The sequence below is a fragment of the Eschrichtius robustus genome, chromosome 19, assembly GCF_028021215.1.
Source record: "Eschrichtius robustus isolate mEscRob2 chromosome 19, mEscRob2.pri, whole genome shotgun sequence".
Taxonomy (NCBI): Eukaryota; Metazoa; Chordata; class Mammalia; order Artiodactyla; family Eschrichtiidae; genus Eschrichtius; species Eschrichtius robustus.
The window spans coordinates 68492468-68636046 of record NC_090842.1 but is presented as its reverse complement, the minus strand read 5'-3'; the positions used below and the strand labels follow the sequence as shown (position 1 = coordinate 68636046).

The 143579-nt window shown below is 43.6% G+C and overlaps 5 protein-coding genes across 9 annotated transcripts in view; 1 reads left to right on the top strand and 4 right to left on the bottom strand.

Moving 5' to 3' along the window:
- The window catches only part of LOC137753872 (zinc finger protein 543-like), a 17568-nt gene extending 4510 nt beyond the window's left edge, over window positions 1-13058 (bottom strand). Inside the window, 3 exon segments of the mRNA XM_068529285.1 lie at window positions 1861-1956; window positions 10004-10130; window positions 12593-13058. Of these exon segments, the coding sequence (XP_068385386.1) occupies window positions 1861-1956; window positions 10004-10130; window positions 12593-12622 (253 nt within the window). The 5' untranslated portion in view covers window positions 12623-13058.
- Window positions 13059-22122: 9064 nt separating this feature from the next.
- On the bottom strand, window positions 22123-42340 carry LOC137753879 (zinc finger protein 805). Of its 2 annotated transcripts, XM_068529303.1 has the most exons (5): window positions 42103-42127; window positions 40398-40437; window positions 39608-39734; window positions 35389-35484; window positions 22123-24437 (listed from the first exon to the last, which is right to left on the bottom strand). In XM_068529303.1, the coding sequence occupies exons 3-5, from the start codon at window positions 39639-39641 to the stop codon at window positions 22807-22809; spliced, it is 1761 nt and encodes a 586-aa protein (XP_068385404.1). In that variant the 5' UTR covers window positions 39642-39734; window positions 40398-40437; window positions 42103-42127; the 3' UTR covers window positions 22123-22806. The 2 variants fall into 2 exon arrangements, with proteins under 2 accessions (XP_068385404.1, XP_068385403.1); XM_068529302.1 differs by lacking the exon at window positions 40398-40437 and having other exon boundaries at window positions 42103-42340.
- A 1592-nt stretch (window positions 42341-43932) lies between these two features.
- Window positions 43933-47171, bottom strand: AURKC (aurora kinase C). Of its 3 annotated transcripts, none has more exons than XM_068529346.1 (7): window positions 46957-47171; window positions 46801-46840; window positions 46368-46559; window positions 45819-45957; window positions 45249-45397; window positions 44363-44537; window positions 43933-44196 (listed from the first exon to the last, which is right to left on the bottom strand). In XM_068529346.1, exons 1-7 carry the CDS (start codon window positions 46982-46984, stop codon window positions 44026-44028), a joined length of 894 nt encoding a protein of 297 aa, XP_068385447.1. In that variant the 5' UTR covers window positions 46985-47171; the 3' UTR covers window positions 43933-44025. The 3 variants fall into 3 exon arrangements, with proteins under 3 accessions (XP_068385447.1, XP_068385448.1, XP_068385449.1); XM_068529347.1 differs by having other exon boundaries at window positions 46801-46837; XM_068529348.1 differs by lacking the exons at window positions 46801-46840; window positions 46957-47171 and adding an exon at window positions 46724-46744.
- Window positions 47172-60133: 12962 nt separating this feature from the next.
- Window positions 60134-83873, bottom strand: LOC137753871 (zinc finger protein 264-like). Of its 2 annotated transcripts, XM_068529284.1 has the most exons (6): window positions 83514-83586; window positions 82355-82403; window positions 81762-81888; window positions 69593-69688; window positions 63312-63455; window positions 60134-62425 (listed from the first exon to the last, which is right to left on the bottom strand). In XM_068529284.1, the coding sequence occupies exons 3-6, from the start codon at window positions 81793-81795 to the stop codon at window positions 60798-60800; spliced, it is 1902 nt and encodes a 633-aa protein (XP_068385385.1). In that variant the 5' UTR covers window positions 81796-81888; window positions 82355-82403; window positions 83514-83586; the 3' UTR covers window positions 60134-60797. The 2 variants fall into 2 exon arrangements, with proteins under 2 accessions (XP_068385385.1, XP_068385384.1); XM_068529283.1 differs by lacking the exon at window positions 82355-82403 and having other exon boundaries at window positions 83514-83873.
- A 33-nt stretch (window positions 83874-83906) lies between these two features.
- DUXA (double homeobox A) lies at window positions 83907-100599 on the top strand. Its single transcript, XM_068527199.1, has 6 exons — window positions 83907-84053; window positions 84767-84845; window positions 97677-97831; window positions 98929-99031; window positions 99438-99583; window positions 100501-100599. The coding sequence occupies exons 1-6, from the start codon at window positions 83907-83909 to the stop codon at window positions 100597-100599; spliced, it is 729 nt and encodes a 242-aa protein (XP_068383300.1).
- Window positions 100600-143579: the final 42980 nt, after the last annotated feature.

The window sequence follows — 143579 nt, the reverse complement described above, 5'->3', positions numbered from 1 at the left end:
TTCCCCGAGTGTGAGGCAACTGAGCATATCTTTATGTTACAAAAGAGGCAGAAAAGGTGAGAAGCAGCAGTTCCCTGAAAAGGTTTGGCCTAGACTCTGGTACATGAATTGGCCTTGGTCAGGGCTGAGATCTCCTCTAGGGAGGTGAGGAAGGAAGTTACACATATGAGAGAATTAGATGAATGTGGAAGGGTTTAAGGATCAAGCAACACAAGGATATAGGCTCTATTTTCTTTTTTTCTTTTTTAAGATTTTTTTGACATGGACCATTTTTAAAGTCTTCATTTAATGTGTTACAATATCGCTTCTGCTTTATGTTTTGGTTTTTTGGCTGCGAGGCATGCAGGATCTTAGCTCCCCGACCAGGGATCGAACCTGCACCCTCTGCATTGGTAGACGAAGTCCCAACCACTGGACCGCCAGGGAAGTCCCACAGGCTCCACCTTCGACATGAAAACGTGCTGAGGGCTCAGTGGCTGGGGGAGTGCTGAAGGTTGGGAACAAGATCTTGGTGGCTGCGGGGGCCACCGTGGGAGACAGGGCTGACTAGAGGCACAGAGGAGATGTGGGGAGACCAGCCAGGAGTGTGCTGGCATCACCCAGGTAAAAGCTGAAAACTTGGACCGAGGGTGTGGGGCGGGGGCATCTTGTACTGGTGGTGGAGGTGACAGACTCAGGAAGCGTGCATGCAAAACGGACAGCATTTGGAGCGCTTGGTGGAGATGGGGGTGTTGAGGAGTTGTCTGAGGCTGCACCCAGCCTTCTAACATGCACGGGAGGTGGGAGAAACGGGCAAGGTCAAAAGCCCCCTCTTAGGCATGTTGAGCATGAGGTGCCTTGAGGTTTAAGCAAACAGGAGGGATAGGAAAACTAGGGCAGGGGAGTGCTTCTGGGTGTCTGACTGACACTCAGAGTGTGGATGGATGGAGAAGGTGGGAAAGGGTGAGATACAGAGCATAGTTGGAAAGGCCCTGTTTACTTGCAGTTCAGAAGGAAATGTGAGATACTATCATTACTCACTAGCACTAATCCCACGTGTGAATAATACTAATAGGTTACTTTTGCTGAGCCACTCACTATGGGTCAGGCCCAGTGCGAAGCAGTTTCATACATAATCTATTACATCCTCCAACCACCCAACGAGACAGAAACGATTATGACTACAATTTCTCAGGAACAGACTGAGTGTAACTGACCACACTGATCAAACCATTTCATTCCTTTCCTTGAAAACACTTAGCCTCATTTCCCAGCCCCAGGAACCAAATGACAAAGTCGAGTATCTTGTCAGTGGAATGTGAGTGGAAACAATGTGTTGGAAGTGGGTATGACATTTTCCCTTCTCTGTTTTCCCTCTGCCAGCTGGAGGATGCCAGGAACCCTGAAGGTCTCACGCTGATGACAGAAGGTAGCTGAGTCACTGAATAACTGTGTGGTCAGAGCTCCCTACTGATCCACATCGCCCTTGGTTCAAGAAAAACACTTTTCGTGTGCTGAGCCATGGAGATTTTGGAATACACCTGTTAGAACAGCTAGATTTACCTTGGCCAAACTTACATACAAAGGCACAACGGGATCATGGAACTTCCCCAGGGCCACAAGTCTGTGTGGTGTGTCACACCTAGTTTTTAAGCCCAAGTACATGGAGCCAAGAGCCTGAACTTACCTGATACGCCCCACACCTCCCCAGGAGCAGTGGAGAGTGTTATGGGGTAGAGGGACCACAGGTTAAAAGGTTCCACAGATCCCACGCCTCCAGAGAGGCCACGACAAGAAAATTCTCACAGATTTTATAGTTAATGGTCCTCTTGCTGTCTGCAACCTGCTGTGATGCCCGCTTGGCCAGCTGTTGGCACTCACCTGGGCAGGAGCTCGGGGAGTGGCCTCTCTTCGACGTCTGTAACTCTGGGCTGTGCTCCAGTGGGTGGATCAGCTCTGGCTTGGGCATAGGACACCCTGTTCACAGAGAAAAAAAGAGAACATGGGGATTTTGGTGAGAAGAAAGAAACCTCTCAACCCAGACTGGGACTGCAGGATTTGCAAGAGACCTCGGAATGTAGCTGCTCCCATCCATGCAAACAAAATGCTGCAACTGGGAAACAAACTGTAAAAACACCATCCTTTGTCCCCGAAGACTGTAGACATTAGTGCTGGTTGCATAGACAGCACCAACTCCCTTTGATCTCCATCCCACAGAACCCAGCACCGTTCAGACGTACTTCCTGAAGACGTTTTCTAATTCATTCAAGTCAGGGACCTCAACCTCCTGTGCATCAGCAACACCTGGGGTGCCCAGCTACCACCACACAGAAGTTCAAACAAAATCTCTGGGAAGGGCCTGGGCATCAGATTTTAAACGCTCCCCAGGCGATAGTAGCCAACCTGGCAGGCTAAGAAGCCCTGGTCTCCATCATCCCACAAATGGCATCATCGGTATCTGAGGTAGGCAGGTTACCTACGACAGCCGCTCTGAATAAAAAGAAAGCTTTATTTCAGGAAGGGCTGAGTGACACCCTCACAGCTCCTGCCATCCAGAAGCATCTTGCGACTCCTGTGAGGGAACCAGCCTGAGCATCAGAACCAATGAAGCAAAGAAACAGATACCTGGGTTGGCACCCCCAACCTGGAAGCCAGCATCACCTCTGAGCTGCTTCTTAGATAATAAATTTCCTTCAGGGTGTAGACTGTTTGAGCTGGTCTGTCATGTATACCCAAACATACATCAACCAATGTGGGGGTAAAGACTGTAGATAAATCAATGGCAGAGGTACCAGGACCCACACAGAAAGCGCATCTGCAGATCCTGAACCAAAGCTCAGGATTTGTTAGTCATCACTAAGCAAATGTTCACTCCTGTCTGCTACATGCTCAGCACGGGGCTCAGGGACAGGGCAGTGGAAAGTGAAGGAGTCTTTCTTCAGCTGTCAGGAGTCACACTCTCTGCAACTGCAGGGCCTTTGCACGTGCTGTCCCTTCTAACTGGAAGGCTGTTTTTTTCCCTACTTTGCTCGTTCTAGATTACTCTAATTCTTTGGGTCTCAGCTCAAATGTCACTTCCTGAGAAGATTTCACTGAACTGTGGCTCCTGAGCCCAGGTGCTTCATCAATCTGCCATGTTGCCATGCAATTTTTAAATCCTAACAGTTAAGTCAAAACTAATATTTAGTCGACTTCTTGTTTCCAGTTCTGCCTGTAAGGAGCTTCCAAGTCGCCACTCCATCCTAACAACAAGTGGCAAGCTGAACAGACTGAAAAATCAACAAGTCGTCTTGGATCAATAACAGAGGGGAGGAAACAAGGTAAACTGCTATCCCCAGGATTGGAGACACAGGGAATACAGTCAGTCACAGCTTATAAGAGCAGAGACTCATGAGCAGAAACTGCCACAGGAACCAGCGCCAGGATAGGAAACCTGAACGGTAATGAATGGATTGGTGGAGGTTCAGTGCAGACAACTCTGAGAGTAAAAAAAACTCCAGGGGACGCAGTCACAGGCAGGCCCTCACAGTATTATGAGATTTCTCTCCAGAAGCTCAATCAAGTTCCCACAAAAAATAGAAGAGAAAAATCCCCTTGGGCTTCTGGCAGGGGGGAAGGAAAAAGAACCAATTCTGAAATATACCAGAGCACTCTGTCTTTAACCAGGCCTGTCCTCAGAAGAAAGTAGTTAACCAGAGCCTAAACTGCTGGGGTTTTATCAGAGCCTAAATGGCCTGGAAGAAGGGAAATACCCAACTCCAGTCAACTTTGGCCATCCTGTCCTACCTTAGTGGAGGAGATAAACACTTGTGACATTCACAGTCCAGAGGGATAGGCCCACTAAAAGACTGAGACCAAATCATAGAACTATAGAACACTCTTTCCCTCCTGCCCTGCCACTACATTTCTTTTTTTTTTTTTTTTAATTTATTTTATTTTTGACTACATTGGGTCTTTGTTGCTGCGCGTGGGCTTTCTCTAGTTGTGGTGAGCGGGGGCTACTCTTTGTTGTGGTGCGCAGGCTTCTCATTGCGGTGGCTTCTCTTGTTGTGGAGCGTGGGCTCTAGGTGCACAGGCTTCAGTAGTTGTGGCTTGCAGGTTCTAGAGCACAGGCTCAGTAGTTGTGGCACACGGGCTCAGCAGTTGTGGCTCGTGGGCTCTAGAGCACAGGCTCAGTAGTTGCGGTGCATGGGTTTAGTTGCTCCGCGGCATGTGGGATCTTCCCGGACCAGGGCTCGAACCCGTGTCCCCTGCATTGGCAGGCGGATTCTTAACCACTGCACCACCAGGGAAGTCCCGTCCACCACATTTCTAAAGGCCTATTTACAGCAGTTACTTTTGCCCAGTATATCATATGCAGCTATCAAAAAAAATTATGAGTCACGCTAAAAGTCAAAGAACACAATTTGAAGAGACAGAGCAAGCATCAGAACCTGACATGTAAGGGATGCTGGAATTATCAGATCAGGGATTTTAAATGACACTGATTAATATGCGAAGGGCTTTAATGAACAAAAGTAGACAGCGTGCAAAAACAGATGGGTATTGTAAGCAGATAGAAGGAAATCCTAATTAAGAACCAAAAAAAATGCTACAGATCAAATAACACTGAAAAATGCCTCTGGTGGACTTATCAGTAGACTGGACACAGCTAAAGAAAGAATCTCTGAGTTTGAGGATATATCAATAGAAACCTTCAAAACTGAAAAGCAAAGAGGACAAAGACTGAAAAAAACAGAATATCCAAGGACCACAGAACTATAAAAGGTGTAATATACAAGTAATGCAAATTTAAAAAGGGGAAAAAATGAGAAAAAGAAACAGAAGAAATACATGAAACAACAATGACTGGGAATTTCCCAAAATTAATGTCAAACACCAAACCACAGATCCAGGAAGCCAAGAGAACACCAAGCATGATAAATGCTCACTACCCCCACGCCTGTCCCCCAGCAAAAAAAAACAAACAACCACACCTAGGCATACCATTTAAAAACTACAGAAAATTGAAGCTAAAGAAAAAATCCAGAGAGAAGCCGGAGGTCAAAACAAAACATCTTACCTATACAGGAACAAAGACAAGAATTACATATGATTTCTCCTCAGAAATCACATAAGAAGAGAGTGGAAAGATTTAAAGTGTTCAGAGAAAAACCTCACCAATCTTGAATTCCATACCCTGTGAAATTATCCTTCAAAACTGAAAGAGAAATAAAGAATTCTCAAAGAAACAAAAATTGAAGGAATCTGTTGCCAGTAGACCTATCTTACAAGAAATGTTAAAATAACTTCTGTAGAGAGAAGGAAAATGATGTAGGTCAGAAACTCAGATCTAAATACAGAAAGGAGGAATACTGCAAGAGGAATAAAAGAAGGTAAAGTTAAAACTTTTAGTTGTCTTAACCAATCTAACAAGTAACAGTCTGTTCAGAATAATAACAGTAATAATGTATTCAATTATGCTTATGTACATAGCTTACACGCGCTTATATATATATACATACATACATATAAATGCTTATTTTTATATATGTATAAAATATATGTACCCATTATATATGCACTTACATAGTGAAACAAATGGCAGCAATGATATGAAGGATGGGAGGACAGAATTAAGATTATTTTGTTATAAGGTCTCATGTTACCAGTGAAGTGATATAGTGTTATTTGAAAGCAGACTTAGATTAGTTGCCCTTTGTCACATTATCATTTACATGAGCACTCCTACAAAATGAAATACTTAGGTATAAATCTAAGAAAATATGTACAAGATTTATATGAGGAACTCCACAAAACTCTGATGAATGAAATCAAAGAACAAAATAAATGGAGAGAGATTTTATGTTCATGGATAAGAAGATTCAGTACTGTCAAGATGTCAGTTCTTCCCAATTTGATCTATAGATTCAATGCAATACCAATCAAAATCCCAGCAAATCATTTTGTGGATATCCAAAACTGATTAAGTTTATATGGAGAGGCAAAAGACCCAAAACAGCCAACACAATATTGAAGAAGAACAAAGTGGGAGGACTGACGCTACCCAACCTCAAGACTTACAATAAAGTTACAGTAATGAAGACAGTGTGATGTTGGTGAAAGATCAATGGAACAGAATTGAAAGCCCAGAAATAGACCCACATAATACAGTCAACTAATCTTTGACAAAGATGCAAAAGCAATACAATAGTTAGCAAAGCTAGTCTTTTTAACAAATGGTGCTGGAACAGGACATCCACATATAAAAACAATTACCTAGACAGACCTTATACCCTTCACAAAACTTTACTCAAAATGGATCACAGATCTAAATGTAAAACACAAAACCATAAAATTCCTAGAAGATATTATAGGAGAAAACCTAGATGACTATGGGTATGCGATAACTTTCTAGATACAACACCAAAGGCATAATCCATGAAAGAAATGATTGATAAGCTGGACTTCATAAAAATTAAAAACTTCTGCTCTGCCAAAAGAATGAGAAGACAGGACTTCCCTGGTGGCACAGTGGATAAGAATCCGCCTGCCAATGCAGAGGATGAGGGTTTGAGCCCTGGTCCGGGAAGATTCCACATGCCGCGGAGCAACTAAGCACGTGCACCACAACTACTGAGCCCGCGTGCCACAACTACTGAAGCCCACGCGCCTACAGCCCGTGCTCCACAACAAAGAGAAGCCACCGCAATGAGAAGCCCGCGCACCGCAACGAAGAGTAGCCCCCGCTCACCGCAGCTAGAGAAAGCTCGAACACGGCAACGAAGACCCAACACAGACAAAAAAAATAAAATAAATTAAAAAAAAAAAAAAAAAAAAAGAATGAGAAGACAAGCCACACAGTAGGAGAAAATATTTGCAAAAGACATATCTGATAAAGGACAGTTATCCAAAATACACAAATATCTCTTAAAATTAGAAAGTAAGAAAACAAAAATGACCCAATTTTAAAACGAGCCAAATACCTTAACAGACACCTCACCAAAGACAAGAACAAGGACCTTAAAACACATCTCACCAAAGACAATATACACACAGCAAATAAGCATATGAAAAGATGCTCCACAGAATATATCATCAGGGAAATGCAAATTAAAACAAGATACCACTACACAACTATTAGAATGGTCACGGGACTTCCCTGGTGGCGCAATGGTGAAGAATCCACCTGCCAATGCAGGGGACACTGGTTCGAGCCCTGGTCTGGGAAGATCACACATGCCGCAGAGCAACTAAGCCCGTGAGCCACAACTACTGAGCCTGCACTCCAGAGCCCGCATGCCACAACTACTGAGCCTGAGTGTCACAGCGACTGAAGCCTGCGGGCCTAGAGCCCATGCTCTGCAACAGGAGAAGCCACCGCAACGAGAAGCCCGCACACCACAATGAAGAGTAACCCACGCACTGCAACAAAGAGTAGCCCTTGCTCGCCGCAACTAGAGAGAGCCCACACGCAGCAACGAAGACTCAAAGCAGCCATAAATAAATAGGAAGGAAGGAAGGTCAAAACGTGGAACACTGACAACACCAAATGCTAGCGAGGATGCAGAGCAGCAGGAACTCTCATTCAATGCTGGTGGGAATGCAAAATGATACCACCATTTTGAAGACAGTTTGGTGGGTTCTTAAAAAACTAAATATACTTTCACCATAGGATCCATCAACCACAGTTCTCGCTATTTACCCAAAGGTGCTGAAAACTTATGTCCACATAAAAACCTGCACATGGATGTTTACAGCAGCTTTATTCATAATTGCCAAAACTTGGAAGCAACTGAGATGTTCTTCAGTGGGTAAATGGATAAAGGATGGTAAATCTAGACAGTAAAATATTATTCAGCACTAAAAAGAAACATGCTATCAAGCCATGAAACGAGAAACAAATGCATATTACTAAGTGAAAGAAGCCAATCTAAAAAGGTTACATACTCTATGATTCCAGCTATATGACATTCTGGAAAACACAAATGGAGACAGTAAAAAAGATCAGTGGTTGGTGAGGGGGCAGGGATGAATAGAGAGGACTCTTAGGGCAACAAAAAAATTTTGTGTGATACTATGATGGATACACGTCATTATACATTTGTCCAAACCCATGGAATGTACAACACCAAGAGTGAACCCTAATGTCAACTATGGACTTTGGGTGATTATGATGTGTCAGTGTAGATGCATCAACTATAACAAATGTACCATTCTGGTGAGAATATTGAGAACGAGGGAGGGTATGCTCGTGTGGGGGGAGGGGGTGTATGGGAAATCTCTATACTTACCTCTCAATTTTGCTGTGAACCTAAAACTGCTCAAAAAAGACAAGTCTTAAAAAAACAATAACTATTTATAGATGTAACCATATTCTAAGGACTGTGCCAAGCAATTTAAATGCATTAAAAAAACTGAATTAAGTTTATGAACTAATTTAGAAATGAAATGACATAAATATTTAAAATATTGAGTCTTTTCATTCAGGAACAAGGTAAATGTCTTCATGGATCTAAGTCTTTTTTAGGTCCTAAGCAAAGCGTTATATTGACCTTCTTGTGGGCCTTGCATGAAAAATTCTATTTTAGGATTTCCTTATAGCACCCACATGAAGTACATACTGCAATAAGCACCATTTTATAGATGAAGAAACAGAGGCTCAGGCAGATAAAATGATTTGCTGAAACCATGGACATGATGAATGGCTGAGCCAAGATGAAAACCAAAGTCTAGTCATCTCTGGCATCTGGCATCTGTATTTAACTACAAAGCTACACAACACTGTTCCAGAAAATGCTGAGTCCAAGTGTAGGGTGATGACCATGACAACAAGGACGACGATGATATCATTAATAGTAGCGACAGCAGCAGGGGTCACAACTGCTAACCCCACACACAGCCAGGCGTCAGCACGCACTGTTCTGAGCCACTCACCCTCACGACACACGTGTGAAGTAGGTACTGTATTACTTCATGAGATACTACCTATGAGATGACTGACATACAGAAGCGTTCAGTAGCCTGCCCAGGAACACACAGCTCATAAGCAGCAGAGCAGGGATTAGACACCAGGGGTCTGGCACCAGACCCTGGTCTCCCAAGTGCTACACGAAGAAGGAAGCAGCAAACACTTCCCCGTGGGAGTCAGCAGCCTCAGACCAAGTGGGCTGTGGTGGTGAGAGGGGGGCATGAGCAGAGGAGTCAATCCTCAGGAAACAGGGCCAGAGGAAGGAGCAGACGTGGAGACGCCAGAATTCAGCATTTCATGAACTACTAAAAATAAAAACTTGGGTTCGGAATCCCACACAGTGATTTGGTCAAATAGAGACATTTGCACGAACATCATATATCATTTATTCTTATCAACATTTCACAAAAGGACGGACAAAAAATGCAAAGGAGAGCTGTTGACAACCAAGATGTGCCTTTTAAGTTGAATGGATTAAGCTTTAGGAGGGACTCACAACAACGGCCCTATTTTCCTTACTTGCTGAGGACAGCGTGCTGGGAGAATTAAATGAGTAGAGCATGAACAGAGAAACAAGATAAACATACAGCAAGAAATAGAGATGAGGAGGAAGTGGGCCTCAGAGAGCAAGGACTTGCTGACTACCTCCTTCTGCAAAATAGCTGCGGCAGAAAAAACCACTGTGAAAACAAAGTGACACGAGCAGGCCCACGAGAGAAGGCAGAACAAGAGACCCAGAAGCCAGGGCATAATCATGCTTCTCTAAGTCGCTATATCAGTCCCTCAAGGAGCCCAGCAGGAATTCCTACCTTTGGGTTCTGTGAGACACCCCCATTTCCTCCCAACACATCCTTCTCCTTTGGTTGTGACCAAAGGCAAACTATGTTTCTTGTCCAACCCTCCCTAAGTGAGATACAAGGAGACCAGGCAGCAAGAGTGAGTCCAGAAAATAACTGAAGCTGTTGGGAGGAGGGTAGATGGGCTACAGAGGGCTTCCCAACCACCAGGCCTGGAGCCAGAGGACAGAATGAAGCAAATGACAGGTCCCACATGGGGAAGTTGGGAAGGCCTTACCCAGAGAGACCAGGAGCCCGCAGGTCTCCAGCATCACCTCCTGGTACAGGGTCCTCTGGGCGGGGTCCAGCTGCCCCCACTCCTCCCGGGTAAAAGTCACGGCCACATCCTCATAAGTAACAAGCATCTGGAAAGTCAAGCAGAGGCAGTTGTGTTGGTCTTGGGGCTACTGATGGAATCAGAGCCCATCTCTCTCCATGGCAAAGATGCAGAGACCAAACAGCCCCTGAAGGCTGAGCTCTGTGCTGGACTCCAGGAGGCAGACACTGCTCTAGACTGATCACAGCAGCGTAGCCCACAGAAGCCTCCTAGGCAGGAGCCGACGGAGAATGACACGAGGTCAGGAGCCTCCCGCACAGACTGTGAGGCACGGAATGGTGAGGGTGCTGAGATGTCAGACAAATGGGAAAGAATAACAATGACGACAAAAATAATACCAGTAATAATTACAGTAACAGCACCCCAGACTCACTGGTCCTCACTGTGTGCCTGCCTCGTGCTGAGGCATTTACATGTCTTGTTGAAGTGTCTGAAAGTCCCCAGCTCTTAAGTCCCACCCACTCCTGAGGTTTGAATCCGAAGTCCTAAAGTCAGCACTTGCCTGCTGTGTGAACTTGGGGGCCTCGCTTAATTCCTCTGAACGTTGATTTCTGAATCAATACAATGATTCTCACCGATAACAGTTATGAGAATTAAAGAAAAAAGAAACACGGGGTGACTGGCCACAGCCGGTGAGGTCAATGCCGTTATCATCTTCATGTCAGTCAGGAGACCTGAGGCCCAGGGAGCTCTACCAGTTCACCCAAAGTTTACATGTGTTGTGATCAGAGGCAGGATTTAAAAGCAGGTTCCTCTGGTCTGAGGTCTAACAGCATAACCATGACCCACTGGCAGAGTAAAACCACAGTTAATGAAGGTGTGAAGCATTTTAAATAAATTTCCCAGTTATATTCATTTCAGCCACCGCTGAAAATAATTCTGCAGACGTGGGCAGAGGAGCAGATTCATCATCACCCACCTCACAGGAGAGTCACCTGAGGTGGTGGTACCTGCTTGGGAAGTGGCAGGGCCTGGACCAGCTCCTGCTGCCATGTGAACCTTGGAGACTCCCAGGGAGAATCCACAACGAGTCATCACTTCTTTTTTCTACCTGAGGCCTGACAGCATGTATCCCGGAGGAAAGAATACTCCAGGGACCAGGGAATAGGAACTGCTGAGGACACTGGAGGCTGTAGCCAGGAGAACAACAGCCTTTGACTGGCCATGATGTCTGTCCTGGCTGAGCAGGATGGAACATTCAGCCAACGGCCACACCGTCTGGCCCTCCCAGGACACGTCTCAGCAGATGGGGGAGTGGGGAGGATTCTGGCAATCGCAAAGACCCTCTGGGGGTTCCTTAAACAACCAATATACCTTTTTTTTGGTCCACACTCTTCCGCCTGCTGAAATGCCATGTCCCTGGTTCATGCCAAGACTGCCTACCGGAAGGAAGCCTGCATGGCTTGCAAAGTTTACTTTAGGTGTCACCTCCAGGCATCCCTCTCCACTGTTCGTAGAGAAGAGGGTAAAAATACAGGCTGTGGTGGCGACATACTGGTTGTTAGTTTCTGCTACTTAAGAACTGCAGTGAACTTGGGCAGGAAACTGAACTTCTCTGAGTCTCAAGTTGTTCTTGTACAAAACAGTGATAATAACAGAACTTAGCTCTGAAAAGGTGAGGATTACATGAGGTGATATATTATGCCTGTCTACCTGCTAACAGCAAGGACTCAATGGAGGCCGGCCGGCTATTATGGTTCTTTTCTCATTGTTTTCTCTTTGCTCCCACAGCATCCTGGACAAATTCAACCAGGAATTTTGCCAGGTTCCCTACACAAAAATGCCAGAACACAGGCAACAGGAAGGGGCCATTTTAAGCTAACTGCTAGAAAAGGCCTCTTCAAATAGGAGACATCTGCGCAGAGGCCAGAAGGATGTGAGAGGGAAGTCCTGCAAAGATATAGGAACAGTGGGACTTCCTTGGCGGTCCAGTGGTTAGGGCTCCATGCTTCCACTGCAGGGGGCGCAGGTTCGATCCCTGGTTGGGGAACTAAGATCCCCCAAGCCCTGCAGCACGGCCAAAAAAAAAAAGATACAGGAACAGTACTCCAGGCAAAGACCAGTGCAAATATAAAGACTGGGGGCGGGGCGGGGCGGGGCGGGGCGGGGCGGGGCGGGGCGGGGCGGGGCGGGGCGGGGCGCGGGGACAGAGAACTTATGGTCAGGTTGGTGTGTCTGCAGAACAGTGAGCCAGGAAAGAACGGAAGGTCAGAGGAGGTCGGACGGGAGGATGGGGAAGCTGGAATTCTAGAATTTTAAGTGTGACGGGAAGGAAGGAAGCATCATTCATCCTTCACGCACTGATGAAACACCTGTCGGAGACCCAAAACTGTGGTAAGACCGCGGATAAAATAACGAGTCAGCGTCACTTGTTGTAAGTAAACGACGAGGACAAAGAGAAACCCAATGGCTTACTTAGCCTCCAGCCTGCCCAGGAGCCCTCTCCGAACCAGCGGAGAAGCAGCAATGCCAGCAATATGGTCCACTCACCCGCGCCGGGTCCAACCACGCCGCCGCCATCACGGGACCGTGAGGAGAGAGCGGGGCCGGAGAGGCGGCTCCAGGATTCAGCCGCCCGCCTCCTGCCCAGAGCGGGGGGATGAGGGGGTTGGGGGGGGTCACCTCAGCCGACGGTCGCACTCCGAGCCTCAGTTTCCCCGGCGCAAAATGCGCACGAGGCCCAGGCCGTCGCGTCAGAGCCGCGGGGACGGGGTCGGGGCCCCGGCGGGCGCTCACGGGACACTCCCGTACGGAGGACCCGGGGCGGGTGTTGGGCTCGTACACCGACGCAGAGGTAAGACACACCCTCCTCACTGGCCTGCCCAGCTCGGGGCTGGGAAACGCACCCGGCCCATCGCCACAGTCCCCACAGCCCCGGAGGACCCAGCCGGCGCAGACAGATGACGCGGCCTCCAAATGGTCGGAGGTCCCGCCCCCGCCGGCGCGGGCCGCAGGAAACCCCCCCACCCCGTCCTGGGCCGTCACTGGCCCAGCATCGGCGCAAACACGCGGCGCTCAGCCTTCTGGGTAACGTAGTATTTTTCCCCCTGCAAACAACCAGGTGCGTGGAGCAATTTGCCTCAGAGCATCAGTGAAAGCAGTATTTCTGGACTGTCTCCTCAAACACCATGAATGGTCTCTATCGGTGGAAAAAGACTCCCAGACTCCCAGATATTTTCTGGCAAGGAATGTGAAAAATGGGTCCTGACCCTGGAATTCTGTCACCTGCTCCTTCCTGTTCATCCCTAGTGTCACTTTAAAGCTCACTGTGTAGAGCCCTGTAGGCCACTGTAAAGAAGTCGTAATATGTTCCCTGTGTGTTCTAGAATATAACCAGGAATTGTTTAATTTGGTATGTTAATATACACAGAAATGGGAATGATTGTCATGAAGGAAGAAGTTTATGCTCACACATTCCTAGAAACAGGAGACAGGGCACATCACAAAGGGCCACGAGGGGAGACCAGGATGGGTCAGGAGGTAAGAGAGGTGAAGAAAGCATGGTCCAGAGCTTTTATTTTGTTTTCAACAGGAAAGACAAGGCAGGGTAGGATAAACAGTTTGGTATTGGCTGGTTTGAATACTGTCAACAGGCTGTGGAGCATACGGGCTGACCTTATTTGCCCAGCACAGGCCCTTAGATGATGAGAAATATAGTCTCCTAAGTGTACGAGTCAGAAAGAGGAGGGGTTCCAATTTGGGGCTTTGGGTTGTTTAATTTACACATGAAAGAAATAGCCCCTAAGAGTAGTTTGTTACCTCTAAGAATTGGCTAGTCCTGAAAGGGGCAGTCTCGGGAATTTCCTGGCAGTCCAGTGGTTAGGACTCCATGATCTCACTGCCGAGGGCCCAGGTTCAATCCCTGGTTGGGAAACTAAGAGCCCACAAGCCACGCTGTGTATTTGGGGACCTCAATTAGTTGTCCTTCGCCATTTTCAGAGGTGTGGGTCTATGAGAAGGGCATGTAGAACAATCTCTCTAAAATACCAATCCCACGGGAGATAACTGGGACCTTACTAACACCATCATCCCTTGAATACCTGCCTTCTACTTGCTCGCCTGGACAGCCCCTCCTTGGAATTGCTCCTTGCTCTGTCCATGACTTTCTACCTTGTTGCAACTTAAAGATCACATCTGGCTTGATGCACTGACACCCTGTTCTTTGGAAGTGACATAAAAATGGCCCATTTGGGGCTTCCCTGATGGCGCAGTGGTTAAGAATCCGCCTGCCAATGCAGGGGACACGGGTTCGAGCCCTGGTCCGGGAAGATCCAACATGCCGCAGAGCAACTAAGCCCGTGCGCCACAACTACTGAGCTTGCACTGTAGAGCCCTCGTGCTGCAACTACTGAGCCCGAGTGCCACAACTACTGAAGCGCGTGTGCCTAGAGCCCGTGCTCTGCAACAGAGAAACCACCGCAATGAGAAGCCCGTGCACCTCAACGAAGAGTAGCCCCCGCTCGCTGCAACTAGAGAGAAAGCCCACGTGCAGCAATGAGGACCCAAAGCAGCCAAAAATAAATAAATAAATTTATAAAAAAAAGGAAGAGGAAAAAAAAGACTAAAAAGGGGCGTGGGGCACAACAACAACAAAAAATATATGCTTAATACACGGATCTCCAAATTAAAAATCACAGCAGGAACTGAATGAATAAGCATTTTCATAACTCTAATGAAAAACTGATGAACTCATAAAAGTGCTAACAAAAGATCAAGATGAAAAAAAATTACATGGGACTGAGTGAACTGATGAGGATGAGTATAATTTTTGTGACTTTCTGTTTGAATTAAAAAAAAAATCCCACAAGGACTCAGAGGCAAAGAATATACAAATCAATTTTCACTGCAAAGTAAAGGAGCTGCTACAGTGGAGGATTACTGGACTGAATGTCAATATTATGACATAGTATGAGTGTGTTTCATGTTTGGTAACTGCAATCATTGTTGCTTTTGTTGTGGTCGTCCATGTACAATGCTTGATGTCAGTCTATTTATCTCTTGTAAAAATAAAATACAGTGTGTGTGTGAAAAAAAAAAAATCACAGCAGACAGAAATTTCCTTCAAGTCATCCAGCTGGTTAGAACAAGGCCAGGAAGTGTAACCAGGTGGTCTGACTAGAAGGTCCATGCTCTTGACACTGCTCCAAGGAAGGGAAAATAGTGCCCATTTACAATTTAGCTTAGACCATTCAATTGTCAGGTGTGTAACATACCTGTGAACAGATTACAAATCTTTAACCCTCAAAACTCAAGGATGACGTCTTTGAGCATTCCAGAGGCACCTCAGCATCCGATAACTAAGACAGGAAAGGCAGTCTGCGGGCCAGAGTATGAGTACAAAGGGGAGAGGCAAATACTCCCAGAGATCAGATTCCTACAGATCTCCAGCATCACGTCTCTGTAGAGGGCCCTCCCGGCTGGACCAAATGCTCCCATACCATCTCAGTAAAACTCACAGACAGGTCCATGAACTTAACTAAGCCTGCAACAACACACCCTTTAATCTCCAGTTATGCACATTTAATGATGTAGGAATTATTATGACCCCATGTTCTTTAATTTTCTCTTTGTTGAAGTCAAAGGCTAGAAGTTTCAACAGTGGGAACAAAAAGTAAATGAGAAACTGTTGACGTATGTGCAATGGAAATACACAGCATTGACCTGGTCTTTACATCTTTGTACAAATAAAGGGAATATTTGCAAGTCAAACCACTGACGACTTATCTAAATAGACACAGATTTATTGAGAGGCAAGATTCTTTCTCACCAGACATTCTCTATATTTTGTCATCACTAAATTAAATCTTGACCACTATGTAAGAATTTCCACTCTGACATAACTGATTGTTTTCGTTACAGTGATTTACATGTATATAAGCCTTCACCTCAAAGCTATGACTTATTTCTTGTTGTAGCAACTGTATTTAATATTTGTTAAAGAAATTTGAACTTCCTGAACATTTAGGTATCATTTAAGTCACTGTGAAGAAGAGTTAATATAGCATGCTATCCTTTGAGCTTCAAAGTTTGCCCTTGGCTAAAGTTTGGGGACTTAGATTTCGGGAGACTTCCTATCATTCTCAGAAATGATGAATGGCTCAGTGCACCTATTGTTTGTGTAAACACGGTGGCTTATGCTGCTAACCTGCTATGCTTCTGGAGGTCTAGAATTTTGTTATGCTCTAGACAGAGTGCCCAATAAAAATCATAGGCACTGAGGTTCTAATAAGTTTCCCTAGTAGACATTTCACACATGCAGTCATAATTCATTGACAGAACTTAAATTAAGCACTCAGATTTCCTAAAGCTTGTCCCTGGCTTCCTGTGGACTCCAGTCCTTGTATCTTTTCCCTTGACTGAGATTGCTTTGTATTCTTGTGCTGTCATAAACCATCGATGTTGAGTATAATATGCTGAGTCCTTTGATGCTTGCTAGTAAGTCATAAACCTGGGTAGCCTTGAGGACTTTCAACACAGTCATTCATTATGACTTTTAAAGTCTTATAGATCTGTCCATAAAAGCCCATATAGTTTCTCTTTGTGGTCAACATATGTCATATACTGTGCCAACTATACACACAGTTTTGTGTAAACACTGTGAGGGAGGCAAACATAAAAATACACTACTGTGTGTGGCCATTCACTAACACACACATATACTGTCTACTGAGGAAAATAAAAACGTAAAATGAACAGAATCAGACAGTGGCTGGATGTGAGGATGACGAAAGAAAAATGGCTGTGAGGTGTCTGGCTTGGTCAACAAGACAGAAGATAGTGGAATTCACTGAAACTGTTTTTTCAGGCACCTCAAACACAATGTCTAAAACCAAATGCCAACCTTAGCCCTTTTCTACTTCCCTGCTTCCTCAAACTCAGAGATTATCTATATTTCCTACAAAGTTACAAGAGATGATGCAACCATTGAAGACTGAGTTTGGTTTCTCACTCAAACTGAAAGGGTGGCCAAGATGTACTATAAAATGAGAAAGATCAAATGAGTATTATTTGATCCGTTTTAGTAAAAATGAATAGTGACCAGGAAAACAAAGATTCATACTACAAGAAGGAATCTAGGAAAGTGATAAGGGCATGGACTCTGCAGCCAGCCTAAATGGCCTCCAATCCCTAATCTCATACTTTGTAACAACTGTACAATTTTGGGCAAACTCCTTAATCTTTCTGTTCCTCAGTTTTCTGATTTGTAAAATGAGGATAATATTACCTACCACATAGGCTTGTTGCAAAGGTTAAGAATTGATGTGTTAAAACATTCAAAACAATGGCTGATATACAGTAATACCACATGTTTGCTTGTTCTTAGAATTATTATGGGTGCATCCTCATGGTGATGGTCTTGGCCAAATGACACATGCATTAACTCAGTGTATATGAATACACAGAAGGTGTGGAAGTATGAACAAAGGGTAACAGACATGAGAAACATTCAACCTGGAGACACAGATTTGGGGGAACTCTGTAGATCACTGAGTATAAAATGCATTGAGTGGGAATTAACTCACTCATGGAACACATCACAAGTGAGACAGCAATGGCCTTGGATGGACCCTGGGAAGCACATTGTTTAATACATGGGCTGAAGACACAGACTCTCTGAAGAAGAGTAAGAACTCACAGAAACCAGGAAAGGACCTTCAAGTCAGAGAGGTGGGCAGCAGTCCAACAGTGGTGGGAGGGCGGGAGGAGGAGAGAGGACAAAAGGGAACTTTGTGAGACCTGCTTAAGTCAGGCAACCGTGGTGGAGGTCATTCTTTAGTTGTCAGTGGAGCGAAAGGGACATGAGGGGGTGAGGACAGGCAGTGGACAGAACAGTCACACAGGGTGTATCTGTGAGAGAAAAGAGAAGGGCAGAGCTCAATGCGCATGTAGGGCAGAAAGTGCCTGGGGGTGAGGAACACAGGTATAGATTGTGAGGACAGAAGGGGATTCAGAGGGAGAAGTTAAAGACCAAGAAGTAGAGGCACAAAAGAAAGACACAGGCCCTATACAAGTTGGGGAATATGGGAGAATGTGTTCAACAACAAGGAGGAAGACTGAACCTGGAAGAGGAGTAGCCCATTCTCCTTTGAGGCTATAACAAGCCTTAGAGAGCTCGGAAATTTTACACACAAATCTTCCCTGGAGAACACAACTCTGAACAATCTGCAGGTTGCCCAGTTTTATTTTCTTGAGAAATATTTGTGGATAACAACACAGAAGACGGCAGGTCTTCCATTCCTCCAGATACTTTTGGATTTCTATTCCAGTATCAAGATAAACCACCAGAGAACCACTGACTTTGGACTACACAGTTTTGCTTGTTTTCTCAGAGTCCTTCTTTGGCATCATAAACTAGGCAAAAGAACCAAACGGAAATCAGACAATTGAAAAATTCAAAAACCAAAACGAAAATTCACTGGATGAGCTCAATAGTAGATTATATATGAGAGAGAAGGAATCAGTGAGCTCAAAGAGAAATCAATGGAAATTAATCAACGTGAGCAACAGAGAAAAACAGACTGGGGGGAACAAAAAGATGGGAGCCTGAGAATCCTATGGAACAAGAACAAGAGAACAAAGGGCTGAAAAAACTATTTGAAGAATAACTAAAAATTTCCCAAATTTGCCAAATGGCATACACCACAAAATTTGAAAAGCTGAGCAAACACCAAACAGGATAAGCCCCCCAAATTTTATGGCAGGTTACATCATAATCAAACTTCTGAACTCTATATACAAGGAAAAAACACTTTCAAAGCACTTGACATAAAGGATACATTACAGATAGGGAAATAATGAGTCAAATGGCGGCAGATTTCTCAACTGAAACAGATCAGATTTCCCATCTGGAAGACAGAAGGAAATGACTTACTTGCCTTTCAAGTACTAAAAGAAAAGAACTGCTGACCCTGAATCCTATATCCCACAAAAATATCCTTTGGGAATGAAGGCAACATAAAGACATTTTTAGATGAAGGAAAACAAAAACATCTGTTACCAGAAAATCTACAACAAAAGACAGGCTATAGATGTTCGTGGGGCAAAAAATTTAAAAAGAAACTGTTAATGGAAGAAACTTGAGATTTCAAGAAGGAAGAAAGAACAATGTAATGAGTAAAAGTAGAAGTAAACAGACTGTGCTTCTTCTGAGTTTTGTAAAAATTGTTTGACAGTTGAAGCAAAAAGAACATCATCCAATATGGTGTTCAGTATATGAAAAGGAAATACTTAAGACAATTATATTAAAAGAATGGGGAATGTAAAGGTACCCAATGGAAGTACGGTTTCTATGTGTCAAAGTGCTAAAGTGTTGATACCGTAGGCTGTGATAAGTTATGTATGTACAATACCTAGAGTAACCACTAAAATACAAGAGATATACTCAAAAACATCACAGATATATCAAGTGGAGCTCCTAACATTAAAGGAACCCATAAGAAGGCAAAACAAACAACAAAAAGTACCCCCTCAAAACCAAACAACAACAGAGCAACAAAAACATCATAAAATGGTAGTTGTAAGCCCTAAAAATATCAATAATTATTTTAAATTTAAATGGCCTAAATATACCAATTTTAAAACAGAAATCAGTAAGATGGATATAAGAAAATGAGCCAAGTATATGCTATTCACAATATTCACATATTACATTATTTCAAATGTAACAATATAGATAAGGTTGAAAATAAAATTACAGAAAAATATAAACCATGCAAACATTAACCAAAAAACTCAACAGTGGCTATATTAATATCAGATAAAGTATACTTCAAAGCAAACAATTTTAGAGGAGCACAAAGAAAGCATAATGATAAAAGGGTTATTACACCAAGATGACATAGCAATCCTAAATGTGTATGCACCAAACAACAGAGCTTTGAAATACATGAAGTGAACACTGACAGAACTTAAAGGAGGAAGAGACAATTCTAGAATTAAACTGCAGGACTTCAACACCCCTTTCTCAGCTGTTGATAAAAATACGAGGCAGGAAATCAGCAGATATAGAAAATCTGAAAAACACCATCAACGAGCAGTATCTGGTACATACATATACAAACTCCACCCAATGACAGTAGGATACACACTCTTTTCAAGCAGCCTTACTGAACATTCATCAAATATCCTGGGTCATAAAACAAACCTCAAAAAATTTAAATAGCCAAATCAAATGTAAAAGAAATTAAAAGAAAGCACAAAATACTCCAAACACTGCGAAATTGAACAACATACTTCTAAATAATCCATGGGTTAGACAGTCTCGAATAAGAAATATTTAGAACTGAATGAAATGTAATTAGAATGTAAGACAAGAAGCTAAAACAGTACTGTGAGGGAAATTTATAGAATTTAATGCTTACATTAGTAAAGTGGAAAAAAAAAAAAAACCCTCAAGTCAATAACCTAAGCACCCACCTCAAGAAACTGCAAAGGAAAATACTATTAAAGCAAGTATTAGAAAGGATATAAAAAAGACCAGAAAAAAAAATAATTCAGTGAAATTAGGAAAAGATAGAGGAAAAAATTATATAAAGTGCTGGTTCCTTGAAATAAAAAAATTGATAAATGTCTAAGAAGACTAACAAAGATAAAAGAGAGTTAACACATTTCCAATAATAGGAATAAAACAGAGGCTATAAGTACAGATTCTGCTGCCGTCAAAAGGATAATAAAGGAATACTTTAAACAAATAAGAAAATTTAGATGAAATGGGAAAATTCCTAGAAAAAGATAAACTATAAAAACTTATCCAATATGAAATAGATACTCTGAATAGTTCTATACATATTAAATAAAATAAATACATAATTAAAAAGCATCCAAAAGAAAAATCTCCAGGACTAAATGGTTCACTGGAGAATGCCACCAAACATTAAAAGAATAAAACCAATTCTATACAACACACTGTCTTCCGAATAATAGAACACCTGTTAACACATGTTAGGAGGCCAGAATCACCTAGACACCAAAACCAGACAATGACAATAGAAAAAAATATATATATATAGAAAGAAAACTACCTATCATTGTCACTCATGAAATTAGAGGAAAACTTCCTCAACAAAATACTAGCATATTTAATACTGTAATATAATATATAAAAATAATTATACTCCATGACCAAGTGGGGCTATTGCAAGGATACAAGGCTGGTTCAACATTCAAATCTCAAATGAATGTAATACATCATATCAACAGGTTACAGAAGAAAAAACACAGGATTCTATCAACTGATAACAAAAAAAGCATTTGACAAAGTTCAACACTCATTCACAATAACAAAAAAACTCAGTAAATTAGGAATATGGGAAACTTTCTAAACTTGATAAAGAAAACTCTATGAAGAAAACTTTACAACTAACACCATAGTTAATGAAGAAAATCTGAATGTTTTTCCCCTAATATCAGGACCCAGGCAAGAACATGTTTTCTCACTACTAGTATTTAATGTCATATTGGAAATCTTAGCTAGTGTAGTAGGACAAGAAAAGGAAATAACAGGTATACAGATGGGAAGAAGTAAAACTGTCTCTAATTGCAGATGATACTTCTATGTAGAAAATCCCAAGCATTCTATCAAAAGAAACAGCAAGGTTGCAGGATACCAAAATAACATGAAAAATATACATATTTCTGTATACTACCAAAGACTGTGTGGAAATTGAAAGTTTAAAAATCAATGCCATTTATAATTACTCAAATAAAAACAATACCTATATATAAATCTTATAAAAATTGTACAGGACCTATTACTGAGACTTATAAAATAGTAATGAAGTAAATCAAGCCATATCAAATAAATGTACAGACATAATGTTTTCATGGATTGGAAGACTCAAAACAGCAAAGATGCCAACTCTCAACAAATAAATCTGCCAATTTAACTCAATTTCTATCAAAATTCAATACAGTTTTTTTCTGGTAAAAACAGAAGCTTATCCAAAACTTTACATGGAAATTCAAAGTAATGAGGAGTGTTAATCAGTTTTAAATAAGAAGACTGAAGACAGAGGACTCACATTACCTGATTAAAAGATTTACCACATAACTAGAGCAATTAGTAAACCAATAATAGTACAGGACCAAGAAAAAGTCTGAGTATTAGGTCTTTAAAACCACATGAAGAAAAGGTTTGTCTTTAAAGAATCAAAGCCTAAATAGTCTAAAATGGTGCAACAGAACGTGCCCATTCATATGTGTATTCTTATCTCCTTAAATATAAAGGTATTTGATGGCTCAAATCAAAAAATTAAGGTCCTTAAGAATAGAGACAATGTTTTAGACCAAAGGAGATGTTCAATGAAAGTTTTCAGACCTGTCTAACTCTCTTTAAACTGGATAGCAATGAATGTATATACAAGACACATAGAGTCTAGGTTCTTTACCATGGAAACAAAACTATCCTCCTGCCAATTAACTAAGGAATCAATGACAAAGTGCCATAGCTTGGCAAGGAAGTCTGAAAGAAACATTTTGTAGTTCATTTTCTATTTTAAGTCTCTCTCTTCTTTTTTAAAAAAATTCCTGAGATAACACTGAAGTGTAAACTAAGAAGAAAGATGTAGCTGAAGGTTTTCCTAAGTGCATAATAACCACTGGGTCTCTCTCCTTTATGAATTCTCAGATGTAGAATAAGGCTCTAGGTTGGGTCAATTTCCAATATGACTCTTTAGATGACAACTGATATCCTGCAATAGGTATTCTCACAGGGAAGAAAATTGTGGGGTTTCTCTTTGGTATGAATGATCAGATTCTGAGTAAGATGTTTCCTCTGGCAAAAGATTTTCCTCAGTCGTTACATGCAGAAAGTCTTTCCCCAATAGGAGTTCTTGAAGATTGACTGAGGATTGCCCACTTGTGAAGGTTCTTCCCACATCTGTCACACTGACAGGGTTTCTCCCAGTATGAACCCTCTGATGCTGAGTGAGGGATGAGCTGCGACTGAAAGCCTTTCCACACTCACTGCACTCATAGGGCTTCTCTCCAGTGTGGATGATGGAGTGTCGAATGAGGTTTGTACTCCAGCAGAAGGTTTTCCCACACTCGAGGCATTCATAGGGCTTCTCTCCACTGTGAATCCGCTGGTGCCTGGTGAGGCCTGACCTGCGGTTGAAGGCCTTCCCACACTCCATGCACTCGTAGGGCTTCTCTCCAGTGTGGATGCTGAAGTGCCGAATGAGGTCTGCCCGATTGCTAAATGCTTTCCCACATTCTTTGCACTCAAAAGGTTTCTCTCCAGTGTGGGCCCGTTTATGCAAGATAAAAGTGGAGCAGTGGGTGAAGGCCTTTCCACATTCAGTGCACACGTAGGGCTTCTCCCCAGTGTGAATCCGCTGGTGCCTCTTGAGGTATGACCTGTGGTTGAAGGCCTTCCCGCACTCGAGGCACTCAAAGGGCTTCTCCCCAGTGTGGATGACATAGTGGTGAATGAGGGCTGCGCTCTCACAGAAGGCTTTCCCACATTCACTGCATTCGTAGGGCTTCTCCCCAGTGTGAGTCTGCTGGTGCCACATGAGGTATGACCTGTGTTTAAAGACCTTGCCACATTCAAAGCACTCATACGGATTCTCACCACTGTGGATGATGTAGTGTCGAATGAAACCTGGCCTATCTCGGAATGCTTTTCCACATTCTTTGCACACAAAGGGTTTTTCTCCAGTGTGGCTCCTGTTATGCAAAACAAAAGTGGAGCGGTGGGTGAAGGCCTTTCCACATTCATTGCATTTATAAGGCTTTTCTCCACTGTGAATCCGCTGGTGTTGTGTAAGGTGTGACTTGCGGTTGAAGGCCTTGCCACACTCCATGCACTTATAGGGCTTCTCCCCGGTGTGGACCATGTGGTGTTGAAGGAGATAAGTGCTCTTACTAAAGGTTTTCCCACACTCTGTGCATTCATAGGGCTTCACTCCAGAGTGAATCCTCTCATGTCGAGCAAGGAGGCGTTTCTTATTAAAAATTTTCCCACATTCGTTGCATTTAAAGATACTTTCCTCTTCCTGAATCATGAGATCATTACCAGATCCACATGAGTCATGGTCATGGACAGCACCTCCTGGAGGGACCGGCTCCTCTACAATCCTTGAACACACACCACCAGGTGTCCCTAAGCTGCCATATTCAGAGCTTGGTTTCCCAGGGAGCTTCCCCTTCTGGGGTTCTATCTCTGGTCTCAAGTGTCCTTCTTGCATTTCCAATGACCGTTCCTTATCGTTGATTTGGCCCAACTGGGAGTCCTCTGAAACTCTTTGTATTAGTTGTTTCTGGAGTGAGACTCCCTCAGACAGGGCTGGCTCACAAGTGGTAGGTTCTGTGGTCTTGGGCTTTCCTTTGTCACCTGAAAGAAATTCAATACACAAAAAGACCTGTTAATAATGCCAACATGAAAGAAAGAAAATCAATATTTCAGTGAAAGAAATGAAGATGAAAATAGTGTCTCTGTGTCTGCCATGTTTCCTGACCTCTGAATCCCAGGATAACAATTTCTTTCTTTCCTGATCCTTGGACTGTTGACACCTTGAAAGGGAGACCCAGAGAACTAGCTGGGTGACGGGAGAGGGTGCTGGAAAAAGACACGGTCAATTCCAGACTGGATAGTTATGCAAATAAGTAACTCATCTGGGCTCACAGAGAGTTCATGGTGAAGAGATGACTCAGTGCAAAGCCTGAAAGACCAACTATGTGATCAGAAGGTTGGGGTTTTAAGCCATAAGGTAACAACTAGACCTCCAGAAACAGAAGGAGGGCAGGAGACTGAGTCATACAGGCACTAATTTAATCAGTTGTGCTTATATAATGAGACTCGGTGAAATTCTTAGGTTGGCAATATTTCATGCATATATTGCCATACATCAATGCCAGGAGGCTAACGAGTCTGAGAACATAGTAGCTTACGTTTGGAACCTCTCCAAAATCTGCTCCTAAAAAACATCTGATGCAAACCTATTGGACAAAGACTTTACAACAACCATCTTAAAAAAGCTCAAGGAGCTAAAGGAAGATACAGAGAAAGCCAAGAAAACTAGGTAAAAACAAAATAGAACCATCAATACAAAAAAAGAAAACCTAAAAAGAAATGAAAAAGAGGGAATTCCCTGGTGGTCCAGTGGTTAGGGCTCCATGCTCTCACTGCAGGGGGCCCAGGTTTGATCCCTGGTCAGGGAACTAAGATCCCGCAAGCCATGTGGCACGGCAAACAAAAAAAAAGAAATGAAAAAGAAATTCAGGAGCAACAAGTTCAGTAACTAAAATGAAAAACTCACTAGAGGGATTCAAAAAAAAATTTGAGCAGGAAGAAGAAATAATCTACAAACTTGAAGATAGGACAATGGAAAATATTGAGTCTGAGAAACAGAAAAAAAGAAAAGATTGAAAAATAGTGAGTAGAGCCCAAGGGACCTGTGATACACCCAATGAATCAACATACTCATTAGGGAAGTCCCAGAAAGAGGAGAGAGAAAGGGTCAGAGAGAATATTTGAAGAAATAGCGGAAAACTTCCCAAATCTGACGAAACATCCAAGAAGCTCAATGAATTCCAAGAAAAATAAAGAGACTCACACTGAGAAAATTACAATCAAATTTTTGAAAGCCAAAGATAGATAAGAGTATAGCAAGTATGAAGCAACTTGTTACATACAAGGGACACTCAATAAGATTATCAGCAGATTTCCCATCAGAAACTTGGGAGGTCAGAAAGCAGTGGTTCAATATATTCAAGTGTAAAACAAACAAACAAAAAGTGTCAAGTAAGAATCCTGTATCTGGCAAAACTGTCCTTCAAGAGGGAGGAAGAGGGACTTCCCTGGTGGTCAAGTGGTTAAGACTCCATGCTTCCAAGGCAGGGGGTGCAGGTTTGATCCCTTGTCAGGGAACTAAGATCTCACATGCAGCTCAGCACAGCCAAAAAAAAAAGTGAGGAAGAAATTAAGACATTCCCATATATGAAAGCTAAAGGAGTTTGTTACCACTAGATCTGCTCTGTAAGAAATTCTTAAGGGAAAATTCTTCCAGGGTGAAATGTAAGGACACTAGACAGTAATTCAAAGCTATACCAAGAAATAGAGATCTTGATAAAGGTAAATACACAGGCAATTATAAAAGCTAGTATTACTTTGTAACTCCACTTTTTTTATATATATATATATTTATTTATTTATGGCTGTGTTGGGTCTTTGTTGCTGCACACGGGCTTTCTCTAGTTGTGGCGAGGGGGGGCTACTCTTTGTTGCGGTGCACGGGCTTCTCATTTTAGTGGCTCCTCTTGTTGTAGAGCACGGGCTCTAGGCACGCAGGCTTCAGTAGTTGTGGCACGCGGGCTCAGTAGTTGTGGTGCACGGGCTTAGTGGCTCCGCAGCATGTGGGATCCTCCCAGACCAGGGCTCGAACCCGTGTCCCCTGCATTGGCAGGCGGATTCTTAACCACTGTGCCACCAGGGAAGTCCCGTGTAACGCCACTTTTTGTTTTTACATGATTTAGAAGACTTTTTTAAATTGTTAATCTAAAGGCTACTATTATTGTAACTTTAGTTTATAACTCCATGTGTAGTTTCCTACATAATTTAAGAGACTAATGCATTTAAAAGAATTAGTAGTTTAAGTTTCTAGGCATACAATATATAAAGATGTAACTTTGTGACATGAACAATTGAAAGAAAAGATGACAGCTGTAAAGGATTTTTGTTTGTTTGTTACTGAAGTTAAGCTGGTATAAAATCAAATTAGTGTTAAAACTTTAATATGTTAGATGTCATTCCCATGGTAACCACAAATAGCTATAGAATATATGCAAAAGGAAATGAAAAAGGAATTTAAATGTTTCACTACAAAATATCGACTAAACACAAGACTATAACACAGAAAATGAGAAAAAAAAGCTATAATGCATATAGAAATCAAATATCAAAATGACAGAAGTCTCTCCATATCAGCAATTACTTTAAATGTAAATGGATTAAACTCTTCAATTAAAAGACAGAGATTAGCAGAATTGATAAAAACACATGATCCAGAGACTTCCCTGGTGATCCAGTGGTTAAGAATCTGCCTTCCAATGCAGGTGACACGGGTTCGATCCTTGGTCGGGGAACTAAGATCCCACATGCCTTGGGGCAACTAAGCCCTGGCACCGCAACTACTGAGCCTGCACGCCAGAACTAGAGAGCCCACATGCCGCAACTACACAGCCCACGCACTCTGGCGCCCACGCGCTCAACTACAGAGCCCATGTGCTACAACTACTGAGCCCACGAGCTCTGGAACCCATGTACCACAACTAGAGAGAAGCCCACGCATTGCAACAAAGAGCCCACGTGCTGCAGCAAAAGATCCCACGTGCCACAACTAAGACCCCACGCAGCCAAAAATAAATAAATAAATATTAAAAAAAAAACCCCACATGATCCAACTCTATGCTTTCCACAAGAGACTCACTTTAGATCCAAAGACACAAACAGATTGAAAGTCAGAGGATGGAAAATGATACTCCATGAAAATACTAACCAAAAGAGAGCAGAGGTTTCTATATTAAAATCAGACAAAATAGGCTTTAAATCAAAAAAGATTACAAGTGACAATGAAGGACATTATATAAATAAAAGGTATAATACAGCAAGAAGATATTACAATTGTAAACATTTACATAATGACAGAAGGTCAAAATACATGAAGCAAAGAATGACAGAATGGAAGGGAGAAAGAGCACTACAACAACAGATGGAGACTTCAACGTCCCATTCTCAATAATGGAGAGAACAACCAGGCAAAAGATAAGTAAAGAAATAGAGGACTTAAATAACATAATAAACCAACTAGATCTAACAGATACATACAGAATATTTTACCCAACAACAATAGCATACACATTCTTCTCAAGTGTACATGGGACATTTTCCAGGGCAGACCATAGGTTAGGCCACAAATTAAGTCTCAACAGATTTAAAAAGATATCATACAAAGTATGATTTGTGTCTAATGAAAACAAAAACTTAACATACCAAAACTTACAGGATGCAGTGAAAGCAGTGTTAAGAGGGAGAATTGTAGCTATAGATGCTTCCAGTAAAAAAAAAAAGACCTCAAATCAACAACCTAACAACATAATTAAGTAGGAAAAGAAAAGCAAACTAAACCCATACCTAGCAGTAGGGAATATGAAAGATTAAAGATAAGTAATACAGGGGACTTCCCTGGCAGTCCAGTGGTTAAGACTCTGCGCCCCCAATGCAAGGGGCACGGGTTTGATCCCTGGTCAGGGAACTAAGATCCTGCATTCCGTGGCCAAACAGTTAAATAAACAAACAAACAAATAAATAAATATTTTTAAAAAGGTAAATAGTACAGAGAATAAAAAAAGAGAGAGGGCTTCCCTGGTGGCGCAGTGGTTAAGAATCTGCCTGCCAATGCAGGGGACGCGGGTTCGAGCCCTAGTCTGGGAAGATCCCACATGCCGCGGAGCAACTAGGCCCGTGAGCCACAACTACTGAGCCTGCGCGTCTGGAGCCTGTGCTCCGCAACGAGAGGCCACGATAGTGAGAGGCCCGCGCACCGCGATGAAGAGTGGCCCCCACTTGCCGCAACTAGAGAAAGCCCTCGCACAGAAAGGAAGACCCAACACAGCCAAAAATAAATAAATTAATTTAAAAAAAAAAAAAAGAGAAAAATCAATGAAACAAAAAGTTATTTGAAAAGATCAACAAAATTGACAAACCTTTAGCTAGATGAACCAAGAAAAAAAAATATTCAAAATACTAAAATCTGAGATGAAAGTGGGGATATTACTTTTGATTCTATAGAAATCAAAACAGAGTATAAGAGAATACTGTGAAGAACTATACACCAACAAATTGGAAAACCTAGGTGAAATGAACATATTCCTAGAAACACAAAACCTGTGAAGACTAAATCATGGAGAAATAGAAAATCCGAATAGACCTATAACTAGAAAGGGATTGAATTAGTAATCAAAATCTCCCAACAAAGAAAAATCTTGGACTTGATGGCTTCACTGGTGAATTCTAACCAAACATTTTTTAAGAAGAACTAAGACCAATCCTCAAACTCTTCCAGAAAACTAAAGTGCACAAAACACTTTTAAACTCATTCTGAGACAAGCATTACCCTAATAGCAAAGCCAAGTACACTACAAGAAAACTACAGAGCAATATCCTTTATGAACACTGATGCAAAAATCCTGAACAAAATATTAGCAAAACGAATTCAGCAACATATCGAAAGGAATATACACCATGACCAAATGCAGTTTATTCCTGTAACGTAAGGACAGTTCAACATATGAAAATTGATCAGCGTAACACATCACATTAACAGAATGAAGGAAAAAGCCCACATGATCATCTCAAATGATGCAGTAAAAGCCTTTGACAAAATTCATGATTAAAAAAAAAACCCCACAAACTAGGAATAGAAAGAAACTACCTGAACATAATAAAAGCCATATATGATAAACCACAACAAACATCATACTTAATGATGAAAGTCTGAAAGCTTTTCCTCTAAGATCCAGAACAAGTTAAGGACATCCATTTTCACCACTTCTATTCAACGTAATACTGGAAGTTCTAGACAGAGCAATTGGCAAGAAAGAGAAATCAAAAGCATCCAAATTGGAAAGGAAGAGGTAAAATTATCTTTGCTTGCAGATGGTAGTTTATTACATGTAAAAACCACAAAAACGTCACAAAATAACTGCTGAATAAATGAGTTCAGCAAAGTAGCAGGATACAAAGTCAACACACAAAAATCAGTTGCATTTATATACATGAATAATGAACAATCTGAAAATGAAATTACAAAACAGTTCTATTTACAATAGCATGAGAAAGAATACTTAGGAATTAATCAACGAAGTGAAACACCTGCAAAATGAAAACTACAAAACATTGCTAAAAGAGTTAAAGATGATGTAAATAAACGGAAACACATACCACGTTCCCAATTTGGAAACCTGATATTGTTAAGATATCAATACTACCCAAAGTGATCTACAGATTCAATGCAATCCCTATCAAAATCCCAACATTTTTTTTTTAATCTTTTGGCTGCGACGCATGGCACGGGGGATCTTAGTTCCCCGACGACTGGGGATCAAACCCGCGCCCCCTGCATTGGAAGCCCAGAGTCTTAACCACTGGACCGCCAGGGAAGTCCTCCAGCAAAATTTTTTGCAGAAATAAAAAAAATCCACCCTAAAATCTATAGTGCACCTGAAGAGACCCTGAATAGCCAAAACACTCTTGCAAAAGAAGAACAAAGCTGAAGAACAGAAAATTCCCGATTTCAAAACTTACTACAAAACTACAATAATCAAATACAGTGTGCTACTGGCATAAAATCAGACAAACACACCAAGGGAATAGAATCGAGAGCCCAGAAATAAACCCCCACATATATCATGAAATGATTTTTGACAAGGGCGCCAAAACCATTCAACGGGGGAAAGGACAGTGTTTACAACAAATGGTGCCGGGAAAACTGAATATCTACATGCAAAAGAATGAAATTGGACCCTTATCTAACATCATATACAAAAATTAACTCAAAATGGAGAGAAGGGACTTCCCTGGTGGCACAGTGGTTGGGAGTCCGCCTGCCAGTGCAGGGGACACGGGTTTGAGCCCTGGTCCGGGACGATCCCACATGCTGCGGAGCAGCTGGGCCTGTGCACCACAACTGCTGAGCCTGCGTTCTAGAGCCCGTGAGACACAACTACTGAGCCCGCATGCCTAGAGCCCGTGCTCCGCAACGAGGAGTAGCCCCCGCTCACCGCAACTAGAGAAAAGCCCATGCACAGCAACAAAGACCCAACACAGCCAAAAATAAAATAAATAAATTTATTTTTTAAAAAAATAGAAGAAAACATAGGGCAAATGTGGCATGGCACTGGATTTGGCAAAAATTTCTCAGATATGACACCAAAGGCACAGGCAACAAAAGAAAAAATAGAAAAATTGTAGTTCATGAAAATTAGGAAAATTTGTGCATCAAGACACTATCAATGGAGTAAAAAGATAATCCAAAGAATGTGACAAAATATTTGCAAATCATATATCTGAAAAGGGATTAATAACCAGAATATACAGAGAACTCAAACTTAACAAAACAAATAAAAAAATAGCCTGATACAAAAATGGGCAAAGGACTTGAATAGACATTTCTTCAAAGATATACAAATGGCTAATAAGCACAAGAAAAGATGTTCAACATCACTAATCATTAGGGAAATGAAAATCAAAACTATAATGAGATACCGTCTCACAACCACTAGGACAGCTACTAGCGGAAAAAACAGAGAATAACAAATGTTGGTGAAGATGTGGAGAAACTGAAACTCTTGTACACTGTTGGTAGGAATGCAAATTGGCACAGACTGTGGAAAACAGTATGGCAGTTCCTCAAAAAATTAAAAATGGAAATATTGATACTACATGATCCAGTAATTTCATTTCTTGTTATATGCCCAAAAGAATTGAAATCATGGTCTCAAAGACATTTGTACACCCATGTTCACAGCAGCGTCATTCACAATAGCTAAAACATGGAAGCAACCCAAGTTTCCACCAAGGGATGAATGGATAAGCAAAATGTGACACACACACACAAACAAGAATATTACCAAGCCTTAAAAGGGAATGACATTTTAACACATGCTACAACATGGATAAACCTTGAGGACGTTATGTTGAGTGAAATAAGCCAGTCACACAAACAAAATAGTGTGTGACTCTATTTATATGAGGTACTTAGAGTAGTCAAAAATCACAGACACAGAAAGATTGTGGTTGCCAGGGGCAGGGCATGGTAGGGACATAGGGGGGTTATTGTATAATGGGTACAGAGTTTCAAATGATGAAGAGTTATAGAGAAGGCTGGTGGTGATGGCTACACGACATTATGACTCTATTTAATACCATTCAATGTATACTTAAAAATGGCTAAGATGATAAATTTTACACTATCTGCATTTTACCACACCCACAAAAAAAGATAACATGAGTAACGCACGAAGAATCCCTACAAATCAAAAAGAAAATGCGGGACTTCCCTGGTGGTGCAGCGGTTAAGAATCCACCTGCCAATGCAGGGAACATGGGTTCAATCCCTGGTCTGGGAAGATCCCACATGCCGTGGAGCAACTCAGCCTGTGTGCCACAACTACTGAGCCTGCGTGCCACAACTACTGAAGCTCACACACCTAGAGCCCACACTCCACAACAAGAGAAGCCACTGCAATGAGGAGCATGTGCACTGCAACAAAGAGTAGCCCCTGCTCACCACAACTAGAGAAAGCCCATGTGCAGCAACGAAAACCCAATGCAGCCAAAAAAATAAAATAAATAAATAAATAAATAAATAAATAAATAAAATTTATTAAAGAAAAAAAAGAAAATGCAGGGCTTCCCTGGTGGCGCAGTGGTTAAGAATCTGCCTGCTAACGCAGGGAACACGGGTTCGAGCCCTGGTCCGGGAAGATCCCACATGCCGTGTAGCCACTAAGCCCGTGTGCCACAACTACTGAGCCTGCACTCTAGAGCCCGCGAGCCGTAACTACTGAGCCCACGTGCCTCAACTACTGAAGCCCGTGCACCTAGAGCCTGTGCTCCACAACAAGAGAAGCCACTGCAATGAGACGCCCACACACCACAACAAAGAGTAGCCCCTGCTCGCCGCAACTAAAGAAAGCCTGCGCGCAGCAACAAAGACCCAACGCAGCCAAAAACAAATAAATAAATAAATAAATTTATTAAGAAACAAGAAAATGCAAACAAGTCAATAGAATAAAATAGACGTTTATCATGAAACGACATTTCAAAGAAGAAAACTTAATTCATAGATTGACCCACAATTATACGATAAGGTGCTAAAGTTCCTTATGAACGAAGGAAAAGCAAATCAAAGCCATGTGGGATACAATTCTGTATTCATTTGATTGTCAAAAATTGAGGAGCCTTATAATACCAGGTATTGGTCAAGGTATGGGTTGAAGAAACCTCCACTCTTTCCTGGTGGAAGTGTAATTGGTATAGCCCCTTTAGAACACAACAGGAATTACCTTGTAAACTTGAGAATTTGCACAGCCTATAATCCAATAATTTCACTCTAAGAAACATTAAAAGACAGCCCTAAACATGAGCAAGATGACTAATATATACAAATGTTCTTGGCAGCACTGTGAGAGTGAAAAAATGTGAACAATTAAATGCTACAGACAATGGATGAATACAGTGTGAGACAGGAACATTTTTAATTTATTTTCTTCACTGTAAGGAACTTCAGCATATTTTCACTTTGAGCAGAGAAAAGGATAAAGTTATAAAACAAGCAGAATATAAGCGATGAAGGCACTTTCATGAAAAGCTATTTTCTAGATTCTGATGTCGGAACTGGCCATGCCCAGGGGCAAGACCTCTTCAACTAGGTGAAAAGAGAAACTACAGATATGAGAGTCCAAATGAGTGTGGAAGGGCTGAAGATCAAGCAATGTGAGGAGGCAGACTTTACTTTCAACATGAAAACTTGCTGACACATTAGTGGTCACATGCTGAGACATCTGTGGCTACACCTGGGGTAGCTCATGCAGGACACAGAGCTGACCAGAGGCACAAGGCAGATGTAGAGACCAGTCAGGGGAACTACTAGCATCCCGCAAGGAAAAGATGATGAGAGCTTGGACTCAGAATGCAGGGACAGATCTGATGGGAGGTGGCAGAAGTGACAGATTCAGGAGATGTACACGATGTAAAATGGACGGGATGTGGGAGGCGGCCAGATGTAGGGGCCGATGGAGGTGGAGGGGTGAGGAAGTCTCTGGGGCTGTATCCAGTCTCCAACCTGCTTGGACGGCAGGACCATGCGCTCTAACTTGGGAGGGGAAGGAGTGAGCATCGTGACGGGTTCCTCGCCAGGCATGTTGACTGGGTGCCTCTGAGATATTCAGGTGGAGAAGGGCAGAGAGCAGCGGGCAGAGGCTCGGAACTGCCCCTCTGAGGGGCTGTCGATGGGCTGCACACAGACACTCGCAGGCTGGTGGGGCCGCCTGAGGGACTAGGAGGGAAAGAGCACGACTCTGCAGGGGCCCCATCACCACACACGGCGGCCCCAGTGCCCTCAGCAGCCCAGATGTGGGGCACAGCAGGACAAATTTCACCGTCAGGTTTTACCAAACAGGAGGAGTAGGGAGACGTGCAACAAGGGAAGGCTTCTTGAGTGTCTGGACAGACAGGGTGGGAAAGGGGAGGCAGAGGAGAGCTGGAGAGGAGCTGGGAGAGGAAGGAAGGCCTTTTTCCTCAGAGGTCAGAGGGAAACGTGAGATGCATTACTCACTACAATACAGGGACATGAATGACACCAACGGCTTACTTCCCACGAGCCACTGACTGCGGCGCAGATGCTGTGCTAAGCGGTGTCATGCTTTAACGTGTTATGTGACCACGTCCCCAACAACCCGGGGACGGAGCAACTATCACGAACAGACTGAGCGCAGCAGACCACACTCGCCAAACCATCTGCTCTTCTCCTTGGACACACGGCTCAGCCCCATCTCCCAGCCCCGTCCCCCGAGTGTGGCCAAGTGCCTAGTGCCTGTCAGCGGAAGCGCAGGGCTGGTGTTTGTGGGAGTTGGGGTGGCATCTTCCTTGCCCTCTCACTCTCCTCTGCCAGCTGCAGGAGGTCAGGACAACCTTCAAGCCACATGCTGACGGCAGAGCGGACCCGGGTCCCTGAACAGCTGTGTGCTGCACAGTCACACGGACCGGGTGTGACTCGGAAAAAGTGCTTCCAGGGACATCCCTGGCGGTCCAGTGGTTAAGACTCCAAGCTTCCACTGCAGGGGTCACGGGTTCGACCCCTGGTCGGGGAACTAAGATCCTGCATGCTGCAAGGCGTGGCAAAAGAAAGAAAGAAAGAAATACAAAAAAAGAACAAGTGCTTCCATATGCTGAGCACTAAGATGCTGGAGTCTGTCTGACATGGCAGCTAAGATTTAACTTGGTCAAACTTATATATACAAAGACACAACGAGATCCCAAAGTTCACTAGGGCCACAGAGCTGGTGATCGGTCGGCACCCAGGCTTGAAGCCCAGGCAGCTGAAGCCCAGGACACATCTCAGCTCATGCACCTCTATCCTCCAGGAGGACAGAGGGACCTGGGGTCAAAGGGCTCCGTGGCCTCCAGACCACCACAGAGGCCCGAACAAGACGCTTCCCCAAGGAACCAGGGCCAGCGGCCTCCCCCTGCAGGGTCTCCCAGCTGCCCACACCTTGGCTCCTACCTGGACAGGTGCTTTGGGAGAGGTCTTTCTTCACCGTCCACAGCTCCTGCCCCTGCTCCAGCTGGTAGATCAGCTCAGGTCTGGGAACAGGACACCCTGTTCATGGAGAAAGGAAGAAGACACTAGGATTTCTGTGAAAACAAAGAAAACCTCTCGATCTAGTGTGGGACTTCAGGATGTGGACAAGACCTCAGAATGAAGCTGCGCCCATGCATATACAAAATGCTGAATTGTGAACTGGAAACCAGAGACATGCCACACTGCCATGGAGTTTTTATTCCTAGGTCAAAAACTAACATATAGTGTATAATCGTAGTAAAAGGACTGTGTTCAAGCAACTTAAATGCATTACATCATTTCAAAATGGAAATAAATTTATGGAGTAATTTAAACAACTAACATATTTAAAATATTGACTCTTGGGAATTCCCTGGAGGTCCTGTGATTAGGACTCTGTGCTTCCACTGCAGGGGGCAATGGGTTCAATCCCTGCTGGGGAACTAAGATCCCGCAAGCTGCATGGTGCAGCCAAAAAAAAAAAAAAAAAGAAAAAAGAAAATTGACCTTTCCATTCAAAACAAGTTATGTGTCTTCATTGATCTAGTTCTTTCTTTAGAACCCAAGCAAAGTTTTGTATTGTTCTTACTATAGGCCACAGAGGATTCTATCCTAGGACTTCCTCACAGCATTCCCAGCAAGTACATATTGTGATCAGCACCATTTTTTTAAAAATTATAGTTCATTTACAACGTCATATTAGTTTCAGGTGTACAGCAAAGTGATTCAGTTATATATATATGTGTGTGTGTGTGTGTGTGTGTGTGTATTTATATACACACACACACACACACACACATACATATACATATTCTTTTTCAGATTCTTTTCCATTACAGGTTATTATAACATATTGAATATATATAGTTCCTTGTGCTATACGGTAGAACCTTGTTGTTTATCTATTTTATATATGGTAGTGTGTATCTGTTGATCCCAAACTCCTAATTTATCCCTCACACCCCACCCCCCAACTTTGGTTACCATAAGTTTGTGTTCTATGTCTGTGAGTAGCCCTATTTTATAGATAAAAACCATACAGAAACCAACGCTCAGGCAGATAATGTGATTTGCCAGAGAGGCCAGAATTGGTGAATGGCTGAGCCAATATGGAGGCCAGGTCTGGCCAGCTCTGCTCTGTGCACTGTTTTACCACAAAGCTACACAACACTGTTCCAGAAGGTGCTGGATCCAGGCATGGGGACGATGTGACTCCTGAGGAGTAACAGCGGTAGTGGCGGCAGCGAGCTTCTCAACTGCTAACCTGCACATAACCTGGCCACACGAGGCACAGTTCTGATTCCTTCCCGTAAGTTAGCCATGGACCCTTGCTACGGCCCCGGCAAGCAGGTACCATCTTACCCCATGTTACCAACGAGCACCCCCAGGCACAGACAGCTTCAGTAATTTGCCCAGGACCACAAGGTTTTACGGAGCAGAGTGGGGACTGAACATAAGAGCCTGGCTCCGGACCCTGGGCTCCCCAGCACTACACTAAGGAGGAAACAGCAAACACCCCTGAGTGGGGCCAGCATCCTGAGACCAAGTGCAGGGCAGCTGTGAGGCAGGGGTGTGAGCACGAAGACTCACCCGCTGGGAACAGGGGCCGGGGGAGGGGCAGACTCAGTGACTCTAGACTTCAGCGTTTCATGAACTACTAGAAAATAATAAAATTGAGAATCCTACACAGTGGTGTATGGTCACATTGGACATTTATAGAAACATCAAATAACATCTACTTTCATCAATATTTCATAAAAGGACTGTTGCTTAAAATAAACCCACAGAGGACAGCTTCATCAATGAAGGTGTATGTTCTTTACTGTGTAAGTCCAGCTGTATGAGACTCAGTGCAGTAGCTGAGTTTTCCTGACTTTGCTAAGGACCAGGAGAGCATGAGAATCAAAAGGGTCCCTGGAACAGGCCTGATATGCAGTCAGTCCCCCAATGACCAGAGTGAGCTGTGACTAGTATTAACGTTAACATTTTTCTTAAAAGTGACCCACTTTTTATTTTTCTTACATTCGTTCAAAAAGGGAATCCTGTTTAGCTCTGGTAAATGGGAAACAGAAACCCAGAGTCACCTGAGTCGATGGCAGGTCAACCTGAAAAGGCAGCAATAAAATCCGAAGGGTGAGGTTAAGTGCCAGCGAGCTCATGCTGCTGCTCAGGGACGGGGCTCCCTCTGCTGAAAATGGGAAATTAGCAATAGTGGGGGTGGGGGGAGGTGTTCAGTACTGAACCCAGATTTTCACTACATAATCAGGAGGCAGGAAAGACACAGAATAAAGGACTGGCTTCCTCAGGGTGTCTCTCAGTGCCCCTGGTGAAGTGTCCGTGAGCCTTCAGAAACAGGGTCTCTCAGCCTCTGTTCAACTGACATTCAGATCCAGGAAATTCTTTGTTGAGGAGAAGGGGAGGGAGTGTGTGTGTCCTGTGCAGCATAAGGATGTGTAGAAGCGTTCCAGGTCTCCACTCAATAGATGCCTGTAGCATCTACATCCCAGTTGGGACAACCCAAATGTCTCCAGATGTTGTCATGTGTCCCCTGGGGGACAACATCATCCTTGGATGAGAACCACTGGCTTACAAGGATATAAATAGGGTGACGGGGAAAAGCGACTGTGACAGGGGAGGGGCCTCCAAGAGATTTCGTGATCAGGAAACAGCTGGTGAGGAGGTGGTGACTGTGCTGAGAAGGGGCAGCCATGTGAGAGGCCCAAGGACACCCACACCCACCAGGCACAGAGAAGAGCAACTGCAGAGGCCCGAGGCAAGTATGTTAAGTATGTGCACAGGAAATAGCAAGACACCAGCGTGCTCAGAGCAGACCGAGCTCGGGGAAAGCATGGGGAGGAGAGTGAAGGGGTCAGCAGGGCCAGATAGTGGACCTTTTTATTTTTTAAATTTTGTTATAAAATATCTAAATATGTCAAACGTTTCCTAATTTTGTGTAACACAGAACACAATCCCAGTTCTCTAAGAACAGGCATGTCTTACCCTAAGCCCTGGATTTACAGCTCTCCTTTCCCTCAAACTGCGAGGTCGAAGGTGATTATCCTCAGGCTGCTGTTTCTCCACCTTGGCTCTCTTGCCCTTGTGGGCGGGATCATCCTGTGTTGAATGGGGCTGTCTTGTCCAGCCTCAGGCACTAAGCAGCGTCTCTGGACTCTAGCCTGCTAGATGCCGGGACCACCCACACCCCAGGTGTGACAGTCACATGTGGCTGCAGACTTTCAAGTGTCTCCTGGGGACAAAACCGCCAAGTACTGAGAAGCACTACTCTCTCAGCTTCTCTCTCCTGGACTAGCAGAGGATCTTGGCCAGGACTCAGGGAACGAGAGACAATCATGAAGGCACAGGAGAACAGAAAAGCCCCATAACCGAGATCCTGTGGTTTACAACAATACCTGTTGGCACTGAAGGCAAAGACCTCCCGAGGCCCCACCTGCCTCACCCTCTTCCTGGAGACCCTCCCATCACTCACAGCCCTGTGGACTGGCTTGCAGGGGACACTTGAGCCAACCAGTCCCACCCAGTCAGCTCCCGGTCTGGAATGTGAAATAAGAACCTCAGACAGAGGCCAGTCTGTGCTGGGCACTGGGGTAGAGGCTCAGGAAGTATGGGCTCAGGTGGCCACTCCTGCACCGCCTCCATCCCTGGAGCCCAGCAGCAGAGAAAGAAAAAGAAACAATGTTAAGTATGCAAAGAAGTAAAAACAAGGCATCTGGGGGCTGCAGAGAGCAGGGACTGGGGGGGCCACTCCTGTCACAAACTTGCTGAGGCGCAAAAGCCATTTTGAAAAGACAGAGACGTGAACAAAGCCAGAGGGAAAACCAGGACAGGAGATCCAGAAGTCAGGGCATAATCCTGGTGGTTCCCAGTTCCTACATCAGCCCATCATACGGCCCAACAAGAAATTCTGCCTTTGGGTTCTGCAAAACACCCGTTTCCTTCCATCATTTTCTAGGAGCCAAAAAGGAACTTTATTCAAAGAGACACAGGGATAGCAGGCAGGAAGAGATGAATCTCAAAAATGACTGAAGCTGTGAGGAAGGGGGAGGGAGGGCTCCTGAGGCCTTCTTGACCAGCCAAGACGGAGCCAGAGTTTGGGATAAAGGAGGTGGCAAGTCCTCTGCATGGCAGAGTCGCAAGGCCTTACCCAGAGACACCAGGAGCCCGCAGTTTTCCAGCATCACCTCCTGGTACAGGGTCCTCTGAGCCGGGTCCAGCTGCCCCCACTCCTCCCGGGTAAAAGTCACGGCCACATCATCGAAGGTCACAGACACCTGGAATGTCAAACAGAGATAGTAGCATTAGCCTTGGGATGGTTGGATGGGATCAGATCCCGTCTCTGCATCGCTGGTAAAGGTGCAGCAAGATCAAGGCCCTCATCACTGGGCACTTCCTCTGCACTGGGCTGAAGCGGAGGTGGACGATGCTTTGGACATAATACGATACAGCCATACTTTGGAGATACTGGGGGTTTGGTTCCAGACCACTCCAATAAAGCCAGCCACAGGATTTTTTTGGTTTCCAGGAGCATATAAAAGTTATGTTTACACTATACTGCAGTCTATTAAGTGTGCGATAGCATTACGTCTAAAAAAATAATGTAGACACCTTAATTAAAAATTACTTTAGGGACTTCCCTGGTGGCGCAGTGGTTAAGAATCCACCTGCCAAAGCAGGAGACGCAGGTTTGATCCCTGGTCTGGGAAGATCCCACATGCCGCGAAGCAACTAAGCCCGTGTGCCACAACTACTGAGCCTGCGCTCTAGAGCCTGAGAACCACAACTACTGAAGCCTGCGCGCCTAGAGCCCGTGCTCCGCAACGAAGAGAAGCCCCCGCTCGCTCTGCAACTAGAGAAAGCCCGTGCGCAGCAACGAAGACCCAACACAGCCAAAAAATTAAAAATTAAAAAAAAAAAAGTACTTTTTTGCCACCTACTGTATAGCACAGGGAACTCTACTCAGTGCTCTGTTGTGACCTAAATGAGAAGGAAATCCAAAAAAGAGAGGATATATGTATACGTATAGCTGAATCACTTTGCTGTACAGTATAAACTAACACAATATTGTAAAGCAACTATACTCCAATAAAAATAAAATTTAAAAAAAGGAATAAACTGAAAAGCAAGAAGGAAAAAAAATTTTTTTAGAAGTACTTTATTGCTAAAAAATGCTACCCATCATCTTGAGCCTTCAATGAGCTGTAATCTTTTTGCGGGTGGAGGGTCTGAACTATTGTGAGAACTACCAAAATGTGACACAGAGACACGAGGTAAGTGAAAGCTGAAACGCTTGCTGGACGCCGGGTTGCCACAAAACTTCAATCCGTAAAAACACAGTATCTATGCAGCACAATAAAGCGAGGTATGCCTACAGTGTAAGAGAGAGGAGCGTCCTATGCAGGAGCCATTGGAAAATGACACAAGTCAATGGAAATGACATTGGAACTGTGAGATGCAGACAGAAAGGACGCTAGGATGTCAGACGATTGAGTAAGTCATATTAATAATAATATCAATAACGTTAACAACAGCAGTACCTGAGCTTCACTGGTCCTACTACCTGCTGCTCTACTACCAGCTGAGTGCTTTATATTATGTCTAAAAGCAACTAAGTCCCTAGCTCTTAAGCCATCGTTTTCACCAGTATCTCCTGACTAAACACACTCCATATAGAGTTTTCCTTGTTAATGTTACTTCCACCACCATATTCTATACATTCTCCTCAATGTGAAATGTCCAGCAGATGCAGGACCACATCCCTATGTGACCAGAACCACTAACTAAATATAAAAACTCCAGCCACTCCACTCTCAGGTGAACAGCCCCACCAATGCAGATCTATCATTTAAATGCTCCAAGACATCGCCTCATGGTTTTTCACCTGCACGTTCACTGCTCACATCTCTCTGCTTTCTAGCTTCATCCTATCAGCTTTCTTGAGTTAGTATTTCAATTAAAGACCTGGAAATTCCTAATAAATTGACTGATTCATACATAGGAACCCTGCAATATTACTCATTTCTGGTACTGGATAAACTCATATTACTAGGCACATTTTGGGCAGGTAGATAAGGATAGAAAAATTAACTAGGGCTTCAACATTGACTACCAGATGATATACGTTTAATTAATTAAAACTCTCCGGCAGGTAATCCTACAGCATCCTCTATGATGGTTTAAGGGCGCACATATGGATGGCTTTCTCTGGTTGGTTTTAAGTTGGAAGTGGGGACAAGGATTAGGGAAAGGGTCAATTATTAATCAAGTCCTGGCCATTTGGGGCCGATGTTACAGAAGTCACTGTTTCTCTTCCTGGACTGTCTCGAGATAGGAATCTGGCTTCTGGCAAGTCTGACTTAGACCGGGCTGGACTCCTGGGTTGTTGATTGTAGATAAGGGACTGGATTGCGGGGCAGGTTGTTTGTCAAAGTTCTATTTTTATACGCGGTCTATTTTCCATTTGTATATTCAGTCTCGCATGTTCTAAGACTGGAGATAAAGTCAGTGACGAGCCAGCTCCACTGGTCGTACACAAACACAACTGCAAAGAGTAATCTAGCGCCTCTCTTGACTTCCACCCTGCTCAGGAGCCCTCTCCGAACCAGCAGAGAAGCAGCAAGGCCAGAAACATGGTCCACTCACCCGCGTCGGGTCCATCCACGCCGCCGCCATCATGGGACCCTGAGGAGAGAGCGGGGCCCGGAGAGGCGGCGACAGAGGCGGGTACCGCGGGCTCAGCCGACAGCCACCCGTTCCCTGCCCTGGGCTGGGTGGCCGATCGCACGGAGGCTCACCGCTAGCTCAAATGCGCGGAGGGGAGCCCTAGCCTCCTTTCTGCTCATTTGCGAAGAGCCGCACTACAAGCGGCCACAGAACAGCTATCCCCTCCCCACAGCTGGCGTGGACGGAGCAGTCGCGCGCAAATGACATCTGCAGCCAACGGGGTGGGAAGTCCCGCCCCTGCGCAGGAAATGCCCCCGCCCTGGGCCGTCATTGGTCCAGCGCCTACAACAGACGCGCGGTGCACAGCCTTCTGGGTAATGTAGTTTTTTCTTAACAAATAACCGGCCGCGGAGCGCGTTCCAGAGCCGCTATTCCTCCATGTAAACGACTTAGGAGGCCCAGGGGTACTTCCCTGGCGGTCCAGTGATTAGGACTCCGCGCTTACACTGCCCGGGACTTGGGTTCGATCCCTGGTGGGGGAATTAATATCCCACAAGCTGCAAGGCACGGCAAAAAAAAAAAAAAAAAGACTTAGGAGACCCAGAGCCCCGAATCAGACCCGCCTCTTCACAGGGGACACAACTTGGGGGAACCAAGGAGCACTGAAGGTGCAGGTGAAAAAACTATGAGCCAATGTCTTCGAGCATTTTTTTTTTTTTTTTGGCTGCACACAGTGAAAGCGCGGAGTTTCAACCACTGGCCCGCCAGGGAATTCCCTTGGAGCATTTAAATGATAGATCTGCAATGGTAGGGCTGTTCATCTGAGAGTAGAGTGGCTGAATAGCTTGTATTTACTTAGTGGTTCTGGTCATATAGGAATGTGGTCCTGCATCTGCTGGACATTTCACATGGAGGAGAATGTATAGAATATGGTGGTGGAAGTAACATTAACAGGGTAAACTCTATATGGAGTGTTTTTAGTCAGGAGACACAGAGGTGAAAAAGATGCCCGAAATGATCAGAAAACATGTTTGAGCTCCTCGCTGAGTAGTCTGGATGTTTACTCTGGTGCAGTCAAGCTTATTGTAAATGAAGGGAGCAGCTGCCACATAAAACTGCAACAGAAGGATGTAGGGGAATGTTGGAAGAAAACTCCCAAAATTGCTGCAAGCAGAGCGCATGATTTCAGAAGAGGTTGAAGATACATTTATTATCAGGGATGATTTATCCTGATGCAATAATATGACAACACCGTGTAAGTGCTAGTGAATTCATTTGAGAATTGGATGGCATTGATGTGCAGTGAAACATTTTATCTTGAAGATGGCACCATGTTGGATGTCAGTATAAAGAGAATGGACCTCTGGATGGATTAGTGTCCTGTTTTACAAATGACATACTCCTGAAAACATGGGGAAAGTGAGTTGAGTCTAGGAGCCACTGGGATAGGTGATAGGTTATGCACCACCAGCGTGGTTATTTGCATAAAGTAGTAACTTGTTTTCAAGAAGTGTCGTTAAGTCACAATACCTGCGGCCCAGGAAGGGCATCATTTTGGGCTGCTCGCATGGGAAACAGTTTCTACAAGAAATAAAGATTCTAGGGACTTCCCTGGTAAGACTCTGTGCTGCCACTGCAGGGGGAGTGGGTTCAATCCCTCGTCGGGGAACTAAGATCCCACATGCTGTGTGGTGCGACCAAAAATAAATAAATAAATAAATAAAATAAAGATTCTACTCAATCACACACCAACTCATGCAACTATAAAGACCAGGTACAAACTGATTCAGCTTTTATTAATTAGCAAGATGCATCTTAAAAGAGAAGAAACAAAAGACAGAGTAGCTACCAGAGCCAGGGGTGCTCCATGAGCAATCACAAAGGATTAGGGGTATACAGGGCTCAGGAAACCATTTGAGCAGATGGGGGCAGCACCCTCCGAGAGTGGGCCCGGACCCATGGGTGCTCCAAGATCTGGACCAAGGGCAACCGCTCCGAGGGCTGGTATCTGAGAAGCTTGGAGATCAAGTCCTGAGCCCCCAAAGGCATTGATGGGGGAAACCTTACATCTACCTGATGAGGCCAGAGAAGAAAGGGAAGTATGGTTAATTTCCTTGGTCCATTCAAGGCACTGTTCGGGATCTTAGCAGACAATCTTTGTGTGTGCCCTGGGCTCCGCAGGCCCACCAGCCCCCACTGACTAGTGCCCGCATGAATGCCCAGAGTGTGGCCTTCCCACCTTGAGGATGCGTCTGTAGGTCTCATTATGGGAGGGGCTCTCAAAGGGCGGATTTCCCACCAGCAGCTCGTAGCAGAGCACCCCAATGCACCATAGATCCACCTTCTCATTGTATGTTCTCCCCTCAATCATTTCTGGGGGCAAGTAGTCCAGTGTCCCACACATTGTCCTTCTCCTAGAGGGCAGAGAAAGGAGCACTAAGCAGAGGATCAGTACAAGGGAAACTCCTTCCCCAGCTTTCAATGAGACAGGAGACCCTAGGAAGTCCTGGCAGCTCTCTCCCAGGCACAGGAATTTGGAAACACCAAATTTTAATACAGATCAAGCTTTGAAGAAGGCAAGTACTGGGATCCACCAACTCCATATTTTAGAACTTTTTTTTTTTTTTGGAGGTGCTGCACGTCATGCCAGATCTTAGTTCCCCAACCAGGGATCAAACCCGTGCCCCCTGCAGTGGAAGCACAGAGTCTTAACCACTGGACCACCAGGAAGTCCCTCCATATTTTAGAATTCTTCATACAATTATTTAGCTCACGATCCAGGATATTTTCACAAGGAAGATTTGGAACAAACTGATGGCACAACAAGAGGGACGAAGTAAATTAATTATGGTTTATTCATACAGTAAAATTCCTGGAATTATGGAGCAATGGTTCTTAATTTATTTACATGGAAAGTTATTGGTAAAGTTATATGTTAACAGAGATTAATCTCTGTTAAATGGTTGAACCACATTCTTTCAGTCTACAAATACACATTAAATATAGGCATTTGAAAAAAGGTAGTATTTAAATACAAACCTAGGCTTGTATCTGGATCTTACGTGTGAAATAAATCAAACTGGATCATTCTTAACTGGCACCCAGGGTGCCACCACCTGACCTACCTTAGAGAGGGGGTGTGCACAGACCAGCCAAAGTCTGCAATCTTCACCTCACCCCTGAACCCCAGCAGCAGGTTCTCCGGCTTAATATCCCTATGAATCACCTTCTTTTCATGGCAGTAGGTCAGAGCATCTGCCAACTCCTCCATTACCTGTGTGAGCAAAGAAAAAGCAGTCTGGAAATGGAGCTGGCCATGGGATGATTATTGCTGTGATTTCCCATCTGGAGCCCCCCAAAAATCTCTTGCTTCCTATTTCTAAGTCAGTTCCACTCATTTATTCAGTGAACTCCCGTAGAGCCTTTCATGTTTCTTTCCATAAGGTAGCGCACTTAGATTCTGTTGCTTACAACCAAAGAATCCAAACTTACACACACAATTTATTAATATTCTGGGGGTAATTAGGGTATCCAAATGTGAAGTTGCAGGGTATAAGAGTCATTATATAAAATTTATAGATTGAAATTCAGAAATAAAGAAAAAAGCAATCTGGATATTCATGACCACCACAAGCAGTGACCCCCATCAGCCCATAGTAAACTCATGAACCCGAGCCCTCAGCCTCCCACCTCACCGTGGCTGTACGCTGTTCGTCTAATGTGTGGCTCTTTTGCAGCTCCTTGTAGAGCTCACCCCTTGGAGCATATTCTAGAATCAGGTACATCCGGCGTGCATCATGGAAGTAGTTGTACAGGCGTAGGATATTGGGGTGTCTGCGCAACAGAAGGAGGAAGTGTCAGGACTCCTCCCTGAGGCCCAATTCATGATGCTATTACAAGTGACTGGTCACACAAGGGGCAAATTGTGCTGGGACCAGAATAGTAACAGCATGATCTGGAAGTTTGTGAGGGGAAAATGAAACAGGCATCAAGATTCTGATGTCTGACACAGGGAGCTTTACATGGTGTAACTGGAATGAACTGCAGAGAAAAAAAATCTTCGTAAAGCAATTATACTCCAATAAGGATGTTTAAAAAAAAAATCTTCGAGGTGAGAGCAAAGGGCCTATTTGGGGGTAGTATTGGGGGAAATGCTGAGTTCAGATGTCGGAGATGGAAGAGGAAACAGGAACAAGAGAAAAAAAGAACTGGTAACAGGAATCTCATACAGAGACTGTCCTTACTGTAGATGTGCCTGGATTTCAATTTCTCTGCGCAGCTGGTGTTCCAGTCCTTCCTTCTCTATCTGGGACTTGAAGAGGACTTTCAGGGCCACAATGAAATGGCTTTCCTTGAGCCGAGCCAGGTACACATTCCCAAATTTTCCCTTGCCGAGAGGACGCCCGATTTCAAAGTCATCAATTGTGAGGCGCCGCCTGATAGGAGAGAAGGAAAAGAGCCTCCGTTTCGGAGGTGGGTGGAGAGTCAGAGAAACTTCATGCTCGCCTTCCTCTTTCACTTTACCCTCCCTGGGCCCCTTTCCCTTCTCAAGGGCCCTGTCAGGGTGTTTGGTCAATAACTGTCAGTCCCACGAGGCAACCTTCACACGTGGAGCTTGCTCTTCATCCCTCGGTCCCACTCCCCTTCCTTTTTCAGATACAAAACAAAGGCGCTCACATGGTTGGGATGCTGGGCATCGTTTGACCTGCTACAGCTACTGAAAAAATAAAAGAGACGTCAATACTTTCTTCTGTGCACACCCACCCCCAACAACTGACACCAGGCCTTTCTTCTAAACCCTCTTTCCCTGGTCCTGGTACTTATCCCTTTCACCTGCGGGCTGAACACTGCCCGACTTCATCTCAGCTTTCGGGTGGCTCACTAGACAAGATGGTGGTGAGGAAGATGCCTTCCTGAGCCCTGCGGAGCTGGGTGTCCAGGAAGGAGGTAGCCCTCAGGCTGGGGCTCTTCCAGTCCCGACCTGCTCCCACGCAGCCTCGGGGCAGTCACTGGGCGGACGCCGCCTGCGGGTTGCGCTGAGGCTCACCTGCGCTCACACCCACCACTGAATTAGAGAAGATCCTGAAAAACCCGGGCCAGGCCCTTTATAGTAAGTGCTCTGGCCCCATTGGCTGAGTGGGTAGTTCCTGGTTGACTCCCACTGGTTGAAATGTCTAAGGCTTAGGCAGCGTGCCCAATAAAAGAGATAGGAATGAGAGCTTCCGCCCGTGGTTGGGGGGCGGGACTGAAGGCGCTGGGCCAATGAGAGGGCAGGGCGCGGAGACAGGAAGGCGGGAGCCGGGGCAGAAAGACATGAGAGGAGGGAGCGCCAGAAACCGGAAGGGGAGAGAGGGTGGAGGTGTGAGGAGAGCCTGTAATGCAAAAAGCCTGAATGAGTGAGCAAACATATAAATCCGTGACTGAGTGACTGCTTTAACGAACTCAGTGATGTGACGCAGGTGTGACTGAATATAAACCAACCGCAGGAAGCTGCCGGGGTACGTTGTGCAGTTGGCAAACTCCAGAACCACGTGCAGCCCAACTGGCCCCAGCTTGAAGGGCGTGTCCTATTCAGGCCGCTCCCCAGGGTCCTCCTCAGTCACTCGCTTATGTGAGGGTCACCACTGTGGAGCTCCCCGAAATTTGTGCCTCTGTCCCCCAATATCCTGTGGCTTGTGTGCCCTCCCCCAATACACCTGCCTCCCCCAGCCCAGGACTGCCCGGGCCACTTGGAGTGGTGGCACGGACCACAGCTGCATTCCGCCCTCCTGTCTCAGGTACTTACTACAGCAAAGCTGATCCTTGAACAAGGGGGCTGGGGGGGTTGGTATTTAAGGGCGCTGACCTTCAGCATATAACTTATGGTTGGCCCTCAGTGTTACCACCAGGGTTCTTGGACTCCCTAATCAATAGAAATTGATAAGAGGCCTGAGGAGAAATTCAGGTAAGGCTTTATTGGGACTCCTGCAGCAGGAGGGAGAAAACAAGTAGCAGGTTCCCTGGCTCGCTCCCTGAAGGGAGGCAGGCTGGGCCCGTAAACGCGGTGAGCCCAGGGGTGGGGCTGGAGGGGTGGCTTAGGTAATCTGCCCACCCCCTTGGTGGTGCTGTGTGCAGGGGGCATGCACAGTACCCTGTTTTTGCTCCCAGTACCCTGTTTTTGCTCCTGGTACCCTGCTTCTGTTCCCAGCTCCTCAGAAGTGGCAGTTGGGTTTTTGGTCTTTTTGTATCTTGTTGCTCATAATTTGCCCCAAATGCACATGCATGCAGTTATTTTTAGTCCCTTATAGTTTGTATTTTGTTACTGGAGGAGATGTTTGTCCAGGTGCAAGCACTGCAGCAAAGGGTCCCACGTCCCAGCTTGTCTTATCAGTATTTGAGATTCCTCCATATCTGTGGGTCTGCATCCAGGGAGGGGTTCAACCAACCCCAAATGGTGCAGTGCTATAGCATTTACTATTGAAAAAAACCTGCCTTAAGTGGACCTAGGCAGTTCAACCCCTGTTGTTCAAGGGTCAAGTGTATTTGTTGGACCCAGTAATCAGTTTGCATTTTGGGTCTCAAATAGTAAAATCATCCCCCATATTTATTTGTTTGGCATACACAGAAATTTCAAAAACATTTGCAATTGAATTCTTTTAGACAGGTAATAGGGTGAATTGGTGGGGAAATTTAAAAAGGAAAAAATCTCCTCCCAACCCAGAAAAACCTCTCCAAAAAGATAGTAGAGAAATAAAACAGTTTAATATTGTATAAGCATTAAACCAGAATGTGATGCACAGCACAGTTGCTAAGAGATTGCAAAGAATAAAACTCACCCTTTCATATAGCCAAACAGACACAACCCATTACATACATTTCCAAACAAACAATAATTAGTTCTCAAGTACTGACAGCACCATTTGTTACACATAGTTCATCCTAAATTTACCTGGTAATTGGGGTGACTATCTGCTGTTACATTGGCTTTCTAGAAGGGAAAACTAACTTCTCAATTCTTTATGACAGGGGAAGTTTTGCTACTTGGAGCAAGGTGCCTGTCAAAGTTAGGCTCCTACCCTCCCACAGAAGCTGGGATGTAGGGATGCTATCTCCTTTGATGTCTTCATTTCAAAGAGATGGATTCCTAGGTCTTTGAGAAAGACATTCCTGGGTTCGGAGTGTATTGGGGTGTTTGTGGAAAAGCAAGGCTAGTGTGGCTAAGAGCTGCATCTTCAGGGGTTAGAGTGGTACGAGGTAAGTTGGAGAGATAAAGGGAGGCAAATTGTGTAGAACTTTGTCAGCCATAGTAATGAGGTTCTAATATGCACCTGAACGTGTTCTAAAATGTACCTGTGGGGGACTTCCCTGGTGGTCCAGTGGTTAGGACTCTGCGCTTTCATTGCTGAGGGCCTGGGTTCAATCCCTGGCTGGGGAACTAAGATCCCACAAGCTGTGCAGTGTGGCAAAAAGAAAGAAAAAAATAAGGACTTGCCCTTGACCAGCTCCGGGAAGACCACTTCTGAGTCCTTGGAATATCTTGACTAGTGAGAGTGATTTTTATGCTTACACCTGTAGGTCCCACTGTATTATTATGACCAGATAATTCATGCTAACAATGTGACTCATGATGAAGTGTGGGCTTTGTATTGCCTGAGGCAGCACTACATCTTTGCCTTCTGCGGATCCTGAGTATCCATGGTAGGTCACTTAGGCGCTGCGAGCCTCAGTAAAGGAATCTGTGGACTCTGAAGCTTGGGTGACCTTCCCTTGTTGGCGATAACTGAACATGTTGTCCCACATCTTTGCTGAAAAGTTGAGTCCCTGTGAACTGCACAGGGAGGGATCACCTGGAAGGGGTGCTTGGTTTCTCCCGGACTTTATTACACGTGCCTTTTCCCTTTGGTGATCTCGGTCTGTGTCTTTTTGTTGTAATAAACTGTCATCATGAGTATCACAGCTCTTCTGAGTCTAGTGAATTCTCCTAGCAAACCACCCAGCCTGAAGGTGGTCTTGGGCAGCGAAGAACCATGAAAGTTTCCCTGAAAAAGAAAAGTTATGACCTAGATGGGTATTCTGGTAAAGGCTTCCCTAGGGAAGTGCTATTTGAGGTGAGATGTGAAGGATAAGCACTCACTCACTAGCCAAAGTGGGTAAGGAAGAGCCCTACAGCAGGTGGGGAAATGAAAAGAAACAGAAACAGGAAGTGAAGAGAGAAGAGCAGTCAGACACGTGCAAGAGAAAAGGCAGTAAATTAGGCACATCCCTTATCAGGTAAGGCCCCACGGACAGGCTATGTTAAGGATTCGGTTTTTATCCCAAGAGTTAAGGGAAGTCATGAAACACTTTAAGGGTGTGTGTGTTGGGCAGGTAGCAGGGAGTGAGATGCATCATCTAATCTGAGTTGCATCTCTGGTTTCACTGTGGAGAATGGATTGGAGAGGAAACATGGGTAAAACAAGACCTAATTACTAAACAGAATTAGAGGTGATAGATGATGGTATTATGGTCTAGGAAGGAAGTGGTGGATTACAGAGAAGAGGATAGACTTGAGAGGCATTAAAGAGGCAAAACTGGCAACTTTGCGTGTGGGGGATGAGGAAACAGAGGTAACCAGGCTGAGTAAGGGAGTTTTTTTTTTTTGGCCGTGCTGCATGGCATGTGGAATCTTAGTTCCTCAACCAGGGATCAAACCTGTGCCCTCTGCAGTGGAAACCTGGAGTCTTAACCACTGGCCCGCCAGGGAAGTCCCCTGGGATTTCTATCCTCGGTAACCAAACAGTGCCATGTAGTGTAGAGGCAAGACTAAAAGTGGATCAGGGGCTTCCCTGGTGACGCAGTGGTTAAGAATCCGCTTGCCAATGCAGGGGACACGGGTTCGAGCCCTGGTCCGGGAAGATCCCACACGCCACCGAGCAACTAAGCCCGTGTGCCACAACTACTGAAGCCCTCATGCCTAGAGCCCGTGCTCCACAGCAAGAGAAGCCACCGCAATAAGAAGCCCGCGCACCGCAACGAAGAGTAGCCCCCGCTCGCTCTGCAACTAGAGAAAGCCCACGTGCAGCAACAAAGACCCAACGCAGCCAAAAATAAATTTAAAAACTTAATATTTGATTAAAAATTTAAAAAATAAAGACATGGCCTTATCTCATTCTTTAAAATAAAAGTGGATCGGGCTTCCCTGGTGGCGCAGTGGTTGAGAATCTGCCTGTCAATGCAGGGGACACGGGTTCGAGCCCTGGTCTGGGAAGATCCCACATGCCGCGAAGCAAATGGGCCCGTGAGCCACAATTACTGAGCCTGCGCGTCTGGAGCCTGTGCTCCACAACAAGAGAGGCCGCGACAGTGAGAGGCCCGCACACCGCGATGAAGAGTGGCCCCCGCTTGCCACAACTAGAGGAAGCCCTTGCACAGAAACGAAGATCCAACACAGCCATAACTAACTAACTAACTAAATAAAATAAAATAAAAAAAGCAACGTTTAAAAAAAAAAAAAAAGTGGATCAGAATCAGGGAGAAGTGGGAGCCATTCTAGGAATCTTTAAAAAGTCAAGTGGAGAATGAGACATCTTTGAAACACCCAAGTGGGGACAGTAAGAAGACAACCAGGGGTTCAGGTCTAGAGCTCCAATAAGTCAGGACTGGGAAAATAAATTTCAATTTGTTCAAAGTAAAGAAGGTAACTGAAGCCAAGGGTGCAGATGAAGCCTTGGAAGAGACCACAGAGTGAGAAAAAGGCCTGTGAAAAGTATTTAGAAATTTCAAAACTGAACGGGTGACTAGAAGTGGATGAGTTAGCAAGTTAGAAAAAAAGAGGGAGAGAGAAACCCAGGAGAGTGATGTTACAGAACCAAAGAAAAAGAGTATTTCAAGAATGGAGTGGTCAGCGGGGTCAAGTTCAGTCTCAAGAAAAACAAGGGCTTAAATTTTATAAACATGGGAGTCACCACCGACCTTGGCCAGAGTGGTGTAGAGGGTGGGACTGTAGCAAGGAGGTTCACAAGGTAGGGAGGCTTGGGAAGTGGAGGAAAATAGAGGAAGAGGTAATGGTGAAGTGCAATAATCGCAAGGAAAGGAAAATAGGTCCAAGGGGACTCCTCAGTTAAAGGGAGAGGGAGGAATAAAGAAGTGAGATGTGGGACAGAGTGGTGCCTGACACTCAAGGCAATGTGTGAGGACAAATCAGAAAGGGTGAAGGACAAAAGAACAGGCAGATGAGAAACAGGCTTTAGGCAGCTGAGATCACAGGCACGGCAAACGTTGGGCAGACTCTATGATGGGGAAAATGTTGACAATTGCTTAAGTGTGATTCCAGGTTTCAAGGAGAGAGAAAGTGAGAAGAGATCACATCAAATGTGTACGAAGATTTATACCTAAAATCAAGAGCATGAAATGGAACTAGAATGAGCAATAATAAGCAGAGAGGTTGAAAGATGACGTGGCTACAGATGCCATAAGGGACAAGGGAGGAAAGTGATGAGGATGCCTGTTAACCAGAAGGTGATCAAGAAAACAAATGACGTAGCAGGACTCGGGAGACAGCACACAGAAAGGCGTTTCTTCCTTCACGTCTCAGAAAGTTGGAGAAATCATACAGGGAGACTATCTGAATTTGTCATTAATGAATTTGTGGCCCCCAGTTAGTCACGCTTGGTCATTGTCTAAAGTGTGTGACTTTGAGAAGGGAATCTGGAACCATCTTTCTAAAAGACAAACACCAGGGGGGGAGGTAAGTGGCATCTTACTAACACCTTGGCCTGTCGAATACCTGCTTTCTACTTGCTCACCTGGACAGCCTCTCCTTGGCATTGTTCTTTCCTCTGTCCATGACTCTCCACACCGTTCCAATTTAAAGATTGCATCTGGCTGGGTGCACTGACACCCTGGTTTCTGGAAATGCCTGATTTGCTTTGTTATATTCCTAGTATTTATCCTCTCGTTAACGCTTTCAAGCATTGTTTTAAAATGTAGGATTTAGTATCCTGATATGAGGCCAACAGATGATTGCCGTTGAAGAAATACAGTTCTGCAAGATGAGGTCACGCCATGCTCCACAGGGTCACATGGGGATGCACTAGAGTGGAGTCAGAGGCAAAAGGATGGAGGCGGAAGTGTAGGCAAAGTTGTGTTGTCATTTTCACTGGGAGCATTGGGCCAGGTGAAGCCAGCAGGCTAAGTAGGTTTAGGATTAGCTAGTTGGGATAATTTCAGCACAGTTCAGAGTGCAGGGGCTGTCCTTAGTTTCCTGGGATCTAGGGAAGGGTCTTGAAGCATGAGAACTTGATAAAGGCAGTAGTTGTGGGGTCTGGGCTCTGGAATGGCTGGTTTGTATTTGAAAGGCACACCCAGTGGGGAAAATTATCTGGAGGAATCAGCTAGCTCTAGGAAGCAGTCTCTACAGGATCAGCAAGGTCCCAAATGTTAGAACTTCAGAATAAAAGCACATACTTTAACACATGGATATCCAAAACAAAGGGAAGGAGAGCGGCCAGGAATTTTCTAAAAAGTCTTCCAGCAGGTAAGAACCAGGTCAGGAAGTACAAACAGGAAGTCAGACCACAGGGCCCATGGCACTGACACTGCTCTGAGGGAGGCAAAGTTGCCCATTTACCATTTAGACCTTTAACTGTGAGGTGTGTAACCTACCTGTGAGCAGATTACAAATCTTTAACCCTAAACTCTTAAGGATGACGTCATTGAGCACTCCAGAGCCGCTCCCCCCGCCCCCCGCCCCATCCCACAACTGAGACAGGAAAGGTCATCTGCAGGCCAGAGTGTGAGTACAAAGGGGAGAGGCACATACTCCCAGAGACCAGATTCCTGTAGGGGTCCAGCACCATGTCTCCAGCAAGGGCCCTCCCCGCTGGAACCACCGGCTCCCACTCTCTCCAAGTGAAACTCACACATAGATCATGAACGCGACTAAGCCTGAAACGAAGTTTTTAATTAAATCTTGTCAGGTGCATTGAATGATGCACATATTCCTTATTTCTTTGTTGAAGACAGAGGCAAACAGCATCAATAGCAGGAACAAAGAGACAAGAAATTGTTGACTTACGTGCTATAGGAACACACAGCATTGATCTGGCATTTACATCTTTATAGATAAGGGTAAGCAAGCAGTGGGTGTATTTGCAAGTCAGACCACTTGAAACCATGTATCTGTATATATACATACACACAGAAATACATATATATTAGGTCTATACACATTTATATACATATATACGGCCTCAAGTGGTGTACATACATACACACACATATACATACATATATTAATATTGGGAAGAGATAAGGTCCTTTGTCACCATACTGCCTCTGTACTTTGTCATCACTAAATTAAATCCTGGCTAGTTTGTTAAGTTCTACTTTGGCTGATTTTTTTTTTTAACAATTTCACCTCAGAGTTATGACTCACTTTTTGTTGTAGGAAACTGTATTTTCTTAATGTTTGTTACAGAAGTCTGAATTAATCGGCATCTTAGTACCATTTAAGTCACTATGAAGACATAACACAGCAGGCCTGAGACTGCTATTCTCTTGAGCTTGCAAGGTTCACCTCTGCAAGGGCTGGGGTTTGGGACCTTCGATTTCAGGAGATTTCCCATTATTCCCACTAATGACGAGTGGCTCAGTGTGCCCAAGTTTTTTTGTTTACCTGTGTGGCTTAATGCCGAAGATCGATCTATCCTTCTAGAGGTCTAGAATTTGGTATGTGCTAGAGTGTCCCCAAGAAACCCTGGGCACTGGGTCTCTAAGTAGCTTCCCCAGTAGACATTTCAATCTATTGCTGTTAACTCCTTGATGGAGCTTAAATTAGGCCCATCCTGTTGTGACTTCCCTGAGACAGGACCATTGCAGATTGTCCCTGGTTTCCTCTGGACTTCAGTCCTTGTGCCTTTTCCCTTGGCTGAGTTTGCTTTGCACCGTTTTGGTGTAATAAAGCACAGCTGTTGAGTGTAACAATATGCTGAGTACTGTGATTCAGCAAATCACTGAAACTGAGGGTGGTCTTTGATGACCCAAAACAATCATTCATTATGACTACGATCTGGCCATAAAAGCTTGTGTAGACTTTCTTCAAGGTCAACATATGTTCTATACGGTGCCAACTATATACACAGCTTTGTGTAAACACTGTGTGAGGGAGCCAAACATTATAAATTCCCTGCTGCATGTAGCCATTCACTAGAACACACATACACTGAGTGTCTACTAGGAAAAAAAGAACAGAATGGGACAGTGGCTGGATGTGGGTGATGAAGAAAAAATGGCTGCAAAGTGTGTCTGGCTTGGGCAACAAGGCAGAAGACAGTAGGATTCACGGACAATCCAGGCACCTTAAACACAACTCTGAACAATCTACAGGTCTCAGCTGTAAGATCTGTTCTCAGAAATTCTTGTGGATACCAGGCTTTTCATTTCTCCAGTTAATTTAGGATTTCTATCCCAACATCAAGATAAACCACCAGAGAACCATGACTTTGGACTATACAGTTTGGCCTGTTTTCTCAGAGTCCTTCTTTGGCATTATAAGCTAGGCAAAAATACAGAAGATGTATAAAAGAACCAAATGGAAATCAAACAACTGGAAAATTCAAAAACCAAAATGAAAACTCACTGGGTGAGCTCAATAGTAGATTATATACGAGACAGAAAGAAACCAGTGAGCTCAAAGAGACATCAATGGAAATTAATCAATGTGAGGAACAGAGAAGAACAGACTGGTGGAAACAAAAAGATGGGAGCCTGAGGGTCCTATGGAACAAGAATGTGAGAATTATCATTCACGTTACTGGAGTCCCTGAGAGGAGAAAAAGCGTGGGGTTGAAAAAATATTTGAAAAATAACTAAAAATCTCCCAAATTTGGCAAAGGGCATACACCACATGATTCAAAAAGCTGAGAAAACACCAAACAGGATAAACCCTAAAAATTCTATGCCAGGACACATCATAAACTGCTGAATATTATAATAAAAAACACTTTGAAAGCACTTGACGGAAAGGATGCCTTTCAAATAGAGGAACAATGGGCTGAAAGGCAGGTTTCTCATCTGAAACCATGCTGGAAAAAAGGAGATGGACAGAAGAAAAAACAGACATGTTTTCTTTTGTCCTAAAAGAACTGTGGACCCCAAGTCTTATGTCCCACAAAAATATCCTTCAGGAATGAAGTGAACATAAAGACATTTTTAGATGAAGAAAGAAAAAACATTTGTTAACAGCAGACATACCCTAGAAAAAAGGCCACAGGAAATTTGCCAAACAGAATGGAAATGTTAACAGAAGACTTGGGACTTCAAGAATGGAGAAACAACAATGGAATGGTAAAAGTAGAGGTAAACAGACTATGCTTCTTATGAATTTTGTAGAAAAAAAAAAAAAACAACACTTAGTTGAGGCAAAAATTACAATATCCAATATAGTTCTCAGTATACAATGAGAAAATACAACAATTATATTAAGAGTAGGGAATGTAGGTGAACCTAATGGAATCAAGGTTTCTATACATCAAAGTGCTAAAATGCTGGTAACAGTCTGTGATAAGTTATGTATACATAATACATAAAGAAAATTAAGATATATACTCAAAAACATTACAGACGTATCAAATAGAATTCTAAAAAATGTTAAAATAACCCACAGGAAACAGGGTGGGGGGAACCCAAATAACAAAAACTGGAAAACAAGAGGAATAATACAAAGGGAACACAAAAAAAAGATTAATAAAATGGTACAGTTAAGCTCTAACATATCAATAATTATTTTAAATTTAGATGATCTAAACCTACGAATTAAAAGTGGCAAAATGGATAAAAAAAAAAAGTATGACCCCAACTACATGCTGTCACAAGAAACTTACATCAAATATAATGATGTAGATAATGTTAAAAATAAAATTATGGAAAACTATAAACTACAAACATTAATAAAAGAATGCAGTAGTGACTATACTAATATCAGATAAAGTATGCTTCAAAGGCAAGAAAATGAACCCTTTTATTATGATTAAAGGGTCAATACACCAAGATGACATAGCAATCCTATATGTGTATGCACCAAACAACAGAACTTTGAAATACATGAAGCAGAAACTTACAGAACTTGTAAGGAATAGACAATTTCTCAATTATACTTCAGGACTTCATCATCCCTCTCTCTGCAACTGACAGAAATACTACACAGAAAGTCAGTAAGGATGTAAAAAATCTGAGCAATAACCCCAACCAAGGGGATTGTGCAGACATTTATAGAAAGTTCACCCAGTGACAGCAGAATACGCATTCGTTTTGAGAAGCCGTACAGAACAAGATATACCACACCCTGGGTCATAAAACAAACTTCAACAAATTTAAACAGTCAAACCAAACATGAAACAAATAAGAAATCAGTAACAAAAAGATACCAGAAAATGCTCCAAACAGTAGGAAATGAAACAATATACTTCTAAATAATACATGGGTGACAGAGGAAGTCTCTAAGGGAATCAAGGAATATTTAGAACTGAATAAATTGTAATGAAAACTTGTGGGATAAAGCTGGAACAGTGTTGAAGGAACTTTAAAATACTTAATGATCTGTTAGAAAAGAAAAAAAAAGTTTCAGATCAACAATCTCAGGACCCCTCAAAAAATAAAAAGAGCAAAATACAACCAAAGCAAAGTAGAAGATACGATATCATAAAGATCCGAAATCAGTGAAATTAGGAACAGAAAGGTAAAGGGACTTCTCTGGCAGGCCAGTGGTTAAGACTCTGTGCTCTCAATGCAGGGGGCAAAGGTTCAATCCCTGGTCAGGGAACTAAGATCCTACATGCTGCATGGTGCGACCAAAAAAAAAAAACCAAACAAACAAAAAAACACCCAGAAAGGCAATAGAGAAAAATCAATAAAGTGCTGGTTCTTCAAAATGATCAGTAAAACTGGTAAATGTCTAAGATTGACAATGATTAAAAAGAGAGGTGACATATTTCCAAAATCAGGAATAAAATGGGATATAAGTACAGACCCTGTTGCCATTAAAAAGATAATAAGGGAATACTCCCAACAAGTCTCCAAATAAGAAAAGTTACATAAAATGAAACATTTCCTTGAAGAGGACCAACTATCCAATTTATCCAATATGAAAAGATACTCTGAATAGTTTCATACTTATCAAATAAAATAATATGTAACTAAAAAGTATCCAGAAAATCTCCAGGCTCAAATGGTTCACTGGAGGATGTTATGAAACATTAAAACAACAATTAAAAACAATTACACAGAGGATTCCCTGGTGGCGCAGTGGTTGAGAATCTGCCTGCTAATGCAGGGGACACGGGTTCAAGCCCTGGTCTGGGAAGATCCCACATGCCGCAGAGCAACTGGGCCCGTGAGCCACAACTACTGAGCCTGCGCGTCTGGAGCCTGTGCCCCGCAATGGGAGGGGCCGCGATAGTGAAAGGCCCGCGCACCGCGATGAAGAGTGGCCCCTGCTTGCCGCAACTAGAGAAAGCCCTCGCACGAAACGAAGACCCAACACAGCCAAAAATAAATAAATAAATAAATAAAGTAGCTATTAAAAAAAAAGGTCAAGCTCTATACATTAAAAAAAAAAAAAAATCAATTACACTGTCTTCCTAAAAAAATAGAACTTGGGAAGCCACTATCACCTCAACACCAAAACCAGACAATGACAGTAGTTAAAAACAAGCAAACAAAGAATGACAACTACATATCATCAATCAAGAGATTATAGGAAAACCTGCTCAAAAAAATATAATCAAATGGAATGTTTTAATATATATTAAAAAATTTATACTCCACAACCAACTGGGGTTTATTCCAAAGATGCAAGACTGGTTCAATATTCAAAACTCAATGTAATACACTATACCAATAGGCTAAAGAAGAAAAACCAGATGATCACATTAACTGATGGAGCTAAAGCATCTGACAAAATCCAACACTCATTCATGACAACAAAAATCTCAGCAAATTAACAGAGGGAAACTTTCTAGACTTGACAGGAAAACTCTATGGAAAAAAAAAAACTTACAACTAACACTGTACTTGATGAAAAACTGACCGTTTTCCCCCTAATATCAGAAACCGGTCAAGGATGTCCTCTCTTACTACTCTTACTCAGCATCATACTGGGAGTCCTAGCTAAGTGCATAAGAAAAGGAAATAATACGTATACAAATAGGAGGAAAGAAAACTATTTGCAAGGGCTTCCCTGGTGGCGCAGTGGTTCAGAGTCTGTCTGCCGATGCAGGGGACGCGGGTTCGAGCCCTGGTCCGGGAAGATCCCACATGCCACGGAGCAATTGGGCCCGTGAGCCACAACTACTGAGCCTGCACGTCTGGAGCCTGTGCTCCGCAACGAGAGGCCCGCGCACCGCGATGAAGAGTGGCCCCCGCTCGCCGCAACTGGAGAAAGCCCTCGCACAGAAACGAAGACCCAACACAAAAATAAATTAATTAAAAATTAAAAAAAAAACAAAACTATTTGCAGTTGACAGTTCTATGCAGAAAATACCACGGATTCTATCCAAAGAAATGTCTAGAAATAACTGAGTTCAGCCAAGGCTGCAAGATACTAAAATACCACCCCCCAGAACAATTAGCTTTCTGTATACTACTAAAGATCATGTGGAAATGAAAGTTTAAAACAATGCCAACAGGGAATTCCCTGGCAGTCCAGTGGTTAGGACTCCTCGCTTTCACTGTAGGGGGCCTGGGTTTGATCCCTGGTGGGAGAACTAAGATCCCACAAGCCCTGAGGCCAAAAAAAAAAAAAAAGCCATTTACAAATCACTAAAAAAAAAAAAACAAAAAAAAAACCCAACAACCTAGACATAAATCCTAACAAAAATGTACAGAACCTATATTGTTCAATATTATAAAATGGTAATGAAATATCAAGAATTACTTAGATACATGAAATGCCATACCATGTACTGTGTTCATGGTGTTGCTTTTAAACAAACTGCTCTACAGGTTTAAATCAATTTCTATAAATACGTGAGCAAGGTTTTTTTGCATCCTAAGATTTATATGGAAAGTCCAAGGAACTAGGAAAGCTAAGTTAATTTAAATAATGAAAGAAAGTATTCACTTTACCAATTTTAAGATTTACCGTATAGCTACAGAAATTAAGTAAACAGATTGAATCAATAAAAAGTCTGAATGTCTGGTGTTCAAAACCACCAAAAGAACCATTTGTTTTTTTAAAAAACCAAAGCCTGAAACAGTCTTAACTGGTGCAATAAAACGTGCCCGTGTGTCATATGTGTATCTTTATCTACTTAAATATCTGTCCTCAAGTGTCTAACTCTCCCAATACTGGACAGCAATGAATGTATATATAAGACACATAAAGGGGTCAAGGCCCTTTGCCTGTGAAATAACATTCCCCTCACCCCAAGTAAACTAAGGGATCCATGACAAAGTGCCATAACCTTGACAGAGAAGTCTCAAAGAAACTGTGTTTGCATTTCATTTTTTCATCTAAGTTTCCACCTTTTTATAAAAATTCCTGAGATAACACTGCAGTGTAAACTAAGGGAAAAACGTAGCTAAAGTTTTCCTTAGTGCACAATAAACACTGGTCTCTCCCTCACAGATGAACTCTCAGATGTAGAGTAAGGCTCTAGGCTGGGTCAATTTCTACAATGCGTCTTTACACAACTACTGATGATCCGTGACAGGTTTTCTCACAGAGAAGATACTTGTGGGGTTTCTCTTTGGTATGTACGATCAGATGTCATGGTAGGTGTTTTCTCCTGCAAAAGATTTTCCTCGGTGTTTACATTCAAAAAGTCTTTCCCCAACAGGAGTTCTCGGAGGGTGACTGAGGTTTGCCCACTGGTGAAGGTTCTTCCCACATCTGTCACACTGACAGGGTTTCTCCCAGTATGAATCCTTTGATGCTGAGTGAGGGATGAGCTACGACTGAAGGCCTTTCCACATTCACTGCACTTATAAGGCTTCTCTCCGGTGTGGATGATGGCATGTCGAATGAGGTTTGTGCTCCAGCAAAAGGACTTCCCACACTCCAAGCATTCATAGGGCTTCTCTCCACTGTGAATCCGCTGGTGCCTTGTGAGGCCTGACCTGCGGTTGAAGGCCTTCCCACACTCCGTGCACTCAAAGGGCTTCTCCCCAGTGTGGATGCTGAAGTGCCGAATGAGGTCTTTCCTAGTGCTAAAGGCTTTCCCACATTCTTTGCACTCAAAAGGTTTCTCTCCAGTGTGGGCCCGTTTATGCAAGATAAAAGTGGAGCAGTGGGTGAAGGCCCTTCCACATTCAGTGCACACAAAAGGCTTCTCCCCAGTGTGAATCCGCTGGTGCCTCTTGAGGTATGATCTGTGGTTGAAGGCCTTCCCGCACTCGAGGCATTCAAAGGGTTTCTCCCCAGTGTGGATGACGTAGTGGTGAATGAGGGCTGCGCTCTCACAGAAGGCTTTCCCACATTCACTGCACTCATAGGGCTTCTCCCCAGTGTGAGTCTGCTGGTGCCACATGAGGTATGACTTGTGTTTAAAGACCTTGCCACATTCAAAGCACTCATACGGATTCTCACCACTGTGGATGATGTGATGTCGAAGGAATCCTGGCCTATGTCGGAAGACTTGCCCACATTCTTTGCACACGTAGGGTTTTTCCCCAGTGTGTCTCCTCTTATGTAAGACAAAATTGGAGCGGTGGGTGAAGGCCTTTCCACATTCACTGCACTTGTAAGGCTTCTCCCCAGTGTGAATCCGCTGGTGTTGTGTAAGGTAGGACCTGCGGTTGAAGGCCTTCCCGCACTCTGTGCACTCATAGGGCCTCTCCCCGGTGTGGATCATGTGGTGCTGGAGGAGGTGTGTGCTCTTAATAAAGGTTTTCCCACACTCTGTGCATTCATAGGGCTTCACGCCAGAGTGAATCTTTTCATGTCCAGCAAGAAGGTGTTTCTTGTTAAAAACTTTCCCACATTCGTTGCATTTAAAGATACTTTCCTCTTCTTGAATAATGGGATCATTACCAGATCCACATGAGTCATGGTCATGGACAGCACCTCCTGGAGGGACGAGCTCCTCTACAATTCCTGAACACACACCACCAGCTGTCCCCAAGCTGCCATGTTCAGGACTCATTTTCTCAGGAAGCTTCTCCCTCTGGGGGTCCATCCCTGGTCCCAAGTGTCCTTCCTGCATTTCCAATGGCCCATCCTGATCCTTGGTTTGTCCCAACTGGGAGTCCGCTGGGCCTCCTTGTATTAGTTCCTGGATAGAGGCTCCCTCAAAGAGGGTTGGCTCACAAGTGGTAGGTTCTGTGGTCTTGGGTTTTCCTTTGTCAACTGAAAGAAAACCAATAAACAAAGCCCATTAGTAATACCAACAAGGATGAAACAAAATTAGCATTTCAGCGAAAAAGATAAAGATGAAAACAGTGCCTCTGTGTCTGTTTTGCTACCTCTGAATCTCAAGATTGTAACTTCTTTCTTTCTTGGTCATTAGACTGCCGACACCCTGGAAGCCAGACCCAGTAAGAGAGTCTGCAATGGATATAACACCACAATTCACAGGCTTGGCTGGACAGAGTAATAATGCCTCTGTGGGCTTTCAGTTTCCTTTAATCAAAGACATCCCATGTTTCTGTAAGAACACTAGGAAAAGGGAATTCCATAATGGTACAGTGGTTAGGACTCCGTGCTTTCACTGCTAGGCCCAGGTTCAGTCCCTGGTAGGGGAACTACAATCCCGCAAACCAAGTGGCACAGCCCAAAAAAAAAAAAAAAAAAAAAAAAAAGAACACTAGGAAAAGGCATCTAATGCAGCCCTGGTAAAAGACAGGAAGTGTATTAACGCAAATTCAACTATCTCCAAAGAGAAGTATGGTCCTTGCCCCAGCTCTAAGGAAGTAACCTGTAAACTGGGTATCTCCAGAGAGACAGGTGTGTCTTTGTTGTTCATGGTGAGTCCCTAGGGATGTACATGATACTTTATGACAACACATGACTCACTATGGGCCCCTAGATAGTTTATGCTAAAGAGATGACATTAGGTCTGGGTAAGGTCTGGTCACAGCAGAAAGACCAAACATGTAATTAGAAAGCTGGGGCTTTGAACCACGAGTTATCAGCTGGATCTCTGGAAAGGGAAGAAGGGTGGAGACTGAGTCCCATGTACAATGACTCAAGCAATCATGCTTCTATAATGAAGACTCAATAAAAATCTGGATACCGATGCTCTGGTGAGTTTCCTGGGTTGGTAACACTCCGTGCACATACTGCCAAATATCAATTCCAGGAGGTAACGAGACGCTGAAGACACGGAAGCTTCGTGTCTGGAACACCTCCGGCTCCTCTTCTAATCTGTATCTTTTCCCTGTAACAAACATGATTTGTGAGCATAACAGGTTTTAGGGAGTTTTGTGAGTCTTCCTAGCAAATCACTGAACCTGAGGGTGGACTGGGAAACCCCTCGACATGCAGATGGTTCACAAGACCTGGGCAGACTTGGCAGTCCTGGAGTTCTGTATTTCTAACCTTGAGTTTGGCTAACTGTGTGCAGGAAGAGACCAGGAGAGTCCTACTGGCACCACTGGCGTTGCCACAGAGAGGAGGTGGGAAGGACACTATAGCCTTAGGACACAGAATGTACAAAGGTCCCCCAGACCATAAGGATGGTATTGACAAGAATCCAGGGAAGCTGATTCCCATGGTTTTGACTTGGGTTACAGTGAGGACTCCCAGGACAGGGCTCATAAGGCAGGAGGTGAGCAGGACTGGGATGGACACATTGGGTCTGTTATGCCCGAACAGTGTGGCGAAAAGACTAACAAAATACACATGACCTAGATGGAGAAAATGTTAATAGTTTTCTTGAAGACATTAAAGAGAACCTATACCAATGAAGAATTTAACGTGGGGGGAGGTGAAATTGGAGAAAGATGGTCAAAAGGTACAAAATTCCAATTGTAAGATAAACAAGTCCTAGGGATGCAGTGTACAACTCGATAACTGTAGCTTACACTGCTGTATGCTATAAAGAAGCACTGTTAAGACAGTAATCCTAAGAATCCTCATCACAAGGAGAAAATTTTTTCCTTTTGTCTTTTCTTCTTTACTTTTTATTCTATTTATATGGGTGTCAGCTGAACCTACTGTGGTAATCATTTCACAATATATGTAAATCAAACCATCAGGCTGTATCACTTAAAACTTATACAGAGGGGCTTCCCTGGTGGTGCAGTGGTTGAGAGTCTGCTTGCCAATGCAGGGGACACGGGTTCGGGCCCTGGTCTGGGAGGATCCCACGTGCCGCGGAGCGACTGGGCCTGTGAGCCACAATTACTGAGCCTGCGCGTCTGGAGCCTGTGCTCTGCAGCGGGAGAGGCCGCGATAGTGAGAAGCCCGCGCACTGCGATGACGAGTGGCCCCCGCTTGCCACAGCTAGAGAAAGCCCTCGCACAGAAACGAAGACCTAACAAAGCCATAAAATAAAAAAATAAAATAAAAATTAAAAAAAAAAAAAAAGATTAGAGGTGCTTTCATTTAAAACAAAACAAACAACAACAACAACAACAAAACTTACACAGAGGACTTCCCTGGTGGTACAGTGGTTAAGAATCTACCTGTGAATGCAGGGGACATGGGTTCGATCCCTGGTCTGGGAAAATCCCACATGCTGTGGAGCAACTAAGCCCGTGTGCCACAACTACTGAGCCCGTGTGCCACAACTACTGAAGCCCGCGTGCTTGAGCCTGTGCTCTGCAACGAGAAGCCACCGCAATGAGAAACCCGCACACTGCAACAAAGAGTAGCCCCCCACTCGCCACAACCAGAGAAAGCCCATGCGCAACCAAAAATAAATAAATAAATTTATTTTAAAAAATTAATAAATAAAGTAAATGGAGCTAGAAAAATGGGAGACGTGCTGGGAATAAAAATACTGTATTCCGGGCTTCCCTCATGGTGCAGTGGTTAAGAATCGGCCTGCCAATGCGGGGGACAAGGGTTCGAGCCCTGGTCCAGGAAGATCCCACATGCCGCAGAGCAACTAAGTCCATGCGCCACAACTACTGAGCCCGCGTGCTGCAACTACTGAAGCCCACATGCTGCAACAACTGAAGCCCATGCATCTAGAGCCTGTGCTCCACAACAAGAGAAGCCACTGCAATGAGAAGCCTGCACACCACAACGAAGAGCAGCCTCTGCTCGCCACAACTAGAGAAAACCTGCACGCAGCAACGAAGACCCAACACAGCCAAAAAAATAAAATAAACAAAAATAAATAAATTAGACAAGCCTCTTAGATAGCCTCATCCACCAGAGGGCAGACAGCAGAAGCAAGAACTACAATCCTGCAGCCTGTGGAACAAAAACCACATTCACAGAAAGACAGACAAGATGAAAAGGCAGAGGGCTATGTACCAGATGACAACAAAATGAAGTGGAGATAGGCAACCTTCCAGAAAAAGAATTCAGAATACTGACAGTGAAGATAATCCAGGACCTTGGAAAAAGAATGGAGGCAAAGATCGAGAAGATGCAAGAAATGTTTAACAAAGACCTAGAGAATTAAAGAACAAACAAACAGAGATGAACAATACAATAACTGAAATGAAAACTCCACTAGAAGGAATCAACAGCAGAATAACTGAGGCAGAAGAACAGGTAAGTCACCTGGAAGACAGAATGGTGGAATTCACTAATGCGGAACAGAATAAAGGAAAAAGAATGAAAAGAAATGATCGCTTCTTGGCCTCTTGGCTAAGATCAAGTGTAGAATGAAAAGAAATGAACACAGCCTAAGAGACCTCTGGGACAACATTAAATGCAACAACATTTGCATTATAGCGGTCCCAGAAGGAGACAAGAGAGAAAAAAGACCCGAGAAAATATCTCAAGAGATTATAGTCGAAAACTTCCCTAACATGGGAAAGGAAATAGCCACCCAAGTCCAGGAAGTGCAGAGAGTCCCATACAGGATAAACCCAAGGAGAAACACGCTGAGACACATAGTAATCAAAGTGGCAAAAATTAAAGACAAAGAAAAAGTATTGAAAGCAGCAAGGGAAAAACGACAAATAACATACAAGGGAACTCCCATAAGGTTAACAGCTGATTTCTCAGCAGAAACTCTGCAAGCCAGAAGGGAGTGGCATGATATACTTAAAGTGATGAAAGGGAAGAACCTACAACCAAGATTACTCTACCCGGCAAGGATCTCATTCAGATTCGATGGAGAAATCAAAAGCTTTACAGACAAGCAAAAGGTAAAAGAGAATTCAGCACCACCAAACCAGCTCTACAACAAATGCTAAAGGAACTTCTCTAAGCGGGAAACACAAGAGAAGAAAAGGACCTACAAAAACAAACCCAAAACAATTAAGAAAATGATAATAGGGTTTCCCTGGTGGCACAGTGGTTGAGAATCTGCCTGCCAATGCAGGGGACACGGGTTCGAGACCTGGTCTGGGAAGATCCCACATGCCGCGGAACAACTAGGCCTGTGAGCCACAACTACTGAGCCTGTGCGTCTGGAGCCTGTGCCCCGCAACAAGAGAGGCCGCAACAGTGAAAGGCCCGTGCACTGCGATGAAGAGTGGCCCCCGCTTGCCACAAGTAGAGAAAGCCCTCGCACAGAAACGAGGACCCAACACAGCCAAAAATAAATAAATAAAATAAATAATTAAAAAAAAAAAAGAAAATGGTAATAGGAACATACATATTGATAATTACCTTAAACGTGAATGGATTAAATGCCCCAACCAAAAGACACAGGCTTGCTGAATAGATACAAAAACACAACGCATATATATGCTGTCTACAAGAGACCCACTTCAGACCTAGGGACACATACAGACTGAAAGTGAGGGGATGGAAAAAGATATTCCATGCAAATGGAAATCAAAAGACAGCTGGAGTAGCAACACTCGTATCAGATAAAATAGACTTTAAAATAAAGAATGTTACAAGAGACAAGGAAGGACACTACATAATGATCAAGGGATCAATCCAAGAAGAAGATATGACAATTAGAAATACATATGCACCCAACATAGGAGCACCTCAATACATAAGGCAACTGCTAACAGCTATAAAAGAAGAAATTGACAGTAACACAGTAATAGTGGGTGACTTTAACACCTCACTTACACCAATGGACAGATCATCCAAAATGAAAATAAATAAGGAAACAGAAGCTTTAAATGACACAATAGACCAGATAGATTTAATTGATATTTATAGGACATTCCATCCAAAAATAGCAGATTACACTTTCTTCTCAAGTGCACATGGAACATTCTCCAGGACAGATCACATCTTGGGTCACAAATCAAGCCTCGGTAAATTCAAGAAAACTGAAATCATTTCAAGCATCTTTTCTGACCACAATGCTATGAGATTAGAAATCAGTTACAGAGAAAAAAACGTAAAAAACACAAACACATGGAGGCTAAACAGTACTTTACTAGATAACCAAGAGATCACTGAAGAAATCAAAGAGGAAATCAAAAAATACCTAGAGACAAATGACAATGAAAACACGAAGATCCAAAACCTATGGGATGCAGCAAAAGCAGTAAACTTCCCTTCTAAGAGGGAAGTTTATAGCAATACAAGCCTACCTCAAGAAACAAGAAAAATCTCAAATAAACAATCTAACCTTACACCTAAAGGAACTAGAGAAAGAAGAACAAACAAAACCCAAAGTTAGCAGAAGGAAAGAAATCATAAAGATCAGAGCGGAAATAAATGAAATAGAAACAAAGAAAACAATAGCAAAGATCAATGAAACTAAAAGCTCTTTGAGAAGATAAACAAAATTGATAAGCCATTAGCCAGACTCATCAAAAAGAGGGAAGAGGACTCAAATCAATAAAATTAGAAATGAAAAAGGAGAAGTTAAAACAGACACCGCAGAAATACAAAGCATCCTAAGAGACTACCTACAAGCAACTGTATGCCAATAAAATGGACAACCTGGAAGAAATGGACAAACTCTTAGAACGTTATAACCTTCCAAGACTGAACCAAGAAGAAATAGAAAATATGAACAGACCAATCACAAGTAATGAAATAGAAACTGTGATTTAAAATCTTCTAACGAACAAAAGTCCAGGACCACATGGCTTCACAGGTGAATTCTATCAAACATTTAGAGAATAGCTAATACCTATCCTTCTCAAACTCTTCCAAAAAATTGCAGAGGAAGGAACACTCCCAAACTCATTCTACGAGGCCACCATCACCCTGCTACCAAAACCAGACAAAGATACTACAAAAAAAGAAAATTACAGACTAGTATCACTGATGAATATAGATGCAAAAACCCTCAAAAAAATACTAGCAAACAGAATCCAACAACACATTAAAAGGATCATAAAAAAAATTAATTTAAAAAAGTACAAAGAAAACAACTGTATTCCTATCTCAAACTATACTCAAATTCTACCTCAGACCAAAAAGAGTTAAATGTCAAGTGCCAAGCTTAGAACATCTTAGAATAAAACAAGAATATCTTTTTGATATTGGAGATAGAGCAGCATCTATAACTGATAAAAGTATCAGGAATGTACAAAAAAAAATCCCTACAAACAAAAGGGAAACAAGGTAACAGAAACACAGGCATTTTCCATGAAATGACATTTCAAAGAAGAAAATACAGTTGTTTCTCAGTATCCACAGCAGATTAACTGGTTCCAGAAACCCCCTGCTCAATACTAAAATCTGCAGATGCTCAAGTCCTTTATATAAAATGGTGGAGTATTTGCATATAACCTACACACATCCTCCTGTGTACCTTAAATCATCTCTAGATTGCTTATAATATCTAATACAATGTAAATGCTATATATTGATAAATAGTTGCCAGCACGAGGCAAATTCAAGTTTGTTTTTTTTGGCTGCATTGGGCCTTTGTTGCTGCACGCGGGCTTTCTCTAGGTACGGTGTGCAGGTTTCTCACTGCGGTGGCTTCTCTTGTTGCATCATGCAGATCCTGCATGCTGCGAGGCGTGGAGAAAGAAAGAAAGAAAGAGAGAGAGAGAGAGAGAGAAAGAGAAAGAAAGAAAGGGAAGGAAGGAAGGAAGGAAGGAAGGAAGGAAGGAAGGAAGGAAGGAAGGAAGGAAGGAAGGAAGGAAGGAAAGAAATACAAAAAAAGAACAAGTGCTTCCATATGCTGAGCACTAAGATGCTGGAGTCTGTCTGACATGGCAGCTAAGATTTAACTTGGTCAAACTTATATATACAAAGACACAACGAGATCCCGAAGTTCACTAGGGCCACAGAGCTGGTGATCGGTCGGCACCCAGGCTTGAAGCCCAGGCAGCTGAAGCCCAGGACACATCTCAGCTCATGCACCTCTATCCTCCAGGAGGACAGAGGGACCTGGGGTCAAAGGGCTCCGTGGCCTCCAGACCACCACAGAGATCCGAACAAGATGCTTCCTCAGGGAACCAGGGCCAGCGGCCTCCCCCTGCAGGGTTTCCCAGCTGCCCACACCTTGGCTCCTACCTGGACAGGTGCTGCGGGAGAGGTCTTCCTTCACCGTCCACAGCTTCTGCCCCTGCTCCAGGTGGAAGATCAGCTCAAGTCTGGGAACAGGACACCCTGCTCATGGAGAAAGGAAAAAGACACTAGGATTTCTCTGAAAACAAAGAAAAGCCCTCGATCTAGTGTGGGACTTCAAGATGTGGACAAGACCTCAGAATGAAGCTGATTCCATCCACAGAAATCCTGACCTGTAACCTGGAAACCAAGGTCAAAAACACCAATGTTGCGGGCTTCCCTGGTGGCGCAGTGGTTAAAGATCCACCTGCCAATGCAGGAGACACGGGTTTAAGCCCTGGTCCGGGAAGATCCCACATGCCGCGGAGCAACTAGGCCCCTGCACCACAACTACTGAGCCTGCAAGCCACAACTACTGAGCCCATGTGCTGCAACTACTGAAGCCCATGCACCTAGAACCCATGCTCCCAACAAGAGAAGCCCACAATGAGAAGCCTGGACACCACAACGAAGAGTAGCCCCCGCTCGCCGCAACCAGAGAAAAGCCCGCATGCAACAACGAAGACCCATTGAAGCCAAAAATAAAATAAATAAATTAAAAAAAAAAACCAAACACCAATGTTGGGATCCAAAGACTTTAAACTGTAGTGCTGGTTGTGTAGACAACACCTATTCCCTTTGACCTCCATTGCACAGAGTTCCAACTCTATTCAGTTGCAGCCAAGAGACACAGAGAATATGACCCCCCCCCTTCCAGAAGGTGTTTACTAATTAACCCAAGGGAATTTCAACCACCTGTGCATTAAAACCTCCTGAGATGTCTGGTTCACATCCAACTGAAACCAAATAGGGACTTCCCTGGTGGCACAGTGGTTAAGAATCCGCCCGCCAATACAGGGGACACAGGCTCAAGCCCTGGTCTGGGAAGATCCCACATGCCGCGGAGCAACTAAGCCCATGCACCGCAACTACTGAGCCCGTGTGCCACAACTACTGAAGCCCACACACCTAGAGCCCATGCTCCGCAACAAGAGAAGCCACCGCAGTGAGAAGCCCGCGTACCACAACGAAGAGTAGCCGCCACTCGCTGCAACTAAAAAAAAGCCTGCGAGCAACAACGACCCAACGCAGCCAAAAATAAATAAATTTATTTATTTAAAAAAAAAAGAAGAAACCAAATCTCTGCAAATGAGGCCCGGATAACTACAGATTTATAAAAACCACCCCAGATTCTGGCATCAAGGGAGGGCTGAAAACTCTGGTTTCCACCAACTTGCAGGTGACCTACACCAGCCCTCTGGGGGAGGGAGTTCTAGTCCAGGATGGCTGAGTGAGGGGACCGGCCGGTGCTGGAGTCCTGCAGCAGCCTGGGTCGCCTGTGAGGGAACCTGCCCGAGGCCCTAGACCAGGAAGAAGCAGACAACTGGGCTGGCACCCACCAACCCGGTAGCCAGCCCCACCTCTGAGCTTTGTACTGGTGAGGTAATAAATTTCCTCCGGGGTGAAGACTGAGCCGGTCTGTCACATGCAGCCAAACACAAGCGCAGGGGAAAGACACACGGACTCGGGAGGAAGTCGAAGTCGATGGCAGAGGTGCGAGGACTCGCCGACAGCTTCTCTGGCAGGTCCAGGGTTCATTAGTCATCACTAAGCAATGTGCTCTCCTGTGTGCTCCGTGCCCAGCAGGGGGCTCAGCGACAGCAACGAGACCTCCCTTCAGCTGTCAGGAGTTACGCTCCCTGCGACCTCAGGGCCTTTGCACATGCTGGGCCTTCTCCCTGCAAGGCTGTTCTCTCCCCACCTTGCTCCTTCCAGCTACCTCTCTTTGGGTCTCAGCTCAAATGTCATTCCCTGAGAAGACTCTGCTGAACAGTGGCTGAGTCCAGGGGCTTAACCAATCCACCACATCACTATGAACTTTTAACCTTAATAATAATTGAAAAGTTAACGTTTATAGGGTGTAACCATATCCCAGAGACTGTACCAAGTAATTTAAATGCATTATGTTGTTTAAAATGCATGGAATAATTTAAAGAACTCACATATTTAAAATATTGACTCTTTTCAGTCAAAGTAAGGTATGCCTCCATTGATCTAAGTATTTTTTTAGATACCAAGCAAAATTCTGAAGAGCGCTCCTCCTGTCTAGGTCTGCAAGGGCTGTGAGTCCCTAGCTGCCACCTGATCTGCGAAGAGACGGAGCACTTAGTCTGTCTCGCCATGGTCAACACACCAAGTTTCTGGGCTGGTGACCCCGGGGCAACCAGGTAACTGACTACTGCCTAACGCCGAGGCCCCCCCATAGACTGTTGGGATTCAAGTGTGATCAACTGAGCCAACAACACTGAAGTCCGCGGGGGGCCGCTCAACTGAGTTGCCCACCACCCTGTGAGAGACTGACGGCACTGCCTGCCCTCTGAGGGCACACCTGGCCAGAGTCCAGGCACTGGTCCCTGGAGCAATACAGGGATCCGAGTGGCATAGGGCACCCCCCTCACACATGCCATGGCACAGAAGAGGCTTAGACTGCTTCACAGGCAAACCTTGCCATGGCTGCTTGCCTTACTGTTGTTGCAGTTTGCCCCAACCGCGTAGCAGATAAGAGATCCCATCTCTGGAGACTGCTAGTTCAACGTATAATGGGGGGAGAAACAAAGGAATAAGGAATATTGTTCTTGCTGCCCTCTGAGACACCTGAGGATGTTTCTCAACCTACTCCAGATTGTGTAAGCCCGGCCAGTGTGTCTGGCACTCGTGAGTGCTGCTGCAGACCAGCACGTGGAGAGCTCTTCCTCAACACCAAACTGTCACCCTGTCAGGACACTGCCACCACCACTGCTGTCCTGAGGCATGAGCCCCAGCCCCTCCCTAGAAAGGCAGGCTGCCACTCACAGTGGTTGTCACTTGGGACTGCTAAGAGCCTACCAGGTAAATACCCAAATAAAAGAAAAATGGTGGGGGGGAGCAGAAAGGTGACCCCTCCCCCCTACCCCCCCCAAAGAAAGATTTTGTTTGGAGGCAGAAAAAAAATGAGTGGGGAGGAAGGGGCTCGTTATGCTGTGGACCAGGGCCATCCAGGGGAGAGGCTGCATCTTGGAGGCCCCAGGCCCCTCCCCTCTTTCCTCTCCTCAGCAGGAGACAAACTAAAACTAAAAACCAGGGCTTTAAATGGCTGAAAAGCTCAAAAGGAAGAAAGAAGGGGAGGGGTGCACACTATTAACCTTACATACCAAGCAAATGCCAGGTCTAGCAAACATAATACTGGTTCTAGACTACTTATTGATTTAAAATCAGTAACAACAAAAAACCCTAGATAACAGGGAGGATAAAAGTTTAAATAACATACAACATAAAACTAAGTTAGAACTCTGTCTATACTCTGACCCAATTGGAAATCCACAATTTATACGCTAAAATTTATATAATAAATTATTATATAATAATTACATATGGCATAACAAAATTTATATATTAAAAAAATTTTTATCACCAAAACAAAACAGGGCACTGATTGGTTTGTCTGACTCCACAACACAGGTTCTAAATTATCTTTAGAATTTGCTAAAATGCACCAAGTGACAAAACTTCATGAATTTAATACTGGGGCTCAAATCATAGTTATACCTGGGGATCTCACTAAATTGAAACACTCTACTCCACCATTGTAAAAAGTACCTAAATATTAAAGAGAAAAAATAGGTATATCTCACTTTGACTGTAGCTTTGCCTGAATTTCCTATAGCCCTAGTACCCACTGTCCTAAAGTATCCCATATTGGGCATAGATGCTCTGACACAATACACAATTAAAATAAATTTTTGGCACTTACAAATTAATTGGCTTGATAAAATGGGACCCTACAGACCCGAGTTAAAATAATTATTCAGCCCAATGTAAGTTGAAAAGGGGTCTTTGGGGAGTAAAACTTTTATATAAGACCTAATTAATCAAGGGGTGATGATCCCCACTGCTTCTCCACGTGACAGCCCAGCTGTGCATGTTCTTAAACCTAAAAAAACACAGGGCACCTCGCTGTGAGTTACTGCAATCTTAATGCCGTGGTCCCATCTGTTAGGGTCCTTGTTACTGACTGAATTGTGTCTCCCTAAACTGCATGTGTTAAACCCTAATCCCCAGTGTGATCCTATATGGACTTAGGGCCTTTAAGGAGGTAGTTAAGGTTAAATGAGGTCACGGGGTGGGGCCCTGATCTGGTAGGACCGGTATCCTTTTAAGAGGAAGAGAAGGCCTCTCCAAGCCAGATGAAAAGTCAGGTAAGGACACAGCAAGAAGGTGGCCAGCAAGAGATCCTTATCAGCAACCGAACTGGGACTTCCAGCCTCCAGAACTGTGCGAAAATAAAGCTGCTGTTTAACCACACAGTAATGGCAGCCTGAGCTGACTAACAAGATCCACACACCCAATACCCAATATTATTAGAACCTGGTAATTACTCTTCAGTTACAGATGTGGCTAATGTGTTCTGCTGGTGTGTATTTTGACAGCCTCTCAACCACGGTTTGCCTTCGCTCTGAAGGCAAATAGGACTCCTCTCCCAGGCTGCCCCGTGGGGTGGCTCAACAGCTCTGCCAACACCCACACCCTCTGCAGCCAAGACCTAAGCTGCACCCACCCACCTCTCTCCAGGAGCACAGGTGATGTTACATCAATGACAACCTCGTCTAAGGAGATTCATTTGACACACTTGTGACAGTGAGTCCAACACCTTTTAATCCTTTGGGGACTAGTTTTAGATAAAAATACTATTTACTATTACTTTGGGTCTGGTGGCCACATATTCCTCATTTATAAATTTTATTTACTCTCCCTGACGCTGACACTTGCAAATCAGCCCACCTTAAATGGGACTCCCTCCAACAAAAGCTCTAAAATCTGCTCAAAATACTGTTAAATAGCCAGTCCCATCAGTGTCCTCAGAGACTCCTTCACCAAAGAGGCTTTGACAACCTCTTCTCACACCTCCTTGAGTTTCTGAATCACCTACCGGGGCCACAAGATGCCCAAGGGCTTCTGATGTAACAGACTGCCCCCTCAGCCTGGTACTATATGCTACTAAAACAACAACTAACTACACACAAGGCTCTCCAGATAATGAAGGCTGTTGCAGACCCCAAGCCACTGACCGCCACACCCAGCTGCCCATCAAGCTTTGGTTCATGGCAACAACACATCACAAGTTCAGCACAGCTCCTGAGGCCCCAGGACAGGATGGAACACAACCTGGGCCCTCTGACATATTCCTCTTGCAGGACAAGGTGGGTCCTTGCCAGATGCCGTGGTGCTGGAGGAGGGCACCCCTCCCCACAGCCCTTGGCGACCTGGGGAGCACCTTGGGATTAAGTGAGTGAACAGTTGTGGGAGTTTGCGGATCTCTTACATCCACAGCACATGATGGAGCTCAGTAGAATGCTGCTGCTTTCTATCCCGTAGCCAGAATGTCCAAATAAAAAATGGGACCTAAGAAACATTTCTTGGCCTATTCAGGAAGTCATCTTCGTACTAGATGCCCTGATCAACAAACGGCCTCCTCTTCACATTCATTATAAACTGTTAGGCCATTGCTTAAAAACTGCCTCCTTCAGGGTAAAGAAACTGTCTCACAAACACCCCAAACAAAAGTAAGTCAAAATCACATGTCCTTACATTTATAAAGGCCACAATGCTAGGCCTTGCCAGGAAGTTCCTTACTCCCTTTGGAATTACAGACATTACTGACAATAACCAAGATACACATTTCACTTCTCAAATTACACAATGCTGGGCTCTGGAGAGAGGTAGTCAATAGAGCTTCACGGCCCCAATGGGCCCCAAATAGCTGGTTTAACTGAAAAACATAACGATTTCCTTAAACAGCTCCTTTTCAAACTCCAGTCTGACTAACAAACCCCTCAATGGGCCGCTATCTCACCCCTTAGCCTTAATTCAAGGCTCCCTGAATCACATACCTTTAAAAATGTCCCACTGCCCTTTCCTACTCTGGAAGGGAATGTGCCTCACCTCTATGTACACAAAGACTTGTTCTACAGGAGGCCATTCACACTGTCTCCCCTGCAGTTATACACAGAGCTTCCCATCATCCCATGAGGCTGGAGACCAGAAGGAGGGAGCACACGCTCCCGGAACCCATTAACCACAGACTGCCCCACAGGCCAGGCAGCTGGTCACCTGATATGGGATCCATTTGCCCTGAACTTCAAAACAAAACAAAACAAACAAACCAAACCTTGAAGAACAGCCATATGCCATTCCGGTAACTGTTGCTCTTACTATAACTGGTCTGGGTACTTTCATTGGTTTATAACTCAGAGGCCTGAACCCTCTGAGGAAGCCACTGTTTCAACCAAACACGGCAAATACTGAGGCCCACATCAAGTCAAGTGCGTACCCACTTGCAAAGGATACCCTGCCCCACGTCCCAGACCAAGACCTCACTGATGAAGATGACTTCACCTGGGGACACGAAAACCTTCACCCAGCAGATACCCATGGACTTCCTCTCCTAAGACAGAAATCAGACCTGGGACCTTTTTGCTTTCTTCTATTAGGGACTCTATCATGTTCCTGAGCTGCTGTCTGTGATCCTGGTATATGCCTCAATCTGCCAAAAGGGAAATCTCCAATTTATAGCTGGTTGGTCAGGACAGGTTGTGAGGACTTGTGACTGACATCTGAAGTGGGTGGGTGGGAGATGGAGGGGCTGTCTTATGGGACTGAATCCTTATTAACCTTTGGAGTCTGTGCTAACTCCAGGTAGTTATTAGGGTCAGAATTGCCTGGTATGGAAAACCCAGACGTTTGGTATCACAAGTGTTATGAGGAAAAAGGATTTTGTTTGTCTTTAAAATTAATTTATTTATTTTTGGCTGCGTTGGGTCTTCATTGCGCATGGGCTTTCTCTAGTTGCAGTGAGTGGGGGCTACTCTCCGTTGCGGTGTGCGGGCTTCTCATTGTGGTGGCTTCTCTTGTTGCAGAGCACGGGCGCTAGGCACACACGTTTCAGTAGTTGTGGCACACAGGCTCAGTAGTTGTGGCTCATGGGCTCTAGAGCACAGGCTCAGTAGTTGTGGCGCATGGGCTTAGCTGCTCCTCAGCATGTGGGATCTTCCCGGACCAGGCTCGAACTGGTGTCCCCTGCACTAGCAGGCAGATTCTTAACCACTGCGCCACCAGGGAAGTCCCATGTTTATTTTTTACAAATACCACACTAACATGCACACACATGTATACATACAAAGCCATACTTTTAGCACACCTTATAACTCCTGAAAGATACTCTTAGACACTCCCCAAATTACATATCGATTTTCTTGGCTAATACTACATAAATGGGAAACTTAGTTATGAGCCTGCCTGCAAGGACTTCCTATATCTCTACTTACGTTCTTCTTTTTCATTCTCAAAATGGTTTTTGGGCTTCCCTGGTGGCGCAGTGGTTGAGAGTCTGCCTGCCAATGCAGGGGACACGGGTTCGAGCCCTGGTCTGGTAAGATCCCACATGCCGCGGAGTAACTAGGCCCGTGAGCCACAACTACTGAGCCTGCGCGTCTAGAGCCTGTGCTCCGCAACAAGAGAGGCCGCGATAGTGAGATGCCTGCGCAGCGCGATGAAGAGTGGCTCCCACTTACCGCAACTGGAGAAAGCCCTCGCACAGAAACGAAGACCCAACACAGCCATAAATAAATAAATAAATAAATAAAATTAAAAAAAAAAATCTTCCAACAAACAAAAGTCCAGGACCAGATGGCTTCACAGGTGAATTCCATCAAACATTTACAGAAGAGCTAACACCCATCCTTCGCAAACTCTTCCAAAAAATTGCAGAGGAAGGAACACTCCCAAACTCATTCTATGAGGCCACCATCACCCTGATACCAAAACCAGACAAAGACACCACAATAAAAGAAAATTACAGACCAATATCACTGATGAATATAGATGCAAAAATCCTCAACAAAATACTAGCAAACAGAATCCGACAATACAATAAAAGGATCATACACCATGATCAAGTGGGATTTATCCCAGGGATGCAAAGATTCTTCAACATATGCAAAACAATCAATGTGATACACCATGTTAACAGATTGAAGAATAAAAACTGTACGATCATCTCAACAGATGCAGAAAAAGCTTCTGACAAAATTCAACACCCATTTATGATAAAAACTCTCCAGAAAGTGGGTATAGAGGGAATCTACCTCAATAAAATCCATATACAACAAACCCACAGCAAACATTATTCTCAACAGTGAAAAACTGAAAGCGTTTCCTCTAAGATCAGGAACAAGACAAGGATGTCCACTCTTACCACTATTATTCAATATAATTTTGGAAGTCCTAGCCATGGCAATCAGAGAAGAAAAAGAAATAAAACGAATACAAATTGGAAAAAAAGAAGTAAAACCGTCACTGTCTGCAGATAACATGATACTATACATAGAGAATCCTAAAGATGCCACCAGAAAATTACTAGAGCTAATCAGTGAATTTGGTAAAGTTGCAGGATACAAAATTAATGCACAGAAAACTCTTGCATTCCTATACATTAATGATGAAAAATCTGAAAGAGAAATTAAGGGAACACTCCCATTTACCACTGCAACAAAAAGAATAAAATACCTAGGAATAAACCTACCTAGGGAGACAAAAGACCTGTATGCAGAAAACTGTAAGACACTGATGAAGGAATTTAAAGATTATACAAACAGATGCAGAGATATACCATGTTCTCAGATTGGAAAAATCAATACTGTAAAAATGACTATACTACCCAAAGCAATCTACAGATTAAGTGCAATCCCTGGGACTTCCCTGGCGGCGCAGTGGTTAAGAATCCGCCTGCCAATGCAGGGGACACAGGTTCGAGCCCTGGTCTGGGAAGATCCCACATGCCGCGGAGCAACTAGGCCCATGAGCCACAACTACTGAGCCTGTGCTCTACAGTCCACAAGCCACAGCTACTAAAGCCCACGTGCCTAGAGCCTGTGCTCTGCAACAAGAGAAGCCACCGCAGTCAGAAGCCTGTGCACAGCAATGAAGAGCAGCCTCCGCTCATCGCAACTAGAGAAAGCCCGTGCGCAGCAACGAAGAAGACCTGATGCAGTCATAAATAAATTAATTAATTTAAAAAAAAATTGCAATCCCTATCAAATTACCAATGGCATTTTTTACAGAACAAGAACAAAAAATCTTAAAATTTGTACGGAGACACAAAAGACCCTGAATAGCCAAAGCAGTCTTGAGGGAAAAAAACGGAGCTGGAGGAATCAGACTCCAGACTATACTGCACTTCAGACTATACTACAAAGCTACAGTAATCAAGACAATATGGTACTGGCACAAAAACAGAATAGATCAATGGAACAGGATAGAAAGCCCAGATATATACCCACCTATGGTCAACTAATCTATGACAAAGGAGGCAAGTATATACAATGGAGAAAAGACAGAGTCTTCAATAAATGGTGCTGGGAAAACTGGACAGCTACATGTAAAAGAATGAAATTAGAACACCCCCTAACACCACACACAAAAATAAACTCAAAACGGATTAGAGACCTAAATGTAAGACTGGACACTATAAAACTCTTAGAGGAAAACATACGAAGAACACTCTTTGACATAAATCACAGCAAGACCTTTTTTGATCCACCTTCTAGAGTAATGGAAATAAAAACAAAAATAAACAAATGGGACCTAACGAAACTTAAAAGCTTTTGCAAAGCAAAGGCAACTACAAACAAGACGAAAAGACAACCCTCAGAATGGGAAAAAATACTTGCAAACAAATCAATGGACAAAGGATTTATCTCCAAAATATATAAACGGTTCATGCAGTTCAATATTAAAAAACAAACAACGCAATCAAAAAATGGGCAAAAGACCTAAACAGACATTTCTCCAAAGAAGACATACAGATGGCCAAGTAGCACATGAAAAGCTACTCAACTTCACTAATTATTACAGAAATGCAAATCAAAACTACAAGGAGGTATCACCTCACACCAGTTAGTATGCTCATCGTAAGAAAATCTTCAAACGACAAGTGCTGGAGAGGGTGTGGAGAAAAGGGAACCCTCTTGCACTGTTGGTGGGAATGTAAATTGATACAGCCACTATGGAGAAGAGTATGGAGGTTCCTTAAAAAACTAAAAACAGAATTACCCTATGACCCAGCAATCCCACTACTGGGCATATACCCAGAGAAAACCATAATTCAGAAAGACACATGCACCCCAATGTTCACTGCAGCACTATTTACAATAGCCAGGTCATGGAAGCAACCTAAATGCCCATCGACAGACTAATGGGTAAAGAAGATGTGGTACATATATACAATGGAATATTACTCAGCCATAAAAAGGAATGAAATTGAGTCACTTGCTGAGACGTGGATGGATCTAGAGACTGTCATACCAAATGAAGTAAGTCAGAAAGAGAAAAACAAATATCGTATATTAACGCATACATGTGGAACCTAGAAAAATGGTACAGATGAACCGGTTTGCAGGGCAGAAATTGAGACACAGATGTAGAGAGCAAACGTATGGACACCAAGGGGGGAAAGCGGCGGGGGGGTGGTGGTGGTGGTGTGATGAATTGGGAGATTGGGATTGACATATACACACTAATATGTATAAAATGGATAACTAATAAGAACCTGCAGTATAAATAAATATATAGAATTAAATTTTAAAAATTCAGAAAAAAAAGAAAGGAAAAAAAGAAAAGCCAAAATGCCCAAGCACACCCACCAGGCACAGAGAACAGCAACTGCAGAGGCCCAAAGCAAGTATGTTAAGTATGTGCACAGGAAATAGCAAGATGCTGGCATGACCACAGCAGACTGAGCTCAGGGAAAGTGTGGGGAGGTGAGTGAAGGGTCAGCAGGGCCAGATAGTGGACCTTTTTATTTTTTAAATTTTGTTATAAAATATCTAAATATGTCAAACGTTTCCTAATTTTGTGTAACACAGAACACAATCCCAATTCTCTAAAAACAGGCATGTCTTACCCTAAGCCCTGGATTTACAGCTCTCCTTTCCCTCAAACTGCGAGGTCGAAGGTGATTATCCTCAGGCTGCTGTTTCTCCACCTTGGCTCTCTTGCCCTTGTGGGCGGGATCATCCTGTGTTGAATGGGGCTGTCTTGTCCAGCCTCAGGCACTAAGCAGCGTCTCTGGACTCTAGCCTGCTAGATGCCGGGACCACCCACACCCCAGGTGTGACAGTCACATGTGGCTGCAGACTTCCAAGTGTCTCCTGGGGACAAAACCGCCAAGTACTGAGAAGCACTACTCTCTCAGCTTCTCTCTCTTGGACTAGCAGAGGTTCTTGGCCAGGACTCAGGGAACGAGAGACAATCATGAAGGCACAGGAGAACAGAAAAGCCCCATAACCGAGATCCTGTGGTTTACAACAATACCTGTTGGCACTGAAGGCAAAGACCTCCCGAGGCCCCACCTGCCTCACCCTCTTCCTGGAGACCCTCCCATCACTCACAGCCCTGTGGACTGGCTTGCAGGGGACACTTGAGCCACCAGTCCCACCCAGTCAGCTCCCGGTCTGGAATGTGAAATAAGAACCTCAGACAGAGGCCAGTCTGTGCTGGGCACTGGGGTAGAGGCTCAGGTGGCCACTCCTGCCTCAGGGACAACCCCCTAGAGCCCAGCAGTAGAGAAAGAAAAAGAAACAATGTTAAGTATGCAAAGGTAAAAACAAGGCATCTGGGGGCTACAGAGAGCAAGGACTGGGGTGGCCACTCCTGCCACAAACTTGCTGAAACACAAAAGCCATTCTGAAAAGACAGACATGAACAAAGCCAGAGAGAGAAGTCAGGACAAGAGACCCAGAAGCCGGCATAATCCTGGTGGTTCCCAGTCCTTATTTCAGTCCCATGTGGCCCAACTGGAAATTCTGCCTTTGGGTTCTGCAGAACATCCCCATTTCCTTCCACCACCTTCTGGGAGCAAAAGAGGAACTGTTTCTTGCTCCAAGAAACACAGACATAGCAGGCAGGAAAAGATGAATCTCAAAAATGACTTAAACTGTAGGGAAGAGAGAGGGTAAGCTTCTCGATCAGCCGGGCATGGAGCCAGAGCATGTCTGCCAAGGAGATGGCAGGTCCTCTGCATGGCAGAGTGGCAAGGCCTTACCCAGAGACACCAAGAGCCTGCAGTTTTCCAGCATCACCTCCTGGTACAGGGTCCTCTGAGCCGGGTCCAGCTGCCTCCACTCCTCCCGGGTAAAAGTCACGGCCACATCATCGAAAGTCACAGACACCTGTCAAATAGAGGTAGTAGTGTTGACCCTGGGGCTGGTGGATGGGATCGGAGCTTGTTTCTGGAAGGCTGTTAAAGGTGCAGAGAGATCAAGACCCTAACCACTTAGCACCTCCTGAGGGCCAAGCTCTAGGCTGGGCTGAAGTGGACAACGTTTTGGACATAATGCAGTAGTGTAAGGAAGAAGTCTCCTGTGCAGGAGCCACTGGAAAGTCACACAAGACAATGGAAGTGATGTGTGGGCTGTCAGATGCAGACAGGAAGGGCTGTAGGACCTCAGAGGAATGAGTAAATAATGATAATAACAGTATCAATAACGGTCACAACAACAGTACCTGAGCCTCCCTGGTCCTGCGAGCTGCCTGCCCCATGCTGAGGGCTTCACATCCTGGTTAAAGTGACTAAAAGTCCCCAGTTCTTTCGTCACTCTCTTGTTTACATCCAAACTCTTGAAACCCAAAACTTACCAGCTGTGTTACCTTGGAGACATCACTTCATCTCTCTGAGCCTTGGTTTCTGGATCAATACAACAATAGTTCCCACTTCACCAATAACAGCTGTGAGATTCAGACAGAAATTATTCAATGTTCGGTGTGCTTGGGGATTTTCATTAATTGTCCCACAGCCCCTGAGGTAAACACCTCCATGCCAGCCGATGACCCGAGACTAAGGGAGCTCCACCAATCCACCAAGAGTCTTGTGTCTTACAAACGAGGGGCAAGACTTTAACACAGCTTACCCTAATACAGGGTCTAATAAAGTAACCCGACACGCTTCCATCATCAAAGTGAATACCTAATGACGAGGTTGTGAAGCATTTACACCAATTTCTGCTGTTAAGTCCCTTTCATCACACCTGAAAATATTCCTGTGAACATGCACAGAGAAGCAGAGCCTTCATCACTGACTTCCCTGGAGACACCCCTGAAGGGGTGGAACTACCTGTATAATGGCAGGACCTGGACCAGCTCCCCACACCCTCCTGGGTCTCCCAGACTCCGGGGAGGTTCCACAATGAACCATTAGCCGCTTCCTTCCTGAACCCTGACAGCACTTAGCCCTACGCCAGGAATACTTCAGGACCAGAGAGCACAAATGGCTAAAGATAACACAGGCTTTGGCCATGAGACTGGTCACAACGTCTGACCTGGCTGAAGGTGAGTGGAACATTCGGCAACAGACTACAGGACCTCGCCCTCCCAAGACACGTCTTAGCATCTAGGAGGCACCGTGGCAACCTCACAGGCCCTCATGGGCCTTGTGAAACAACCAATATACTTTGGCTTTGTCCATGCGCTTATCTCTCCCTCCATTTCCCAAGGCCACCGGTTGGAGAAAGGCGGGAGTGTGGGGGGGCGATGAGGGCAGGGTACATCCCTGCAGCACATGGCGGAGTTCGGGATTTACTATGACGGAAGCCCCTGAAGGATGCATCACTCATTTTTCCACAACTTACTGATCATGTGTCAGAGACCCAACAGCTTTTAGGACCGAGAATAAATTAAGTAGCAAAGCAGTTCCACACGCCAGAGAACACGACCACGAAGACAAACCTAGGGGATGCCTTCCTTCCGGAACCGTCTCCGCCCTCGGAGAGAAGCAGCTCCGCAACCAGCATCCACTCACCTGCGTCTGGTGGGTCGGCGCCGCCGCCATGATGGGGTCCTGCGTTCCAGCCACGCTGGGAGAGGCGAGCGCCGGGCGGCCTGCTGCTCCTCGCCTCCGCCCCGCCTTGGCCGGGCGACCTCGGCTGACCGCCGCTCTCCGAGAAAAAGGCACACCAGACCGGGCGCCGCCCTCGGGAACTGCGGGTACGAAGGGCGGGTGCTGAAGGCCCGGAGAGGCCATGGCCCGGCGGGCGACCAGTGCACACGCCCGTTTAGGGAGTCACGGCCCGTTCCAAGGCACGAAAGGGAGTCCCATCCCCCTTCCCTGCTCAGTCCCCACGAAAGGCCTAAGTAGCCGCGCAGCCGAGCTCTCGACACCTAAAAGCCAGCACGGAGCGAAACGCTGAGGCAAATGGCGTCCTCTGAGAGAAACCGGAAGTCCCGCCCACGTACGTGCGCCGCAGGAAACGCCCCTACGACTGGCCGTCATTGGCCAGCGCCCTCCTCGGCCGCACAACGCACGCCTCTGGGTAATGTAGTCTCCCCTAGATACGCAGACGTGAGGAGCGCCTTAACTGGGGGGAGGGGAGGGAGTGGGGCGGAGGGGGGAGGGGGAGGGTCTTCCTCCACCTAAGAGCCACGGGAGGAACTGAGCGCCGGTCCAGGTATGTTTCTTAACAGTGGGTTCAAGTGGGGAGGACCAGGCAGTGGGGGCGAGAGTGTCCATGCTGTGCCCCAGGGAAATTGAGGCTTGGAATGCTGGGACAGTCGCCCAGGGCGGTGCAAAGGGTGTAGGGCTGTGACGTAGGCTTGCAGCCCGCAGAGTGATTTCCCCCCTTCCCCCCCTTATGCCTTGCCAGATCCTCTTCTTTTTTTTAGGTCCCCAAACAGGGACCCAACCGGGATCCACAGAAGTGAAAGCAGGGAGTCCTAACCACTGGACTGCCAGGGAATCCCCAAGAGCCTCTTCTTGAAACCTAGCAGGACCCTGTGGAGCCTCCTCCCACCCACCCCCAAGCCTCTCTGCGTCCCCCACTTCTTGTCTGTGGAAAAACCTTTAGCGGACTAGGCCTCCCTCAGTTCCAAAGAGTGGGCTCAAACAGTTAATCATTTAAGGGGCAGCAATGGGAACAAAGAAGAGGCATTCAAGGAGAAAAGGGTATAATAACTAAAGCAATAAGTCAACCTGTGGGATGGGGTCACAAGACCATAGTTCTCCTTAAGGAAAACAGTTAACAATGTCTGATGCATGTTCTTAAGTTGTTTTTACAGAACCCAGACTCCCACCAGGTGGAAACTGCTGACCTCAAACACATCAGAAGCCAGGCTGGTTGGAATCAGAAGACTGATGGTGAGATTCCTGAATCACCACCCTGCTACCTCACCACCAACCGATCAGAAAATTGTCCATGAGCTGATCTTGCATCCTAAGACCCTCTCCCCTAACAGTCTTTAAAAACCCTTTCCTGAAGCCATTAGGGTGTTCAGGTCTTTTGAGCATGAACTGCCTGTTCTCCTTGCTTGGCACCCTGCAATAAACGCTATACTTTCCTTCACCACAACCCAGTGACAGTAGAATGGCTTTGCTGTTCATGGAGTGAATAAACCCGAGTTTGATTTGGTAGCATTCTAGGGGAACAGATTTTTAAAAAGTAGCTTAGGGACTTCCCTGGTGGTCCAGTGAGTAAGACTGGACCCACTTACCCAGTGGGTAAGACTCCATGCTCCCAATGCAGGGGGCCGGGGTTCAGTCCCTGGTCAGGGAACTAGATCTTGCATGCATGCTGCAACTAAGAGTCTACATGCCGCAACTAAGACCTGGCGCAGCCAAAATAAAATAAAATAAATAAATAAATAAATATTTTTAAAAGTCTTTAAAAAAAAAAAGGTAGCTTAAAAATTCTCCTGGGCTTCCCTGGTGGCGCAGTGGTTGAGAATCTGCCTGCCAATGCAGGGGACACGGGTTCGAGCCCTGCTCTGGGAAGATCCCACATGCTGCGGAGCAACTGGGCCCTTGAGCCACAACTCCTGAGCCTGCGCGTCTGGAGCCCTTGCTCCACAACAAGAGAGACCGCGATAGTGAGAGGCCCGTGCACCGCGATGAAGAGTGGCCCCCGCTCGCCGCAACTAGAGAAAGCCCTCGCACAGAAACGAAGACCCAACACAGCCCCCCCAAAAAAAAAAAATAGAATCTGTAATTTAAAAAAAAAAAAATTCTCCTGAGGAGGAAACCAGAAGTCCCATCTTGATACACAGCACACTTGTCTACTGCACCCTCCTGAGTCTTCTTTGGCCCAGAGCCTCCTTCATGTGTAGTTGGCCTAGATCACCTGAAGAATGGATTTTCCATCCCCTGGGATGGGGAAGCCACATGTGGAGGAGACTTGGAGGGAAACTCAAGACTCCAGTTTTAAGCATGGTCAATTTGAAATGTTTATGAGACCACAAAACAAAGTATGTGTCACTTAATCATTTCAACCTATGACTGAACATTAGGAGAGAGTTCAAGCCTGGATATATAAATTTGAGAGTTGTTAGTTTACACTGTTATTTCAAGTCATGACTGGATGAGACTGTCAAGGGAATGAGTGTAGACTGGAGAAGAAAATGATCAGAGCATGAACACTGGACCAGCCTGACTTCATTAAGTGGTTGATGACAGGAAACCAACAAACTCATGTTAGAGCTTCTAATGTCCACCCAGAGGTATATTAGGGAATCTTAGAAGTCACCATTGATGATTTTTTTTCATAACTGTGGAGCTGAAAGAGTAAAATGCACTTTTCATGATTTGAGTGTGCATACACATTGAGAAATGGAATCAGAGAGTGCAGGAATATGCCCTTAAGGGATTTAATTTTTTTTAAGATGAGAGAGAAGAATAGTGACAAGATGTTAATTAGGTCAAAGGAATGAAGAGTGTATGATATGAGTCAGTTCTGCAGAGAGCTAGTAGAATATACATATTTATAAATATTTATGTGTGTATATATATGTACATGCAATATATAAATAAAATACATTATGTATATATGAGATTTATTTCAAGGAATTGATTTATGCAATTGTGGGGACTGGCAAGTCCAAAATCCATAGGGTAGAGGACAGGCTGGAAACTCTGTAGCCAGAACTAATGCTGCTGTCTTGAGGCTGAACTTCTTCCTCAGGGAAACCTTACTTTTCCTCTTAAGGCCTTTCAACTGATTGGATAAGGCCCAACCACTTAATCAAAATAGAATCCTTTGCTTAAAGTCAACTGATTGTAGATGTTGAGCACATCTACAAAATACCTTCACAGCAACACCCTAGATTAATGTTTGATCCAATAACTGAATAGTATAGCCTAGTCCAGTTTACACATAAAACAAGCCATCACATTCCACTCCTTGTCAACTTGGCACCCATACATACTACCTAAAACCAGACTTAATCTCCAGATGAAGACATGCTTCTGCCTGATCAGATCAAATCCAGTATTGATCCATTGTTATGATGGATCCTATTACATATGGTGGATTACATATGATGAATGTAATGTGAATCATATGTATCTATTGATTTAATGCTAAATTCTCTGATATTGGAAATTTCTTCTGGTTGTGTAAGATAATGTCTTTCTTCTCAGAAAATACAAACAAATATTTAGGAAGAAAGAGACATTAAGTGTAAAGCTCTCAAAAGGTTCAGAAAAATATAAATTGATGGATAATGGGAGGGAGAAAGAGAATGAGAACGATAAAGCAAATGTGACAAAATGTTAGTTGATAAATCTATTTTAAGGGCATACAGAGTTTCTTTGTGCTATTCTTAAAATTTTCCTGTAATTTTGAAATCATTTACAAACAAAAAGTATGGTGGGGTGTGGCAGAGCGAGATGAGGTGGGAGTTTTCTCCACCTTCTCACTCCACTACGGTCTGTTCTTGCAGTAACCTGAGTGAGCCTCTTAAAAATGTGTGGAAGATAGACTCGAGGTTGACCAGTGTGGGCCTCATAATTGCTGCCTATTGGTGTTCTAGCCTTTGTATGACCTCTCTCCTTGATTGTGGGCCAGACCTGTAACTTGCTTCTAGACATATAGAATATACCAAAGGTGATAGGTTATGCGTGATTATGTGTACAGGGTAAGGCCCATCTTGCTGGACTCTCTCTATCCCTTGCAGTCTTGATGAAGCAAGCAACCATGTTGGCAGGCTCACATAATAAGGAACTGCAGGCAGTTTTTAGAAGCTGAGGGTGACCTTCATCGACAGACAACAAGAAACTAAAGCCTTCGGTCCTACAACCACAAGAAAATAAATTCTAGCAATAACCTGAATGAGTTTTGAAGCATCTTGTTCCTCAGTCGAGTCTCTGTTGAGACTTCAGTCCTGACTGACAACTGGAGCACAACTTTGTAAGATCTTGAGGCAGGCAACTCAGTTAAGCCATGACCAAACTCCTAATCCACTAAAAATGTGAAATACTTGGTGTGTGTTGTTTTAAGCCATACATTTATGATAGCGTCTACATAGCAATAGAAAAGTAATACGCAACATAAGTTTGGAGTATGTCTTCTTCTATACAAAATCCAACTGCAATGGCCTCATCGTCCCAGAGTCAAAGTCAAAGTCCTCACAGTCTTTTACACCTTTCTGCTTTACTCCACATTAGTTTCCTGCTCCATGCACTGGCTGGATACACGCTTGCTTTAAATCCTATGCCAGGACATTCCCTGCCCCCTCCCATATCCGCAGGGCTCACACTTTCACCTTCTTATTGACTTTGGTCATGTATCACCTTCTCCATAAGCTCTTCCCTGATTATCCTAATAAAAATTGCAAACCGATACCCCCAACTCTGGCACCCACGTCCACCTTACTGTTCTCTTCCTTATCATTTTCTTTGTCATAGCACCAATTAACTTCTGATATATACTTTGCTTGTTTATTATAATTATTGTTTATTTTCTGTCTCCCTCTCTTGATGTTCATGAGGTCAAGGCTCTTTGTTTTGTTCACTACTGTATACCAAAAATTTAAAACAATGTCTAGTACAAAGCAGACACACTATAGACGTTTCAATAAGGTATAGTGGAACCCTGGTTCACAATCTTGAAAAATTATATGTATAATTTTAAGCACTGCAATTGAGTTTTTGAACTGAAAAAAATTTTTTTGTGCTTATGGCACAAAACCAAAATGATGGGACTTCCGTGGTGGCGCAGTGGTTGAGAATCCACCTGCCAATGCAGGGGACACGGGTTCGAGCCCTGGTCCGGGAAGATCCCACATGCCACGGAGCAACTAGGCTCGTGCGCCACAACTACTGAGCCTGCACTCTAGATCCCGTGAGCCACAACTACTGAGCCCACGTGCCACAACTACTGAAGCCCACGCGCCTAGAGCCCGTGCTCCCAACAAGAGAAGCCACCTCAATGAGAAGCACACGCACCAAAATGAAGAGTAGCCCCTGCTCGCTGCAACTAGAGAAAGCCCGCGCACAGCAACGAAGACCCAACGCAGCCAAAAATAAATTTAAAAAACCACAAAAACCAAAATGATATGACTCATTTATTTTGTAACTGGAAGTTTATACCTCCTAACCTCCCTCACCTATTTCACTCATTTCCCCCACCCCATCCCTCTATGTTCTGGCAACCAAGTGTTTGTTCTCTGTATCTATGACTTTGTTTCTGTTTAGTTATGTTTGTTCACTTGGTTGGTTTTTTTTTAAAATAAATAAATTTATTTATTTATTTTTGGCTGCGTTGGGTCTTTGTTGCTGCGTGTGGGCTTTCTCTAGTTGCAGAGAGTGAGGACTACTCTCCGTTGCGGTGCGCGGGCTTCTCATTGCGGTGGCTTCTCTTGTTGCGGAGCACGGGCTGTAGGCGTGCGGGCTTCAGTAGTTGTGGCTCGCGGGCTCTAGAGCACAGGTTCAGTAGTTGTCGCTCACGGGCTTCCTTGCTCTGCGGCATGTGGGATCTTCCCGGACCAGGGCTCGAACCCGTGTCCCCTGCATTGGCAGGCAGATTCCCAACAACTGTGCCACCAGGGAAGTCCCTTGTTTTGTTTTTTAGATTCCACATATAGGGGATACGTACATTTGTTCAAGCAATGAAACCATATCTGGTACAGCAGGTGCAGTTGGAGTCACCACCTGGTGAAGCTTATGCTAATCCACTGACATTTTCCAAGATCCATCTGTCTTCTTCACAGGCTAAATAGGATAGCTGAATAGGGATGTGGTGGGAATCACCACCCCTGTATCTTTCAAGTCCTTGATGGTGGCACTCTCTGAAATCTCTCCAGGAAAGTAGTACGTCTTTTAATTATTTTCCTAGGTAGAGGTAGTCCTAATGGCTTCCACTTGGCCTTTCCCACCATAAAAGCCCTTACTCCACAGGTCAGGAATGTAGGAATTCTACCATCTGCTAAGTACGTCTGTTCTAATTATGCATTCTGGAACTGTGGGAATAACCACAGGATATGTTTGAGGATCCGCTGAACCCCACTATAAGATGGATCTGAGATAATACTCCCTGGATCACCTGAACTCCATAACTAGTAGATTAGGGACATTTTGGGTCTCCTGGAATTAGTGTCAGTTCAGAGCCAGAGTCCAGTAGTCCCTAAAAGGTCTGGTTCTATCCTTTTCCGTAATGGACATTTACCCTAGTAAAAGGTCGCTTTGGAGAAGACCAGGAGAAAGAGTAACAATATAAATTTTCTGTAGTGTACTGTGGTGCTTCCTCAAGGGGACCCTCCCTCCCCTTCATCCAAGATGTTCTGAGCTTATAAACTGGCTCAAGTCTTGGAATTGATTGAGGGGCACTTCTTGATTGGACTATTCCATAACCTCTAGGAAAATATATCTTCTCATAGCATAATTTCTTTCCTCAATGTGGTACAAGACATGTCTAATAAATTCAAACATCTTTAGTTTCCCTCATGTAAGGAGACAAAAATAGGTAAATTTACACCTGTTTAGCAATTAATGTTCCAGTATTTTATCTTATTTGAAATGACCTGGATATTCACTGAAATCCCATCATTTAACTTAACGTATCAAAACTCAAGCTACCAAAAATCTGGAGAAACTATTTTAGATAGACATACCCAAAGCATAATTATTCCTAAAATGTTCACCTGAAAACTCTTATCTCACTTACCTTTATTTTATAACTTGTGAAAGTATCACCGTACCAAGTTAACTTTTTCTTGCTGACAAACTGCAACAGAAATAACATGAACTTATTGACCTTTAGTTAACCTAGGTACAGTAAAAGTAAGACATCTATATTGATTAAACCAACAAGCCTAAGTTAGATTTAATACCAGGTATTAATTTAATATTGAATATTTCCTAGATCACACGAACCTGAAATTTATTCTGGCCAGTTTCTTTTACATTTAGAAATATTGAATTTGTAAGCATTTACCATTAAGTCAATTAAATAGAGCTTTTTAAAAATTTTAATTTTGGTAACATTATCCAGAGGTAGAGACATATCAAATGTATGATGTGTACACAGACATACAAACAGGCAAAATTAGAGTTCTCATAGCTTCACTTTAACACTTAGCTATGAATCAGGTATTACAATGTAAACTTACTAGTTTATAAATAACAGTTGGAATAAGTTAAATTTGCTTGCTCAGATGACTAAGGACTTATTATTTGTGGAAAAGACTTTTAAGATTTGTATTTTTCCTTGATAAACCCTTAAAGAGATGATGAATTAGATTTTAGGTTAGGGAGACTTTCCAGCAAATTCTTCCCAGCCTTTCAACTTAAGATAACCTACTCAGTGTCTAAACTGAACAAAATCATCCCAGCCTTTCAACTTAGGATAACCCACTCAATGTCTACACTGAGCAAAAATCTTCCCAGTCTTTCAACTTAGGATAACCCAGGTACCTCTTTTTGAAACTAAGCTTCAAGGATAATCTATGCCTCCAGAGAGGAGTTTAACACAACCCAACAAAACTTAGCTTCATCAGTCAAGAAGGGGAGACCTGAGGGCTTCCCTGGTGGCGCAGTGGTTAAGAATCTGCCTGCCAATGCAGGGGACACGGGTTCGAGCCCTGGTCTGGGAAGATCCCACATGCCGCGGAGCAACTAAGCCCGTGAGCCACAACTACTGAGCCTGCGCGTCTGGAGCCTGTGCTCCGCAACGGGAGAGGCCGCGACAGAGAGAGGCCCGCGCACCGCGATGAAGAGTGGCCCCCGCTCGCCGCAACTGGAGAAAGCCCTCGCGCAGAAACGAAGACACAACACAGCCAAAAAATAAATAAATAAATAAATATAAATTAATTAATTAATTAATTAAAGAAACGTTTAAAAAAAAAAAAAAAAGAAGGGGAGACCTGAGAACCAGGAAAGATGTCTGCTCTGGGTCACTTCATTGGCAGTCAAAACTGTCGACTGAAAAAAAAAGTACAACTTAAAAGTTGGGAATTGCAAAAAGACACATGCACCCCAATGTTCATTGCAGCACTATTTACAATAGCCAGGTCATGAAAGCAACCTAAATGCTCATCGACAGATGAATGGATAAAGAAGATGTGGTATATATACACAATGGAATATTACTCAGCCATAAAAAGGAACGAAACTGGGTCATTTGTAGAGACGTGGATGGATCTAGAGACTGTCATACCGAATGAAGTAAGTCAGAAAGAGAAAAACAAATACCGTATATTAACGCATACATGTGGAACCTAGAAAAATGGTACAGATGAACCGGTTTGCAGGGCAGAAATTGAGACACAGATGTAGAGAACAAACGTATGGACACCAAAGGGGGAAAGTGGCAGGGGGTGGGGTGGTGGTGTGATGAATTGGGCGATTGGGATTGACATGTATACACTGATGTGTATAAAATGGATGACTAATAAGAACCTGCTGTATAAAAAAATAAATAAAATAAAATTCAAAAATTAAAAAAAAATGTTGGGAATTGTATTTTATTCTGAGAATTTACTGAGGACTTATGTCAGGGATACAGCCTCTCAGTGCTGAGGTACTGTTCTGAGAGGTAACAGAGGAGACAGGATATGTAGAATTTTTTGCGAAAAGCAAAACAAAACAAAAATCCAGGTAGTTGAAGCTCAAAAGATTACTGCTAATTAAAGAATACCAGCGGGGGGCTTCCCTGGTGGCGCAGTGGTTAAGAATCCGCCTGCCAGTGCAAGGGACACAGGTTCGAGCCCTGGTTCGGGAAGATCCCACATGCCGCAGAGCACCGAAGCCTGCACGCTCTGGAGCCCTCACCACAACTAGAGAAGAGCCTGAGCGCTGCAACTAACACCCGATGCAGCCAAATAAATAAATAAGTAAATAATTTTTTAAAAATACCAGACATCTCAAGTTAATGAACTTAGTGCATTTCTACGTATGGGAAGACACAGGAGTCTGGGCTTATTGAAATTATTCCTTTGATATACACCTTAACTATCTAGGGCCAGTATCCTGTTCTCCTCTATCCTGAATCCCCTCAGAGATATTTTGTGTATCTCTATAAACAACCCACACCATGTATTTACTATCTGTGCTCTCTTTACTACTAGAAAGAGAGCCATCATCATCTTTAAATCTAATGTGATTAGAGAGCCAATTCTAGAAACCCAAGAACCAATTCAGAAAACTCATCCTTAAATTCTCTTCCTGTAGAACCACTCTTGGTTCCCAAATCTGTGTTAATCAGGGGTCTTCAGAGAAAGAGAACAAACAGGAAAGATATATAGATAGAAAGAGATTTATTATGAGGGATTGGCTTACATTCTTATGGAGGCATCTCGAGGAGGGGTTTGTGCCTGAGTGGGTTCTCAATGTTGCACACTTGTAAACGACAGTTAGTTAAGAGGAAATTTATGAGAAAATATTCATGGCAGAGGCTCATGCCTAGAAGCAGTTATTAGCTTACACCTCTCAAGGAGATTGCTTTAGCTCTCTAAGTGGTTTTCTCTACTTACTAGATGGCTTAGGTGGCTCTATAAGGGACTCAGTTTTTGGTTTTTTTTCCCTTAGCCACACCGCTGAGGCTTGCTGAGGATCTTAGTTCCCTGACCAGGGATCAAACCCAGGTCCTGGCAGTGAAAGGGCAGAGTCCTAACCACTGGACCGCCAGGGAATTCTCATCAGCTTCTTTACATTAGTTTCCATGGTCATGTTTTCATCTCTTAAGTGCATCATCGCCCTTGTGGAACAAAGGTGCTGCTTAAAGTATTGGGCCTCCTTGGTAGTGTCACCTGACACTTTGACGTCTCCTGAATCACACAAACTTATATGGCAATAAATTAAAATTTCTCTTTTATCCTGCAGTGCTGTGGAAGACAGCTATAAACAATTGAACAATCTTGTCAACTTCCCTCAGGACTGATCAATGACCTTGAGAAGATTGCAAAGGAAAGCAATTGCACGTATGCCCTCACATGCATAATTCCTGCCAGTGCAGGATGGGATCCTGTTTTTATTTATAATTTTTATATTTTGTAAACATGGGCTTTTTGCAATTAATTTTTTTTAAGTATTGCATTCAAATATTATTTATCTTTTTTTGCTTTTTCCTTTTCCTGTTTTTCTTTTCATACAATTGATTTTATTTTTTTGTACTTAGTTTTTTTAATTGAAGTAGAGTTGACTTACGAGGTTGTGCCAATCTCTGCTGAACAACAAAGTGACTCAGTTTTACACATAAATCCATTCTTTTCTTCATATTCTTTTCCATGATGGTTTAACACAGGCTATTCAATATAGTTCCCTGTGCTACACATTAGGACTTTGTTGTTTATCCATTCTAAATGTAACAGTTTGCATCTACCAACCGCAAACTCTCAGTCCATCCCTCCCCCACCCCCCTCCCCCTTGGCAACCACAAGTCTGTTCTCTATGCCTGAGTCTGTTTCTGTTTTGTAGATAGGTTCATTAGTGCCACAAGTATTATCTACCTTGATCACAGAATTTTTAGCACCTCCCTTAAACATTGCTCCCTGGAAATGAGAGCCTCACTTGCCTCATCCTAATCCTGGTACCAGTTATTAATTTAATAAGAAAAGGCTACCACTTCAAAAGATAAGTGAAGACCATTAAAAAGCAATTTCAAAAAGAATATGTATGTATATAATAAACATTGGAAAAAAAGACGTGTAAATGAAATAGTACTCAAAAGTGTGCTTGTTCAGGTGTAGAGGTTGGTATAAATGATTAAATCTCTATCAAGGGAAGAAAAGAAAATCCTATCTAGTCCTTCCTAGATTAAGTGGGTGTATGCTTAAGTAAATGGGAGGGGACAGCCCAGCTGATCATATAAAGCCAGCCTCACCAGGGCTGTTTATCTCTCTTTTGGTGGAACCAGGCTTCGGAGCTCCCTTCCAAGATGGCCGAAAACAATTCTCCATACAGTAAGTTCCTCACACATCAGACTGCAGTTGTGGTTTCCTTGGTTTGGGGGGGGGGGGTGGGTTGGGCTGAAAACATAATGGGCTTGTTAGAAGTTGTGGGAGTCCCATTTTTCAAACTTTTAAATAACTGTGCTAGGGTAAGGGAAAATCAGTTTCTCTCATGTAATATGAAAATATGCTGTTTTCTGTGCATCTAAGCATTGGGAATTTCAGAAAGATGCAGGCATGTAAGAACTAAACAATACAAATTATTGTTTAGGGGAGGGAGATGGGAGGAAAAAATAGATGGGAAGAAGAAAAAGGAGAGAGACGCACTAAAAGAAACTAAGGGAGGCATCAAAAAGTCCTGAGACCAGAATGTCTTTGGAATCCAAGTAGCTTCCTGATTTCTCTCTCCAGACTGAACTTTTCTCCTGAACTTCCAGCTTTGTCTACCTAACTGCTTACTCGTCTGTAACAGGCATCTCAAACTCAACATGTCCCAAACTGAACTCCCGATGTTCAGATCCAAACTCTTCCTCCTATTGTTTTCTTTGCACAAGAAATGTCAATTGTTCATGCCAAAAACCTAGGAAACATCCTTGGCCTTGTCTTTCTCTCATAACCTATATCTAATCAGGCTGAAAATTCTATTGGCTTTAACGAAATATTTTAGGGATCTTCTGACCATTTCTTGGACTGTTTCCACCATCGTCACTGGATTATTTTTTTTATAAATCTATTTATTTTATTTACCTTTTTATTTTATTTTTTTAATTTTCGGCTGCGTTGGGTCTTTGTTGCTGCACGCGGGCTTTCTCTAGTTGTGGCGAGTGGGGGCTACTCTTAGGTGCGGTGCACAGGCTTCTCATTGCGGTGGCTTCTCTTGTTGCAGAGCACAGGCTCTAGGCGCGTGGGCTTCAGTAGTTGTGGCACGTGGGCTCAGTAGTTGTGGCTTGTGGGCTCTAGAGCTCAGGCTCAGTAGTTGTGGTGCAGGGGCTTAGTTGCTCCGCGGCATGTGGGATCTTCCCAGACCAGGGCTCGAACCCGTGTCCCCTGCATTGGCAGGCGGATTCTTAACCACTGCGCCACCAGGGAAGCCCTCGTCACTGGATTATTGCAAGAATTGACCTCTCTGCTTCCATTCTGACCCTGATCTAATCTGTTCTCAACCCTGTAGCCCGTGTGATCTTATCAAACTGTCAGATCAAGTCTTTTATCTACTCCAAACCCCTCGGTGACTTCCCACCATACTAAGAGTCAAAGGCACATGGTCGGAAGAGGTCCTATATAATCTGCCCTGCCTGGGAGGTCTAGGACCTCATCTGTTTCTGCTTTGTTTCCTCTTCTCCAGACTTATAGCCTTCTTGCTCTTCCTATCTATCTTATTTCTCTGTCATTTTTTCCTCATTACTTTGGTCTTATGCATAAAATTCTATCACGGGAATATACCATATTTTACTTATCCATTCTCCTAGCAATGGGCATTCAGTTGCTTCAGCTGTTACTACAAACAGCATTCTGAAAAATGTCATGTAGATGTAGGCAAGAAATGGATTGCAGGGTTACAATTACTTACTATACATAATTTAAACAATCATACCCTGATTGCCCTACAGATAATCTTAAATAAATTACATTCCACCCAGCTCTCAAGAAGGGTTCTGATCTCCCCACCTTACCCCCATCATTGCAAGCTGCTGACTTTTATCTGGTTTTCTACCTTTTTGAACTGAAGGTTTCAATTACGATATCTTTAGTTCCAGCAATTTTTCCCATTATGCATTTTGGTATCTTATTTAGTATATAACTTTTTCTATCTCAATATAACATAGGTTTTCTTGTACATTATCTTTCTATTTTTAGCTTTCATATGTATTTAATTTTTTGGCATTTATTTTTATATACTGTATATTGTGTGACCCAACTTAATTTTTCTTCATATAGTAAGTCATTTTCTGTATCCAACACTACCCTTTCACATTGATTTTGGAGGCTATAGCTATCCCAATTCTAAGTGTGGACTTCAGTTACTAATAATGTATCAATATTGATTCATTAGTTGTGACAAATGTACAGTACTGATATAAGATGTTAATAATAGGGGAAACTGGGTGTGCAATATATGGGAACTCCCCATACTATGTTTTATTTTTTAAATGATATTTATTTATTTAAATTAATTAATTCATTTATTATTTTATTTTCGGCTGCGTTGGGTCTTCGTTGCTGTGCGTGGGCTTTCTCTAGTTGCGGCGAGTGGGGGCTACTCTTCGTTGTGGTATGCAGGCTTCTCATTGCAGTGGCTTCTCTCGTTGTGGAGCACGGGCTCTAGGCACGCAGGCTTCAGTAGTTGTGGCACGCGGGCTTCAGTAGTTGTGGCTCGTGGGCTCTAGAGCACAGGCTCAGTAGTTGTGGCACACGGGCTTAGTTGCTCCGTGGCATGTGGGATCTTCCCGGACCAGGGCTCAAACCTGTGTCCCCTGCATTGGCAGGTGGGTTCCTAACCACAGAGCCACCAGGGAAGCCCCTCGCCTGCATTTTCTTGACTCATATTGTTCTTGATCCATATGAACAGAACACATCAATTTTTCATGTTGTTTGAAAACAGAAGACCTTGACTCCCTAGTCATGGCATTCAGATCAGCTGAAGAAGTTGAAGAATCACCCTTGTGTGCTTAAGGGCTTTATAATTGAGAGTTCTTTCCTCCTGGGTTCTCGTGGATTCAAAATGAAAAGAGGAAATGAGAGACAAGCTCGAACCTGAAGTTTGAATACATAAAATGGCCTATTTTATGCCTCTCTCCTAATCTTTCCACAGAGGCCGTGGCCACAAAGTGTAGACGCAGCCGCACCAAATTCACAGAAGAGCAATTGAAAATCCTCATCGATGCATTCAACAAAAAACCTTACCCGGGTTATGCCGCCAAACAAAGACTTGCTTTGGAAGTCAACACTGAAGAGTCTAGGATCCAGGTAAGTTACAAGTTCTGTATCTCCAAGATGAGAAATAGAAAGGGAGGGGGGAACCATTCAGTGAGCACATATCATGTGCCAGTGTGACAAGGGCTTTTTTTAAAAAAAAATATTTATTATTTATTAATTTGGTTGCACCGGGTCTTAATTGTGGCACATGGGCTCCTTAGTTGCAGCAGGCGGGCTCCTTAATTGTGGCTCACGGGCTCCTTAGTTGTGGCGTGTGAACACTTAGTTGCGGCATGCATGTGGGATCTAGTTCCCTGACCAGGGATTGAACCTGGGCCCCTTGCATTGGGAGTGTGGAGTCCTAACCACTGTGCCACCAGGGAAGTCCCATGAAAAGGGCTTTGAGTGGCGTGTCCTACTTGACACTCAGAATGAACTCCCAAGGATGTTGCTCTTAATCTCACTTCACGAATGTGGATACTGAGGGTGAAGGAGCTCCCAGGAGTGGGCAAGAAATATGTAGGTACACCTCCAGAAAAGAGGAGGTATGTGGTGTGGTGGCACACTTATTCCAGGGTGTAAATCCAAGTAAGTCATTATAAGCGATGTGGTCACAGATAGGCAAGTGTCTGACGACATGGTAAGATTCCAGAGGAATTGTGGGTGATGTGAGGGTTAACCTTCCCCTTTCAATGAAATACAATAGACCAGGGAGTAGTGGACTGGTGTGCCATTGCAGATTTAGGCTGGAGGGGGTTCTTAAATACATAATAATTGCAGCATCTATTTATTAACTTAAAAAGATTATTATAGCAAGTCATGTTGGGACCAGGTCATGAAGATGCTAAATGCCAAGCCTTGATCTAAGACTTAGTCAAATGTGACAGGGATCAGTAATAATAATCCTGAGCTTAGGGCTCATAAGAATCACTCACCCCCCCCCCCTTTTTTTTTTGGCCACGTCGAGGCATATGGGATCTTAGTTCCCCAACCAGGGATTGAACCCATGCCCCCTGTAGTGGAAGCACAGAGTTCTAACCACTGGACTGCCAGGGAATTCCCAGAATCACTCCCTTTGGAGAAAGGCAGCAATGGGGCTGAGATGACATAAACATGCTTAATTCTCTCATTTTCTTTTCCTCTTGTAGATCTGGTTTCAGAATCGAAGAGCTAGGCACAGGTTCCTGAAAAGACCTGAGAAGAACTTAGACTTAAGACAAGACCGAGTTTACCCTGAAGAGAATATTCAAGGTAAATAGCCTGCTCCAGTCCTGCTACCCAGCAGAGCCTCTTGGGCACCCAAGTGCCTTTTTATAGTGAAGCCAACTACTGCTCTGAGTGGGAAAAGAATGTTTTCTCCTACAGGGCCTCCTGTTCAGGGTCTTTGGTAGCAAAGGGCTCAACATGGCCCCTGGAAATTCTTCCTCACAAGGTCCAGGGACCTTCTGAGGCTTACCTGATTTGCACTGGAGTCCAGCAACTCAGCCAAATATTGCCTCTCCTCTAGAACCTTCCGTCTTGAATAGGCTGGGACAAGGCCCTCCCAAGGAGAGGCAACATGTTCCAAGTTGGATGGTGGGATGTGTTTGGGTTCCTTGTTTTAATATGTAAACTGATCTCAAATGTCTCTCTGCCTTCAATCTTTCACCTCCTCCAGGTATGAGAGACAGACGATGTCGTACCAGCTACACTTCTTCCCAATTACAAACTCTCATGAATGCGTTCATGGAAAACCCTTATCCTGGGATTGATTCCAGAGAGCAACTTGCTGAAGATATTGGGATTCCAGAGTCTAGAGTCCAGGCAAGTGATAAGGAATTTGATATTGGTAGGAACATATATAATGAGACATCTCGGAATGACTTCTCCAACAGGGATTAATTCTCATAGATATCATAAGCAGGACAGATGGGAAAATGGGATTTCTGGTTTGGATACAGGGCTACATAGGTGCAGCTCTTCCAAAACAATCAATCATTCATCTGTAGAGTGGTATCAATATATGCCTTCAGGAAGGAGGTCAAAGTTCAGTGCTATTAGGTGACTTTTCTAAAGTCTGGTTTTGGGGCTCCTACAATAGACCTGTGTTTATTCTACTTGGAACCTCTGAAAACCAAAAGTAGTAGCTGTGAAACTACTACAGCAATTAATTACATCTTATGGAAAGAAAAATGTCTTCCTTGGGACATCCCTGGCGGTTCAGTGGTTAAGTGTCTGTGCTTCCACTGCAGGGGGCACAGGTTCGATCCCTGGTCGGGGAACTAAGATCCTGCATGCCATGCGGTGCAGACAAAAAAAAAAGAGAAAAAAGAAAAATGTCTTCCTAGAAGATATTACTCTATCCTGCATCATGGAATAAAAATAGGTGTTTTAGAGAGGAAGAAAAGAAGTGGAAAGAGAATTCCAGGCAGAGGAAAGAGTTGCAATACAGGCATGGCACTTTAGGGAAAGACTAATACTTGTAATGAGGGGATCGTGGGGACTTTCAGGATATGAAACCCATCACTAGATCATAAAGGGACTCGGTACAAGATTCAGAATCTTGAGCTTTATCTTGAGACATGATAGACTTTCCCAGACATCGTATGGAATGTCAATGATTTGGGAATTAGGCCTAAAGGAAGCCACCTCTTCCTCCCCTTTGCCTTATGAGAAGAGCAATGGTGAGGCTTGCATGACATCAATTGTTTTCATTAAATCTCTTTGTTTTACCCACTTAGATTTGGTTTCAAAACCGAAGATCTAGACTCCATATCCAGAAAAAAAGAGAACCTGAAGAAGCTTCAGCCCAAAGACAAAACCAGGGACAAGATCTCTGAGATGGGAGCATTCAAGGTAGCAGCCTGTTGTTCCCAATTTGGCTCACAAGTGGAGTCTCCTGAGTGCTCAGTCCTTCCACATGGTGTAGTCAACTCCAGCTTCCACTGTAGCAAATTAATCAGACCCAAGGAGAGGGGTTCGTGGGAAACTCTGATTTATAGCCTGGTGGTCAGAAGTACAGCTAACAACCTGAACTTGAGATTGGCCTCTGAAGTCGGAGGAGTTGTAACGGAGCAGGACCTTATGGTGATTTCCCAGGACAGATTCCCCCCACCCCCATATCCTCTGCCTGCTTTTTATCTGTAGAAAAACTTTAGCTGAATAATAAATTTAAATCAGAGAAATGAGAAAAATGCAGAAATGAAGGAAAACAGTCAAACAAGATGAAATAATACTTCAGCTATTAAGCGAAGTCAAGGATCTTTAGTTCCTTCTCAAGGCTATAGATCATATTCTGAGCCATATCCTTTAAGCTGTTTTGTAGATACTGAAACCCCACCAGAAGGAAGAAGTTAACTACATGATGACCAGACTGTAGCCACAACATAAGCTTCTCCATCTTACACAATTCTGAGAACTCACCTCAAGGAAGTGGAAACAAACTGACCCTGGAATTGAAGATTAACTGTACTTAAAACAATCAAGATGATGTTGATCAGACCACCACGTGAACAATTTCAAGATGATTGTCAGAGATGACTGTGCTACTCTTCACGCAGCCACCCCCGCAGACCTGTGCATTCCTGAAATTCCCCTTTAAAATCTCTTGCCCTAAAAAAAAAAAAAAAAAAAAAAAAAAAAAATCTCTTGCCCTTGATCAGCAGTGGGGATTTGTTTTTTTGGAACATGAGTCTAGCTTCTCCCCAGGATGGTCGGCTTCCTCAATAAAGCTATCTTTGTTTTTACTCAACGCTAGTCTCTCTGTATTGGATTCCTGAGTGACAAGCAGCAGAACCTGAGTTCAGTAACAGAGTCTTAGGACTGAGCCCCTAACCTGTGGAATATGATACTATCTCCAAGTAGATAAGAGTCAGAATTGGGTTGAATTGTAGGATACCCAGCTGGTGTCCCCAGCATTGCTTGGTAGTGTCAGGGGAACCCCCCCCCCCACCTCCACACATTGGAATTGGGTCCAGAAGCCAAATAGGATGCCCAATATAGTAGCCACACAAAAAAATCAAAAACAATATAGTAGCCACAAGCCACAGTGGACTTCTGGGCACTAGAAATGTGCTAATGTGACAGGAACTGAATTTTTAATTCAATTAATTTTTAATTAAAATTTATATAGCTACATGTGGCTAGTGGCTATCCTATTGATCAGTGCAGATCTGGAAAGCGTTTTAGTAACCATTTCATTCAAGAATACATGAACAGAGGGCTTCCCTGGTGGCACAGTGGTTAAGAATCCGCCTGCCAATGCAGGGGACATGGGTTCGAGCCCTGCTCTGGGAAGATCCCACATGCCGCGGAGCAACTAAGCCCGTGCACCACAGCTACTGAAGCACACGTGCCTAGAGCCCATGCTCCACAACAAGAGAAGCCACCCCAATGAGAAGCCCATGCACCACAACGAAGAATAGCCCCTGCGCGCAGCAACGAAGACCCAACGCAGCCAAAAATAAGTAAATTAAAAAAAAAAAACATGCACAGAGTCTTTCTGATTTAATAAATGTGCTCCTCAAAACACTGGTACCTATTTATTTGATGGCATTAATAAGTTAGAACGTATAATGTAAACCTATATCTTTATCACAACAGAACCAAACTATAAGGATAAATTTCAAGAGAATATACATGGCCCAAATGAAGAAACTTAAAATTTTACACTAAGGCACCTAAAAGAAAACATGAATATTGGTAAGAGTCCTCAGGTAGGAAAGAAAGAAAATATCCAAGGACCAGAAGAAAGACTGTCTGATATGACGCTGGTGAGGAGGTTAAAGCTAAGCAAGGTGGGGGCGGGTGGGGTGGCAGGAGAGGTAGCCCTTTGTGGGAATTTGAGATTTAACAGAAAGGGAAAACGATGGGCCATTGAACGGTTTATAATCTGTTTAAGCTTAAAAGGGCATCCATTTGGAGAATAAGCAGGGCAAGTAAGAGAGGAGGCTCACGGAAGAGAAGTTGGGGTTGTGAGTTAGAGGATAACATCAGTTCTAGATACTTCAGGGTTAAGATGCATGTGAAATGTCCCCTCCACCTCATCTGCTGGGAAACCCCTGAATCTGCCTGTGGGATGGCAACTCTCAAGGTAAAGATAATAATGAACATATCCAATCACTTTGTGCTGGGCACCCTTCTTTTTTTTTTTTTAATTAATTAATTTATTTATTTTTGGCTGTGTTGGGTCATTGTTTCTGTGCGAGGGCTTTCTCTAGTTGTGGCAAGTGGGGGCCACTCTTCATCGCGGTGCGCGGGCCTCTCACTGTCACAGCCCCTCTTGTTGCGGAGCACAGGCTCCGGACGCACAGGCTCAGTAATTGTGGCTCACGGGCCTAGTTGCTCCGCGGCATGTGGGATCTTCCCAGACCAGGGCTCGAACCCGTGTCCCCTGCATTGGCAGGCAGATTCTCAACCACTGCGCCACCAGGGAAGCCCCTGCAGCTTTTATTGGCGTTCATGAGATCTTATGGAAATTGTAGTTGAAGAGGTCTGATAAGATTAGAATAGGTGGGGCTTGCTGCTTCTGATGGGATATGAGTGCTGTCTTTGTTTTCTGACTGGATTAAGATGTTGGCATGAGGTAGGTGGGGCTGATTAAATTTATTATGATGGTTCATTTACACCATCAAAAGTACTCAGGTCTTTTCATTTCCAGTACACCCAAGGAGAAGAAGAGGTCACAGGCACTGGGAATCAGCCTAGACAGTTTATATCAGATTCCACTGGAGGTAGGCTGTTCTTTTTGCTGCCTTAGAAGTCAAACGTTTTATATTTGTATGTTGGAGTTTTGAATTTTCATGTTAGAAAGTGCTGCACCCAGGACTCCCCCAATACTTTCAATGGCCTCGAATCCTCGGCATCATGGGACCATGGTTACATTCTGACCTTATCATTTTCCGTTCTCAGCTTTCTTCTCTGTGCTCTAGCTGAGCCCATCTTTGCCTCATGGTCTTGGTACAGAGTCATTTCAAAGGTGCAGTCGAACTTCTGCTTCTTTTTTTCTCAGTTTATCTCTATGGTATATACCAACATCTTATCTGTACCCATGTATTAGGTTCCTCTTACCCTCTTCAATATTTATTCTATCAACTTTGTGTGCCTTCCCGGAGACATTCCCCCTGGAGGCCTCCATGACCCGGTGGACCCCTTGCTATCACGGCTTGCTCACAGCCTCACGCTGGGGTGTCGTCTCCCCTTGTTGAGTATCCTTGTTTCTGGTATCCTCTCTCTTGGTTTACTGCCTCATTTTGTGTGTTCGCTCCTCCAGTAGTTTCCAGACAAACAGTACGTGAAAAGCTTTAAAAAATACTATGTGCTGGGCTTCCCTGGTGGCGCAGTGGTTGAGAATCTGCCTGCTAATGCAGGGGACACGGTTCGAGCCCTGGTCTGGGAAGATCCCACATGCCACGGAGCAGCTGGGCCCGTGAGCCACAACTACTGAGCCTGCGCGTCTGGAGCCTGTGCCCCGCAACGGGAGGGGCCGCGATAGTGAAAGGCCCGCGCACCGCGATGAAGAGCGGTCCCCGCACCGCGATGAAGAGTGGCCCCCACTTGCCGTAACTAGAGAAAGCCCTCGCACGAACCGAAGACCCAACACAGCCAAATAAATAAATAAATAAATAAATAAATAAATAAATAAATAAATAAAGTAGATATAAAAACAAAAAAAAAAAAACAAAAACAAAACAAAAAAACCCCTCCCCCGTTTAAAAAAAAAAAATACTATGTGCACTTTGCTTTACAATTATTTGTCATTTAAGTCATTGATTGTCTTTTTGACCCAAGATTGTTTTTGATAATTCTGTTTTTAAATTTCTGGGGCGTAGGAGGGTCTTCTGTTTTTTTAAGATAATTTCTTTTTCTTTTCTTTTTGGCAGAGAGGCCTGTGGGATCTTAGTTCCCCCACCAGGGATTGAACTCTGGCTCCCTGCAATGGAAGCACAGAGTCCTAACCACTGGACCACCAGGGAATTCCCAAAGGTTTTATTTTTTTAGAGCAGTTTTAGTTTTACAATAAAACTGAGAGGAAAGTACTGAAATTTCCCACATGCTCCCTGTCCCACCCATGTATAGCCCCCCGCCCCCATCAACATACATTAAGCAATCATTATCAACCAAAGTCCATAGTTTTCCTAAGGTTTCACTCTTGGTGTTGTACATTCTTTGGGTTTGGACGAATGTATAATGACATATATCCATCAATAGAGTATCATAGAGTATTTTCACTGCCCTAAAGATCCCTTGTGCTCTGCCTATTTATCTCTCCCTCCCCCAACCCCCTGGCAACTAATCTTTTTATTGTCCCCATAATTTTGCTTTTTTTCCAGAGTGTCATATAGTTGGACTCATGCAGTAGGTAGCCTTTTCAGATTGGCTTCTTTCACTTAGTCATATGCCTTTAATTTTCCTCCATGCCTTTTTATGACTTGATAGCTCATTTCTTTTTAGTGCTGAATAATATGCCAGTGTCTGGATATATCACAGTTTATTTATCTACTTACCTGCTGAAGGACATCTTGGTTGCTTCCAAGTTTTCCAGTTATGAATAAAACTGCTATAAACATCTGATCCAAATGCCAATAGTGCTGAGGTTGAGAAATCCTTTTTTATATGAATAGATAACATGTACTCTCTGTATCCTAAGATTATGAATTTGTCTTCTCTTTTGTTCTGTTTTTAAAAAAAAATGCATAAGAATGTAGAGTTTTAGTTCTTTATACATTTTGAAATAACATTCACAGCTACTTTAGCAAAAAAGTCAGTCTTTTAGCAAAAAAAATTTTTAAATATCTTGCAAGACTTTTGCCCACTATGAAAGAATTTTTAAAAACACATGCATTAGGGAATTCCCTGGTGGTCCAGTGGTTAGGTCTCCGTGCTTTCACTGCCGAGGGGATTCCTGGAGGGATCTGTAGGTAGTTGACCTTATGATCCTCCTTGTACACATTGTGAGCTTTCACCATAATTTCCTTAAGAAACCTTTCATTATTGTACCTGTAAGTTGCTTCCAGTCGTTTGATGAGAAAATAAGCCAATAGTGAGATGTCTTGTACTTCTTGAATCTTTTTGTTTGCACTTTCATAATTATTTACTTGAAGGCAAATGATTACAAGTAGAATTGCAGGATCCAAGGGATGCATAAATAGTGAGGAGTCAAGGGAATTCAATATGTATATGCCACCCAGTGGGGTCAACACCTGTTCAGACAGGGACCACCCAGGGGCAGGCGAGGGCTTTTCTGAAGGGTCCTAGTAGGGCTCTCTGTACTGGATGACCAGGCAGCTCCAAAGACATTCTGCTTTGTCATGACTCCTTTCCGTTTTCCTTCAGATCTTCCTTCCCAAGACTGTCATGGCTCGAAAAGAACAGGACATGAACAATTTTCAGGTGAGTTTTTAAAAAAATCCAAATCATCATCCCAAACAAACAAAACATGTCACCTATATTCCCATTGCTCAGAATGAACCTCTGCTAACATTTTGGCATATTTTCCTTCTCCCTTTCTTCCTTCCTCCTTCCCTTCCTTCCTTCCTTCTTTCCATACCTTTATTAAAAGGTAACACACTCTGATTTTTCCTTTCCTATCAAAACTAAAACATTTCAAGTAAAGTGAAAGCATCTTTTGACAACTACCCTCACACACCTGATCCACTGCTAAGCCCTAGATATAACTGTTATGCATGTACCACCCCAATCTATTTAAAAGAATTTTTATTCGTGTTTTAAAAATTTGTTCCCCTGGGTATTCCCTGGTGGTCCAGTGGTTAAGACTCCAAGCTTCCACCGCCGGGATCCTGGGTTCAATCCCTGGTCGGAGAACTAAGATCCTGTAAGCCGGCCGGCGTGGCCCCCCAAAATTTCTTTTTCTTTGTTCCTCACTTTGTTCTGTGTGCATTGGAAAGAGGTTTCATGAATCTGCACAATGAGCTGAAGAATTATGATCTGATAATAATCAGAATCAAGGTAGATTACAGATACAGGTTGTATGCAGCTATGCAGATAGTAGTTTATTCACAATTTTGAAAGTTAAGCTTGATGTTGGAATCTGATCAGAACAGCAGGCTGGAACACAAATGCCGCTACACATTTTTTCTGTCCAAGAGGACACATGCCAGCTCTTAGAGGCAAAGAGATTTTCAGTTGCCAGCAAAAAAAAAAAAAGCTGGTTCTACAAGTGTGATTTCCAGCACTTTGACAGGGATAAAATGATGATTTAAGCCCAATGTGGCTGGAGCAAAGAGATCGAGGGGAGCATGGAGTGACTCAGGCTTTGAGTGGAAATCTGTCAGATGATGCCGGACACCACGATCCATGTGTCCACTAAAAAAATATTCACAACCTAAAAGTTGAGAGCTGTGTTTTTTGTTTTAATAAATTTATTTATTATTTATTTATTTTTGGCTGCGTTGGGTCTTTGTTGCTGTGGCCGGGCTTTCTCTAGTTGCAGCGAGTAGGGCTACTCTTCGTTGCTGTGCGTGGGCTTCTCATTGTGGTGGCTTCTCTTGTTGCGGAGCACGGGGCTCTAGGCATGCGGGCTCAGTAGCTGTGGCTTGCGGGCTATAGAGCGCAGGCTCAGTACTTCTGGCACATGGGCTTAGTTGCTCCACGGCATGTGGGATCTTCCCAGACCAGGGCTTGAACCTGTGTCCTCTGCATTGGCAGGCGGATTCTCAACCTCTGTGCCACCAGGGAAGGCCCCTTAGATCATATTTCTAATGTGTTAGGTTATAATTACTTTTCAAATTATTTTTTATTTAAGAAAGATGCTCTTGTCACTGGATTCCAGTTCTGAGTTTTGAGACAGTACCTACAATTTGAAACCTCATGGTAATTTTTTTTTTTTTATCTTGGCCGTGCCATGGCTTGTGGGATCTTAGTTTCCCAACCAGGGGTTCTAACCACTAGCCCACCAGGGAACTCCCTGGGGAGTAGATTGGAGTTAGCAAAAGATTCAAGTGAATTGCCACACAGTAAACCAGCATGTGATGCTTCTACAGTGCTGGGGGCAAACCCAATGCTATCACCTTTTTTTACCATTTACACTACTCTGAAATTCTTGTTCTTACTATGTGGAGATAAGAGTGATGATGTCAGGTTAGATCATGAAACAGTAAACTCCAGATTGTAATATCCCTACAGGCTCTACCACCATTTATTTTTCAAACTGAGAAGCTGGGACCTGGGACCCTGTACTGGAGTGCTTGCACCTGGACGAATGCCTCCTGGGGCAAAAGATACAAAGAAACTAACATGCACGCAGCGGGGGCAATTATGAACAGTAAGATACAAAAAGGCCACAAACCAACTGCCAATTCTGAGGCCCCAGGAGCAAAAGCAGGGAGCTGTGCATGATTCCTGCACATGGCACCACCAAGGGGTGGGCAGAGCACCTAAGCCTCCTCTCTGTCAGACCTACAGACCCGCCCCTACCCTCACCCCACTTAAGGAACGAGCCCACCCCACCTCGGGGACCGAACCAGGGAACCTGTTACTTGCTTTTGCTTATAAAGCCTTACCCGAATTTCTCATCTAGCCTCTTATCAGTTTCTATTGATTAACAAATCCAAGGATCTGGGTCGGTAACAAAACAATCTTAAGAAACCCTCTCCACCAACACTAAATCTGCACCCTAACACTTTTGAAGGATAATAAAGCAACTTTCTCATAGATATTTTGGCCTTTGCCACCATTGGGGGAAAAGAAAGAATGATGTAAAACGTTTCTTTCTAACCCGCCCCCCCCCGCCCCCGCCCCCGCCCCAGGGGCTGACTGGTAGCATCGGGTCATTTTTTTCAAAAAGACTTTTTTTTTTAGTGAAAGGTTGTAGGTTCACAGCAAAATTGAGAGGAAGGTTCCGGATCCCCATATGCCCCCTGCCCCCACACATGCACACCCTTCCCCCATTATTAACATTCCTCCAGTAGAGAAGTACATTTGTTACAACTGCACTAAAAATCCTTTGTGTTTTGCCTCTTCATCCCTCCCCTTTCCAGTCAAGTCATTTAAAAAATATCCATCTTCAGATATGTTTGGGGAGACCAAGTCTCTTGCAGGCTACCTCATGAAGTCTGGCGTAATCTTTCAGAACTCATGCGGACACTCCATTTTGGAAAGTCGCTATGTCTAGGCAGGAGGTATGTAACAAGTATTTAAATTCAAGGCCCTGACAATGGTGGGACCTACCTGGCATGTTGGTCTCATTTTGAGTATCAGGACCGCTGAAAAGCCATTGCTATTGGAGCACACACACCCCTAAGGGCAGAGGGCACGTCTTCCTCTCTGAGCCAAATTTCATAGCAGTATTGTAAACTGATTAAAGCAATTCAAGTAAGCCATTTTCAGTTTGCTAGTTGTTTGCAACCAGAAGCATTTTATGAAGGTAAAAAGGCATTTTTAATTTTTATTTTTACATCAAAGATTTTGATAGTTTAATCCAAAAATACTTCAACTTTCTGACTTTTTTTTAAACATTGAAAACCAGTGTGGGGACTTCCCTGGCGGTCCAGTGGTTAAGACTCCATGCTTCCAATGCAGGGGGCATGGGTTTGATCTCTGGTTGGGGAACTAAGGTCCCACATGCAGTGCAGCCAAAACAAAACAAAACAAAACAAAACAAAACAAAACAAACGAACAAACAAAAACAAACAAAAAAAACAATATTGAGGAGGTCAAAGAATAAATTTCTTGTAAGTAAAATTTTCTTGTTGTTTTAATTTATTTCACTGGGCTTTCAGTCATTTGGATAAAGATTGCCTTTTTAAAAAAATAAATTTATTTATTTTATTTATTTTTATTTTTGGCTGCATTGGGTCTTTGTTGCTGCTCGTGGGCTGTCTCTAGTTGTGGCGAGCGGGGGCTACTCTTGGTTAACCGGCGAGGGCTTCTCACTGCGGTGGCTGCTCTTGTTGAGGAGCACAGGCTCTAAGCGTGTGGGCTTCAGTAGTTGTGGCACATGGGCTCAGTAGTTGTGGCTCGCAGGCTCTTGAGCGCAGTCTCAGTAGTTGTGGCCCACGGGCTTAGTTGCTCCGTGGCATGTGGGATCTTCCCAGACCAGGGCTTGAACCCGTGTCCCCTGCATTGGCAGGTGGATTCTTTTTTTTTTTTTTTTAACATCTTTATTGGAGTATAATTGCTCCACACTGTGTCAGTCTCCGCTGCACAACAAAATGAATCAGCTACATGTATACACACATCCCATAACCCCTCCCTCTTGTGTCTCCCTCCCACTCTCCCTATCCCACCCCTCTAGGTGGTCACAAAGCACAGAGCTGATCTCCCTGTGCTATGCGGCTGCTTTCCACTAGCTATCCATTTTACATTTGGTAGTGTATATATGTTCATGCCACTCTCCCACCTCGTCCCAACTTACCTTTCCTCCTCCCTGTGTCCTCAAGTCCATTCTCTATGTCTGCGTCTCTATTCCTGTCCTACCCCTAGGTTCTTCAGAACCTTTTTTTTTAAGATTCCATATATATGTGCTAGCATACGGTACTTGTTTTTCTCTTTCTGACCCACTCCACTCTGCATGACAGACCCCAGGTCCATCCATCTCACCACAAGTAACTCAATTTCATTTCTTTTTATGGCTGAGCAACATTCCATTGTATATATATGCCACATCTTCTCCATCCATTCATCTGTTGATGGACACCTAGGTTGCTTCCAAGTCCTGGCCATTGCAAATAGTGCTGCAGTGAACATTGTGGCACATGACTCCTTCTGAACTATGGTTTTCTCAGGGTACATGCCCAGCAGTGGGACTGCTGGGCCACATGGCAGTTCCATTTTTAGTCTTCTAAGGAACTTCCATACTCTTCTCCACAGTGGCCACATCAATCTACATTCCCACCAACAGTGCAAGAGGGCTCTCCCCTCTCCACACCGTCTCCAGTATTCATTGTTTGTAGACTTTTTAAAAAAAATTTACATTTATTTATTTATGTTTATTTTTGGCTGTGTTGGGTCTTCGTTTCTGTGCGAGGGCTTTTTCTAGTTGCGGCGAGCGGGGGCCACTCTTCATTGCGGTGCGCGGGCTTTTCACTGTCGCGGCCTCTCTTGTTGCGGAGCACAATCTCCAGATGCGCAGGCTCAGTAGTTGTGGCTCACAGGCCTAGTTGCTCCGCGGCACGTGGGATCTTCCCAGACCAGGGCTCGAACCTGTGTCCCCTGCATTGGCAGGCAGATTCTCAACCACTGCGCCACCAGGGAAGCCCCCATTGTTTGTAGACTTTTTGATGATGGCCATTCTGACCAGTGTGAGGTGATACCTCATTGTGGTTTGATTTGCACTTCTCTAATAATTAGTGATGTTGAGCATCTTTTCATGCATTTGTTGGCCATCTGTATGTTTTCTCTGGAGGAATGTCTATTGAGGTCTTCCACCCATTTTTGGATTGGGTTGTTTGTTTTTGTGATATTGAGCTGCATGAGCTTCTTGTATATTTTGGAGATTAATCCTTTGTCAGTTGCTGCGTTTGCAAATATTTTCTCCCGTTCTGAGGGTTGTCTTTTCGTTTTGTTTATGGTTTCCCTTTCTGTGCAAAAGCTTTTAAGTTTCATTATGTCCCATTTGTTTATTTTTGTCTTTATTTCCCTTACTCTAGGAGGTGGCTCAAAAAGGATCTTGCTGTGATTTATGTCATAGAGTGTTCTGCCTATGTTTTCCTCTAAGAGTTTTATAGTGTCTGGCCTTACATTTAGGTCTTTAATCCATTTTGAGTTTATTTTTGTGTATGGTGTTAGGGTATGTTCTAATTTCATTCTTTTACAAGTAGCTGTCCATTTTTCCCAGCACGACTTATTGCAGAGGCTGTCTTTTCTCCATTGTATATTCTTGCCTCCTTTATCAAAGATAAGGTGACTGTATGTGCATGGGTTTATCTCTGGCCTTTCTATCTTGTTCCATTGATCTATATTTCTGTTTTTGTGCCAGTACCATACTGTCTTGATTACTGTAGCTTTGTAGTATAGTCAGAAGTCAGGGAGCCTGATTCCTCCAGCTCTGTTTTTCTTTCTCAAGATTGCTTTGGCTATTCGGGGTCTTTTGTGTTTCCATACAAATTGTAAAATTTCTTGTTCTAGTTCTGTGAAAAATGCCATTGGTAATTTGATAGAGATTGCATTGAACCTGTAGATTGCTTTGGGTATTATAGTCATTTTCACAATATTGATTCTTCCAATGCAGGAACATGGTATATCTCTCCATCTGTTTATGTTATCTTTGATTTCTTTCATCAGTGTTTTATAGTTTTCTGAGTACAGGTCTTTTGCCTCCTTAGATAGGTTTATTCCTAGGTATTTTATTCTTTTTGTTGTGATGGTAAATGGGATTGTCTCCTTAATTTCTCTTTCTGATCTTTCGTTGTTAGTATATAGGAATGCAAGGGATTTCTGTGCACTAATTTTGTATCCTGCAACCTTACCAAATTCATTGATTAGTTCTAGTAGTTTTCTGGTGGCATCTTTAGGATTTTCTGTGTATAGTATCATGTCATCGGCAAACAGTGACAGTTTTACTTCTTCTTTTCCAATTTGTATTCCTTTTATTTATTTTTCTTCTCTGATGGCTGTGGCTAGGACTTCCAATACTATGTTGAATAATAGTGGCGAGAGTGGACATCCTTGTCTTGTTCCTGATCTTAGAGGAAATCCTTTCAGTTTTTCACCATTGAGAATGATGTTTGCTGTGGGTTTGTCATAGATGGCCTTTATTATGTTGAGGTAGGTTCCCTCTATGCCCACTCGTTGGAGAGTTTTTATCATAACTGGGCGTTGAATTTTGTCAAAAGCTTTTTCTGCATCTATTGAGATGATCATATGGTTTTTATTCTTCAATTTGTTAATATGGTGTATCATATTGATTGATTTGCATATATTGAAGAATCCTTGCATCCCTGGGATAAATCCCACTTGATCATGGTGTATGATCCTTTTAATGTGTTGTTGGATTCTGTTTGCTAGTATTTTGTTGAGGATTTTTGCGTCTATGTTCATCAGTGATATTGGTCTATAATTTTCTTTTTTTGTGATATCTTTGTCTGGTTTTGGTATCAGGGTGATGGTGGGCTCGTAGAATGAGTTTGGGAGTGTTCCTCCTTCCACAATTTTTTGGAAGAGTTTGAGAAGGATAGGTGTTAACTCTTCTCTAAATGTTTGATAGAATTCGCCTGTGAAGCCATCTGGTCCTGGACTTTTGTTTGTTGGAAGATTTTTAATTACAGTTTCAATTTCATTACCTGTGATTGGTCTGTTTATATTTTCTAATTCTTCCTGGTTCAATCTCGGAAGGTTGTACTTTTCCAAGAATTTGTCCAGTTCTTCCAGGTTGTCCATTTTATTGGCATATAGTTGCTTGTAGTAGTCTCTTATGATCTTTTGTATTTCTGCGTTGTCAGCTGTAATCTCTCCTTTTTCATTTCTAATTTTATTGATTTGCATCCTCTCCCTTTTTTTCTTGATGAGTCTGGCTAAAGGTTTATCAATTTTGTTTAGCTTCTCAAAGAACCAGCTTTTAGTTTTATTGATCTTTGCTATTGTTTTCTTTGTTTCTATTTCTTTTATTTCTGCTCTGATCTTTATGATTTCTTTCCTTCTATTAATTTTGGGTTTTCTTTGTTCTTCTGTTTCTAGTTCCTTTAGGTGTAAGGTTAGATTGTTTATTTGAGATTTTTCTTGTTTCTTGAGGTGAACTTGAATTGCTATGAACTTCCCTCTTAGAACTGCTTTTGCTGCATCCCATAGGTTTTGGATTGTTGTGTTTTCATTGTCATTTGTTTCTAGGTATTTTTTGATTTCCTCTTTGATTTCTTCAGTGATCTCTTGGTTATTTAGCAGTGCACTGTTTAGCCTCCATGTATTGGTGTTTTTTACTGTTTTTTTCCTGTAATTGATTTCTAATCTCATAGCATTGTGGTTGGAAAAGATGCTTGATACAATTTCAATGTTCTTAAATTTTCCAAGGTTTGATTTGTGACCCAAAATGTGATCTATTCTGGAGAACGTTTCATGTGCACTTGAGAAGAAAGTGTATTCTCCCGCTTTCGGGTGGAATGTCCTAAAAATATCATTTAAGTCTATCTGGTCTATTGTGTCATTTAAAGTTTGTGTTTCCTTATTTATTTTCTGTCTGGATGATCTGTCTATTGGTGTAAGTGGGTTGTTAAAGTCTCCCACTATTATTGTGTTACTGTCGATTTCTCCTTTTATGGGTGTTAGCATTTGCCTTATGTATCGAGCTGTTCCTATGTTGGGTGGATACATATTTATAATTGTTATATTTTCTTCTTGGATCGATCCCTTGATCATTATGTAGTGTCCTTCCTTATCTCTTGTAACAGTCTTTATTTTAAAGTCTATTTTATCTGATATGAGTATTGCTACTCCAGCTTTCTTGTGATTTCCATTTGCATGGAATATCTTTTTCCATCCCCTCACTTTCAGTCTGTATGTGTCCCTAGGTCTGAAGGGGGTCTCTTGTAGACAGCATATATAAGGGTCTTGTTTTGTATCCATTCAGCCAGTCTGTATCTTTTGGTTGGAGCATTTAATCCATTTACATTCAAGGTGATTATCAATATGTATGTTCCTATTAGCATTTTCTTAATTGATTTGGGTTTGTTTTTGTGGGTCTTTTTCTTCTCTTGTGTTTCCTGCTTAGAGAAGTTCCTTTAGCCTTTGTTGTAAAGGTGGTTTGGTGGTGCTGAATTCTCTTAACTTTTGCTTGTCTGTAAAGCTTTTGATTTCTCCATCAAATCTGAATGAGATCCTTGCTTGGTAGAGTAATATTGGTTGTAGGTTCTTCCCTTTCATCACTTTAAATATGTCCTGCCACTCCCTTCTGGCTTGCAGTTTCTGCTGTAAGATCAGCTGTTAACCTTATGGGGATTCCCTTGCATGTTATTTGTTGCTTTTCCCTTGCTGCTTTTAGTATTTTTTTCTTTGTATTAATTTTTGATAGTTTAATATGTGTCTTGGCTTGTTTCTCTTTGGGTTTATCCTGTATGGGACTCTCTGTGGTTCCTAGACTTGATTGACTATTTCCTTTCCCATGTTAGGGACGTTTTCAACTATAATCTCTTCAAATATTTTCTCAGACCCTTTCTTTTTCTCTTCTTCTTCTGGGACCCCTATAATTCGAATGTTGGTGCTTTTAATATTGTCCCAGAGGTCTCCGAGACTGTCCTCAATTCTTTTCATTCTTTTTTCTTTATTCTGCTCCCTGGCAGTTATTGCCACCATTTTATCTTCCAGCTCACTTATCCGTTCTTCTGCCTCAGTTATTGTGCTATTGATTCCTTCTAGAGTATTTTTAGTTTCAGTTATTGGGTTGTTCATCACTGTTTGTTTGGTCTTTAGTTCTTCTAGATCCTTGTTGAATGTTTCTTGTTTTTTCTCCATTCTGTTTCTGAGATTTTGGATCATCTTTACTATCATTACTCTGAATTCTTTTTCAGGTAGGTTGCCTATTTCGTCTTCTTCATTTATTTGGTCTTGTAGGTTTTTACCTTGCTCCTTTGTCTGTAACATATTTTTTTGTCATTTCTTTTTTTGGGTGGGGCTGTATTCCTGTCTTATTGGTTGTTTGGACTGAGGCGTCCAGCACTGGAGTTTGCAGGTAATTGGATAGAGCTGGTCAGGTCTTGGTGCTGAGATGAGGACCTCTGGGAGGCCTCACTCCAATTAATATTCCCTGGGCTCTGAGGTTCTCTGTTAGTCCAGTGGTTTGGACTCAGAGCTCCCACCATAGGAGCTCAGGCCTGACCTCCGGCCTGGGAACCAAGATCCCACAAGCCGTGTGGCATGGCAAAAAAAAAAAAAAAGTGCAATACAATAACAAAGAATAAAAAACAAAGTAAAATTAGAAAGATAAAAAATATATTAGGAAAAATAAAAATATAATTGAAACAACTGCAACAAGGTAAAATAAAACCACACACACACACACACACACACACACACAAAAGGCCTTGGCTATGGGGGTGGAACTTAGGTGGGGGGGTTTGGGTGGGGCGGGACCTAGGCAAGTGGGGGGTGACGTTTGCATGTGCAGCGGGGCCTCTGCTTAGGACCCGCATGGAAGGGGAGCGGTGCACATGGAAAGGAGGGCCTCTGGGGTGTGGAGTTCCGGAGTTTGGGGGTAGGGCCCTGAGTGAGGGTGTGTGGGTGGGGTTTAGGCCCAGCGTGTTGGAGGGGGACTCAGAGGGGGTCTCCGAGTGTAGAGGTGGGGCCCTGGGTGGGGGTGTGGGGGCGGGGCCTGGGCTCTGCACAGCAGGAGGGAGGCTCCGAGGGCAGAGGATTAGGCCCCGGAGCCCAACAGGCTCCCCGGTGCCTAAGTGGACAGGGAAAGCACTGGCCGTGTTCCCTTCCGTTCCTTTGCGCCCCTCCCCCACTGTCTCTCCCAGGGTCTCCCCCGTCCCCACTGGACCCCAAACCATAGGTGGGTCCCGCTGGGTGTAGGAACTCCTCCCCTCTCCTAGCCACCCCTCAGGGGTGCCCATCCTGGAGGTCTGGCCTTTACCTTTGCTCCCCCTTCCCTCCCTTCCACTCCCTCAGGACCCGCGCAGCTGGAGGGGGCCTCAGTGGGCAGAGGATCAGGCCCGGGATCTCAGCAGGCTCCTGGGGGCCCAAGAGGGCAGGGGAAACCTGGCCATGCTCCCTTTTGATCCTCTGCCCTCCCAATGGTCCCCCAATTTCCCCCTTCAGGTGTGGGATCCCTTCCCCTCCCCCAGCCGCCTCTCAGGGGTGCCAGTCTCGCCCCACCTCCACTTCTCCTCCCCCCTCACTCCACCCATGGTCCCACCGAGTCGCTGGGGGTTCCTCTTGTCCCCTTAGTTGTCCGTGGTCCCCCACCAGTGCCTGGTAGGTGCCCTAGTTGTGACAGTCTTTGTTTTGAAGTCTACTTGAGACAATTGAGTTTTTGTTTTTGTTTTTGTTTTTGTTTTCACACACACACACTGTATTTTATTTTTACAAGAGATAAATAGACTGACACCAAGCATTGTAGAGACAATTGAGTTCTTGAGTATGGGGTTAAAGGACCACGTTTGTGCCAGAGGTATAAATGTTGAGAGTCAGCAAAAGGGAAGTATTTATGTGATGGACTGATGACACCTAGGGGGTGAATATAGAAGAATTCAGAGATGTCTGAGGCATGGGAATAGGGGGAATCCCACATGAAATAAGTTCGTTAATTAAATCAGTAGTTCTCAAATGTTTTGTTCTCAATACTCCTTTACAATCTTAACAATTGTTGAGAACTACTAAAGGCTATTATTTATGTGGATTATTCTATCTATATTTACCATATTAAACTTCTGATACAGTTTAAAAATATATATTGATTCTTTGAAAAATGACAATCACAAACCCATTATATGCTAACATAAGTAACATGATTTTTTGAAAATAATTATCTTTTTGTAAAACCAAAAACTATTTTAAGTGAGAAGCACTACATTGTTTTACATTTTTGCAAATCTATTTAATGTCTGAGTTAATAGAAGACAGCTGAAATCTTGTATCTGATTCTGCATTCAATCTGTTGTGATATCACTTATCACATAGCTGCTAGAAAATGCCATTGTACAATTATGAGAGAATGAAATAAAAGAGGCATAAAACATCTTTGTTATTAATCAAATAATTTTGGCCTTACAGATGTGAATTCTGTCAGAGAAGATAGTGGATAGCACTCTGGTTTAAATGCTTATTCTGACAAGAGATTTTAAAATTACATATGATAAATGTTATTTATAAAAATTAAACTAAGATGAATAGACATGTATATAAATACATTGCCTATAATCCCATCAACTTTAAAGTTTTAAAGTATAGTTGTACGTTCTCCAAGTAAGTTTTCTATGAACTCTGGCTCTCATGCAACCCATCTTAGCAAGAAACTTTCATTCATCCACTTGAAAAACAGCTATTGGGTACTCACCATGTACCAGGCACTGTTCCAGGTATAGGGGACACCGTGGTGAATAAGGCAGCAAATTCCTTTCCCTCAGGGGGTTCACATTTTGTGGAAGAGGCACATCATAGTCTAGTAATCAAGGAACTAAGTATCTCACACAATTTCGTGTGCAGTGGTAAGAACTATAGAGGGGATAAAAGCGACCAGGCAGGGACAAGGTTCTATACAAGGAAATAGCCAACGAAGTCCTCACTGAGCAAAATCCTTGATGTGGTGAGGAGGTGAGTTAGGTAAAGATCCTGGGGAAGAGTGTTAGAGACAGAAAGAATAACAGGGGAAAGACCTTCAGATGAGAAGAGCAGGGAGGCCTGAGGGGCTAGAATGGAGTTGAGGAAAAAGTGACCCAGGATAAGGGTGAAGAGGTAAACAGGGCTAAACCTTGGAAGGCAGTGGTTCTCAGCTGGGGGTGGTTTTGCTTCCAGGGGATGTTTGGCAATGTCTGGAGACATCTGTGGTTCTCACAAGTGGGAGTAGGTTCTACTGGTGTTTAGTAAGTAGAGGCAAGCATGTTGCTAGATATTCTACAATGCACAGGATAGCTCCCCACATCAAAATATTTTCTGGCCCCAAATGTTCACAGTGCTAAGGACTTCCGCTGTAAAGACGTCCCTGTATTCTCTCCTACCTTTATTAAAACCCTCAGTCTCTTACAGCATATTTCTGCAATGTTCAAAGATGGTCAAAGATTCTTTTTCTTTTTTACTTTAATATGTGTAGATCTGCCTTATTTCAATGCATTTTTAAAAAATTCTTCTCCTAGATACCTCCTTTTCCCCTCCTTCCTTTCGTCATAAAATTTTGCAAATTCAATAACATTTCATGCCTTAGTTCCTTTTCCCTCCATTGACTTCAGTCTCATATCCCCCTGCATCTACCAAAATATTCATTTGAAAGTCACCATGTTCGGGACTTCCCTGGTGGTCCAGTGGTAAAGAATCCACCTTGCAATGCAGGGGACACTGGTTTGATCCCTAGTTGGGGAACTAAGAGCCCACACGCCGCGGGGCAACTAAGCCTGCGTGCTACAACTACTGAGCGGCGTGAAGCAAACTACAGAGCCCATGTGCCCTGGAGCCCCGTGCGCCACAACTAGAGAGAAGCCCACATGCCGCAACTACGAGCCAGCACAGTCAAAAAATTAATTAATTAATTATTTAAAAAGACGCCATTTTCTTTCTCCTGGCTAAGTTGTTCTTGACTTTATCAAACCCAGGGGTCACTTTTTATAATGGATGTTTTATACCTCTCCATGTACCATACTGAGAGAAACTCCTATTTAATATTGCCTTTCTAGGGAATTCCCTGGCGGTCCAGTGGTTAGGACTCCACGCTTTCACTGGTGGGACCCCAGGGACAATCCCTGGTTGGGGAACTAAGATCCCACAAGCAAAGAAAACAAAACAAAACAAAAACAAACAAACAAAAAGAACTGCCTTTCTAGATGCATAATATTAAAACATCAACATAATGTTCTGACTATTGATTTAAAAATAAAAACAAAGTCATTTATAATAAAAAAGAATGTGTACTTCACTGTGTAAGTGTTCTGGCATGATTCTGCTTGAAGTCAAACACAAGTAACCAAATTACCTGCTCACCTGTAGATTCACCTTGACACAACAACAGATGCAGCGTATGTATTGGCAACTCAGATGACCTGAGTGGCATTGCTTGGAGGTGTTATGATTTTTGAAATGATGTCCCCCACTTGGCAACATCTCAACTAAAGCAATGTTCCCTCATATCTTGATCATCATATCTCTTAGGAGTTTCAGCATAAATTAAAACATGGAAAAATGCTCAGTGTTTATATGTAAAATAAGGTTCAGTTTCAGTTACTTATCAACAGGATTTCCACCCATCCTGTTTACCTGCATGAATGTCCAACAGAACATTCAAAGGTTATGTGTTTGTTCCTTCATTTTCTCTTCACCTTCATCTTTATCCCATCACCTTCTCTGCCTCCACAACTTTTTTGGGGGGGAGCGGGGGCCGTGCCGAGCGGCTTGCAGGATCTTAGTTCCCCGATCAGGGATTGAACCCGTGCCCCCTGCAGTGCAAGTGCAGTCTTAACCACTGGACCACCAGGGAAGTCCCAACACAACTTTTCTCCATTGATTAGTTCCTCTTCCTTTTGACTGTTTTCCTCCCTCCCCTCTTCCCTCAGCCTTAAGTCTCAGCTCCTCAAGCAACAAAAAATTCTCTCTACTTCTCCACTTTCTGAGACCTGGCTGCTCCCACCCCATTCTGCTGTCTTGCGTTTCTCCTTCCCAGGCAAGCACTGCCTCTGTTCTTTCTGTACCCCCTCACCTCCCACGATCCACTGCCATCAGACCTCTACCACCACCTCCCCACTGAAACTGTTCCCAAAACGTCACCAGTGTTGCTCCCTTCGACCAAATCTAAGGGAAGTTTTCAGCCCTTAGTTTACTGGATTTCTGCTATATTTTATAGGGCTGACTACTGCTTCTTTCTTAAACTGCTCCTGTCCTTCTCATTCATCTGGTCCTCAGAACTTTCTGGCTGATCCATCTTTTTTTTTTTTTTTTAATTGGGGTATAGTTGTTTTACAATGTTGTGTTAGTTTCTACTGTACAACGAAGTGGAGTTCCCTGTGCTATACAGCAGGTTCTTATTAGTTATCTATTTTATACATAGTAGTGTGTATATGTCAATCCCAATCTCCCAATTCATCCCACCTGCCATCTGGCTGTTCCATCTTGATTATTTCAAGCATGTGTCTTCCTCTCTGAAAGCACTGTGAGTCCCTGGGGCTTCATCTTTGCAGTAGTCTGATTTCCTCTCTGCAGGCTCTCCCAGAGAGAGTTTATCCATTCCCTTCTTTTCCTAACTACTGCTTTTTGTAGATAGATAGATAGACAGATAGTTACAGATAGATCTCTCTCTCTCTGTCTTTTTATTAGAATGATTTCGAGCAACACAGGATTTGCTCCCTCTTAATATATTGGGGAAACTTTCTATAGCAACAAATACTTCTATCCCTTATCCTTAGTTGTGGATACACATCATTCCCTTGTACTTTGTACAAAAAGAATTTATTGAGTCAGTTTCTTAAAGATGGATAAACTGTTTCTGATGTTTTTAACCATGAGAAACAGTGCTGTGATATGTATTTGTGTTAATGTATTTTGCATACTCTCTAACATATAAATTGCTAAAAGTGTAACTTGACCGGTAAGAGTATGCTTTACTGGAAGATTCTCAATAGATATTGCCAAGTTGCCCTCAAAAAAAGATGATAACACATCACAGCCCACCACCTCTGTTTTCACAAGGACAGTTTCAGGAAGCCCTGAAAAGGTCATCCAGCATCTTTACTCTTCCTGTTTATGATGATAAAGTGTGTATGGTGTGAATACTTTCTTTCATTTTTTTTACTCCTAGTGAATGCAAACTTTCTTTAATGTTTATCTACCCCTCCCCTCCCTTTTTTGGGGGGAGGGCGTACTGCATGGCTTGTGGGATCTTAGTTCCCCAACCAGGGATTGAACCTGGGCCCATGTCAGTGACAGCGACGAGTCTTAACCACTTAACAAGCCAGGGAATTCCTTCCCCTCCCTTTTTTGGTTCTTTTGTGAACTGTGTTTATATCCACTGTCAACCCTCCCACTGGAGTACTTAGGGTTTTTTTTTTTTTAATGAGCACTCTTTCAGTGTGACTGTATTTGGAGATGAGGCCTTTATGGAGGGAAATAAGGTCAAATGAGATTATAAGGGTGGGGCTCTGATAGGATTAGTTTCCCTATAAGAGACACCTGAGGCCCTCTCACTCTCCCCCTCCCTTTTTCTCTGTCCATTTCTCTCTCGCTCTCTTTTGCTATTATCTGGTATTTACTGCACGTGCTGCAGTTTTCTGTTGAAAGTGACGTACCTTTTAAAATGTGTTTTTGATACAAGTAGATATTATCATACTAAGTGAAGTAAGTCAGAAAGAGAAAGATAAATACCATATGATATCACTCATATGTGGACTCTAAAATATGACACAAATGAACCTATCTATGAAACAGAATCACGGACATAGAAAACAGACTGGTGGTTGCCAAGGGGGAGGGGTTGGGGGAGGGATGGGCTGGGAGTTTGGGATGAGCAGATGTAAGCTATTATACATAGGATGGATAAACAACAAGGTCCTACTGTGTAGCACAGGGAATTATATTCAATATCCAGTGATAAACAGTAATGGAAAAGAATATAAAAAAAGAATGTATATCTATGTATAGCTGAATCACTTCACTGTACAGCAGAAATTAACACATTGTAAATCAACTATACATCAGTAAGAAAATAAAAATAAAAAAATAAAATGCGTTTGTAAAGTGCACCTATTTAAAGAAAAACTGTTAGGCAGAATCGGATGATATGGAAAACTGTGATGATGGTGCTGAAGTGTCTAACTTGTGGGGCTTCATGATTTAACGAGGGGGGCGAACAGACCCCCCCCAAACAAGAGTGTAAATTTCTTGCTGGAGACAAAACTAAAAGATCATTTCATTACTGGTCTTCTATCACCACCTAGTGGTAACACATAGCAACTGCCACAGAAATTCACGGACCCAGGCTCACACATGTAGACAAATAAAATAAAATAAAATAAAATGAAAGGAAATAAAGTAAATCGAAGGAGGCATTTGTGTGCTCAGGAATGCAGAGTTATTGCTCTCTCACACACTGCATGCACATTAAAGGCTTAGCAAAATGCAAACGTCCCACTGGGCTCTTAACTAGCCCCATATGTTGATGATTTAAATACTTCCCTGCACAATGAAACTTTTATTTTAAAAAAAGAAGAAAAAAAAAAAAAAAGAAAAAGAAGAAAAGGAAAGAAATCCTGATTGTTTAGAGTAGGGACTTCTCAAGGTAAGGTTCCCAGACTTCCTGAACCAGAATCTCTAGTTTTGGGGCTCAGCCCTGTGTTTAGTCTCCCCACCCTGTGGGATCCACTGATTTAGAGCAGTGGTCCTCAACCAGGGGCGATTCTGCCTCCTAGTGGACATTCAGGGATGTCTGGCGACATTTCGGTTGTCACAAGAGGCATGAGTTGGGGGCTGGAGGCCAGGACACAGGACGTCCTCCTGGGACAAAGAATCATCTGACTCCAAATGTCGATAGTGCCAGGTTGAGAAAGCCCACCGATAGTACGGAATTTCCTCCACGCCCCACCCACTGCTCCACCCTACTTTCTTACCTCTGCCAACTTCACTCAGCCACCTGATGCTCATCTTTGTGCTCGACCCTGATAGGCAAGGAAGATATTCAAAATGTATAACCACTGTGTGAGCATTAACCCACCCTCGTGGGGCCCTGACTAACTGTACGAGCCCCTGCTGCTCTGTTCATCCGTCCTGCCTGCGGGCCTTTGCCTTTTTAACCTTTGCTTAATCGTAAGCATGTTTCAGGTTTATAATTTAGAAGAACCAGGGGGCTTCCCTGGTGGCGCAGTGGTTGAGAATCCTCCTGCCAAGGCAGGGGACATGGGTTCGAGCCCTGGTCTGGGAAGATCCCACATGCCGCGGAGCAACTAAGTCCATGGGCCACAACTACTGAGCCTGCGCTCTAGAGCCCACGAGCCACAACTACTGAAGCCCGCGCGCCTAGAGCCCATGCTCCGCAACAAGAGAAGCCACTGCAAAGAGAAGCCTGCGCACCACAACGAAGACCCAACGCAGCCATAAATAAATACATAAATAAGTTAAAAAAAAATAAGATAAAAGAACCAGGGGCACAGCATAACCACAGTTGAGGGGAACACATGTACATGATGGGGAGGAAGCCGAGACGGTGAGAAATTTTCTCATATTGAGGTATGGGGAAGTCATTCTGGCTTACACATGATTTAATTTACCACCAGCCGTTCTCAAAACAATATCTGCTAATAGCTGCCAGCGGCAACCTTATCGTCTCAAGGTCTCCCCTTGTAACTATGTAACCATTTCAGACCCCAGCCAATCCTTGTTTCACAAGCACACGTTTTTCTTGCCAGATCCAGTGATAATTCTGGACAAACAACTCGTAACATTGTGGTTTTTGCCTTTATAAGGCTCTCCCATTTTGCAGTCCAGTGGAATACAGTGCTTCCTGAATCTGTATCTCCTGGGCTATAGTCTTCAGTTTGGCTCAAATAAAACTCTTTTCTATTCCTACTATAGATTTTTTTTTTTTTTTTTTTTGGTGGCCTGAGGGCATGCGGGATCTTAATTTCCCGAACAGGGATCGAACGGTGGCCCCTGCAGTGGAAGCCTGGAGTCTTAACCACTGGACCGCCAGGAAAGTCCCTTCAGTTCTTTTTTGTTTGTTTGTTCCCTCGACAATGGTAACATCCACACCTGTGCACACTCAGCATCGCCCCTTAATGAGACTGGAGAAGATGCCTCTGTTTTCCTTACCTGTTAAATGCCAGTAATGATGGTATCTGCCTGCTAGAAAACAAAAGTGAGCAAGATGACTTACAATTGTGATAAATGCTCTGAAGGCTAGACAAGGATTGGGTGAGAGAGGTAGTGCGCACCTGGCAAGGTTACTCTGCTTGGGGTGTCCATGGAAGGCTTCTCGGAGGAGGTGACATTTGACATGAGGCTTGAGTGATGTAAGGGAATCAGGTCTGTGAGAACCTGGGGTAAGAACCTGTGTCACGAAAGAGTGACCCCAGCCCTAGTTAAGGAATAAATTCTGATGGGTCTAATCCAGTCATGGAGGCCCCCATCTCCTTGCTAAGGATTGGATTGGGGTGATTACCATGACCCAGATCTGGCCAACGGGACAGGAGATTGTGTCTGCTGAGAGGTGTTCGGAGAAAGTTTTCCTTACTCCTGAAATGGCTTCCTTTAGACTTTGGATGTTTCTGTGGCTGGAGAGGGTCCTTGAAACCACAGCTGCCATCGTGCAACCACCCTGAGCGTGTGGCTTCCTCTGAGGTCCGTGAGTTGCCTGCAGTTCACGGAAAAGACCACGTTTTCCCCAGACCTCTGCATTCTGCTGCTTCTGGGGTTTCTGCTAGAAAGAATGAGGCAGAGAGGGAGAGAGAGAGGGCGGAGACAGAGAGAGCAAGATACACGCAGAGAGGAGAGAGGCAGACATGGAGAAAAACATAAATGGGAAGAAAAAGAAAGTTCATTTTTTGTTTTTGTTTTGGTCTAATTTTCCCTTAAGGGGGAGTGGAGGGAAACAAATAGAGGCCAGAGGAAAATAATTTGAAGAAAGGGAAAGGGCAGAGCAGGGCAGGTGAGATTGAAATGCTAAGCTGAGCCCTCCCCCAACTACACACACCTACACACACACACACACGCACACACACATACATGCACTGAGGCATCCCACGCCATGTCTGTGTATTATACGGACATAAAAAATGAACAAGAGTATATCACAGCGTACCAAATTTTACTTATGCAGATGTGGGACCACCACTAGCAATTACATTGGAAAAACAAAAGGACCTTTCCACAGCCCAGCCCCTGCCTCGGGAATGCAGTGCCTTTGTTTGTTTGCATTTACTTATCCATTTAGCTCATAAATATTTATTTTATTTTTAAAATTGGTGTCCAGGGACTTCCTTGGCAGTCCAGTGGTTAAGACTCCGTGCTTCCAATGCAGGGGGCACCGGTTCCATCCCTGACTGGGGAACTAAGATCCCACAAGCAGTACGGTGTGGGGGGGAAAAAAAAAAGTTGGTGTCCAGTTTGGTTTTATCTGAGTAATTGTGTGTGTGTGTGAACTCTCTTAGCAAATCTCAAGTATATGACACAGTATTAACTACAGTCACCATGCTGTACATTACTGTACGTTAGAGCCCCAGAACTTATTCACCTTGTAACTGAAGGCTTCTACACCTCAGCCAGCATCTCCCATTCCCCCCACCCCCACCCCAGCCCCTGGCAACCACCCTTCTACTCTTTCCATGAGTTCGATTCCTTTTTTTTTTTTTTTATAGGATTCCACATATGTATAAGTGAGATCATACAGCATTTGTCTTTTCTGTCTGGTTAATTTCACTTAGCATAATGCCCTGACGTTTCATCCATGTTGTCACAAATTGCAGGACTTTCTTCTCAGGGCTGAATAATATCCCATTGTATGCTTTATGTTTAATTATTTAAATAAGTATACTTTAAGCCACTGGCACTTTCAGCCTCTGCCGACTAGAACCTGGGATTTCTTTAGCATCTGCAAAAGACTACAAAGCCATTTTATTTTATTTTTGGCTGTGCCAGGCAGCTTGCGGGATCTTAGTTCCCCGACCAGGGACTGAACCCAGGCCCCAGCAGTGAAAGCGTGGAGTCCTAACCACTGGACTGCTAGGAAATTCCCAAAGCCATTTTATTTTCTATCCTTTTGTGAAGACTGTAAGTTTTCATTTTAATAGCGGCAAAAGCATACATGATATACTTCTTAGGGCAACTGGAGGTTTGAGCCTTTGCTCAGCCCTTCCTTTTCCAGCCATGCTGGTCTGGCGTCCACCTCTGCTATGGACTCAGTGTTTGTGTCCCCCAAATTCATATGCTGAATCCTAACCGCCAGTGTGGTGGTGTCAGGAGGTGGAGCCTTTGGTGAGTGATTAGGTCACGAGGGTGGAGCCCTCATGATGGGATTAGTGCCCCTGAGAGCTCCCTCTGGAGGACACAGCAAGAAGATGGCCATTTATGAACTAGGAAGTCGGTTCCTCACCAGACGTGGAATCTGCTGGCGCCTTGATCTTGGACTTCCAGCCTCCGGAACTGTGAGAAATAAACGTCTGTCGTTCATGAACCACCTAATCTATGGGTATTCTGTTATAACGGCCCGAAGGGACTAAGACAGCCCCTCTACCCTCTTCACGTCACAGAAGCTCCCTCCCACCTGGAGTGAGGCGAGAGGCTGTTGCCATGGAAACCAAGGCTGGCGGCCCAGGAGGAGGGGTCGGGGAAGGGACAGAAGGAGCCCTAGAGACTGAGATTTCCCGGGCTTTGCAGACTGTGTGGGATCCCAATCACAGCCTATCCACGCAGGAGGTGCACAAGCTATGAATACAAAATAAAGAAACTCCGCAAGCGGCTTTGCCTCTCCAAGCCCCAGCTTCCTCTTCTAGAGCACAAACTACAAGCGTTCCTTGATCATGAGGTTGGTGTGAGCATAAAACAAATCATCTTATACAGTGCTCAGCACCAGATCTGACTCCTTTTAGCCTGCGTTCCTCCAAGTGGAGCCCAGAGACCACGTGACTCAAGGCACTTGGCTGGAGCGGGGCTGTTGTTAAAAATGGAGAATCCTGGGGTCCCTAAAACTAAGGAGGCAAAAGCTTTTCCTCGTCATATTCACTTGTTTAAATGTTTTAAAAAGTTAATTTATTTTATTTATTCATTTTTTTTGGCTGCGTTGGGTCTTCGTTGCTGTGCGCAGGCTTTCTCTAGTTGCCGGGAGTGGGGGCTACTCATTGCGGTGGCTTCTAGGCGCACGGGCTCAGTAGTTGTGGCACGCGGGCTCAGTAGTTGTGGCTCGTGGGCTCTAGAGCGCAGGCTCAGTAGTTGTGGTGAATGGGCTTAGTTGTTCTGCAGCATGTGGGATCTTCCCGGACCAGGGCTGGAACCCATGTTCCCTGAATTGGCAGGTGGATTCTTAACCACTGCGCCACCAGGGAAGCCCTGTATTCAGTTTTAAAATATCACCCTGCTTCATTTTCTTCAGAGCATGTGCCCATATCCAGAATGAGTTTTGAAAATTGGTTCATCTGCTAATGATCTGTCTTCCTGCACTATGGTGTGAGCTCCAATACAACATAGAGCCTGTCCTGTTCCCCAGGGTACCCCCCCCCACCCCCGATCCTCCCACCTAGAGTGGGTCTTACAGCTTAGCTAATCTTCAGTGGATTCTTTTTTTTTTTTTCAGTGTCCATAATTAAAGTTTTATTGGCACACAGCCACACCAATTAATTTCCATATTGTCTGTGCCTGCTTTCCCCTTACAATAGTGAGAGAACTATGGGCCACAAAGCCTAAAAAATGTACTACCTGGCCCTTTTCAGAAAGTGTTTGCTGATCCCTAAAAACAGAGACTAACAGAGTCAGACATGCTTTACAGGGGGTAATCTGGGAGGACTTCTCAGCGGAGGTGTGGTTGAAGTGGCAAAGAGTCAGGAGGCATTTGGGACAGTCTGAATGTGGGTGCACTGATCAAACCAATGTTAAATATCCTGAGTGTAAATTTAACTACTCTAGGTACCCCATATAGGTGGACTCCTACAGTATTTGTCCTTTTGTGACTGGTTTATTCCATTTAGCATAACGACCTCAAGGTTCAGTCATGTTGTACATATGTCAAAATCTCCTTCCTTTTTAAGACTGAATAATATCTTATTATATGGATACATTACATTTTGTTTACCCATTTATTAGTCGATGGACACTTGGATCACTTCCATGGGTCAGCTTTTGTGAATAATGATGCTATGAGTATGGGTGTACAAATCTTCAATGTATTCTTGTTGAAAGGGTGGAAATACCAGAAACTTATTTTGAAAGAGGGCAGATCTATGGGATCCTAAAGTCATAGAGAAGAGTCCCTGCCCAGGGTGGTAAGGGAGAGGGGCAGAGGGGGCTGGCGAACTGCAGAGGAGCCAGGGGTGAGGTGGTCACGGCTGGGATGGAGACATCAGGTGAGAGAACGCCTCCATCCAAACCTGGACCAGCCAGAAGAACGACAGGTGGGTCGAGGGGCAGTCGGAGGTGCCCCTCCCCCGGTGGAATCAGCTCACATATTCTCAGCTACTTCTGACCTGAGAGACAGGGCAGGGACTACATCTCAAACGAGCCAGGACCAGGCCAGAAACGCAAGAACAAAACTCCCCCCATTCCCGCCCCTTGCTTCAGTCACTTCCGGTTAAGGCATTGCGCTTTGGCGCAAAACATCCACCAGTGATTGAGGTCAACTGTCAAAAGAGGGCGCAGATTTATTTCCACATTTATTTCAATCCTTTTTTTTTTTTTTTTTTTTTTTTTCCCCCGCAAAGAGGGAAATCAGTCCCCAGAGGGGAAACACATGAACTTAGAGAAGAAGGCAGGGGAGCGAATTCCACCCACTGCCTACGTGTCATGGCGCCAACACAGCAGCAGGGCCCAGGAGCAAGAGCTCCCAAGGTTGCGTTTACAACCTGGCTCCGCTACTTAAGGACTGTGGGCCGTTGCCCAAATGCACTGCTGCCTCTGGACTTCAATTTCCTCACGGATATTTCTTTCAAAAATTCGTGGAGCCCTTGCTCTGCCTCAAGGAGCTTATGTTCTAATGAGGAGACAGACAGTAAATACGGTAAAATGAAATGTACAGGCTGTTAGTGTTGGATGTTAAGGAGTGTCAGTGCCCCAAGCCAAAGACCACCAGGAAGACACCTATAGTTGAATACGTTGGTTATTGTTAAAATGAGGGAAAAAGCACACAGTAGGAAACTATGAGTAAGATGGTGTTAAAAAACCTATTATAGGATTTGGATTTGAGTTGGGGATTTTGAGGAGAGCTTACGGAAGCTGGGCTTTGTTCTAGATTGTATGCCATCAGGAAGCGAGGTTATTTCTATGACTGAGTTTCTTAATAAATCTTCTGGAGAAGAGGGGTCAACCAGAGCAAGGCTAAAGTTGTAATTGGTTAAGAAGCAGCATCAGCCAGGAGAGGACTGTTTGGTCATTTTCGTGGCTTGGATGATGTTCACGTCTTGTCTGTGTTCACACATGATTACAGAGTGGCTGTGTTCTGTCTTGATCTGTAACGATTACTGAGTGGCCTTTTCCGAGGTTGATGTTCCGTGAGAACACTTTTTTTTTTTTTTTTAATTAATTTATTTTTTAAAAATGTTTGGCTGCACTGGGTCTCCGTTGCTGCACCCGGGCTTTTCTCTAGTTGTGGCGAGCGGGGGCTACTCTTTGCTGCGGTGCACTGGCTTCTCATTGCGGTGGCCTCCCTTGTTGCAGAGCGCCGGCTCTAGAGCGCAGGCTCAGTAGTTGTGGCGCACGGACTTAGTTGTTGTGCCGCATGTGGGATCTTCACGGACCAGGGGTCGAACCCGTGTCCCCTGCATTGGCAGGCGGATTCCTAACCACTGCGCCACCAGGGAAGCCCCACTTTTTTTTTTTTTTTTTTTTTAAATTGAAGTATAGTTTTGTTTGTTTTTGTTTTTGCTGTGTTGAGGATAGACTCAGGAGGACAGGATAGAGGTTGGGAAAACAGGTTGGGGGTGGAGGGTTCTTGAAATCGTTCAGCCAAGAGCTGTTGGTGTCGTGGACCAGGGCAGTGACACTGGTCATGGTGAGGAGTTGTTGAATTTTTAGATATATTTTTGGATGAGGATTGGACCTGATTTTTCTGATGGACTGGCTATGGGATGTGAGAGAAGGAATTGAAGATGGATCCGAGGTTCTAGGGCCTGGGCAACTGGAGAAATGAGATACCATTATAGGAACAATGCAGGAGTTGCTGGTTGAGTGGGTGAGGGTGGACATCAGTGGTTTAGATTTGAATTTATTATTTATTTATTTATAAATTTATTTATTTTATTTATTTATTCTCAACCACTGCGCCACCAGGGAAGCCCAGGATTTGTTATTTATTTATTTTTCTTTTTTTGGCTGCACCCTGTGGCTTGTGGGATCTCAGTTCCCCGACTAGGGATCGAACCCGGGCCCTCAGCAGTGAGAGCACCGAGTCCTAACCACTGGACCACCGGGGAATTCCCTGGATTTGTTATTTTGAGTTGCCTGTTAGATGCTCAAGTGAAGATGTAAAAAATGCAGATAGAGGGCTCCCCTGGTGTTGCGGTGGTTAAGAATCTGCCTGCCAATGCAGGGGACACAGGTTTGAGCCCTGGTCCGGGAAGATCCCACATGCTGCAGAGCAACTAAGCCCGTGCGCCACAACTACTGAGCCTGCGCTCTAGAGCCCGTGAGCCACAACTACTGAGCCCGCATGCCACAACTACTGAGCCCGCTTGCCTAGAGCCCGCGCTCGGCAACAAGAGAAGCCACCGCAATGAGAAGGACACGCACTGCAATGAAGAGTAGCCCCCGCTCGCCGCAACTAGAGAAAGCCCGCGCGCAGCAACGAAGACCCAATGCAGCCAAAAATAAATAAGTTTTAAGTATAAGTATGTGTCAATATTGCATGAGACATACACTGAAAAAAATTACTTTTTGTGGGGAGAACAAATTTCTTGTACATAAAAATTCCAAATAATTTATGTAGATACTCCACCCGCAAGGAGGTGGAGCATGGCTCTTTACTTTTTAAGAGCAGGTGACTTCCTTTGAAAGAGTATAATATGGAAAGGGAGAGAAAAAGAATAACTTTACAGTAGAGAAACCTGACACACCTCATCCTGGTAGTAACCAAGGTTACCAAGAGTAAACTTGATCACAGTATGTACTCGTTATACAGTGTGATAAAAGTGGTACTTTTCCTCTGGTCTTCTTCCACAAAACCCATAACCCTAGTCTAATCATGAGAAAAATATCAGACAGTCCTAAATGAAGAACATTCTACAAAATACCTGACCAGTCCTGAAAACTGTCGAGGTCATCAAATACAAGGAGAGTTTGAGAAACTGTCACAGCCGAGAAGAGCCCAAGGAAACATGATGACAAAAGGCAGGGACTTCCCTGGCAGTCCACTGGTTAAGACTCCACGCTCCCAACGTAGGGGGCAAGGGTTCGATCCCTGGTCGGGGAACTAAGATCCTACATGCCGCGTGGCGTGGCCAAAAAAAAAAAAAAAAAAAAAAAAAATGTACTGTAGGGTCCTGGATGGGACCCTAGTACAGAAAAAGGACATTAGGTAAAAACAAAGGAAATCTGCATCAAGCATGGACTTTTGTTGATAATATTAGTTCATTAATTATGATAAGCCATATTAGTGTAAGATGTTAATCAGGGGGGAAACCAGGTGCAGCCTCTACGGGAGCTCTGTCTACTGTTTTTGCAGCTTTCCTCCAAAGTGAAATCTATCTTAAAATTAAAAGTTTATTCAAAATTAGTAGTTGTTTATCTGAAATTCATATTTAACTGGGCACCCTGTATTTTCACAACTCTATTCTGAGTTACCTAACTCAGTTATGCATTTTGGAGCCATCAGTGTGTTTGTGATCAAAGCCAGGAGCCTGCATGTGGGTCACCAAGGGAGTGAGTGTGATTAAAGGATACAATGTCAGATGTTGGTGGGAATGTAAACGGGTGCAGCCACTGTGGAAAACAGTATGGAGGGTCCTCAGAAAACTAAAGATAGAGCTGCCATAGGACCCAGCAATCCCAGTCTGGGGCATATATCCAGACAAAAGTATAGTTCAAAAAGATACATGCATACACCCCTATGTTCATTGCAGCACTAGTCAAAATAGCCAAGACATGGAAACAACCTAAATGTCCATCAACAGATGAATGGATAAAGAAGATGTGGTACATATATACAATGGAATATTACTCAGCCATAGAAAAAGAATGAAATAATGCCATTTGCAGCAACATGGATGGAACTAGAGATGATCATACTAAGTCTAGTAAGTCAGAAAGAGAAAGACAAATACCATATGATGTCACTTATATGTGGAATCTGAAAAAAATAGTACAAATGAACTTATCTGTGAAACAGACTCGCAGACATAGAGATCAGACTTGTAGTTGCCAAGGGGGAGGAGAGTGGGCGAGGGAAGGAGTGGGAGTTTGGGATTAGCAGTTGCAAACTATTATACATAGGATGGATAAACAACAAGGTCCTACTGTATAGCATAGGGGACTATAGTCAACATCCTGGGATAAACCATAATGGAAGAAAATATGAAAAATAATATATATATATGTATAACTGAATCACTTTGCTGTACAGCAGAAATTAACCCAACATTGTAAATCAACTATACTTCAATAAAATAAATTTTTTAAAAATTGAAAAAAAAAAAATAGTGCCAGGAGGTGGAAAAACAGCTAGAGGAGGTGTTAGGTGTTTGAGCGAAGTGTTTAAGGGCGTCCATTCACTGCTGTGTGGCTCAGTCTCTCTAAGCCTCAGTTTCCTCACCTGTAACATGCAGTATAGAATCGTGCCTGCCTCTTGGGCTCTTCTGGAGGAGAAAAGGAGATGACCTTGATAAAACATTTAGCATCCCATCCGGTGCACAAAACCCAAACAATGAAAGTTAACGTTTACCCTCATTTATCAACCCAATCTTCTTTACGGATATGCCTCTACATATGCACATGCACACATGTACTTAGGTAATATGAAATAGATGTTTATTTATTTTAAACATTTTACTAGTCCTATTTAATTAATTAATTTATTTATTTTTGGCTGCACTTTTGGTCTTTGTTGCTGTACGCGGGCTTTCTCTAGTTGCGGCGAGGAGGGGCTACTCTTCGTTGTGGAGCATAGGCTCTAGGCGCCCGGGCTTCAGTAGTTGTGGCACCCGGGCTCTAGAGCGCAGGCTCAGTAGTTGTGGAGCACGGGCTTAGTTGCTCCGCAACATGTGGGATCTTCCCAGACCAGGGATCGAACCTGTGTCCCTTGCATTGGCAGGCAGATTCTTAAACACTGCACCACCAGGGAAGTACTGAAATAGATGTTTATATTTTCAAAAACAGGGTACACATTAGGAAACGTGAAATATTTCACTCCTTTTGACTACATTAGGGAAATTGATTCCAGAAGCATTCCATTGTGCATTTATTGTGTGCCAGACACCATGATTAACACTTCCAAATAAATAAAGCCTGCAGGTTATAAAATTCAATGTTGTCAGTTCCCAAAATTTGGATGCAAACTGGTGGAGGATTGAATCCAGGGATAATTTGCTAAACAGGTGGGCATTCAGACAAATGAATGATTTTAAACAGATGTCTGCAGAATACTGTCCGCATTGTTTTGTGTCTTAGAGAAACCTTCCCTATTCTTAATTACACCGGTATGTGTATCATTCTTGGAATCTGGCCTGGCCTTTAGCTCAGTGGAAAATTCCGCTGGTGATTTATGAGCTGTTTCATCTGGCCATTGGAGAGTCAGTAAACATCCTCGCTGCTTTTCCCCACTGAGTACATGCTCTCTGTGCTTTTATTCTTTTCACGTTGTCTCTCAGTAATATCCCTCCAATTCTTTCTCCATTTCCACCGCCCCTGGCCTAACCACACCGCCTACATATATTTCCTGGGTAATTCTTGTAGCCACCTCCACCTCTCCCTCTCGTGTCCCAGGCTGGCCCATGTCAGTAAATGTCGTGATCTACCAGGTTGCTCGAAATGAAAACCCAGAAGTGATGCCTTATTTATCCTCTTCTTTGGAACCCCTGCATCCAATCCATCTGCAGGTCCCACTGAATCAACTTCATCTTCTCCCACTGTCTACATACGTCTCAAAGATATTGTGTACAGAAAAAAAAATTAACCAAAAAAAAAAAAAAAAAAAGGAAAAGACTATTGTGTACATATTTCTCTCCTCTAGACCAGATCACCATCAACTTAGGCCTGTGTATTAGTCTGGGTTCTCCAGAGAGACAGAACCAACAGGAATGATAAATAATTATAAAAATGTAAATGTATGGGAATTCCCTGGCGGTCCAGTGGTTAGAACTCGGCTGGGGCCCTGGGTTCAATCCCTGGTCAGGGAACTAAGATCCCACAAGCTGCAGGGTGCGGTTGAAAAAAAAAAGTAAATTTATATTATAATATAAATAATATAATATAGGTATATAGTTCTATGTAATATGTCATAGATAATATGTTTCTGTGTAATATATTATAAAATATAATGTATTTTATTTACAATATGTTGTAGGTGTGATTAACTAATCAATTGACTTAAAGCCAGTTACCTTCCACCATGTGGGTGGATCTCATCTAATCGGTTGAAGGACTTTTATTCTGCTTATCATGTTTATAAACTTACATTGGTAATGAAGCAAAGGGGGCAAAATGTTAATAAGTAGCCAATTTGGGTAAAGGTGTGTAGCAATTTTTTGTTCTGCTTTTACGACTTTTCTGTAAGTTTGAAATTATGTTAAAATTTTAAAGTTATATAAATTGCATTGACAACTTGGAAAAAAAAAATAATGAGAGTGCAAGATTGGTCAGCCCCTCCCTCCTGGCTTCCAACTTAGGGAAAAGCAGGTTTGTAAGATAATCTAGGGATAATAATTTTGCAAAAACAATTACCTTTACTTGGGTGTGGAAATGGGCACCTGCACACTCTTATTCCATTTTTTTAGGATATTGATGGATATGCTGCCTGGAATCAGGCCTGGCATTTAGCTCAATGGAAATTCCATGGAATTCTGGGGAGCTGAGTGTCCATCAGCCACTGGACCTTGTGTGAAAATTCTAATGGCTTCTTCTTCCTGGCCGGTCACGCTCACTCAGAAGTGCATTTCTTTTTTATTTTTGATCTGTCAGAGGTTTTATTAGAGTGGAAAATGGCAGGCCTGTCTCACGGTAAATAGACATGTAAAAATTCTAAACAGAACGTTGCCACATTTATAACCAATGGTATATAAAAGAGTAACACATCATGACCTAGTTGACTCATCAGGAATGCAAAAAAAAAAAAAAAAGAGTTTGATAAATCCGTCATCCATTATTGATGAGGACATTTAGGAAACTAGCAATAAATTACAGCAAACACAGAAGCACAGTGAATGTTGAAAATATTTCTTAGGAGGTTGGGAGTAAGATAATGATGCTTCCCTAACTGCTTCTGCTAAATGTTGAACTTGTCACTCAATCTTGCCAACTTGTCTGATTATTGTATTGTATTGTATTGTATTTAGGTCATGCCACACAGCTTGCGGGATCTCAGTTCCCCAACCAGGGACTGAACCTGGGCCACGGCAGTGAAAGCCAAGAATCCTAACCACTAGGCAACCAGGGAACTCCGTGATCAATTTTAATAATTTTTATGTAGATCTTTTGGGTTCAGAAGTGGATTTCTTTATTTTATTTATTTATTTATTTAATAAATACGCCGGGTCTTAGTTGCAGCTCACGGGCTCCTTAGTTGTGGCATGCGAACTCTTAGTTGCGGCATGCATGTGGGATCTAGTTCCCTGACCAGGGATCGAACGCGGGCCTCCAGGCCCCCTGCATTTGGAGCACAGAGTCTTAACCACTGTGCCACCAGGGAAGTCCCCAGAAGTGGATTTCTAATTGTTCTCCCCTTATCAACCTCGCTTCACCCCGTATTATCTCCCTCTGCTAAAAAAAACCCCTACTCAGTCCGTTCTCCAAGCCCTCTGCCTTCATCTTGGTCCAGCCCACCATTAAATCCCCGTGGTGACAATGACAAACTCCCAGGAGCCCACGTCCAGCTCCCCCATCTTGCCTATCTCTAATGGTCACCACCGGTCACCACCATCCACCATGTGACTCAAGCCCCACACCTCCTGACTCAGCCCCTTTCCCTAAATCCCCAATCCCAAGTCCTGCTGACTCTTAGCCACTCTCTGCAGCTCTCTCCCAAAGCTCCAGTTTTCTTTTCTCCCACACTCGACTGAAATACTGCTCAGGATTTGTAACTCATCTCCTCACCTCTTTTCAATCCCCTGACCGATGTTTGCCTGGCATGTGACATGCCCCCACTGATGTTCTCTAGAGATTAAATAAAATGCTAGAGAGTTCCTTGGCGGTCCAGTGGTTAGGACTCGGTGCTTTCTCTGACAGGGCCCGGGTTCAATCCATGATCGGGGAACTAAGATCCTGCAAGCCATGTGGTGTGGCCAACCCCCCCCCAAAAAAAAACACCCCAAAACCCCAAAACAAAACAAAACAAAAACAAAGCTAGACACATGACATTAAATAATGTTTGAATCAGAAGAAGAAAAAAATTCCCTTTGCAGTATCTTTGGGGCCATCATATCACATAAAGGATAGTGTCTTAGTTTGGTTTGAATGTCTTTAACAATATTATTCACCAACATCTCCTTTGAACAAACAGGCAAACAAAAACAGGTCTTAGGCTCAAAACCCTGGCTGGCAATTGCATCTACTAATGTTAAACAACATTCTTTGTGTGTGTGTTTCCTTGTATATCTATTTTTATTTTCCACAGTAAGAGAAAATGGTGTTTCCATTCACAGTCATGATTTAAAATTTCCTTTAAAGGGAATTTACAGTTCAGGTATAACAGAGAGCAATTTAAAAGGAAAAAAAGTATTAAGTGTTTAATAATACAGCAAAGACACCCATATGGCAAAATTCATGAAGGTGGTACATAAAGGGCTATATTTTTGGAAACACTGTACTCACCAATCCATTTTCCACATGCATAGCTGAAGTGGCCTCTCTGGAATGTAAATCTGACCATATCACTCCTCAGGATAAAACCTACTTTCCCCACGGAATCCTCCTACACTGTTGGTGGGAATGTAAATTGGTGCCGCCACTATGGAAAACAGTATGAAGTTTCCTTAAAAAACTAAAAATAGAGCTACCATAGGATCTTGCAATCTCACTCCTGGGCATATATGTGGATGAAACTATAATGTGAAAAGATACACGCATCCCTGTGTCATTGCAGCGCTATTTACAATAGCCAGGTCATGGAAGCAACTTAAATGCCCATTGACAGACAAATGGATAAAGAAGATATGGTACATATATACAATGGAATACTACTCAGCCATAAAAAAGAAGGAAATAATGCCATTTACAGCAACATGGATGGACCTAGAGATTATCATACTAAGTGAAGTAAATCAGAAAGAGAAAGACAAATACCACATGATATCACTTATATGTGGAATCTAAAATATGGCACAAATGAACTTATCTACGAAACAGAAACAGACTCACAGACACAGAGATCAGACTTGTGGTTGCCAAGGGGGAGGGGGGTGTGGGAGGGATGGATTGAGAGTTTGGGATTAGCAGATGCAATCTATTATCTATAGGATGGATAAACAACAAGGTCCTACTGTACAGCACAGGGAACTATATTCAATACCCTGTGATAAACCATAATGAAAAGAAAATTTAAAAAAAATATTATATATATATATATATATATACACACACACACACACACACATATAAAACGGAATCACTTTGCTGTACACCAGAAACTAACACAACATTGCAAATCAACTATACCTCAATAAAAAAAAAAACCAAAAAACCTCCTTTCTCAAACATAACTTATGTTTGCCCTCACATCCTGGTTTCCAAATACCATTCTCCACTCAAGGGGAGCCAGGGCTCCTTGAAGAAATGGCTGATTCCAGAGCTGGGCAAGAAAAACACAAGATGAGCCTGGAATATCTTGTGTCTGAAAGTAAGGAAAGACTAAAAAAAAAAGTCAAAATGACCCAGATGCCAGCTTGAAGGGATTCTCACTATCAAAACTAGAATAATTCCAGGAAAAAATAAATACAAATGATAACTCATAAGCCGAAGTTAGAATCCGTAAATCAACACTGAATCAGGGACTTCCCTGGTGGTGCAGTGGTTAAGACTCCGCGCTCCCAATGCAGGGGGCCCGGGTTTGATCCCTGGTCAGGGAACTAGATCCCACATGCCTGCCACAACTAAGAATTCACATGCCTGCCACAACTAAGAATTCACATGCCACAACTAAGGAGCCTGCGAGCCACAATTAAGGAGCCCGCCTGCCACAACTATGACCCAATGCAACCAAATAAATAATAAAATAAATAAAATTTAAAAAAAAGATAATTGGAGAATATTAGAAACAATTTTAAAAGAAAACACTGAATCAATAAATATGGGAGAAAGGAAAGCACAGTGTTGGTGGCTGGTGAGGGTCCACTTCCTGGTTCATTGATGTCCATTTTCTTGCTATAACCTCACATGGCAGAAGGGGTGGGGGAGCTCTCTGGGGCTTCTTTTATAAGGACACTAAATCCATCATGAAGGCTCCACCCTCATGACCTAATCACCTCCCAAAGGCCCCACCTCCTAATACCATCACATTGAGGACTGGGTCTTAACATATGAATTTTTGGGGAGACACAAACAGTCTGTAGCATGGACCTGAGACATCACCCCAGTCCACCAGTCACCCAACACCCTCCCCATGATGTGACAGAGGTAGCCTATGTATACACATATTATTTGTATATTTTGTATATTGTATATCTTATAATTATTGTATAATGTAATATATTGCATTAAATTATATATATTTATATATATATATATATATATAATATGTTCCTTCCCCCCTCTTTTACACAATGGTAGCAACCCTTCATATCGTTATACACCTTGCTTTCACTTCACTGTATATTTTGCTTTTTCAGTTCCTAAAGGACGTCCCGAGAATTTTGCACAGCAGCCTCAAATTCCATCGAATGCCCTCAGCAGAATTTATTTAGCCAGCCCCCTCTTGAAGACTATTGAGTTTGCTTCGAGCTATGGTACAATAAGAACTAGAGTTGGTAAACATTTAAGTTTTCGTATGACCAGGCAGAGGGATGCCAGCAGGAATAATCCACGTGTTTCAATGTCCCTGGCTGATTACGACTCGCCAGCACTCTGGGTATTTCAAAATATTTACCTGCGTGGGTGTTTGTCATAATCCCTGAATCCTTTATTGTCTGTCCATGCTGTTTAGGATTGTGGCATAAATTCTGTCTGAGGATAAGCACTTCAAGTTCATTCCCCACCAAAACCTCTACACAAACTCTCCTCTGTAAACTGCCATCGGGGCTTCCCTGGCAGTCCAGTGGTTAGGACTGTGCACTTTCACTGCTGAGGGCTCGGGTTCAATCCCTGGTCCGGGAACTAAGATCCTGCAAGGTGCAAGGCCAAAAAAACCCCCCAAAAACAAAAAACTGCTACCATCTATTTAGGACCATATTTTAGAGCCAGAATGGCCATGCTTTTGAAAAAAAACAAAAAACAAAAAACAACAAACCCCAATCTGTGAAAAGGCCCATAGTCATTAGAAGAAAACACTGACAGTTTATACAGTTTCATGGAAAAAAAAAAAACAGAACAACAACAACAACAAAAAAACAAGCAAACATTTGCTCAAGCAGATGTTCAACCCTTTGTCCCCCACACCATCTTGCTTCCCTTCCTGAGGCACTGCGTTACAGTGAATTTCCCCAGTCATCAAAAGTTCCACCGGGAGGCACCTGTCCTGAGATTCTGAATTGTGATGAATAACTGCAGAGTCTCAAAATAAACAGCAATCACTTTCTGAAGGCACCGACAAAGACCATCTCCCTTTGACCCCCCCCAACCCCGATCCTGTAAATAATGAAATTTCGGTCATGAGATGTGGTTGAGTCTTGGTTTCATTCAAATTATTGTTAGCTTTGTGGGGGTACTTGGGTGATGATGGGGACCAGAAAACATGTGCCCAGCACCTTCTGGAAGAAGGCTGAATGGAACCCTCCCACTTGTGTTTGTTGGGGGGAAAGATGCTTGAAGCTTTTGAAGCCCAGCTTGCCTTCCTTATAGTCAGGGGTGTCTCACAATTACATTCAGGTGCCCACAATGTCCCAGGCACTCAATCATCTTGTGTCGGAGGAAGAATGGGATACGGTTGAATGGTCAGGATAGACGAGGGCTCTGTCACCAGCACCTACAGCAGCTGCTTAATGGTGAACCTGAGATTTCTTTAAGTCAGCAGCAGCTTGCACGGCCAATTTCATGTTTGTCCTTCTGTGAAAACCCCATTCGAGGAGACCTTTTAACGAGCACGAAGGCTGGAGTGACCGGTAACGTGGGTCTGGGTCGGGGAGGGATTGCAGGATAACCAACCCTCCCGCCCCCCGCCCCTCCCCGCCCCATCACACCATCCCCAAGTCCAGGCTATTCTGATGTTGACTAGATTATCCCTCGGTCCCGTCAAGGGTACTTAACTGACATTAGCGACTGAAACTGTTGCCGTGGAAACTACAGCTGGAGCGGGAGACAGGGGTGAGGACGGTGCAGCCGGAGGCCTGGAGACTGGAATTTTCTAGGCCCTCGCGTCATACAAAGTGTGGGTGCAAAATCCCAGTCTAGACACAGAGCTGCTGGTCAATACATACCTGTATCTATTATTTGCAAATGAGTGAAAACACGGGGTCTTTGGTGCTCGGTGTCAGCTCTCTGAAACCTCACCTTACTTTTCTCAAATGGGTCTAATCATCACTCCTGGCTAATAGGGCTGCTGGGAGGATTATATTACTCTGGATCTACCCAGGCCTTACTACCCAGGTGTACGTTGGGGATCAACTGGGCAGTTGGAGGCTTGTTAAAAGGCACATTCCAAGGCTACTCTCTAGACTTTCTGAAGCAAAACACCTTGTCCGAGCATTCATGCACCTTCCCGATCGTCATTCGTTTCCTCTTACCCTGATAATTTTCTTTGCAGCAGTTTTTAGAGCTGTGCTTTCCAGTATGGTAGCTGCAAGCCATTTTGTGGCTATCTGAGTGCCTGGAATGCGGCTAGTGCCTGTTGAGATACGCTGTAATTGTGAACTACACACCAGCTTTCAAAAACCTAGAAACAAACACACAAAAAATTAAAATATTTCATTGATTTTTTTAAAAACATGGGTATCATTGGTTTGAATGGCAATATTTTGCATATCTTGGATTCAATAAAACCTATTGTTAAGATGAATTCCACCTGTGTCTTTTTATCTTTTTAAACGTGGCACCTGGAAAATTTGACACATGTGGCATGCATTTGTGGCTTGCATTGTATTTCTACTGCTTGGTTTTATTTTATTTTATTTTTTAAACCAAATATTTCTCTCTCTCTCTTTTTGTTTTTTTGCTGTCTTGATTCTTCTATTGATTTTATTTATTTGGCCGTGCCGTGAGGCACGCGGGATTTAATTCCCTGACCAGGGATGGAACTCGTGCCCCCTGTATTGGGAGCATCGAGCCCCAACCACTGAACCGCCAGGGAAGTCCCCATTGCTCTGTTTTTAGAGTCTGAAATAATCGTGTTAATTTCTTATTTGCTTTCTGTGTCCCTGCATGCCGGTGTTCACCGGCATGTTCACTGTTCAATGAAAGTACAGACCTTCTCTGTCTTGTTTATCCTGTATTAAATACACACATCTGGCCCTTAGTATATATATTTTTAATGACTACTTGAAATATTAAGTAGATATTGGGAAGAGGGCAGATCCTTGAAAGTCAGAAAGCCACAGAGCAAAATTCTGTCATTAATCAATTGGGGAGTGTCATCCTCTATCGCAAGAAGCCTCTTTTCTTCCATCTTTCACTGGTCCTGTCCTCTTTTCAGCTAAACCTGGATCTCAACTGATTTGTTAACTTTGGGTACTGGAGAAACTAGAAATTTTTTTTTTTTTCTTTTTGGCTACGTTGGGTCTTCGTTGCTGCATGCCGGGGTTTCTCTAGTAGCTGCGAGCTGGGGCTTCTCTAGTAGCTGCGAGCCGGGGCTGCTCTTCGATGCGGTGCACGGGCTTCTCATTGCGGTGGCTTCTCTAGTTGCGGAGCACAGGCTCTAGGCACGTGGCCGTCAGTAGTTGTGGCGCGCAGGCTCAGTAGTTGTGGCTCACGGGCTCTAGAGCGCAGGCTCAGTAGTTGTGGTGCACGGGCTTAGTTGCTCTGCAGCATGTAGGATCTTCCCAGACCAGCATTGGAACCCGTGTCCCCTGCATTGACAGGTGGATTCTTAACCACTGTGCCACCAGGGAAGTGCCAGGAATTTTTAATATTAGGAGGGCGGGTGGGGGGGGAGTGGTCCAAAATTGTCCCAGAAGAATAGTTTGGATTTGGGGTTTGGAGGAAAATGCAGGTGCAGAATCTATCAGCTTCTGCACAGAGGTATCTGATCTACCTTTTCTTGTAAATTCCCCGATCCCACCCCCACCTAAAATAGTCCCTGACCTGTCACTCTCTGTGCCTTATCCCAATATTTTATTCTCCAGAGAATGTAATACTATCATAGATTTTAGTATGTGTGTGTCATATATATGTATATATACTTTAGTATTTTAGTGTGTCATATATATGTATATATACTTATTATATATTATACTTACATATATTATTTATATATAAATATGTGTTTGTATTTACATATATATTTGTATTTACTATGTCTTCAAATAGGATGCCAACTCTCATGAGAACGAAGACTATATCTGTTTTAGATGCCCACCACTTAGGACAGTGTTTGGCAAACAGTAATCACTCTATAAACATCTGCTGAATGAATGAATCAGTCAAATAACTGATTATTGGCGAGAACAAAGGCTGTTTACGTCATCGGTGCCGGAGGCTGTTGCGGAACAGACACCTCTGATTTCTGCTGGTGTCGGCAGGTTCCCCCACCCCTTCTGCAAAGACATCATTTAAAAGGCGCTCATTTAAAACTGTGATGTTACCAAAAGATGTGCCCAAATCCCACGTAGGGATTCAGAAGACCTGTGCCCTCCCCCAGACCTCGCCCTTCTCCAGCTCGACAGTTCTGGTATCCATTACTCTGCCCTGGTCCTTAAGAGCATTCACGGGGTGTCAGTGATGCCAGCAGGCCCTGTTGCCATGGAAACTGCAGCCGGCGAGGCGATGCGGAGGACGCTGAGAGCCCCTTAGAGGATGGAACTTTCCAGACTGTGTGTGTGTTACAATCTCAGCCTGCCATGAGAATTTGTTCTCAATAAATATTTGGGGGGGGGGGTTTGAATAAAAATATGGGATCATGGGAAAGTGACGTCACCTTTCTGAGACAGTTTTCTCCTCTGAAGTGGGAAAATATATATATTTTTTCTGGATCCTTGGATTGTGGTGTGGATTAGAATAGATGCTGCTTGTAAATCGCTTGGCACCGTGCCTGTCACGGTGTAGCCAGGATTTTTAAAAACTCTGTTCCAGAATTCACCTGCATCAGAAAGGGGAGGGG

Coding starts and splice junctions, on each gene's coding strand:
- LOC137753879 (XM_068529302.1), bottom strand. CDS start 42,135: ATGATGGCGGCGGCGTGGATGGACCCGACGCGG. Junction 39,735..42,102: donor CGTGGATGGACCCGACGCGG/GTGAGTGGACCA, acceptor TTGACATTCCAG/GTGTCTGTGACCTTCGATGA. Junction 35,485..39,607: donor CGGGCTCCTGGTGTCTCTGG/GTAAGGCCTTGC, acceptor CTCCATGAACAG/GGTGTCCTGTTCCCAGACCT.
- AURKC (XM_068529346.1), bottom strand. CDS start 46,984: ATGAAGTCGGGCAGTGTTCAGCCCGCAG. Junction 46,841..46,956: donor GGGCAGTGTTCAGCCCGCAG/GTGAAAGGGATA, acceptor TTATTTTTTCAG/TAGCTGTAGCAGGTCAAACG. Junction 46,560..46,800: donor ATGCCCAGCATCCCAACCAT/GTGAGCGCCTTT, acceptor CTCTCCTATCAG/GCGGCGCCTCACAATTGATG.
- LOC137753871 (XM_068529283.1), bottom strand. CDS start 83,735: ATGGCCTCTCCGGGCCTTCAGCACCCGCCCTTCGTACCCGCAGTTCCC. Junction 81,889..83,513: donor CGCCGACCCACCAGACGCAG/GTGAGTGGATGC, acceptor TCTATTTGACAG/GTGTCTGTGACTTTCGATGA. Junction 69,689..81,761: donor CAGGCTCTTGGTGTCTCTGG/GTAAGGCCTTGC, acceptor CTCCATGAGCAG/GGTGTCCTGTTCCCAGACTT.
- DUXA (XM_068527199.1), top strand. CDS start 83,907: ATGGCGTCCTCTGAGAGAAACCGGAAGTCCCGCCCACGTACGTGCGCC. Junction 84,846..97,676: donor TTGGAATCAGAAGACTGATG/GTGAGATTCCTG, acceptor ATCTTTCCACAG/AGGCCGTGGCCACAAAGTGT. Junction 99,584..100,500: donor TTCCAGAGTCTAGAGTCCAG/GCAAGTGATAAG, acceptor TTACCCACTTAG/ATTTGGTTTCAAAACCGAAG.